Below are 133,194 nucleotides of genomic sequence, written 5' to 3' on the forward strand. Positions count from 1 at the left end.
AACATACGGATCCTGCTTAGATTAAGAGGACAAACTGTCAGTGCTCAACTTCAACTTTAAAACTTATGTGATAATATCTCAAACAGTGATATCAGTGACCAGTGCTTTTTAACTTTGATTTTGTGTTTCAGTGTTATAGTGTTTTCCAGTGTCTACTGTGCCCAATATGCGGACTCCACATGCTGGCACAAACACGAAAAAATAATCCAGTGGCTTATTTTTTTTCTACGCCCCGGGGGTGTAAGGATCCCCACGTTGTCATACCAGGCAATAACCACGTGTGTGAACTACATGTGTTGATAATAAACACAAACAAACAGACGACGTTCCCGAAGAGGAGTCGATCACCATCGCCATCAGTCGGAAGGACGAGTACCCACGATGGAAGCCGACAAGACAGAATAAAAAGGACCTGCACACCTCGACCAACATCAATCTTCACGGATTGATCACAACACCTAAAACCCCTCTCACGACGCTTGGTCACCGAGAGGTACCTATCCTTATACCCACGACGCACGGTCAACGGGTTCCTATCCTCTTTCTCACGACGCACGGTCACCGAGAAAGAGAAACCTAATCTACACCCCTCTCACGACGCACGGTCACCGAGAGTACCTAACCCCAAGGCCCACGACGCTTGGTCACCGGGCTCCTATCTAATCTCACCTAAATATTAGAGGAAATTCTTACTATAATTTGTGTACATAAAACTTTTGTAATAAAAAGGTGAAGGGAAAAGTCCAAATCCCGAGTACATTATTTGCTCTACCCGAGAAATCTTTACAATATATATATATATATATATATATATATATATATATATATATATATATATTCATTCCCAATTGCGAAGGTTCACCCTACCTTTGGTGGCTCGAACCTTGCATCTTTGGTTTAGTGTTTCCGAAGATACCCGAAATTGGAGAATTTTTAGCTCAAAACAGCTATAATCAACGCAGTCAGTCATCCTTTTTAGAAGAGGGTGTACATGAAGACGACTTATTGCCCCAAATTATAACTTGGCTGTTGTAAGGAAAACTAACAATCATCCATGGGAGAGAAAGTTAGCAAAACGCATGTAGAGTAAATAGAAATTGTATGAGTAACGCCAACCCATTCTGCACTCGACAATGGAATGGCCAATGAAGAACGCTGAAAGATACTCAAAATGTCTGAAACAATTTCTTAGATACCCCAAAATTGATGGTATGTCATTACTCCTATGACTTCCATTTACTCTGATCGCATCTGTACAATGATGCCATCTATATGTTACTGTAAATTCTCTCCATATTCAATAAGCCACACTCGCATAATTCAAATAAAAGGCTGAAAATCTCATATATCTCCACTGTATTATACAAAAATATATATTTTACAAAAAAAAATCACTTATCAAAAAGACAAGATTTCATTAAAGCTGTTTTATACTTTATCATTTGTGTGTGTCCAGGTAGGCTTCCGTTTTTCAATAAAGCTCGAAATTCCTTCTTGTCCATCAATCATTGATAAATTGTTCACCATTTCCTCTTCACCGCACCTACAATTTAGGACTGAAATTAGTATTGCACACAAATTAAATCTTACTTTAAAAACCGTTCAACAATTACTTATTTTTTTTAGGCTTCCTATACAAATCGTAACAGGAACCTGCAATCTATATACTACTTACATGATTATAAATTTCCTTTTTATTACCGTTATCAATATTATTTTATACAGCGGACAAGAAAACAGAAGAGAGAAAACCACTCGTTTATGATTATTAACAACATTGAACACCGTATCGTTTCTGCCGATGTTGTCCTTGTTCAAAAAAGGTATAAAATTAATATAGAATACATTTCGTTGGAATGAAGAAAAAAGCATTTTGGTGTAGTGTTCATGACTGGGAGGGGGACATCCACTGGCAAAAAACAATACAAAAATTCATTCAAGACAATTGCAATCATATTGCAACGAGCGGTTAGCACCAATATGTACAATTTCCTGGAGGCAGCCATTTACAGTAACTCATTTTACTGCTATTATTATTATTATTATTATTATATACTGTTGGTACGTCCGTTACTCCACTCGATAACCCTTGAAAATCAAAGCATTTTTTTTTTTCAATGGGCAGCTAGAGCTATTATTTCAGCCGAGTTCATTAATGAAGTCAATACGTTAACATCACAGGTGAACTCCTTCGTGGCTATATAGCTCGGATTCTACGTTAAGCTACAGATCCACGTATCTTATAGCTTCACTACTGGAAGGGACGGTAAACCCGAACCCAATCTTCACATGCTGACCATGTCCTCTTTAAAATGTATGACACACCCTAGCTTTATGCAACCTGCTAACGCGTGACTGTGCGTGGTCCCTGCTTCGATTTTTTTTTTTTTTTCAATGGGCAGCTAGAGCTGTTATCTCAGCCGAGTTCATTAATGAAGTCAATACGTTAACATCACAGGTGAACTCCTTCGTGGCTATATAGCTCGTATTCTACGTTAAGAGGGAGAAGGAGTGAGCCACAGCGGCCGGAATATTGGTGTTCAATTTAACATGGGATCTCAACCATTTTTTAGGGAAATCATGGTTTCATTTCGTTCTTTCGCAAAAATGTCTCAATAGCTCACTCAATATGATGCATCTCATTTTAGGGGTGCAATTTGAACTCTGTGCGTGATATTTTCTTGTTATAAATACAGATAATTATAATCCAAATTCCCATAAGAAAATGATCAAAATTAGGGGTAAAAGTCTTCTGCTTTTTTACAGTAAGGAAAAGAGCTAAAAACTTCGGACTTTTTTGAGAATGGAGTACTATCTTTGTATTTGAGCGCTACTGTACTATTTTTTCGCTGTTTCCAAATACATCGATTACACAATCGATGAGAAATTATATCCTTCATCATTGAGTCAACAGAAATCAGAAATCAGATTTTTTCGTGTTCACGTACTTGGCCATCTAACTGCTAGATGGCACTATAGTCATTCCTCATCCCACTTTCCTTCTCAGCGGGAGCCAGTCCTTTTGAAAACCTACTTTGAACTTCTTAACAGGGGCGGGGGGGGGGGGAAAGGAAATCATTGTGAAGAACGGGAACTTCAAAGACGAGGAATGACAAAATTTATGAGCTCTTTAGTTGATGGTTTCTGTTTCAGCAGTACAGTATATTTCTAGATGGTTTCTATGAGAAGTAATTTAGGAAGTCAACTTTTCGACAAAGATTTGTGAAGGAGAAGCCAAACCAAAGTCTTCGTTTATGTATTACAAGAAAGAAATGGAAACTTCCTGCAGGACTGAGAATATACATGCAAGAGAAAAGATAAGATACATTATTATAATCTTTAGGGTAGATTAATCCCCGAAATATTCTTTGTTTACCTGTCAAAAAATCAAGAATAATATAGAGCTCTTTCATCAGCTTCCATCGTACAATACTAGACACACACATATTATATACATCAAGGCCGGCCTTAGGTGGTGCGGGGCCCGATTGTGAACATTTTGTGGGCACCGGGTTTATAACTAATTTGCACCAAGGTCTGTAGAGCCTATATATATATAGGGTCTAACTCAAATGTCAATACAGACAGGAAATGAATTTTTAAAATACATGTTTCACCCTTGTGCTTCGCAATTTTTAAAGAAGGTTCTGTACCAGTATTTCATAGTTTTCATCTCTTACAAGTAAACTTATCGATGTCTAGTTTCTTGATCAACTTGGCAGAGAAATGTAGAATATCAAGAAACGAGCGTAAGCAAAATTTAAAGTGCTTCTGTCCATAAAGATGGCCGCAGTGGCGAAAAACCTGGCTGACCAGAACAAGCCATAACAATGCGTTTTAAATTTGAAAATTTCGTTTTATTTGTAAAACGGGTAAACGGATGAAAACCAAAACCACATTAACCGACACCGGGGGAAGTAGACATCTATTTGAGGGTATGCTTATCATGGCTACCATCTTGTATCTCACTTAACTTCTATTTTCTTTTTAATAGGAAGGCGGTCACATGTAATATATCAAATTGGGGTAGACTTTTACGAGAAATACAGTGATGCAGTCTATGTTTCCGTAAGTTTATATTTGTAAGACATACTGAAATACACATTGATATAAATTAGTTGGTTCAAAGATTCCTTAACAGCTGTATCTTTTTGAAAACAATTGAAGTCAGGGAAACCTAATGTACGCTAGTGAGAACATCGTAGGTAGCTACTTATGAAAGGTATAATCAGCTTGAAATCGTCATCGAACTGAAGACAAAATGAAATGGTGATGAGAGGATTACAAACTTCAAGGAACTGATTGCAGATGAATGACGTATTTTCCATTGGATTCTTCTAGTTAGAACACAAACCTTCATAAGCAGCCACCTATTCAGTATGCACTAGTATACATTCGCTTTTCCTGACTTCATTTTTCAAAAGAAAAAATCCACGGGATGTTTCGCAGGAGAGGGCAATGTTTGTCTTATGGTTTTGAATTTTTAATATAAATATAATAAGAGAAAGGATATGCAAAGAGCTCGCACTGAGGCTGATTTATTTGATACCATCTCGGTAGTATGACATGACGTAATCAGTAAAAATGCCAGGAACTTTCACTTAGTGCGGTATTCAAAATAAAAAGGGTGTGCACCCAGAATAATAATATACATTTTTACACAAACTCAAAGAAAACAATATTTTTATGCCCAGGGATGTGTGTAAGGAAGTTTAGGGGACTGTTAAGGTGTGCAAGATACTCCCTAGACATAATATCTATTTTTACAACAGAAGTTATAAACATAAAAAAAATTAAAGACACTACTGCAGCATTAAATTCAGAAAATATTTGCTTATGCCCGGAAACTTAATATAAACTATTCATTTACTTGTTAGAGAGATGCAATACCTTCCCTTGTGGAGTCCATGGATATACCTGTATTGTAATATGCTGTTGTGTGTACTTGATAAACCGAGAGTAGCAGAGCAGATTCACTTGACTGGGGGCCTCGCGAACATAATGGCATGTATTAGGGGCAAAATTTAGTCATAGGGACCACAATACACTTGTTTGCTTTGAGCCTAATATACTGTTAAAACGGTACTGGAGAGTAGATTAGACTGGACAGTAGAGTAGACGACTCTAGCGCGGGGCCCGATTGGGAGCAATCGGTCCAAGGCCGGCCTGTAGGTCGGACTCGGGCCCTGAAAGCATATATCAGATCGGGCCCGGGCCGGGCTGGGGATGTAAATTTTTAAATATACAACTACATTTCTCGTGCCCTTTCGGGCCTAATTTTGTAAATATCCTATACAGCGATATTTATTGGACCATTCTTTCTGAACAACTTTTAAATCACAATGCAAAATTAAATCTCTTATTATCAAACAGTGCGTTATTCGCTTGTCCATATTCACTATCGAATACAAAGAGTAATGAGATTCAGGGAGGAGCTAAACCATAATTTGCCTTTTTATCCAGAGTAAACAGAATTGAAGCCCATTTTATCCAGTGTATACCTGAGGGTCAAGGGGGGGGGGGGGCTATAGCCTGTATAGCCACTCTTGGTTCCGCGCCTGTATATGTACACTATTTACAGTGCCGGATTTACGTATAAGATAAACAAGCTATAGCTTATTGCCCCGCTCTCTTGGGGGCTCCAAAATCTAAAGAAAAACTGGATATACATTTCTACAATATAAGAAAATTCAAAAAAATAAAATTAAATATACGAGCAACAGTGCTTCCTACTGTGTAGCCTACATTCATGGGGCTCCATGTAATTAATAGGGCTCCTTCTGCTAGTCTGCTTCCTAAATTATCTCTAGTTTCTTTATGTCTGTATGTAGGGTGCCTATGTTCATCTGGACACATAAAGGGCCCCATTACCTTAAACAGCTTGGGGCCCCACTAAACCTAAATCCGACTCTGACTATCTATTTATGCATGTTTGCTCTCACTCTTTTCGAAGCAGTGTTTCTTTGATATTGCTTCCAATTCTGGCAGGTTTTACCAAGGGGGAAGAGTCCTTACTCATTCCAGGCATTCAAACTAGGGACTGGACTACTTGCTTCCAACATTCCGTCCCCCATGTATCCCGGTCTGAATCAATTGTCTAAAGCCCATAAAACATTCAAATTCAAATGTAGATGTTGCTCATCAGTGTCGACACCTAAATATTTCTCAATCAACGGTAGTGGTGTTTGGTACCCTCAATCTGTCTCCCTCTTATTAGCGGAGAAACACTCTATATTTGGTAGTAATTCTTTAAAAAAAAAGTGCTGGTTAATGTATGTAGTAACGCATAGGAAACTAAATTTTAATATACCCTAGTAGTATAGAAACACATCATACGGTACCTTACCAAAATAAACACCCTATACAGGGTGTCTACTAAAATTCCAAAATAAAATTTCGTGATCTTTTCTTTACCAAATCACACAATTTCCTAACATTCTCAAGAGCGAATTTGGGTGCAAATTAGACCGAATTTTCATCCATGCGAAACAAACGTACTTTGCTAGCGATTTGGTAGCGTCCAAAACCGACCATAGACATTTTGGTGGTGAATTTTGACGTTTTATAAAACAAAATTTTCCAATCGGTACTTACATTTGTACAGTTAAAAAAAAATCGTGACCCAAAGGCTAAATTTCGTGACTTTTTCGTGACTTTCGTGACCGTTTTCTGATTTCGTGACTTTTTCGTAACTTTCGTGACCGATAGACACCCTGCTATACCAAGTATGGAAACATTAACAATAATAAAAAAGATAATAATAAACATTTTAAAGAAATTCTTTCATTAATCAAGTCGCACTTAAAAGTAAAAAATAATTTTGTTTATGCATGATTAAAAAATAAATAAATAAATGAGATGCACTCTAACATAGGCTTAAAGTTACTTTATAAATTCTTAAAATGACGCGCCCCATTCTTTTTATTTAGTCTTGCATAAACAAAATCATTTTTAACTTTTTAGTGCGAATTGATTAACAAAAGAATGTCTTTAAAAGGTGTTTTATCATTTTTTTATTCGTTGGACACATTTTCCAAATCCTAAAGTGATATGCAACCAGGGAAACCAGGGCTGGTTAAAAACTATTATTTATTTTAGGATAAAGTTGAAAATAAAAAATATTAAAATTTGCTTTTAAAATAAATAGATATATTGCAAAATATGAAAGTAACAATGGAATGTTGTATTGTCACCGGACTTACGTCGCTCTGCAACAGTTCTTAGTTCTATGACGTTAGGAAATAAGTTCAATTTATACGAACACTTATTCAATGTTTGAAACAAACACCTGTTACGTCATTGTACACTCATGTCCAAAATGATTGTCGCATATCTATAACTCTTCTTGTAAGAGTATAATGTAATAATGATTTTGCTGGGTACTTTTAATACTGATACTATGTGTACAATTGGGAAATGTATATGTGGTAAATTTCATAGGAAAATACATTAAAAATACGAAAATTAGAATGAGTAAAACAAAATGTTGCTAAATGAACACGAAAGTTTTATTTTCGTTTTATTGTTCTTATTTACTGCTCGTTTGACATGAAATTTGCCACATACATGTCTCTGCCGATTGTACACATACTAACATTACCTATAAGAAATACCGGATGAATTCGTTATCAAATTATATTCCTACAACAACATATTTATATATATGCGACAATAATTTTGGACATGAGTGTACCTTCCTGAAGAAGGTGACACATCTTTTAATTCTATTGTTAATGAAGTGGTCTATTTCCCTAAAATAAAAACCAACACCAAGCAGGACATATGCTCCTTCCTGTCCTTCTAAGCCGGTCCCCAAGGTTGAATGCAACATTGCGGCCCTTTCCTGTTGTGATAGGAAAAACTCAGGATTGTCGGCCACTGGTATCGAATGTGAAGGTGAGAGGGTAAATCTGGTGGTCATATTTTGAAAAGAAAATAAGGAAATGGATTCCACTAAAAAAAAAAAAAAGTCACACTGTCAATACATTTAAGATCTTTGCCTGGGTTTTCTGCCTTTCAATTCCAAGTTTTTTAAACCACGAAGGCTCTAAATAAATTAGAATATCGACTCTCCCGGGTTTTTTTAATATTGGCATGGTTCTTCATTTTATATCAAACTCTTCCCGTACTATTCTGTTATTTACCATAGGTAGAAAGACAGGCGACAAGTGCTTTAGTTCTCTATGGTATGTTTGTGATCGTTGTAGATATTTGAGTGGCTCTCTAGACACCGGGCTGAGGGCTGATATCATGTTGGTCCCTCTTTATTTTTTCTTCAGTTCTGTTTCTCTTTTAGCCAAAACAAGGAATTTCACTCTTCTGTCTCATTTGCAGCCGTAACCACCCCCCTCCTGCGCTGTCCAACTTTGACCACATGCAGGGGGAAAGAAGGAAAAGGAGGGGTGCCATTTGCTTTGACGGCATTTCAGCAACAACCCCATCTGTTGCCAAAATAAGGAAATACTTTGTACTGCAAGGAGAACAAATATCTTCGATTTGTCAAGGTCACTTGAGTCCCACCGACTCTTAAGCTACAGATCCACGTATCTTATAGCTTCACTACTGGAAGGGACGGTAAACCCGAACCCAATCTTCACATGCTGACCATGTCCTCTTTAAAATGTATGACACACCCTAGCTATATGCAAACTGCTAACGCGTGACTGTGCGTGGTCCCTGCTTCGATTTTGGGTAAGGACGTGTCCTCGGATACAAACCCGAATCGTGTGTGGTCCGATCCCACTAAAAGCAAGTAAGTCTCGTCTCATATAGCCCTCAGCACTAAAGGACATTCAACTCCAGTAACTTAAGCCAAAACAATGCTTTTGTAATTCTTGAGTTGTACTAGTTCCAGAGAACTTCTAGTTACCAGAGTAAAACTGCATGATTTTAAGTGTATATATATATATATAGTGTGTCTATAAAAGAACTCCGGGGTTTTGAGGCAAAATATTTTAATTAAGTAAAAAACGTACGTACATGTGTTATACATGATTGGAAAGCTTACAGTTTCACGTTTGTTTTAACAATTTAATAAAGTTCAATATGAGCCCCGTGAGTGGCACGGCACACATGGTAACGGTACTCTATCTCTTGAATAACACATTGAGCCTTTTGTTATGGCGTCACCATAGCGTGAAGCGCAACAATCCACACGGCACGGCACTGATTCACTGACTACCGCAGCCGCTACGTCGTCTCAAGGTCAACGCTCCGCAGCGCTGCCACCTGTTGATAAAAACCTAGTCGTTTCAGAGAAATTAACCAGGTTGTCTATCGGTCATGAATGTCACGAAAAAGTCACGAAATCAGGAAATGGTCATGAAAGTCACGAAATTTAGCTTTTGGGTCACGATTTTTTTTAACTGTGCAAATGTAAGTAGAGATTGGAAAATTTTGTTCTATTAAAACGTCAAAATTCACCACCAAAAAATGTCTATGGTCGGCTTTAGACGCTACCAAATCGCAAGCAAAGTACGTTTCTATCGCATGGATGACAATTCGGCCCAATTCGTACCCAAATTCACTCTTGGAAATGTTAGGAAATTTTACGATTTGCTAAAGAAAAGGTCACGAAAAAGTTACGAAAATTCAATTTGGAATTTTAGTAGACACCCTGTTAACTAAATTTTGTTCTCTTGTATCGTTAATAAGATATGAATTTTTAAAACCCCGGAGTTTTTTTATAAACACCCTATATATATATATATATATATATATATATAGTAATAATTGGCTGAATTCTACAATATTTTGCTTAGCGTTTAACTTATATATAAAAGATAAACGATGGGACATACACCAATAGGTAGATCTAGTCGAGCTGAACAAAAATGACATGCTTGCTAAATTCCCATGTGTAAATTTCGATAAAAACTAATTTTTATAGCACAAAAACTTTGCTGTTCGTTGCTAATTGATTATATATATATAATATACACTAGCCTTTTGACTAGCTGGGGGCTCCGCCCCCAGACCCATACGTTTGCTCGGCCTGCGGCCTCACATTTCTTAAACCCACAATTCTAGCGAATTTGAAGTTTCTTTTCCTATTTCAACTATAAGATTGTCTAAAAGATGAGATTGTGTATCTCAAGAAAAACGCCCATTTAAATAATATGGGAATTTCTTTACCTCCCTTTAGACCCCTTAAAAATTAAAAATATTCACTTTTGGCAATGGTCTTGATTGTTTGTAAGTCCTGGATGGCTACAATCATGCAAAATTTCATCATTCTTATCATGCCGGAAGTGCCTAAACATTTTGTGGTGTAGAAGACGTCCCATATAAATAACACGGGAAAGATGTTTCAGCTTTCCATAAAACCACTCTAAAGCTGTAATATTTTATTTTTACTGATTTACTTAAATAACTCTAATAAACACGTACAGGCATACCGAATTTCAAGTTTGTATTCCAATTCCAAGCACCTAGAATATGAGATTATAGGTCCAAAAAATGCCCATTTAAATAACATGGAGAATTTCTTCATCTTCCCTTTAGCGCCCCTAAAAATTAGAAATATTCACTTTTGGCAGTTTTCTGTCGGTAACCATTGTAGTCCTACGGGAAGTGCCCAATATTTTGGGGTGTGAAAGGTGACTGATATAAATAACATGGGAAAGATTTTTCAGTTCCCCATAAAACCACTCTAAAGTTAAAGTTTTTTTATTTTTTTTTATTTTTACTGATTTACTTAGGTAATGCTAACAAAAACGTACAAGCATACCGAATTTCAAGTTGTTATTTCAATTCCAAGTGCATAAAACATGAGATTATATGTACGAGAAAAGACCCATTTAAATAACATGGAGAAATTCTTCATCCCTCCTTTAGACCTCTAAAAATTAAAAATATTTACTTTTGGCAATTTTCCTGTCGGTTAGTCCCGGAAACCTACAATCATTCCAAATTTCAACCGAAAGTACCCCTTTAATTCATGTCAGTTCATGTAGTTATATATATATATGAACAAACTCCATACTTCTGGATAATCATAATAACATTTAAAACACAGTTCTGACCAGAACAAAATGAATTATTTGGTTGCGACATGTGGGCGAGCGTTATCATGTTGAACAATAAGTTTATCATGTCTGTTCTCCCATTCTGGTCGTGTTCTGGCCAAAGCTTGCTTCAAACGCATTAATTGTCGTCGATAACGTTCTCCATTCATAGTTTCACCCGGTTGCAGCAGCTCATAGTACACCACACCTTTCATATCCCACCATATGCACAGCATAACCTTTGCACAGTGAATATCTCGTTTTGGTTGTGATGGACCTGGTTCACCTGGTTTCACCCAGGCCTTTTTTCGTTTAGGGTTCTCGTAATGGATCCACTTCTCATCACCCGTAATAATTCGATGCAGAAACCCCTTTCTGCTCTGTCGTTGAAGCAGCAATTCGCAAATGGTTTTTCGTCTTTCAACGTCTCTGTCTTTCAATTCATGTGGAACCCAATGTGACATCTTTTGAATCATTCCCATGGCTTTCAAGCGTTTGGAGACTGTTGTTTGATCAACGCCTAATGCTGCTGCAAGTTGTTCCTGCGTTTGACACGAATCCTGCTCGAGCAATGCTGTCAATTCTTCGTCTTGAAATTTTTTTGGCTGTCCAGCTCGCTCTTGGTCTGCCAAGCCGAAATCACCACTTCTAAACCGTGCAAACCACTTCTGACACGTTCGCTCAGCTAGAGCATGGTCACCATACACTTCTACCAAAATACGATGACTTTCAGTCGCACTTTTCTGCATGTTAAAGTAATGCAGCAGGACACCCCGCAAAAACACTTTATCAGGCACAAATTGCGCCATGTTCACTTAACTACAAACTGGTGTTGTTGACGCTTTAATCCACTGCCCTATACTACGAACGATACGCAATGACAGGGGTTTGCAACACATGTGTGGATACACGGAACTATGGGACGCTCCGTTCGTTGCGCCATCTCTTGTCCACCCGCACGAATTAATTCCTGGACCAAATATATTAATAACTATACTTTTTTGTTACAGTTTCATAATTATATAAATGAATATGCTAACTAACGGCTGAGGAAGATATAAGATTTGCTGTCATCTGTCTTTTCTTAATGTCGGATGAAGAAGACGTTAGGTCCTTGAAACTGTAACAAAAAAGTATAGTTATATATATAATATAATGCTGGAATAGATTGTTTATTAATTTAAGTACTGTATATTGTGTAAGTAAAAATATACACTGTTAACGAGCAGATTGTGTTTATGGCTGTCCTCTAACGACATATTCCTAACAGTGACATATACTACTAGTAAATTTCAGTTTTAAATAGCTAATTGCCAGTTTCAGAAAGATGGCCAAAAAATACCGAGCAGCATACTATCTTTTTACTCCACTTCAGAAGATACTGTATAGAGAATGTATTGCTACAGAGTACTGTTGTAACAGACATGGTTATGATAGTAACACAATTTACATATACTTTGGCTGTGGGCAATGAGAGATATGCGAGTTTTCAGTTGTTAGGCGAAACTTTCAGCCTCGCGTGACTCGCCTAAATAGAAAAATACTATGTGAGCCGACAATGTATTGATCAAGGGCAAAGCAAGTTCTAGTAATCTAGCGTTAATTTCTTCTTCCCCGTGTGAAAATTTATAAGGCTATTCGCTACGTGCTGTTTATATGGATCATTGAGGAAAGAACGAGAGAGATAGTGCCGGATGAAGATACTGGTTGGAACGGTACGTGTGTGGTGAGTAGTGTCGAGTGAAGACTGGCTAATGTGAAAAACTAGAGTTGATGTGGGAAGCGTGCATATGTGTTAGATGTTTGCACGCATTCATATATAGGTATTGTAACGAGATTGGTTACAATATTTAGATCAATACTATTTTAACTCCTCATAAATATATAGGACAATCTCTGTAATATTAATATACCAATACTTATATACAGGAGCGGATTACGAGCGGAGCAAATCGAGCCCAGGCTCCAGGGCCCCCAAACTCAGGGGGCCCTCAAATCCCTCTGTTTAATACTGAAATATACTAATTAACTTATTATAATTATAGGCTTCAGACCCATGTTTTTTTTTTTCGCTCGCCGTATCGCTAGAGTTAAGTCTTCTTCCACCAGAGTTTTCGCGATATTTATTTTTGTGAGGAAGTGAGCTATTTTGGGCCTCTATTACAAACCAAATTATTAACTTGTGGTGACTATTCCTTTGAAACATCTCTGTTATTATACAACGGCCGCTCAAATCGTCCCCAGGCGGCATCAAAGATAGCGGAACACCATTGAAGAAAACCACATGTTTCTTTGCTACATCGGAGGGATAATTCAACAAGTGCTTTCAGTTGAGGGTGGCTCTCCAGTTGACCTGCTGAAAAAGAAAGCGATGTTGCATTTTTCACCTTCTTGCTTACTGATTCTTCAGTGTAGTTTTGGCAGAAAGACAGTGCGTGTTACTATTTTATTTTCAAGTCCTATTATATCTAGTTTTTCCGTTACTTTTGGTTTCGTTGTTCTAAATATTTCGTTGGCTGCTACTTTAGAAAACATGTGGAGGTCGTGGGATACAAATGAAATAATTCCTCCTGATGATTTTGCTCAGGAAACTGAGGCATGATCGGTTGATTAAAAAAAAAAAAAAAAAAAAGTAGAGCGCTTGCCTTTGGTGTGTAGCGTCCCTAGTTCGATCCGTGGCCAAGTACGTTTGTGGTAGACAACATTGTGTTGTCGGATTTTTCGGAGTACTCTTGTTTTCCCCACATTCTCATTCCACTAATTCTTTCATTATCATTTACTTGCCTTAATCTTCCGTCTCCCTTAGCTTAGAGAACATAATGGTGGAACGTTAAACTGAAACATTTCATTTCAATTCAATTTGCATATGAAGTAATGAAAAAAGAAATCAATCATTAGTTTCATGATATGTGCTTATTTTACTCTTAATAGATATAGCATATTGTTAATATCATATAACTTCCGTAACGATAACGTTTGTACGAACCAAACATATTAAGTCCCCCCCCCCCCCCATGTATAGGCACCATTGCTGCAAAAGCCCAATAAAAAAATACAATCTTTCGTTGTCACCCCTTGAAGTCCATCCTTGAACCGCTCCTGTTCATACTACTACATAGGATTCCTTTAAAGATTGTTGTTAGTGATATTATTATTATTATTATTATTATTATTACATAGGCCTAGTGTATCCATCGTTAATATAAGTTTAGCGATGGCAACAACTCAAAACCTCGACACAACACACGTGCCGTTTATGGCTTATTTGGAGTGGTATTTATGAAGGCGGTCAGGGTAAATTTTCTGCCTGAGTACAAAGGAAGCCGGTTGGGGACCAATAGAACGTCTCGACTATACGTAGAGCAAGTCTAGGAGGTTTCCAAATCCCCTTAACAATAAACGTTCCTATTCAAATCAATTTGGGCTCTGAGCCATAGTTCTCGGTGTTTTGATAAGCCTGGAAGACTGTGGAAGGCAGCAAAGAAAATTTATGCGCTGGAATTATTCGTAACATAGGGTCCCCTTGAAATAGTTGGCTCCAGGGCCCCAAAAACCTTAATCCGCCCCTGGTTATATACTTTTATATAAATCAATAAACATGACGTAAATTACTTGTAACAACCACATTTTTTTTAATTAATCAGGCTTTCCAATGCTAATGAAAAAATATATAGAAAATCACGACGAAAAAATATAGGAGGTTTTGTCAAGCTGTGAAAAAGGAACATTTCAATTATACAATAGATAGAAATAAAAAAAAAACAATCACATGGAAATTACACCAATTGTTATATGAACATACATTCTATTCTAAATATAACTAAATGGGTAATTATCTCGTTGCAAAATTTTATACGAGTTTCTTAGTATTTTTGTACGTGGCTCACTAGTACTAAGCAACGACCATAAGAAAAGTGTAAAAAGGAACTGCATCAGAAAATCAGTGTTTGTAAATATACGTCTCTCAGAAATTGTTTAATCCTTTTGTAGCGATTATTTTCATGATATGCTTTCTCTTGTGCTGGTTGATTCTCCAGAAAGTACTCACGTTGCCTTGGAAGTTCTTCCGCGATGCGTTTGCACACAGGAGACAGAGTTAACCATCGGCTCAGAACATGACGCAGAAAGAAATGGCTTTCTAAATCCAATACTGCCTGAACAAGAGCATAGTCCTTTCGTCGAGCCGCAGACATTCTAAACCACTGAAATACATCCCCACAAGAGTCTTCAATATCCCATGACAATGATTGTACTCCATCATGAAACGCATTAGAAACTGTGTACAAAGTACAAGAACCAATATCCAGAAGCTTTGGTAACCCTTTATCTTGGCACCAATCATTTAACATTCGCCGAAGAGAGACGTTCACATTAGGTCCATCACTTCCCAGCATGAAGAATTTTTCATAAGGCAGTTTAGATGTGTTAATAGTTTTTGCAATAGCTTGAAAAAGATCTGAAGATGTAGCGTACTCCAAAAAGGCACTGTCCAGGTAATGAGTAACAACACAATTGGTTGAAGAAGAAAAATATCGAATGTGAATATCAAACTGTTTATTAGTTGCTGCGTTTGTTGTTTCATCTACAAGAAGATTGAAGAAGTTACCAGAAGTTTTAACATCGTACAACAATTTTTCATGTAAATGGGGGCCAAGTCCATGCGATATTGAGTATAACTTAGTCTTATGAAGCTGAAAATAATTATTTTCACAAGTCGAAGTAGCAATGCCACGGAAATATAGGAGGTTTCGTTGAAATGTAGGAAATATAGGTTATAGGAAGAGACGCAAATATATAAGAGCACTGCAAAGACTGCTTAATACATATTACATAATTTCAAATTATTATTATTATTATCCCACCTGTTAATGATCATATTAATTCAAAAATAATCATCAATGATTATTTATGACCTGTAATCGAAAAAAATTCACATACGAAGTAGTCCAAGCCTCAAGCCTCATATGGGCTCGGTGGTGAAATGGGACATTGAACTCCAAAACAACCAACCATAGAATTAAGCTTCTCTTATAACAATTTATTTGGGTTTTGCGACGCTTCAGGAGAATAAAATGGTCACTTTGAATACATAGGTATTGAATAACATTGGCTAAGCAAAAAGGGAATGGAAGGGTTGTATCTACCACAACTTTGTTACACTCTTGGATTCTGTACCGCGTTCTTACTATACGAAGCGTGACCAAAAAATACGGTGAATAATTTTATTAAAAACAAAAGCTTACAAGCAGGGTGTCTATCGGTCACGAAAATTATGAAATTTAGCTTTTAGGTCACGATTTATTTTATCTGTGCAAATATAAGTACAGGGCTCATAGTGGTCTGGTCTCTTGTAAATAGTTGAAAAGTGACCAAAATCTCATGATGCCCCTTTTTTCCTTTGTCAATCTCTCCATCACCTCTCTCTTTGTTTGTTGTTTTGTTTCATCTTTTCTTCTTTTTGAGCTTCCTCCTTTCTTAGGTTTTCTAAGTATGCTTTATAGTTACGGTAAGGAGACTTAGCAGATGTAAGGAGCTTCTAAGTAAGTAGGAACAGTTCTGGCCTATTTCCGAATTTCTTCATCCCAGACATTATATTTAACTTAGCATTGAGAGTTCTCAAAGCCATGCAATATTCAAATTCATCACCTACTCTTAAGAAGAACATACAAGATGCATAACACAAGACGAACATGATGAACCACACAAACACACACAACGTTGAGTGGAGCGTTAACTATTACGAGAGAAAACTAAAAGACTATTATGATAGACGAAAGAATAGACACAGAAGGGTTCTAAACCCCACCTTGAGAGCTTAAGCATCCACCAACCATCCACTATGCTTTAGAAAGAATAACAGCCGAAGTGAGAATAAAGCTGACTGTTTCACATGTGGCAGCAAGTACTGTAGTTTTCAAGAGTAACAAGTAACAAGTTTCTGCCTTTTTCCATTTATTTTTATATTTTTCTTAGAAAACTGCCAATGCGAAACATAAATCACACGAAAAAGTCACTTTACCTCAAAAAAAGTAACTTTTAGTGACCAAGTTGAAAAAAGTGACTCGCTATGAGCCCTGTAAGTACAAACTGGAAAACTTTGTTCTATAAAAAGGCAAAATTCACCACCAAAAATGTCTCTTGGTCAGCTTTAGACGCTACCAAATCGCAAGCAAAGCACGCTTCTATCGCATGCATGAAAATTCGGTCTAATTCATACCGAAATTCGCTCTTGAGAATATTACGAAATTTTGAGGTCACGAAATTTCATTTTGAAATTCTAGTAGACATCCTGACAAGGAATTTGATCAAAGTATTAACCTTGGCTAATAATGCATTTATCCCAACGTTGAGTCCATGATTGGTAGCATTTCTGGACGACTTCTTTTGGAAGGGAGTTCAATGTCAGGAATGGTGTCCAAACGTTTTCCTTTAAGCAAGGTTTTAATTTTTGGGAAGATCCAGAAGTCGCGTCATGTTATATCTGGAGAGTACGCTGGATGTGGAAAGATATGAATATTTTTTTTCGGCCAAAAACCTCTGTTCATCAATCAAAAGTCGCAGAACGAATTTCGCACTCACTCTTCTCATTTTCAAACCGGTAGTTAAAATGCTTTGTACAGACCCGTATGAGATGTTTCGTTCTTTGGAAAGCTCTCGAATAGTTATTTGCCGGTTTGAATGAACACTCGAATAGTTTTTTGCACTTTTTGCACGTTTTCTTCTGTTTTTGAGGTTAATGAGCGTCCCGAACGTTGTTCGTTTTCGACCGACTCGTTTTCGCTTTTAAATCGCTCATACTCTTCTAATCGCTCATAATAATCTTTACAGTTACAGCATTATCGCCATACACCGATTTCAACTTTTTTGTAATTTGAAACAGAACTTAATGTTTACGCGTTGTTAATGCGCGTAAAAACAACATCACTCTAGCGGCTCTGGATGCTGACTGACAAGTCAGAACTTGTTCCAACTTCTGCTCTGGATGCTGCCTGTCTCAACGGATCAAACAGCCTATCGGATAAATTACATCAAATGATTGTAGCGTCAGTCGTTGCTGCTTAAAAAAAAATTCATTCACCGTATTTTTTGATCACACCTTATAGTATATACTAACAAACAGCATATTAATAGAGATTAAAAAAAAATTAACTATGTCGAGGATTTCACTATAGCATAACCTATCTTAATTACCTACGTAAATACGAGGTATGTTAGAAAAGCAATGAGACGCAACACTGTGCACAAACCGACAGCACTGCAGCCTCCATCTTCATACGGCAGTTAAGTTAATCCTTGACGTTGACTCAAGATAAGTGTGAATTTACTCCAGTTACTGCTCAATTGTAAAGAGCGTCTGCAGTGAAGTTGTGTTTCTGACGCGCATTAAAATTTCTTGCGCAACATTGTACCATCATTTTTTTCTAAAGCTTGTCAAATCCGTTACTGTGACTTACGAAAAATTACAAAGAACTTAAGGAGAACATTTTCTATCCAGAACACAAGTGGAAGACTAACCTCGCGCGTGAATACGATCAATCTAAAAATCGGATGACAATGCGGAAAGAATGCAGTCTCTTGTGAGGTCAGATCGTCGATTGATGGTAAGAATGATCAGTAGTGACTTAAATTGAACGTGTTTCCGTCCTTGAAATTTTAACGCAGGATTTGGACATGAGTAAAAGCTGACACGTGTGCGACCAGGCATCGTATCCACTTGATGCTGCTGCACCAAGACAAGGTACCATATCTCACAGCAGTTTCCATCAAGTGAATTTTTGAAGAAAAAGCATTCCTGTAGTTTCTAATTTCCCCTATTCGCTGGATTTCAGTCCCTATGTCTTATTTTTGTTTTCTTACTCAAAACCCAATTGAAATGGCACTGTCTCCATCGTCGTGTAAATGCCTAAGGAGAAACCTTCATTTTGGAAGGGAAAACCATGATTTTTAAAAAAATAATAAATTCATCGTTAACAGGAAATGTCTAATTACTTTTCTAACACTTCGTAATACCTAGGATATAAAAGTTCTATTAGAAACTAATTTTATAATAATGAAATACAAAGAAATATTTTATAATGAAATACAAAGAAATGTCTATAAGTGTTTTTTGTCTTTAATTTTGAAACCTCAATTCAATTTTAAAATACATGTGTCAGAGCAAGTTTATATAAATTACAGAGTAGAATTTGCTTAAATAACGGGATATTTCGGAACATGACAAATCGCTCAATAATCGATTATGAAGATTATTTCATACTCTCTGATAATTTGCGCAAAGAGACCATGCTTTTGAAAGTTCGAGAGTACGCGCTTTTAATGATACTCTATAGTTATGTGTGATATGATGAGAAATATATCTTAGTTTTACATCCTACGATTATGGCCTTATATATAACGGATGATTTATAAGAATGAATGAAACTGAAAGGAATTGGTAGAATGAGCATATATAGGGAGGGAATAAGGAGAACCCCAAGAAAAGTCATGATCACAATTTTGTCCACCATAAACTCCCATGGGCTGGGATTGAACCAAGTACCCCTCATACCAGAGGTGAGCGCTTTGTCACTGAGCCACTGTATTCCCCATTGAAAGTAGATGTGTCCAAATGCGTGTATTACTTCCTTACACGCACCTTTCTTATCAGTCATATATACAGGGTGGCCCAAAAGTAGGTATACAGTACCGTACTGATTACCTCACTGCATTTTATATCATTTCTTATTATTATCCATCAGGTAGACTTAGTTTCTTTATTATTTGTTCTTAATATATTGTATAATGTATTTGTATATATTGTATAATTTTTCTCTATTATATCCTTTATATTTGCAATTGTTGAAACAAATATCAGACAAGCAATGCGTCAGATGATTATTTGAACATTGTATACATAGGTCTTCTTTCCTATTACGTTATAGATGTAACATTTTTTTTTACACCAATGCCAATCAAACGTATATCCTTCTTTATTTTATTTTATTTTTATTTACTCGTCTTTCTTTCTATTTTTCTTCTCTCTCTTTTAGTTTTATTTTATTTTTATTATTGTACATGTATATTAGTATTTGAATATAATTTAATTCTTGTAAGCCTATTGTAATTGGGACAGCAGTCCTGTTATAGGTGACAAATAAATAAATAATATGTTTTTACTTATATCTTAAGCTTGGAAGAGCCGAAGCAAATAAACCTATAAACTAGAATGTTATACTTGATCAATGCAGGGGTCTATACCTACTTTTGGGCCACCCTGTATATCAAGTGTTCTAAAAATGGCGTTCATGGACAACAGAGCACCATTCTCCAGATCTATATAAAGCGAAAATGGTATATCCTCTGGAACCTCCTTCAGCCGCTATGGGAAATCAGAACTTTCACTACGTGGCAACTTCGCAGATAACCTTGGAACAATTAGCATTGCTTCACGAATCCATCAAGCAGTTACATCGATTGTTACGCTAATAGATGGTGCTAGCGTCAACGGCTATCGATCTGAACTGCCATCTGGAAAGAATCGATGTAACTATTTGAAGGATTGATACATCTTCTCTAAGGTTCTTGATCTGCGACGTTGCCACATTGTGCAATTCGTGTCTCCAGACGAGGACCCGAAAGGTATATAATTATATATATTTTTCACTTTATTTTGACTTGTATAATAATAATAATCTGTAGTCCATGGGTGCCAGTTATAGATCACCCAATATATGTCCTCCGTTGAGTATATATATGACTGATAAGAAAGGTGAGTGTAAGGGGGTAATACACGCATTTAGACACACATATCTCCAACGGAGGGCACAATGGCTCAGTGACACAGCGCTCACCTCTGGTGCGAGGGATACTTGGTTCGATCCCAGTTCATTAGAGTTTATTGTGGTTTCCTACATTCTCATTTCACCAATTCCTTTCATCATTAACTCTTAATAATAATCCGTCCTTTAAAAAAAATTAAAAATAAACGTATAATCGTAGGATGTAAAACTAACTACGATTTCATTTCATTTTCACATCCATCTATAGTGACTATTTGTTGCATCATAATCGACAACATGACCAATACTGATGAAAAGGCTCTCACCTGTAAGCTTCTTTCATTCCCATTTCAATCTGTTTGTAGAAGAACTTCTTCCCTATTTCGATCACTGAGCGGCTTTTTTGCAGAATGCTCTCCACTATTTTATCTGTTTCGCTGTCTGGAATGACAAATAACTTACATTATTGTACAAGTTTTAAATAAGTAACACAGGATAAATTTAAGTGTTTAACGAAAAAAAAAAAAAGTATAATGATGAGAAACACCAATCGACAAATCTCACTGAATTAAATAAGATAGTATAGGTGAATGTAAATCCTCATGCATAGTTTTTGAGAAAATTGGGAAAAAGCTAATATTTTTCACGTGGTTGTACGATAACCACGCCATCTATTAAGATAAAGCTAATACTGAAGTAAACAATCATCTAGTTTTTTTATATATATATATTTTTATTATGACACTCGTAAGGCGCCATTGCGTTTAGTAGTGAATGAGATGTAACAGAAAATTATTACCTCTCAACTGCATTTTGTATTTAACTAAAATATTGTCCAAAGTTAAGACATATATCTAGTCTCGGACTTGGGGGTTATAGAGCCCTGGCAAGAGCCTCACTTGGAAGGCCCCATTTTCCCTTCCCATGTTGCATATAAGAGCCTTACAAAGTATACTAAGTTTCATCTTCTTATCTTTTTATTCTGCTTATTGTAGTGACACACTATTTCCATTGGGGTTTGATAAAATACCAATTGAAATATTCATTTACGCGTGGTAATGGAGCCCCAGGGTGGAGACCTGTTCTGTTTCTCTATGGTGTTGCAATAAGATGTCAAACGACTAACAGAGGGCGGGCCCAGCAATACTTTATAAAAATTTGTCCCATTTCGAAATTCATGAAACCCAATACACATTTAGACAATATCCCCATTCTTCGTATTTGTTGAAATATATTCTTAGTAGGCCGCAAACAGGATTTTATAATACTGTTAGTTTCATTCCAATGATGGGACCCCAAGACTACATTCAATGCTAGGGGCCACCGAACTCTGGGAATGGAACGAACTACAACGAGTAACTAACTATGCTCCAACACAGTAGACATGTTCTATCCTACTTTCCATGTTATTCAATATTAATTTATATATACAGGGTGTTTCAAAACAACACCGACAACGTTTGGGAGGTGATTCCTGACACCAAGATAAGACAAAAAAGTATAGACCAACCTTGGTGCACAAATGCTTCCTTTCGGAGTTAGAGGCTGCCGAAAACATGAAAAAATGAACTTTAAAGGAACCACGGCTCTAAAACTATGGGACCTACCGTAGTCGGGTCAAGACTTTACTTAGGAACTAATATGTGCCCTATCCAAATATCCATGTTTCAGAATCCTGCGGTACTTTCGTAACAATTTTTATAGAGGGAGTTTGGCTACAGGCATATAATTTGAAGTACTCACCAACTACCTCTATAAAAATTATTTGGAAGTACCGCAGGATTCTGAAACATGGATATTTCGATACGGCGCATACTAGTTAGTTCCTAAGTGAAGTCTTGACCCGACTACGGTAGGCCCCATAGTTTTGGAGCTATGGAACTTTAAAGTTCATTTTTTCATGTTTTCGGCAGCCTATAACTCCGAAAGGAAGCATTTGTGCACCCAGGTTGGTCTATACTTTTTGTCTTATCTTGGTGTCAGGAATTACCTCCTATACGTTGTCGGTGTTGTTTTGAAACACCCTATATATATATATATATATATATATATATAGAGAGAGAGAGAGAGAGAGAGAGAGAATGTTCTAAAAATGGCGCCCACGGACCGCAGAGCACTGTTCTACAGGCCAAAATAAAAAATAAAGAGAAAAATGTTATATGATGGTATGCACTCCGAGGCCTCCTTCAGCCGCTATGGGGAATCAAAATTTCACAATGTGGCAACATCACAGATTAACTTGGAGCCATTAGCATTACTCTACGAATAGAACAAGCAGTTGAATCGATGCTACATTAATAACTCATGCTAGTGTCAATCAATATCGACTTTAGCTGCCATGTGGAGAGCATCGATATAGCTATTTGATAGATTGGTAGATCTAATCTATGGTTCTTTATGTTGCAACTTAGCGCAATTTGTGTTTCCAGGCGAGGACTCGAAAGGTATACAAATATTTTTTGCTTTATTTTGGTTTTGTAGAATAATGCTCTGTGGTCCGTGGGCGCCATTTTTAGAACACCTGATATATTATATATATATATCCATTCGACAGATATCCCTGCCCTCCTATCCTGGCCAGTCCGAGCCTGCATATATTCGTTATTAGATAAGAACAACATTGAGTTTAACATCATTATATGCTTAAGAGTAAATTTTTATGTGTAATTTCCGGGAAAATCCACAAAAACAAATTGTGCTAAAAAGTGTGTCCTTCGCTGCCAATTATAATTGATAGTTCAATTGGAACACATTGTTTATAGCTATATTTGTGTACTGTGTTTGTAAACAAATATATAAATAAATAAATAAACGCTGTTAAATAACAGACCGTGTTTTCTCTTAATAATGACACAGTCATCTAGCAAAAACACTTACGTTACGAAAATTCTATCTTAACATCTTACAAGATCTAACCAAACCACTTGGCATAACGGCCCGCATTGTGGGCCTGAGCCGCTCTACGCCATCTGTTAGCGACTGGAGGAACTACATCCAACCTAGCGACGAACGCGTGGTCAGCGTACAGCGTAGCCCTATCGCTAACAGGCGTGTAGGTAGCTTTCTAGACCTAGTGACTCCCCAGTTTTGCCTCACGACGCTCAGAGGACGCCGAAAATTGGGGAGGCACCGGCCGGGAATCGAATCCAGACCACGCGGACATGAATCTAACGCTCTAACTACTACCTAGGTAGATTACGGCGTCTCTATCTTACAAGATCAGGTTATATTAACTCAATGTTCAGTAATGGTCATGTACTTTTCCGAAACTAGAAACCATGGGTAAAAACTTATAGGGTAATCAGAATTTCGTATAGTGCGTTTACTCAATAGAAGTGCAGTTCGACACATTTCTTTTAAGTTCTCATACTGATTTTTACAACAGCGTTCTTTCCTTCCTCCAAATCTCTTATAGGTTTCAGGCCGCTTCCTTCCTTCCCAAATCCTTTCTTTCTTCCCTTTCCCCGGGACAGTGTGCTCGCCGAAGGACGTCATCCCTCAAATCGTGAAGGGCTAAATGGACTTAGATGCCGAAAGCCCAGAAGTCTAAATCCTAATCTTTTGTGTGCATTTGCGGGATTGCAACGTCTTAACACACACACACACACTGCGTCTGTTCTTTCTTTACAATTCTATGGCTAATATGAAACAGATGTCAGGCAATGTAATAACTAGGAAGCTGGTATTGGAAACAGGAAATCGAGCACTAACTTAAAGGACAGTATTTGCACTTGTGGCAACTAAGACTCCACGTGAAGTTAACAAGCGACTGTCAATTGCTTCAAATGAGGGTTCTGGTTGGCCATTTATTTAACGGGGATGTTTCCCGCAAGATCCCTCGAACGATGCCTTATTTTTGATATGAGCCACAACATGTAGAAGGCGGCATTCTTTGTATATGAACTGCGCTTCGGCTCAAAAAACGAACTATAATAAATGTAGTTAGAATTCCGTAATATTCACCATTTTGATTAGTTCAAAAGTAGATAGTTCAAAGTGCAATATACGTATATTTAAAATATGACAATATAAATACATAAACAGCGAACTCAAGGCAATAAATTATTAGAATTATCTGCAGAATAACTCAATTGAATAGAAGACTAACATATCACCTGGGAGGAAGCAGCTCAGGGAGAAAACTCCTGTAATGAAACGAGCAGTTACACGCGGAATATAAAAAAAATGTTATTACATCTGGTAACCGATCACAAAAATTACTACTGTTTATGTAAAATTAAGAAATTCGATGTTTTACAGTATATTTGCAATTATTCAATTCTCTTTGAGTTGTACTGTAGCAATATGATTTTATTTTTTGATTCTCTTTCATGAGATAAGTTTAATGATGAAGTGGCCTTCTAGGAGCAAGTGTATTTTCTGTAAAATAAAATTGAACTTAAAGACCTCTATTTGGTACGTTTGGAGGCAAAGGAAAGCAGCGTATTTATACACAGTAAGTAAGTACTTTGTATGCTAGAATATTATTAACGCTTAGCGAAAAAGAAATCTAAAAATTACACATATAAACAATCAATATTGAGATGAACAAAATATGAGTGAGTGTAAATCCTCATGCGCAGTTTCCGAGAAAACCGATAGGTTTCCCTTTTTTGTAAATCTAAATCTGTATACTGTACGATACTCACATTATTATTATTATTATTATTATTATTATTAGTAGTAGTAGTAGTAGTAGTAGTAGTAGTAGTAGTAGTAGTAGTAGTAGTAGTAGTAGTAGTAGTAGTAGTAGTAGTAGTAGTAGTAGTAGTAGTAGTAGTAGTAGTAGTAGTAGTAGTAGTAGTAGTAGTAGTAGTAGTAGTAGTAGTAGTAGTAGTAGTAGTAGTAGTAGTAGTAGTAGTAGTAGTAGTAGTAGTAGTAGTAGTAGTAGTAGTAGTAGTAGTAGTAGTAGTAGTAGTAGTAGTAGTAGTAGTAGTAGTAGTAGTAGTAGTAGTAGTAGTAGTAGTAGTAGTAGTAGTAGTAGTAGTAGTAGTAGTAGTAGTAGTAGTAGTAGTAGTAGTAGTAGTAGTAGTAGTAGTAGTAAGTATTCTGCCTTTCGCAGGTCCTGGGACTAATGAGGATTTTTTTTTTTTCAATTTTAGATTTCGGCCTGGAAATGTTTCTTCCACTTTTCTCGATCTTCAGCTTCCTCTTTTAACTCCCAATATTTTCTCCTATCTTTCAAATCATCGATCAGCTGTTCTTCTTCTTCCTGTTCCTCGCTTCCCTTCCATCTTTCCTTCTATGGCGGTGTGAAGAAGACAATTTCTTCGCAAGATGTGTCCAATGCAATTGGCCTTTCTACGAAGGATGGTGGCTAGAAGTGTCCTCTTATCTCCTATCCGTTTTGAAACATCTTCATTTGATGCTCTCTCTGACCATTTTATCTTCTCCATCTTCCTCCAACACCACATTTCGAAGTTCTCTAAATATTTCTTCTCTTACTTCCGTAATGTCCAAGTCTCTGAACCATACACTCCAATGCTTCATATATAGCACTTGACCAACTTCTTCATACACTTGTTGATTCTCACATGCCACCTATTAACATGAAACTTATACTGAAGTACACACTAATCGAACTTTTTATGATGACACTAGCAAAGAAGAAGTATATACTACTAGCATATATTACCCGCTTCGCTGGGTTGAAATGAAAATTTAAATGCACAACTCCATATCTCATGTGTTTAATACCCGTGAAATATGCTTGCAGTAAATGTTAACATTATATCGCCTGTCATTTATGTTAACCCGCCGAGTGACACGGTCATGCGGGTTGCATATAAATACGTTTATTTTTACCTATGATGAACTAACAAAGGATTTGTACGTTATGGACACTTGAATCGTCAATTATCTCAAGACACTGGTAATTAAAAATTAAAGTGATATGATAAAAACAATCTAGGGTCCAAATCCTAATAACCCCCCAAAAATGAAAGAAATTGGTTCAGCCGTATTAGCGTGATGAGGGAACAAAGGATTTGTACGTTCTCTTTTATATATATAGATGGTTAATGAGCACAGGCCAAAATTATGGTAAACAGTTAAACTTTAATTTTAACTATGATATTGTTCAAAGATATAACTATGAACAGCTACAAAATTTCATTGTTGACTTTTATGCATCCAAGCCATTTAGTATTTTCCGTAAAGACATCCAACAACTGCCTGAATGTTGGGAACAGATTGTGAACAATGTGGAGGAATGTATCAGTAATCCATTATCTGATTAGTTCAACCTCAAACAAGAAATGTATCTATTGGTTCCAAACGGCACAACTAATGAATCAACCCAATACAAATAATAGATTATAAGATTTAATAAGGTAAAGATTATACAAATGCAAATATCTTAAATAGATGTTATTATTTTAAAACAATCTTGAACGCCTAATTATTTTTTGAAAAATATAATATGTATTATCTTATTACAAGAATTTTATTTACTATTATTTTTAAAATGTAAGTACACTCATATACCGATATATGGCCAAAACTTTAAGAAAACAATAATAAATTTGCTTTCGAAAGGAACAAGAGTAGAGTGGTCTGCAGAACATTCAGACTAATGAAAGTTGTCTTCATTTAAAAAGAGTTTGAGAAAGCTTATTCATAGGATGCATAGGGAATTGTAAACACTTTATATTTCTTGTAGCAGCAAGTCTTCTTAAGGTGTACAGAAGATGGAGTGAATGATGCTCCGAAACAGTATGCAAGAAAAGATGTCATGCTTGAGGTAGGAAAAATTTAGAATATTATTTGTAAAGAAACTGTCTTTATTAAGTACTAGCAAAATACGGGGAGAATACGTTTCATTTTGGACATAAAGAGCAACGGAGGGCTGAGTTTGAAAAAATGAAATGAAATTTTTGAGTTTTACGTCCCACGGTTATGCCGGTTACGCTAAAGGAGACGGTGATTATGAGAAGTAGATGAAATGGTGGAATGAAGAAAGTGGGAAGAAACGGGAGAGCTCCGAGAAAACACACGCGCACGGTGTTTGTCCACCACAAAGTTCAATTGGCGGGAGTAGGGTTTGAACCCGGGACCTCATGTACCAGAGGTGAAGGCTCTACCACTGAGCCACCGCGGCCCCGAGGGCTGAGTTTGAATCTAAACGGGATCGGAAGTATCATTGTTCATCTCAGCGACCCCGAAAACTGTGGATTCGGCACTAAAATCGGTCATTTTCGATCATTTTTAAATATCTCTCCCTCCCCTAAGTTGCACCGTCGAAGTGAAATGATAAAAACCATCCCAGACTCGAATCCCATCTATGTTGAAAATTTGATCAATATCGGTCGGGTGGTTCAAGAGTTATTAAGTTTCATTTATTTTTATATATCTCCCAATCCTCTCCTTCCCTAAGACCTACCGTCATAGTGAAATAATAATAATAATAATAATAATAATAATAAAAATCTTCCCAGACCCGAACCTCATAAATGTTGAAATTTTGATCGAGATCGGTCGGGTGGTTCATGAGGTACGAAGTCACAAACATAATGACTTTCAATTTTATATATTAGATATGACAGAAGCTATGGTAGAAGGAAAAATATGCAGCGAAGAAGGTTGAAATTACGAGACAATATTAAAACGAAGAAAACAGCTGGGTACCAGAGTGCATGAAACCTTCCGAACGTTTTGCAAGGGATCTGCCAATGACAATATCTACGGTGATGATTATTGCAACCGTAATACTTTCCAAAATTCTATTTCTACGTCACTAGAATATAATTACCAAGGTTTTCTTCCGACACTACTTTACTCACGAGTCCAGCCTGTAGTGCTTCGTGTGCAGTGATAGGCAGTCCAGTAAAGAGCATGTGAAGAGCAACTTTTCGAGGAACATTACGAGCCAATGGTATTCCAGGAGTTGAGCAGAATAGACCAAGGTTTACCCTAAAAAAATATAAAAGTCATAATCAGAAAACTTCCAATTTTTTTTTGAGGACTGAAAAAAAGTATGCTTTCTAAACTAAAATCAAGCTATGTGCGGCTTTGATGCACAGAGTCCTGCGTTCGACTCCCGGTGGGAGCGCTTTGGCACTTGAATGCATTAAGATGGTTCGAATCCCATCTTAAATTGTAGGTCCATATTTCATATAGTCTTGGTTCTGAAAAGGAACGCTAAAATCCAACCAACCAAAATCAACTGTACTCCTTACGATTATTTAATCACATCTAGAAATCGCCATCAAATAACTGGTCAATAGAATGTTTACACAATAAAACGCCAAATCACGCTGACGAGTGAGATGAACGTGCCTCTCATAGCTCAATTGCCAATAAACTGACTAGCAAAGTGCACTGTCGAGGTTCGAGTTCATGCAATGTAACGGTGTTGACATATGACTTAGAGGGCCGGAGAGGGCCTTGATATAATGAAGTGATCTTTACTACTGCAATTAATGTAATAAATAAGTATGTTGCTAATATAATAGTATTTATTAAGATTGATGTTATATAAAATTTTATACCAGGAATTTCTTGATAATTAGTTGTGTACTGGTGTGGGTCTGGTAGTGAAATTATGTTTGGTAGTATAAGGGGGTCGATAATTATTATAAAAATTAGGAACAATGGAACTAGGAAAATTAGAAGGAAAAGATTAGGTGTTAGAGTAAATATTTCATTTGATGCTAGTCTTGTAACATAAATAAATAGAACTAATATACCCCCTAGAAAAACTAAGAAGAGAATATAGGAAAATCAAGGAGATTCTCTTATAGTCGAAATAGTTAAGCAAGTGATAATAGTGTTGATAATGAGTATTAACCCTATTGATAGGGGGTGAGATATTTGAATTAGAATAAATCTTAAGACTACTAAAATTATAAGTAATATTCAGGTTATTTTAATTTCAAGAGGTAGTTTATTAAAATATTAGTTTTGGGGACTAAAGATAAGTTTATACTTTCTCTTGATGCTTTTAGAATTCTATTCATTAATGGTTTACAAGACCAACGTTTTAATTAAACTATAAAAGCTTATGAAAATATTATTTATTTTGTTTTCTTGTTTTCTGGTTATTTTAGGAATAGCTTGTTTTGTTATTCAACGTAAGCATTTACTAATAGTTTTGTTAAGACTTGAATTTATTGTGTTGATAAGTTTTTTACTTTTGTCCTATTCTTTGGGAAGCTTATATGTTGAAAACTATTTTTGTTTATTATTTTTAACTTTTAGCGTTTGTGAAGGTAGTTTGGGTTTATCAATTTTAGTGTCTATTGTTCGAACTCATGGAGGTGATTACTTGAATTCTTTAGTTGTATTGCGATGCTAAAGTATTTACTGTTTATATTATTTTTAATACCTTTGGGCTTTAATTTTAAATTATGATGAGTTGTTCAGTTTTGTCTTATTGGAGTTTGTTTTTTATTTATAATAAGAAATAGTATAGGGCTGGTTCCTTGGGAGGTGGGCTATTATTTGTGAAGAGATAGTTTGAGATATTCGTTGATTTTATTAAGTATTTGAATTGTTATTCTTATAATTATGGCTAGAGAAGGTGTATTAAGAAGTTCATTTTATACTACTAGTTTTATTAGTTTAATTTTATTATTACTTGTGTTACTCTATTTGAGATTTTCTTCTTCTAGATTATTTATGTTTTATTTTATTTTATTTTATTTTATTTTTTTTTTTTTTTTTTTTTGAGGGCTCATTAATTCCTACATTATTTTTAATTTTAGGCTGAGGTTATCAACCTGAACGAGTGCAGGCAGGTATATACTTGTTGTTTTATACTTTATTTGCTTCGCTGCCACTTTTGATCGGAATTTTTTATTTAGAATATGTTAAGGGTAGCTTATTAATTATTAATATGAGAAGTGTAATAGATTTAGGAATTACATATTATATATGATATTTTGCTTTAGTTGTTGCTTTTTTAATTAAAATACCTATATTTTTGGTTCACCTTTGGTTACCTAAGGCCCATGTTGAGGCACCCGTAAGTGGTTCAATAATTTTAGCAGGGGTTTTATTGAAGTTGGGGGGGTATGGCCTATTACGCATTCTATATTTTATAGAAAATGTAGCTGTAAATATAAATTTAATTTGATTTGGTATTAGAGTTGTGGGTATTTGATCGGTTAGATTAGTGTGCTTACGACAAGTTGATGTAAAGTCTTTAATCGCTTATTCTTCTGTTGCTCACATAGGATTAGTATTGATAGGATTACTAACGATAGGGCTATGATGATTTAGAGGTGCTCTTACATTAATAATTGCCCACGGCCTATGCTCTTCGGGGTTATTTTGCCTTGCAAATATTTCTTATGAACGTTTAGGGAGTCGAAGATTGTTAATCAATCGGGGAATACTATCTTTTATGCCGAGCCTAGGGCTGTGATGATTTTTATTAAGAATTGCTAATATGGCCGCGCCACCAACATTAAATTTATTAGGAGAAATTAGTCTGTTAAATAGAATTGTTGGGTGGTCTTGATTGAGTATATTAGGGTTAGCTTTACTATCTTTTTTTAGAGCTGCTTATAGATTGTATTTATATTCATATACTCAACACGGAATACCCTATTCTAATTTATATTCTTGTTGAGGTGGAAGTGTACGAGAGTATTTATTATTGATGTTACATTGATTACCTTTAAATTTATTGATCTTTTTTGCAGGCCCAAGATTTTTATGACTGTAGTTGCTTGAGTAGTTTAGGATAAAATTTTAGTTTGTGGAACTAAAGAAGGTTTATTGCCCTTAGGCCATGGTTTGACCTTTTTCAATTTGTGTGACTAGATTTGCCTTTTTAAGTAGAATAAGTGTTTTTTTATTTCTAATAGGCTTGAATTTTTTAATTAATAGATATAGTGTATTTATTGAGTGAGAAGTTATTTCTTTTAATAGAAATAAAATTATTATAACTCTTCTATTTGACTGAATATCATTTATATTTATAAGATTTGTACTTTATATTTCTAGAATGGTAATTTATTATAGTGGACAATATATAGGATCTGAACGATGTCTTAATCGATTTATTATGCTTGTATTAATATTTGTTCTTTCAATAGTTTTATTGATTGTTTCTCCTAATTTAATTAGAATCCTTCTTGGATGAGACGGACTAGGACTAGTGTCATATTGTCTAGTTATTTATTATGAAAATGTGCGGTCTTATAATGCTGGCATGTTAACTGCCCTTTCTAATCGTATTGGAGATGTAGCAATTTTGTTAGCTATTGCTTGAATATTGAATTATGGGAGTTGAAATTATGTCTTTTATTTGCATAGAGTTTTAAATAATAATGAGATAGTAATTATCTCTAGCTTAATTATTTTGGCAGCAATAACGAAAAGTGCACAAATTCCTTTTTCTGCGTGATTGCCGGCAGCAATAGCTGCTCCTACACCAGTGTCAGCATTGGTACATTCTTCTACACTTGTGACTGCTGGGGTTTACTTGTTAATTCGTTTTAGAGATGTTTTATTAAGTGTTTATGCGGGGAATGTGTTACTTTTATTATCAGGGCTGACAATATTTATAGCTGGTATTGGTGCTAATTATGAATATGATTTGAAGAAGATTATTGCTTTATCTACGCTAAGTCAGCTTGGTCTTATAATAATAATTTTGTCTATAGGATTTCCTGTATTGGCTTTCTTTCATCTGTTAACACATGCTTTATTTAAGGCGTTACTTTTTTTATGCGCAGGAGCAATCATTCACGGTGTAGGAGATACACAAGATATTCGTAGAATAGGGGCACTTGTAAGTCAGATACCCCTTACTTTGTCTTGTTTAAATGTAGCTAACTTGGCTTTATGTGGAATGCCATTTTTAGCTGGGTTTTATTCTAAGGACTTAATTTTGGAGATTTCTTCATTGTCTTTAATTAATGTAGTCAGCTTTTTCTTATTATTTTTTTCTACGGGCCTAACTGTATGTTATTCAGTACGTTTAAGATTTTATTTAACGGGTAGGGGTTTTGGGGGTACTAATATTCATTCTATTAGTGATAATGAAGGCTGGACTATGTGTAAGGGAATATTAGGATTAGTAGTGATGGCAATTTGGGGAGGTGCAGCATTGAGTTGATTAATTTTTCCTACTGTTAATTGTGTTATTTTACCTTTATATTTAAAAACGGGTGCATTACTTGTAAGTGTGGTAGGCTTGTGGGTTGGTGTTTTATTATCAAATTATTCTATTGGGCAGTCTTTAATGTGTGTGAAGTTTTATTTTAGCTCTACAATAATAGGAAGCATATGATTTTTACCTTACTTATCAACAAATTATATTATTAAATTCCCTTTATATGTAGGAGGTCTATATTATAATAATATTGATCAAGGATGGAGAGAATGTCTTGGTGCTCAGGGCATATATAGTAGTTTTAAGGACGGTTCAATATTGATTCAACAATCGCAGGATAATCTATTTAAAATGTATTTATTAATTTTTTTATTTTTTACAATTTTCCTTTGCTTCTTTATATTTGTATATTTGGGTAGCTTATATTGAAAGCATAGTATTGAAGATACTAAGAAGAATTATATTCCCTAAATAATACTCCCTGAGAGTACTCTCTTTTTTACCCCGAAAAGGTAATGTAATACTTATACTAAGAGGGCATAGTTATTTATATTAAGAGATGTTAACGGTCTAATCCGCTAAAGATAAAAGTTAGCAGCTTCTTCTTGATTAATTCACATCTCCTTAGTTGGGGTGGGAATACCCAGTGATATCATTAACAGTGAAATGCCTCTTTTTGGCTTCAACTAACAAGTAGGGGCTAAAGAGGCCAAGGGCTCAGGTCGAAACTGAGTGCAATTGTTTGCTTCCTACTTATGAGATAAGTTGACAGCAACACCTTTTGGATGCAAACCAAATATTATATTTAACTATTATCCCGTTTCATTAATCAGCTCATGTTAAAGACCCTTGATTTCACTCATGATAAAGGCCTATTAGGAGGATTACTAAGAACGTTAATCTAACCAGAGATCAGGATAATGTGTTAGTGTTGTTAATAGTAATTGTTATTGGAAGTAGAAGGGCAATTTCTACGTCGAAGATGAGGAAAATTACGGCAATGAGGAAGAATCGTAGGGAAAAGGGAATTCGGGCCGATGATTTAGGATCGAACCCACATTCAAAAGGAGAATTTTTTTCTCGGTCGTTAATAACTTTCTTGGAAAGAAGAGTTGAAATGGCTATAACAATTAAGCAAATAATAATAGTTAGTAGGCCGGTCGTTAAGACTGTATTAATTGCCTATTTCATTTAATGATCCTTTTGATTGGAAGTCAAATATACTATATATATTAAATAGGCTTAACCTCCTCATCAATAAATAGAAATGTAAAGGAATAATCATACTACATCTACAAAATGTCAATATCAAGCAGCGGCCTCAAATCCAAAATGGTGAGTAGGAGAGAAATGTGATAGGAGGTGGCGTAATAGGCAAGTGGCTAGAAATGTGGAACCAATAATAACGTGAAGACCGTGGAAGCCTGTTGCTATGAAAAATGTTGAACCATATACAGCATCTGCAATGGTGAATGGTGCTTCATAATATTCGTATGCTTGTAGAGCAGTAAAATATAAGCCTAGAAGGATTGTGAGTAGTAGACCTTGTGTAGCCTGAGTGTGGTTGCCCTCTATTAGTCTGTGATGAGCTCATGTTACAGTAACTCCTGAGGCTAGTAGAATTGCAGTGTTAAGGAGAGGGATGTGTATTGGGTTAAATGGTACAATTCCTGCTGGAGGTCAGAAAGATCCAATTTCTACTGTTGGCGAGATTTTGTTTTTATCATTGTTTTGTGCCTACTAATACTTAATATTTTCAATTTAATAAGTTTTGCTTTTACATAAACTTAGAAAATTTGGAATTTGAAAAGTAACGTTTAGTAAGTACTCCATATAAAATCTAAAACCAATTATAGAGCTAATAAACAGAATATGCTAAACGCTTTAACTTTCAATAACTTTCTGAATTGTGGTATCATACTTTTTGATGTTCCTTAACCGACCTGTCGTTTGAGTGGTTATCTTCTCCTGTACATGATCACAATCCTGGATTCTCAAAGCTGACTCAAGAGAAATTCAGACTGAAAATGAGCGTCAGCCAGCGATGCAACCCATGTATTCATCAATGGAAGCTGGGTTGGTGTAAGTTTCGAGTCCATCTAGTCTTAATCTTGAACACCGACCTCTCGAGTGCGTGCGGAGTCTGAAGAGAAACTGGGTAGCACAGTTGCGAACGAGCGGGCATCCGTATTAGATCCTCAGCCTAGTTCTGAATTTTCATTTTTTTCAATTTCTATTGTGTCTACAGCTATAAAACATATATTTGGTGTAGAAAACATAAGTTTTTATTTTATTTCCTCTAATTTTCTACATATATACATGCATTTCAAATTTCAGAATCTCTAGTATGCAAAACCTATGGAATTAAGATTAGGCGACAGTTCTCCCATTCGATTGACGTCTATAGGGTTGCGATGAAATGACTGTTCTCCCATTCTACAGATGTCCATAGGATTGAGATCATGTGACTGTTCTTCCATTTCACAGACGTTCATGGAATTGAGGTCTTGTAACAGTTCTTCCAGTGCACAGATGCTCATAGTATTGAAATCAAGTGACAGTTCTTCCATTCCACAGACATCCGTGGGGTTGAGATCAGGTGACAGTTTTTTCATTTTACAGACATCCATGGGGTTAAGATTAGGTGACAGAGTTCTCTCTTTCCAAAGATGACTTTTTTTTCCCAATTATGTCATCCAATCGTTACGTCACCAGAAGATAATATTGTCATTGGTTTCAGATTTCGTAGCCACCATGTACAATTTTGTACCTTATGCTGGAGAATGGGGCTTTCTAATATATTACACTTTATATAACACACTATATACGCTACAAACGTTATCGTACAAAATACAAACGTTACAAAGAAGTATATTATCGGAATAATATTTAGAACGGGAAAGGAGTTTAACAATATCACCACACTAACAAAAATGTATTACTCTTATGTCCGATCAAAACTAAAATATGCTGCTGTGATCTGGAACCTATCGCAACAACAAACCAACTTGAAAAAGTCCAATCCAAATTTATCAAATACTTAGTATACAAGAGCACTGGAATCTATCCATCTTACGAAAACTATCTTACATTAATAGACAACTTTTGTATCCCTATACTAGAACAAAGGCGAAATGTGGTAGATCTGATCTTTCTTCGTAAAATAGTACAAAATGAGTTTAGTTGTACAGATCTGATATCGACACTAAATTTTCATGTCCCGACACTTAAAACTCGTGTTGAAAACTCTGGCCTGTTCCATTGCAAAAAGGCAAGGACCAACGTATTATTGAAGTCACCAATCTGGAGAATACGCTCTTCTTATAACAAATTATGTATCGAAAACAACGAAATTGATATATGTAATATGAACTATAATATGTTTAAGAAAATATTGTAAGTTTATTTTGTAATGCACCAACACTATAATTGGGGCTTTGCCTGTTGTGTTGTAGTTCACAAATAAATACATCCCTTTACCTGGTTCGACATCAAAGTCACGCATCTACTTTATCTGCATTTGTTTCAGTCTTCTCAAAATACTCGTATAATATAGTGATGTGTACTCGTATTTCTTCGTTTACAAATTTTGTCTCAATCCGCACTGTGATTGAGGAGTTCTGTGTGAGTACAAAATGATTTCTGCTTTTCTATTCTATCATTTTCTCCCGTCTTTTTGATACCGAGGATCAGTCATTCATAAAAGAGTGACAATTGGTTCATAGCTGCTACTGCTGATCATCTTTCCCTTTCCCACTCCTTTAATTAATTACAAATCGATGATTGATTTAAATTTAACATATCTTTTCGGCATTAACTGAGTATCACAATCCAGTTTATGCACACAGAAAGCAAGAACATTAAGTGCGAAGAGGCATACTGATTACAGATCAAGTTGCTTGGTTTACATAGCACGGTAAAATGCAACCTTTCATTTTCAAAAGATAAAAATCCATTTGAACGGTACATTATTAAAAGTTAAGAAGAAAGCAGCCATGAAAAACCTCAATCAAAACATTATGAACTACAATAACCAATGAAAAGGTGGAGTTCAAATGGTGTAACGTTTAATCTTTGTTGTACCATCATGGCTTCATGACATTTATGTGAAAAATAATACGAATTTCATTCCAAGTGTTAGATATATGGAGTTTTATTTGTATCTTGAGTTACAAGTATTCCTGTATACTGAAAAACAGGAAGAATGATTTCCAATTCAAAGAGTGAAAACTGAATGCCTAGCCCGAGAATCGAATTCAGGTTTTCAGCTAGCTGTGCCATTCTGTGGTGGTTAGCACATGAGCATGATGAGCCCCGACATCCGAGTCCAATTCTCTGTCCATTCGATCATTTTTCATAAAATCGATTATTTCCTTAACTCATTATACAGGGTGATTTTTTTTATTTTAACTCACGAATTTCTAGCTGAAGTCAGATTTTCATGCGGTTTGTGTCAAATGATAAAGGGAGAATGGGAGATTTATGAGAATATGTTTATTGGTTTCAATTCATGCGGAGTAATATCGACAAAGCCTAAAGAAAAACAGCACGTATTCGCCAGTGTATCTTACAATCAAAATGACGTTTCGGATTTTTGAAGCGAAATTGCAGAATACAGATTAAGTGTCACACTGGTAACACCCATAAATCACATGTTGAATAGATATAGCCAGTTTCTTGCGACAAACAACGGAGAGATTTCTTGGACGATCTAAGGAATCGATAACTGACATCTTCCACAATACTCGCCTGCGGGATCCAATGCTTCCTTGTCTCATTCAGAAGCGATCCTATTTCTCCCAATTTATTCACTAGTGACGATATTATGTTCCTGCCGGGCAGAAGGTGAGGCAAAAAATTTGTTTCTAAATGTCCTTTGCCTAGCAACAACAGATCCCGTTCTTCAAAAACTTTTAACGATAAACTCATGTTGCTCCAAAGCGTACACTATTCTCACCGCATCCTGATCATTACATTATCCTCGCTACACACACAGTAGCACAGAACTGTACAGCAAAACAATTCCCAATACAACAGCCCAGTTCCCTGTTTCTTATTGACCTTGGCGAGGTTGTCATCTAACGAAGAAAACTCAGATCTTCACAACACACCGCACCTCATTCCAGTTGTAAGGTATACTGGTGAATATTTGCTGTTTTTCTTGAGGCGTAGTCGATATCACCCCGGACGGATTTAAACCAGTAAACATAGTTCCATAAATCTCCCATCCTTCCTTGATCGTTTGCCACAAACCGCATGAAAATCGGACTTCTAGACTTAAATGAAATCTGAGAGTTATAAAAAAAATAAATAAATAAATAAAAAAAACTGTATAATGAGTTAAGGAAATAATCAATTTTATGAAAAATGATCGATTGGACAGGGAATTGGACTCGGATGTCGGGGCTCATCATGCTCATGTGCTAACCACCACAGAATGGCACAGCATTAATAATGCATTTAACAATTTATTCTTTGATACCGCTGAAGCTAATGAAACTAAATAATACAAATACTCACCCAGGGGTCGAAAAGGAACTTTTTTCTGAGCAAATTGCAATGTCACATGCAGCCACCAATTGACATCCTGCAGCAGCTGCGACTCCGTTGACAACAGCTATTACTGGGACTGGAGACTCACAAATGTTCAGCATTAGGTCACTGCACTTTTGGAATACTTTGCTATGGTACGCTCTGCCTTCTTTCGTTGTCTGGAAACAACAGAGGAAAAAAAATATATATATACTTATCCATTTAAATAATCTTACAATATATTTACTGTGCGTGCCAGAAACCACAATTATATTCACTCGTTGCTATGTTTCTAGATTTAGCTTTGTATACTATCTTTCAAGCTTATTCATTGAATACTACCGCATGATTGTAGGTATCTAAGATTGGTTGACAGCGTTGTTGGAGTGAGAATACGAACTGGGCACTAAACGTTGATAAATAAGGTAGATGCCGACAGAGGAAGTGTAAAATTATTTACTATTTTTTAATGTCGATGTACTAGCGGTAAAAGGAACTGATTGATAGTCAACTGAGGAGTAAATTATAGATATAATTAATTGATCGGATCGAGGTTTTAGCGTCCCTTTCAGCAATGAGGCTTCATGAGACGTGAACTTACAGCTTAACGTGGGATCGGAACCACATGAGCTCCCGCCTAGAACAGAACAATTATAGATATGAGTTAGGAAAAGTTGCATGTGAATATGTAATTGTAGATGTGATGCACTTATAAGAGGGTATTTATAATATTTAGTAATAAAGGTGGAATTACGAACTATGAGTTGATATGGATTATTAAGGTTATTGTATGTTTATTAGTAATTGATTGAGTTGCAAATACTAATTAAATGTGTACGGAATATTTTCATTAAAACACTAGATTGAGCACTTATGATATAGTAGGGACTAATAGAAGTACCCTAGGCACACTGGAATATCACTTTCCGGAATATTAACAAAGTCAAACAGTGTTGGGTCTGGTCACACGAAAGATAGATGACCGTTCGCATTCACTGCGGCGTCCATGTCGTGAGTACAGTTTGGGAGTACTTGAAAGTAAGAAGCAGCGATCTCCGATGTAGAAGCCATTAACGGCGAGAATAGCCGATGTGGTGATCACTCACCCCAAAGGCATGAGTCCCACAAGCCGGCTAGTAGGCCCTGACTCCCCTAAGAGCTGTTGCCCCAGAAGGAGTTTTAGTTTTTATGAGATTAACAGAAATAATATTAGTGATCAACAGAAAGAGCTAAATTTGGAATTAATAACATAACGTTGAACCATAAAATTTAGGAATATTCTTAAGAGCGGATTTTTTTCCGAATTCGGTCGAATTTTCATGTATGTGATAGAAGCGTGCTATGCTTGTGGTTTGGTACCGTCTAAAGCCGACCATAGACATTTTTAGAGGTGAATTTTGACGTTTTATAGAACAAAAATTTCCAGTCTATACTTATTTGTAGATAAAAAAAAATCGTGACCCAAAAGCTCAATTTCTTGACTTTCATGACCGTTTTCTGATTTCGTGACTTTTTCATGACTTTCGTGACCGATAGACACCCTGTACAACCAACAAACCTAACTTAATTAACTTGTTCTGTAGCATCTAAAATTTCATTTTATTTGTCGTTCTTTCAAAGTGTGGAACTTTAACACCTTTTCGTGCTTCTCAAGCTTCTTTATTTGTAAAGATTATTATTTTGTGCAGTTTTCTCCCCTCCCCCTTTCGGAAACTACATTGATTCTTTGAGGTGTTCTTCGTATCTTCTGTAAGTAGCTTTATACTTGTTAGTATTGCTTAACACAAGCTCTGAATACTTCCATGAAATCTGATTGAATTTTTTCTGACTCTTTCGTGAAATACAGCAATTTCCTTGACTCTCGATATATTTTGACGCATTTCCCTGATTTCTACGATCAGTGTGTGCTCTGTTTAAATTATGACAGTTCTTCAAATAATGACCTCTTTCTTTAACAGAGTCCTCTACTACTTCTCTCGAAGAAAAAAAAAATGGATTTAAACATGGTGACAATTAGATTTAAGATGCGGTTGAGCAGCAGGCCAAGCGCCTAAGCACAATGAACAGGAGATGCAATTTAAAAAGCTTCAGATCATGCTCATTCACTCAATCTAGCGACTTTTCGATGAAACGACCATCAAACACGATAGAAGAAGTTCGATGTTCCACAAAAATCCCAGCTTTGTTCAAATTGGCACTTATTGCATTGTCGGTCATACGTCTCATGCGGAGTTGTCAACGATTTGCATTTGTTATAGGTGTAATTATATATATATATAAAGATCAGTTTTCCTTGAAAAAGTTATACCTTTAGTTTTGGTAATATTCAAAGTCAAAAAATTATTTTCTGACCACTTGACAACTAATTCAATATTCTCTTGTAATGTAACTTGATTATGAAGGGTTTTAATTTCCTTAAATTTTTTTGTGTCATCGGCATACATCAAATATCTACAAGTTAACTTCACAGGTAGGTCATTTACATACAGTAAAACAACAAGGGACCGAGATTGTAACCATGGGGTACACCAGATGTTATATTATGAATAGAAAAAATATAACCATTATACCTAACTTTAAATTTCCTATTAAGTACGAATCTAGCCACTTTATTATCTGATTCGATAATTTGTACTTGTACAACTTACTTATTACTAAATGATAAGGTAATTTGTCAAAAGCTTTGGCAAAATCAAAGTAAATAACATCAGTCTGACCACCCGATCGAATAACAGAGAACGAACTATGAACAAAGCATGCCAAATTTGTAATAACTGATTTACCATTTATAAACCCATGTTGATTTATGTCTAACTGATCACATACAGCATTATACAAGTAGTTGTACATTATTTTTTCAAAAATTTTAGGAATAACATTCATTATAGAAATTGGTCTATAATCATTCATTTTGTCACCTTTAGTCTTGGGTATTGGTGTTACGACTACAATTTTCCAAGCTTCAGGAGAAATATTTTCATTTAAACTTCAATTGAACAAGGATGCTAACACTGGTGAAATAATAATAATAATAATAATAATAATAATAATAATAATAATAATAATAATAATAATAATAATAATAATAATATATTACAGAGAACTGAAGGGGTATCATTTATTCTCTATCAGGGCTTTAGACATTTATTTCTTAGCATCATTTTAAAAGGATAAAATATGATCAAAAGTAAAAAACAGGTTATACACTGTTAAAAAAAAAACTGTTATAGACAGAATTCTAATTCGTTTTTTTTTTTTCTATTTTTTATCTATTTTAATCAATACTCTAAAAGTATTTCATATTATGGTAACAAATAATGCATGGAGCCGTAAAACATTTTTTAATTATTTTACAAAATAATAATGAAAAGAAGTTTCCAGTTTCATGTCTCACAGTTATGCCTTTCTAGGCTGAAGAAGACGGATGATTAATGACAGTGAATGATTTGAAATACTTGGTGTAATGAAAATGTGTAAGGAAATAGGAAAATCCACAGGCACGATGTTGTCCACCACAAATTCACATGTCCTGGAATTCCTCGCCTTATGGCAACCAAACATCCCTCACATCAGACTTCAGCGCTCTACCACTGAGTTACTGTGCGTCCGTCCCCCGTCCCACAATAGTGCTTTCAACAATACTGTACAATTAGCAAACAATTCTTTCCGTATTATGTGAAATCAAATCTAACGTGTTGGTGAGTCATACAATACTAGAAATCTTATCTTTAAAAAGGAAAGAAGAAAAAAACTAATATTTTGAGCAACTTTAAAGTTGAATGTTCTATACATTAGACATTACAATTCTGTTCAATTTTTACAATACAATAACCCAGTCAACACTATATCCTCCAAATGGTTTTAATTTCTGTAGAAAGAACTATTGCTTTGTTTTAAGCAGAAAGTGAAATGACACCTTGAGCTTAATGCGATTAACGATAAGGGAGACGAAAGAAAAATTGAACTGAATGATACGAAAGAATAATGAATGAAGAGAATGAGGAGAATAGAATCCTCAAGAAACTCATGGTCATGATGTCCATCGCAAACATATATGATTGGTATGGTTACCGAATTTCAATTTGACAGACAACATCCACATTAAAATAAGCACCATAGGCGTCGTATGGAAGCAGGTTAGCCGGAGGCACTTCTCCTCTCCCTCATGAATATATCGTTAGCGTACGCGTCTTCGGCACGGAAGATTCGGGTTCGATCTTGAGAGGTAATTCATGTGGTTCGGATCCTACGTTAAGTTGTAAGATCCCGTTTCGTCTTGGTGCTGAACGGGACAACAAACGATTTTAAATAAATTTAATATTCTCTTTCCTTTGAATGATAGGATTTGTGCCTTCCTTCCCAATCCTGACGTCTGGGCACGTTAATAATGAGCATTTTAATACGAACTACCATCTCATCCTAGAGAAAAAAAAAATGGTCATTAACTGACACCCTCTGACCGAACTGCGACGGAACAGCTCGTATATAATACTACTACTTTACTTAGTGAGCTGTGCCCATTGAGAAATGTCTGAATTCACCAACGTATGTGACAAAAAAATCCTACATTTTGAAGGAGGCACAGTGTCTCAGTGGTCGCGCGCTTACCTCTAGTACAAGAAGTCTCCGGTTCAATTTCATGCCATGATAACTTGTAGCGGACAATATTGTGTCTCTGGGTTTTCTCGGAGATCTCCCGTATTATTATTTCACCATTTCTTTCATGATACGTAATTAACTTTCACTAATCATCATTCTTCTTTAGTATAAAGGGCATAACAGTGAAGTGCTTAAAGTAAAGATTTCATTCTGTCTCTTAATTTTGATAGCATGTACTTATACGAACCAATTCCTTAAGATTGTGACCTGAAGAAAATGCAGGACCTTCACCAGACAATACAATACACCTCAATGAAGGATCATTTTGCTCATGAGTTATGCAATGTTGAAGCTTTTCTAATACTTGCAAAGAAAGAGCATTTCTGAAATGAAAAATATAAAAAAAGCATGGCAATAATTTCTTACATTCTATATTACGTATAGGCCAGACAAGGTTCCCAACTATGAACTGACACATTCCGGAACAAATACTTTACGGTAGGCTTGTGCATACTCATTTATTTCGGGGTGATTTAATAATCAAGGAATATACCTGTTACCATATAAATTTATGAATGAAAAAAAGTTATATTACAATTTAAATTATAAAGCTAGATTTGTAAATAATACTTAATTAATTTTATTGCTATTCATATTTTTTGTAACTCCCAGTCTGAAATTTCCATTTTTACAGTACATATGATTACATGAGACAGATACTTCTATGAAAAATACGCAAAAGTATCATCATCACAAACACAAAATAATGTTACGGTATATTCTATTTATAATAATAATAATAATAATAATAATAATAATAATAATAATAATAATAATAATAATAATAATCCAGCGTCTATTAATAATAATAACCCTAGTAATAATACTGGGAAAAATAATATTTGCTAAAATAAATTTATTATTATTATTTCAGAATGTCTTGCTTTTAGAAAATTTTGAAGGCAAACAAAAAAGTAAAGTTCATGAACACAAACAGAAACAATAAGAACACCATTATTAACAACTACTGCTGCTGGGAAGATCAGCTGTCGTCATATCAACTGAATTTTCAAATCGGTATTTTTTTTTCTGAGATTTGGGATTGCGATAGTTGGAAACTTGCATTTTATTTATTTATTTATGTAACTAGCGTACTGTATTCTTCAAGAAACAGAAAGCTGAATTACGGGATTTTAGCTGTCCAGTGAACAAGAAAAAAAAAAAATCATCCGGAACAAAAAATAAAACTGCACGTTAATCCTGCTCAAACCGGGACAATTGAACAATTGAGAACCTTAAGTGAGACTTGCATGTTATTTTAATTATGGAAACTTATACCAGGGCGCAAAATTTCCGGTCGCCATTGGCGACTAGAAAATTACAGCTGGCGACCAGTGTTCAGTAGGAATGGCTGCGCAGTTTCTGTTTCGTACGAAAATAATTGTCACTGAGTGGTACTTGAGTGTAGAGAGAGAGAGAGAGAGAGCATTACATAAGCGTGAAGTCTTAAAGTAAGATTTTTTTAAACATGTATATACATATATGAATCGTCCAATTCAAAATTGATTATCCTGAATCTAACTGTGGTTTTGAAATTTTATGCCCCTGATGTACTCTCTATCTTTGTCAAACTAAAGGCCGTGAGGAGTGTAGAGATACGTGAGAGATACTGGCGAGTGTGTCTGACTTTGAAATTTTGCGCCCTGCTTATACATATTGTATATTATGCTCGGCTTACTTTTTCTTAGCAAAGTCTCTGTTATAATACAAACGTACTACAATTTAGTAGATAATGACGCATGTAAATACCTAAGTTAGTTGTGCACTGATCATGAAATATGATTTTTTAAAAAAATAATAATAATTAATATCCTCTAAACTACGTGATTCACTGCTACTATTTTGTCTCATAATTTTCGAAGTAGCGATAATAATAATAAAAAAGGTAAGGTATTGTAAAAATATCCTACTCTTAGCATTTAAACATATATAAGCTTACCATATTTACTGCATAATAAACTGAAATTACTTAGTTTGAAAACGGCTCATCGTATTTGAATGAAACGCCTGCAGTTAAAATGCAGTGTTCAAGTTTTGTCACTAATGTGTAGAAACGTCGCACACTAGTAACATCTCTCTCCAATCATCATTCAATTTGCAAACTTACGCCAGTGTTCAAGGCATGGGAAGAATCTGACTATTGACTTGATGTGAACCGTTCGGCCGGAGGTGGCCACACTGAACATTAGTAAACTGAAAATTTGATGTAACGAAAATTATTTTTTGCATTTTGTAATAAAGAACTAACGCTAATGCCACTGGTAAAAAGTGCCGATGCTTGGATACATTTCTAATTGTAATTACACCTTTTCATACTAATTTGAGGACCCTGAATACAATGAAATTATTTCTGAACATACTTGATCATAGGGCCACGAGAAAAATACTTCTAAGTTGGAACCTTTGAAGTACCACTTATTCCAATGGTGAAAGTTGCCACCCCTGGAAAAATTTCTAATATAGGCTTTTATACTAACTTGAGGATACTGAATCCAATGCAGCTGTTTCTAAACATATCCGTCCATGGGATCATGCGGAAAATTATTTCAAATTTGGGTAATTTTTCTCGTGGCCTCACGGGCAGATATGTTTCAAAAAAAGCTTCATCGGATTTAGCATCCTCAAATCTGTATAAAAAGTGCAATTAGAAATTTATCCAAGAGACGAAATTATTATGTTGCCAGAAAAATAGCAGAAAGTCATCGAACAAAACTGTGTATATGTGGTTTCATAATGTTATTTCTAAATTACAATAAATGTACTTTTAATTTTGGCCTCAAAAGGTCCAATACTTTTTGGATAACCTGATATATAATATTCTTATTTCATTGTGAATCTCTCTCTCTGATTACTATTTGAAATACGCTCAATGTAATTGCCTCCACTCACTGAGTTTGGATTTTTTATCCTCTGAAAAGCTTGACGCCGAAAGATGTATATGCCTTTTCTTTCAAGCATGACACTGGTTGTGCACTTTCAAAACAGTTACCTTGTTTTTGGACTACACAGTTTAACTCTTCGGATGCCTCTTTCTTGTATTGTTTGAATTCCAACGTCCTGGGTCCAGCGGTTGCTTGTTAAAGAGAAGTTTCTGCTAAAAGTAATCCCTGCAGCCAGTCTCCATAACTGAGGATTAAATTGTATAACCTTAGAATTAATTATATTGTATATTAAAGAGATGTTGTATGTACAGTCACAAACATTAATAAATGGAGGCTGAAGCCATTATTTCTTATGGCTCCAACCTCAATTTATTAGTGTTCGTGACTGTACATAGCATAGAAGGTTGACTGGGATATGGCCGACCGATTTTCAATGTGAATTTACCCTATGAAAAGCCGTACTACCACTATCTATTGTACTGTATCGGTTACCACAAGAATCAGCATTAATAAATTATCGTCCGACATCCCAATTTTAACCGCAACAAAATACGTCGGAACACGAACATAATTGTACCCTATTCTTACCTTTACGTTTTCCACAGCCCAATGAGAGGTGTTGTAGACGTCATTTTTAAGTCAATACGCAAAACCCATTGGGCTGGTGTCAGAAATGTCACTAAAGGAAATAACCCGAATTGTCCTTTTCTGCCCCATGGCATGATAAAACTACAAACTATAGCTGAATATTTTGTACATCTATATCCGCATCTAGTTCTTACTGGTTCAGTACAAACTAGAGATGTTTTTCCGATAGATTTCTGGAAGTAGACAGCATTCACCTCCACATTTTTATGCATTTCACCTACCTTCAGCTTCCCCTCGTAACCGTATCCGATGACAATCACGATTCTCTGCAGAAATATTTCTCTGCACTGGCGATAAATCTTGGTACGTCCATTAACCGGAACATAATGCCTGAATGTTACCATTATGCATAAGATAAATGTATGCTTCATCCAACGTGACATCATCATCCATTTTGATCCCGCCAAGTGTCTTATGTTCAGCAATGTGATGCGGGAGGAAGCTGTGAACCCGGCTATTATACACGTACCGCAGAATAAGACGGGATGAAAGACATAGCTGACAATGAGCTACACTAGGTTTAATCTTTGGGTCACTAGCGTGATGGATTCTCTTGGCCGGACAGTTGACGAATTCTACGAAGACTTTTACTGATCGCCTCGAAAAGGGCCATTCTGTTGGCGAATAATTTCTGCATTGACCCCATTGAGTTTGTCTAGCATCGTTATCTTTAGCTGTTTTCACTTTGATGATTACACAGCGTTCCAGATACTCTTTTACTATTTTAGATGTACGAAAAGTATATGTGGAAAAGAGCCATAATGTGCTCTTTCCAATAACGTCTCACTTTTGGCGGAATTTTACTACCACAAACTTGCAAATTGAGACATCACACTGATAACTGCTCAGGTTTCACGTTTCTGGCGCAAATAAAGGTGACAGCATCGTTGCCAAATCGGTGGAATATAAACCGATCAACCTTCTGTATGTAGGTACGCTTTTCTACCATTATTTACATAAAATATATTAATAATTTCACTCAAAAACAACCATCTGCAGAAAACCTGAACTAATGGATAGATTAAACACGACATAGTTCCCACCACATTCAATTACAAGTGTCCCAGTGTTAGAAGAAATCAACTAAATACAATGTGCTATTATATATATATATATTTCATATTCAATACACAAATTAATAATAATAATAATAAAAAAAGAACTATTCCAACAGAATAAAAACTGTCAACTGCATTTATCGAACTTAAGATAATTATCATATACAAAGGGAGGGCTGAAAAGTTCCTTTGTTCCCTTTAAATTGAAGTAGACAAATAAAATTGTTGGCATACAAGAGCCTCGTATCTTAATATGTAACTGTGTTAAAATCAATTGAATCCTAATTGTACAACACCGGTCATTGAAGATAGAAGGTGAGATGGAACAGGCACGAGGAAGTTTCACGTCATCGGAGCTGAGGACCGTTATGAAGTTCTTATGGCTCCAAGTAAATTACAAAGGAAATTCATATGGAGATGTACCAAATACTGGAGGAGAATGTCCTTCATACAGCTGAGTAAAGCCTGGATATCACGTTTTAAAACTGGCCATTTCACAGTGCAAGATGAGCCCCGTAGCGGACGCCTATCAACCTCAAGAGACCAGCAAACATGCGATGCTGTCCATGCACTAATTCTTGAGAACCGTCGAATATCCGCCAAAAAAGAAAGAAAAAAAAAAGTCCAGATATTGGACATCTCCAGGGAACGAGACCGATATATTATTACCACAGTCCTAAACATGCGCAAGCTTTCAGCAAAATGGGTGCCGAAACTTTTGAGTACGGATCAAAAGAAGGAATGTGTCAAAGCATCCAAAGCCACCTTGGCCCATTTTGAAAAGACAAATGACTTTTTGGATGAACTAGTTACAGAGGATGAAACCTGGCTCCATACTTATGATCCCGAAACCAAGGAACAGTCAAAGGAATGGGGACATAGTGGCTGCCCCCGCCCCAAAATGTTCCGTACCCAGAAATCGGCCAAAAAAGTCCTATCATCCGTTTTCTGGGACAAAGATGGCATTAATGGTGGACTACCTACCGAATGGCGCCTCTATCACCAAAGAGTATTAGGCTAATCTTCTAGACCAGCTGAAAGAAGCAATTAAGAGGAAACGCCGTGAAAAGCTCACAAAAAGGATGACGATGTTGCGCGATAATGCACCCATACAAAAGTCCAACACTGTTGCAGCCAAATTGACCACCCTAGGATTCCACCACCCACCTTACTCCCCAGATCCGGCCTCTTCCGACTACTTTCTATTTCCCAACCTGAAAAAACACATGAAGTCACCGACATTTCTGACGTCACATAGGCTGTTGAAAGCTGGTTTGAGGGACTACCTTTTTTTCTTCTTTTTTCATGGGCTAGAAAAGCTTCAACAACGCTGTTGAAAGTGCATTGATCTTAATGGGGAATACGTTAAATATGTAATCTCAGACTTCTGACACGTGTTTTCCTTGGCCAAACCAGCAAATTTTCAGCATCTCCTTGTATTTATTGAGTAAGTGAAGTGCGTATTTGTAAGAAAACTTCGAACATGATGGTACATTGTCAGTAAGAGTCTGGAGATTGGAAAGTTGTGTTTTTTTCTTTCCATGAGTAACTCTAATCTTTCTCTTTGACTGTCAGCCCCACCTTCCTTCGGAGTCAGGTCTAAAGGGTGATTTTTTTTTCTTTATTTATCTAGCTAAGCATTGCCAGTTATACCAAGTAACAGTCATGCGCACAGACAGTCCTGTATGGTATTTTACACCGACTTATCCTATCAAGTTTATTTTTTTCTTTTTCTTGCATTTTTTTTTTTAAATTGAACATCGACCATTCATAGTCAGATAATGCTGTACCCATTTCTGTTTCTTGAGTGGTACAGTCAATATATATCCTACAATATTTGCTTTTATCGAAGCATTAATCGCAAAGAATTTTGAACGTTTATAATGAAAAATTAAACTAATGTTTCTCTAATAAGTATCGTAGAATATTTTGCAGCGTCATAGTACGCTGAAACCTAAAATCAACTGAGCGAAATGTGGAAAAGAATTCAAAACAGACGAATTTCTTTTCGCAACCGGCCATTTGTACCCGGGAAACCATATGACAGGATTGAGGTTCGATTACCATATGTCCCTGCGAGGGAAGAGCCAAATTATGAAGGTTTAGTGTTCAGGTGCTATAAAGTGCGTGAAGGTGGGTTGAACAAATTGTATCAGATGAGGGTTCTGGGCCGTGTACCCACCGTCACTGACGAGTCCATCACGTTGTGAAAAACGCGAATAGAACTTTCCTTGTCAACGGTCTCATATAAGTTATGCTAGTGTTTTTGAACGTCTCTTACAACCTCGGGAAGGAAGTTCATATGAGTCGTAATACGTAAAATCAAACACCTAATGCTTGAATAGAGGAATAGATATACCCGTGCACGTGCTACAATAACTACACCATCAGTATGACAAAAGATAAAAAAAAAAATATTAACATATGCATGCAAAATACGACACTACTTATCCCGCTGAAGAAAATATAACCATGATATACGTACAATTATACTGTTAGCATGATATCACTCGACACAGAAATTAACACTCACGATAAATATTTTCAATGCATATATTTTAGCCTTTGGGTAATCACAAGCATATACGTTTAACACAAACAACAATATATTTTTGGTAAACAAAATATAGGCCCAAAATTACTATTTGCGCAAGTTAACGATACCGATTACAGCGTACGAACACCGACTCCGAAAGTTCATTCATCGAAATACCTGATCATTATTCGAAGTAAGAAACATATTCGTTTCTATCACCATTGGGGTAATGCCATTTCATTGATTAGTGATTCCTTTAGAAGGGTCCTTAGATGTTTTTCCTTTATTCCATTGCCTTCGATGTAATTGAGAGAAAAGGACTTCATCCACCATTCTTCTTAGTTGACCGATAACCTCAGAGTTACATTTTGATTATGGAGTGATTAAAATATACTGATGTTCATTTTGGAGATATATATCGCAGTTTTACATTTTAAAAATGTACTTTCCCACTTCAGAACACATTACTAATTTTATATCTTAGTGTGAATTAAGAGGCTCTACACAACTTACTGAGTGAGTATAGCAAAAAAGGACAGGCAATGTCTTTTAGTTCCCAAGTCTCACAGCTCGCGCTTTGTCTAAGCGTCAGTGTTCCCTCACACAATGAAGGCGTATGAATACACTATTACAATAAAAAAAACTTCCTATTAAACATGGAGTTTATTTTAAATAGTTGCTTCTTTGATGGGAATTGATAATTTAGTTATAGTATTATTGAAAGCACTTTAACCACATTTAAACAATCGGCAATATGAATAAACATTATTTATCACAAAATATGCAAATTATAACATATAGTCCGATGCTGCCTTTTTGACTCGCAATTCAACTTTTTACAAAAAAATAATAAAATAAAATAAAAATGAATTTAAAAAATATTTAAAAAATGTAGTGTGATTACTTGCGTAAGATGTTCACTTTTCTAAAGACTATGGACTATGTAAATGTATCACTGACTGGTGGTCGCGAACCTACTGGGCCCCGTGTAGGCATGTTACCAACCATCACCGATCTATTCACCAAACCAATTGTCCCCGGAAATGGAACTCAAATTTGCCCAAAGAAGATAATTCCAGAGCCTCTTCCACCACAACTCACAGCTCGGCATCCAGGCCTGCAGTGTCATCCGCAATCCTTCGTGAAAAAGATCGCGAACCACAAACTACCGACACAGGATGTCGACCTCCCAGTTATGCTGACAATGAGGACTACGGAAAAATCTGATGTCAAGTCTGTAATGACCCTAACAGGAAAAACAAAATCCACAACAACTTCCAAACAAAATTTTTGCGCAAGGAAAAAAAAAAAAGAAAAAAAAAACAGAACTGAAAGAATGAATTTCACCTCAGAATTCGGTTGTTCCCATTCCCGGTCACACTCAGAAAAGGTTTTGGTATCCTTCACAGCTGTGATCATCATTTTCGCAAGCGAGAACATTTTTATGTAATGATTTAAACCTCATCAATATATCGTACACATTGTAAACATCAAACTATATTCTTAATGACTTAAAACTAAAGTGGTATTTTCCCATTTTCTGTTTTGAAAGAAAACATTCAACTCACGGCTTGTACACTTTATTTACCTAACTTTAATCTTGACATACTTTGCTGAAGAAATTAAAAAAAAAAAAGAAAAAGAAAAGAAAATTTTTGATCCAATGTCACAAGAGTTCTTGTGTAAAGATTATCTCTAGTTCGACCAATCTTATTTAACATATAAACTGTTTGCATCTTTAAAAATAAAAAGAAATTTACTTGACACACTGTATTTTACATATTTTCAATATCTATTTAGTTTACAAGGTAAAAATAATAATAATAATAATAAAAAAATGAAAACTCAACAGACGGGTTTTACAAACATTCTAATAATCAGTTTACAGCTCACAGATGACGAAAAGACCCTCAAACAGGGGTAGCGGGGAAAGATCAATGACACGGTCAAGTCCATTTTCGGTTTTTGAGGTGTGATCTATACTTAGATGTCGTCTGCCACTCCGGGTAAAGTTATATGTGTGCTATTCCATGGTGTCATTTGAAACACCCGTGCGAAAACTGGGTGAGCCCATACCTACGTCACACTACTTCTGCTAGGGTTCTTCTCGTCATCTGTGAGCTGTACATTATTTTTCTCCTTCCTTATTTTCGCACGTGGTAAGCTAGATTCGTTTTCATTTACCTTTTTTTTCTACTGTGCGTCAATTGCCAGTTTGACATAGTGATGACCGGCTGGAGGGTTTACGCCTTCTTAGCAACCTCACACATGTAGCACGATACTTGCATTCCGCCAGATAATATATATATATATATATATATATATATATATATATATATAATGCACCCATATATCTCACGTAAGCTGTGGTATAGCAAATTTATCCAATGGGATTTCACTTAAGTCTGTTCTAATTCTTTTCCAAAACATGTTTTCTAAATGAACCTTTTCTTAGAATGTAAGCAAAGCAAAGAGATGAAAATTAAATAACGAGCAGTACTTTGGGTCTCCCAAACAACAGTTTCTTTACATACATGGTCTAAAGACAAGGTTTGAAATTTTGGGTAAACATATGTACATATAGTACATACATTTGTAACTATTCTGACAACCGAAATTACTAACCTGTTCTCTCCCCCCTCCCCGCCCATTGAGTACTTCTTACACTTCACATTATGAATGTGTATATGTGCAATCTCTAGGAAAACCTCTAAGCTTATTGCTTCATAATGACTTTAATTTTTCTCGCAGAAAACACCATTTTCCCTGTCATCATACTAAAATTTTGAAGGTTTTATAGCAAACTGAAATTTCTATCCTGTCAGAATGTAAACACTACCACACTTACTCTGTCAATCTTCTCTAAAATATTTAAAATTTGATACCTCTATAGCTTCAAAAGTCTACACTCCTCTCGAAACTCAGAGGTTTGAACGGTGTTTAACAAAAAATTTTCATGACAACTAGACGGGCATGCACTTCTGAAACAGGTAAGATGGCTGACCCCAACCACTCTCGTCTGACGTGAAGAAACTTGTTTATCCAACGTCTATTGATCATGTCAACTTTCTCACTGCACTACGCCGATGTCCTTATGATGTGAAAGTCCAAAATATCACTTTAACTTGTTGCCACTCTTCAAATTTTCACCTTTTCTTACGTTTTTCATAGACAAGAATACCTTTATGTCTAACTCTTAACGCCGCTTCAGGTAAAAGACAAAAGATAATGGGAAGAAGATCCCTAATTGGCTATTATTGATGACGTGACTATAAGACGAGATTTTCTCTACTGAACATCAAAACTGTCGCAAACCTCAAACGAAGCTGTGATTACTGATGGTCCAATAGGAAACAATTTTCACCGAAACAAAGAGATGCATCGAGAAAACATTATGGCTGAATTTCTAAAGTTAAAATTTTGAATAAATTATGAAATAAAATTTTGAGGTTTTCTTAACACTTCCTATATCGAAATTCCATTGGAAATAAACCAAAACCCACTGAAAACTAAAAAATATACTCTTATTTCCTAAAATAATTCAATAATTTTGATTAAATAAGCAAAATTATCGGCATATATTCCGAAGTTGGGCGTCCGCTTTCGTCAAGTTTTTTCACTGTTATCTCCTTTCCACACTTTCTGCAATTTGTTATTAGGTTCATTAATCCGTGCTCTTAACAAACTTTTAAAAGATTTTGCTCATTATCAATGTATTCCTTCACAAATGTTAAAACTGCTAGTTCATTGCCCTTGTACATTCGCCATGTTGGTAACATAAATGCTAGTTTCTTTCCCACAATGCAAGTGTTCAGTTACCTTGCGCCAAGTAGTTCCCTCCGCTCGCCATATAGTCCCATGTTTATAACCGCTTATATATAACAAATAAACAGATTTTTCGAGACTCTTATATATTATCAAGCACACAAACGATCAAATTATCCATATATTTCCTGTAAATTTTAAAAATTTCGCTGGAAACGGACGCCCATCTTTGGAATTTAACCCAAATTATCAAAATAATATTATTACATATATTTGTCAAATAATATATACTTGAATATTATCGTTTTGACGAAATTATGAAAATTTTGCGACTCCTACAGTACCACAATAAATTTCTACATATTTCTAAAATTTCTACTTAACAAAAAATTGCGTAGGAAGAGAAAGAGAACTAAGCTGAGCCAAATTCTTCTTCCAAATTAGGCCATACGAAGAGAGAAATGGGCGAACAACCACATACACACATAGAAAGGCTTGTAAGCGAGAAACTCCGCAGCTTTTTGATTTCCAAGAATTTTGTCCTGTTGCGTGGTGATTCTAAGATATGCACATACGAGAGTTGCTTGAAAAATACATATAACATTATTGTTATAACCAGTGAAGCCGTTTTGAAGCTAAGAATTATTACGATTATTTAAGCGTTTTTGAAAGAGAAAATTATTGCTGATATTTTATATATTTTTCCACTATTTTCGTTTATGCACACGCCCCCCGTCGCTGACGCGCCTGCTCCCTACGGACGCATCTCTTTGCTCCGCTCGGGCCCCTCTGCTGCGCTCGGTTAGATAGTATTTGAGCTTTTTATTGGGGACATAGCACAAGTTGGTTTGTGGTTGAAGCACTAGCTTTTCATTAGAGCATGTTCTGCAAAAAGAAACTTTAAAATGCAATAAATGTGTAAAAATTTGGTAGAATCGTCTGCTCGTGTAATACATAAACACGTCTTTCCACGGAGTACTGAATTTTATCTGTAAATTTTGCAAAATGTGGTGTACATAAACTTCATTAGAACTCACAGCAAAAGGCACTGACAAAGTGCAAAAGTGCAACGTAGACATTGAGCAGAACGTTCATAGCAACCATATCTAAACGAGCCCTACGGGGCTTCTAACCCCCTTCGCTCATTTAGCTATATTTTTTGAAGTAAGTAAAACACTGAAGAACTTATATTTGCACGATTGGGGCGGAGGGTAACTAAAAGATATACAAAATCACTTGTTCCGCTCAAAGTGCACTCTTACTGAACCCATTACCCTCTTTTATATGTATAAACCCTGTGAAAGACGCACCTGCTGCCTACGGACGCATTTCCGCACGTTCCCCCTTATGCGCTCCTGTTCTGTCTCGGTTAGATAGCATTCTCGATTTTAGAGCTAATCTAGCACAAATTGGTTTGCATTTTTTGCAAACTCGCACTGGCGTCTCTGGCATGTAAAATTTGGGGGGACATCAAAGAAAGCGATTTAAATGGTAGGCCTACTACCTAGTCCAACCTGTTTATTAACTTCGATTCTATTTGTTACCTTTCTGCTTACCTTCACGGATCCCCTAAGGTATATCAAGAACTCGATTACAATTGATTAACAGCCTGAATATTATATTCCAAAATAATTATTATTTTTATGATATTCTGTCGTTAGTAAATAAATTAAATTAGAATAAAATATTGAATATTTTGTACTTCAAAATATTTTGGGGGACGCATCCCCCACGCCAGAGACGCCCGTGCACAGTCGTATGCGTATTTATGCCCATAAGGGGAAGCATCAGTTTCTACGCATATGATCAATCTGTACATAGTTATTTAGGCATCCGCCAGGGTAGAGTTCAGATCATAGGGAATAATTCGAAGTAAGAAAAACCTAAGTTTAGTTAAATGGACTATTATAAACGTGTGCCCTGGGATCTACAATCTCCTTACAGATGTAGGGCTAATATAAATTCCCACCTTGGAGTTTCTTTTACCAGTTTCTAATTCAGAAATTTTGGTGTGGGTAGATATCTCTAGCTAATCATTACAATATAATCTCGGAATCCCAATAGTTAACTCTTATCGAGTTTCCATCATTTTAAAGAGTTCTATACTGTGTAATACTGGAATTTCGCGTTCTCTACTTACCTTAAGCTTTAGATGTTCACACATTACAGATGTCATACTCTTCTTCAAGAAAAATTACCGTCGTACTATATAACTATATTAATTTTGATTGTGATGATGCCGAAGTTCAAAGGTTGACACATTTAACTTTTCTTTCTTTCCTGTTAAGGAATACAACGTAGCCGAAATTTCCAAGCATTGCAGATTTTTTTCTAACTTAACAAAGATAATGTGAGGTTGCTCAAGATAATAGCATTTATTGTATACAAATATATGAAATTATAATATTTAAATTTAAAAATGTTTCGTTCGCTGTTTGATAGGCATTTATTACCTGTATCAGTGTTGACAGATATAGAGTAGACAAATGATAACCTGTTCTGGGATAAAATTAAACTGTTGGCATGCTCATGTGCAATACATCATTTGAAAGCTAATTTCATATAGAATCCAGATCAAAACAGATTAATGCGTCCGATGTATTTCGATGTTAAGTAATGCTCATTAAAGTAGATTTACGTTCTTTTTTATTTTCGTTTCAGTCGATAAGTAAATAAACGTCGCTTTGTTACCCCCTTTGTAATTTCGTACATACTCAATGAATAATCCCTAAAAGTATGAGCGTCCTGCTCCTTCGGAAACTGATGCAGCTTCATGTATACTATATCCAATAATATATTATCCAAGTGATTAAAATAGTCAAATTGTACCTGCACTGCATTACATTACAATTTTTGTTTAGGCTCTCACGTAGCAAATCCATGAGACTCCTATCCCGTATGGGAGTAGTCATGTTCCAAGTTCTATGCTGGGCACTAGGACTAAAGAGTAGGGCTGTTCCTAATTCCGGAATTCCGGAATTTTTCGGAACGGAAATTCCAATTCCGGAATCGGAACACAGTTTCAAGACGTTCCGGAATTTCGGAACGTTCCGGAATTCCGAAACATTCCGGAATTTCGGAACGTTCCGGAATTCCGAAACATTCCGGAATTTCGGAACATTCCGGAATTTCGGAACATTCCGGAATTTCGAAACATTCCGGAATTTCGGAACATTCCGGAATTTCGAAACATTCCGGAATTTCGGAACATTCCGGAATTTCGAAACATTCCGGAACTTCTTATTGAAAAAATAATTTTTGCTGTTACCCCGAACTGAGAGGTGTGCGCAAAGCTTAGCTTTGAAACTGGATATTGATTCCGCTGTGCTGAAGGAAGGAGTTTTGGTCCACGGCAACTGGTTTGTTTCATTCTCTAGATCCGTTCACTGTGAACGATTGCGCATAAGATTTGAAACTTTGTCTGGTTATCCATAAAGTCTCAATCATAAGTGATTCAGTGTAAATTCCGTGATTTTGTTGCAGAAATCGGAACATAGAAATTCGAGCTAGTTCTTCCATTTAGTTTGGTTTATCTTCCGAGAAACACCTTTTTTATAAACCACTTTCTATATTCTTTTTTAAATGAATACCGACTACCTTTTCCATTTATACGAGGCAACCCTAACAAGAAATTGAACTGCATATCTTTTTATGTATGGCCATTGTTAAGTATAAGTACCTGAAGTAGGGGCAGAGAATCATTTAAAAGAAAATACGATTTTCAGTAATTAAAGGGATAGGATAGTCTGAAATAAAAATGTACAATTATTATGCTGCTGTCCGTATTATGTAAAAATATGCATTATTGATGTTACATGAACTTTTTGGAAACTAGAATCAGTATTTCATATTTCAGGTTCAAATCACGCAAAGCTAAAATTATTAATGCATCGCTTGTATTGTATTTAGTATACTGCATGCTGCAAACAGCAAAAAATTTCTTAGAACAAGGGATTACTGTTTAATGTTTTTTGTAACTTCTATAATCATGATGCTACTGCTGTTTTTTTTAATGAAAGCTTTATCAAGCATTATTTGCATAACTTGTCAAAATGTACAACGAGAGTAAATCGAATAGAGGTGCAAACTTTACATAATATCTTATAATTATTCACATGTACGCGCTACTCTTTTCTTGTCCTGCGACACTTATTTGAATAACTAACTAAATAAAGGTGTCTATCAGTTAAATACTAAGCATTGGAACCTACGTATGAAGATTAGTTCTAACTCTACTAATCAAAATTTTAAGCAAGGTGATAAATGAATTGTGTGAGTGAAAAACATTTAAAATTGGTTTGTTGAGAAATTGTACTAATCACCAATATATTATCAATGTTGTGAAATTCTGATGTAAAAGCATGTTACTTTCTTTAAACAATTACATTGATACAAGCCAACAGAATATGTACATTTTCATACAAAGCTGCAATATGAAGGGTAGTTATGCATTCAGATGAAAGGGTCTGCACCAATGACTAACTAACAACAAGAAAGGTAAATGTTCAATTAGTATACCCGAAATTGTGAGTAGCGATGGTAAAAGTTAAAAATGAAAGAAATCATTTCGTAAATGTTAATATTCACATTAAAAGTATTAGCCTAATGTTCATATTTCTTACGAAAAAATTAATTTGTATCAAAAACTATTCGTACTTCGCGTAAATTGATCTTTACAAAAATTGATGTCTTACTTTCCTTGAGTAGAAAAGTTGGCGAAAACTTTCTTTCTCCTGATTTCTCAAATAAATCAGATAAAAAAGATCAATGAGATGAAAGAAGGTTGTTAAGCTAAAAGTCCCTAAAGCCCATTTTATGCGATGCAATTTTCTATGCAATCTTGCATGCTAAGAGTCATGCGTTCAAATTATTTCGTGTAATAATAATTAACATTCAACTTTCCATAGTAAATTGCACGTATTTCACCTTGTTCGGAGATAGAACATGTGCAATCTACCATGGAAAGTTGAATTCTAATTTTTATTACAGGAAATAATTTGAATGCATGTCTCCTAATTTTGCATAGATAATTGCCTTGTCTAATATCGTCTAAAGTCTACTTTCCCCTAATTTAAAAAAATCATCTGGGCATTTATATGAAAATTGACATTTAATACATGCTCTTATAATATTTTATCCACATCATTGTTCTCTAATAGTATTATTTTGTAGCACAGAAATTTTGCTTTTTCTTTCAATAGTAATTTACATTTACATTTTTGTTGCATTATTTGATGACGTCTCAGGTAGCATCAGTTGTACCATTTCAGGGTTTCAGTTGTCAAAATTTTCACAATTATGTATTACTCATGTGTACTCCTTGTACTTTAGATTAAAAGTTCATTAATATAATTCCAAATGATATGACTACAAATGTTTCGTGTGCTCTTGTATTGTTTGCTTAATAGTAAAACAAATATTTTGGAATTAAAATGCCAAACATGTAAATTGTTTTCTTGGTACTTCAAAATACAAAATGGCAATGATTGAAAAAAAATGTAAAAGATAAAGATAAAATGCTGTACTTTATTCCAATAATTGTAAATACGAGAATGCATAACTGTTTAAGACATGTTTCTACTATATTCCATAGATACCAAAGTGAAAACGAGAAAGTATTTGCGAGTAAATTTGTGGGATTAAAGCCTTGTAATAATGTTTGAGAACCATTGCCTCAGGACTGTTTCGAACTTTTATATTCAAACTTCGAACTAATATTAATATTACGATTCCAGAATCAACAGTGAGCTTCAAAATTTCAGTCTTGAAAACAGTTCCGAAATTCATACTTTTGAGCATTCCACAATTCCAAACTTTTGGAATGTTACGGAATTTGCGGAACATTCCGGAACTTCGAAACGTTCCGGAATTTCAGAACATTCCGGAATTTCGAAACGTTCCGGAATTTCGGAACATTCCGGAATTTCGAAACGTTCCGGAATTTCGAAACGTTCCGGAATTTCGGAATATTCCGGAATTTCGAAACGTTCCGGAATTTCGAAACGTTCCGGAATTTCGGAACATTCCGGAATTTCGAAACGTTCCGGAATTCCGAAATTCCGGAATTCCGGAACATTCCGGAATTAGATTAATTCCGAATTCCGGAATACGAAATCGAATTCCGAACACCCTTACTAAAGAGACATTCCATGGGAACATTCCGTACTAGTCTGTGTAATATCCTGTTTACCGCAACGCATCGCAAAAAAATGCTATGCCGAGTATGTCAAAGTAAATCGAAAATTTTTTTCATTGTGTTGACAAACGAGTGCCCGTAATTCTCCTTGAGCCTTTACAAGATTTGCGTACCGAAAAAATATATTATGCTATGTCAATTATCGCAAATTAACGCTAGGCATAAAAAAATATAATGATTGCACCAGCCTTATTATTTCTGTAGTTTAAAATATTCCCGTGTGCAATATGTCATTTTCATAAACATGTTCTAAGATTGTTTAGAATTGTTGATTTTCCAGACGGAACTATACCCCGCCCCTAAATATGTTTTTTAAACTGTGATTTACAGCTGTTTTCTTTTCTCTGTTTCAAGAGGTTTTGATTTGCGAGGATATTGCGAGAGAACCAATGAAATTGCATTACCTCCAGCATCAGAGTAACAACAATGGCAGACGAGGAAGGTAAGTGTTCCGAGCTGCTTTTATATTTTCTGTAATTTTTATGTAATAACTATTAATTATATGACTGTGTGAAGGGCAATAATTAATTAGTAGAGGAAGGCTCTTAACCGAACTTTCTTTCTACAATTTAAACTTAGTATAAGCATTGTAAACAGTGAAAATAAAATCATGTGGTCAATTAGCAGTCCCACGCAAGTTGTTAAATTTTTAAAGAAGCGAAGAGAAAAATATTTACTTTGTCCGTTAAAGTAGTGTAAGATGACAGACACTTTTCAATACGTAGATGGTCATTAATAGTTGGTAAACAAATGGTTGCGTTAAGTGTCATATTGTGTTTGTTTACAATTTACAATGCCTGAGCCGGTGGGAGGGAACCTACGCGATTATTATTTCCTGTTGTATAACACTATATAAGGGTATTCCACATTAGATGATTGATAAATAATAATATTCATACGAACGTTAAAATAATTCAGGAAATGGAAACATATTTTTTTAGTATTATAGAAGAGTCAGGTATCCGTCAAAGTTAATTGTTAAAGCAAGGATTCGTAGAAAGGTAATTATGTATTCGTAAGCTTACATAATCAAGGCATATCCACATGACATCGAAATATAATTTTAAACTTACTAAATGATTTTTACCAAGATGATTTTTTTTTTTTTTTTTTTTGGCGCTTTTAAGGATAATTATATACTTGGTACAAGTAGGAGTAATTTAAAGGTATGAAGAAATTTGAGTAGGGAAATGAAACAGCGGTGACAAATATGATAATACACACAACTGAGTATTATGGTGTGGAATATCTATCACTTCAGTTCGATGTCCTTTGTAAATAATAAGTTTTGAAACTTATGTCACACACGAGTCAATGTTCCAAGTCATTGTTTCGATTAATAGTGATTTAGGTACGTGAAAAATCAGTAGTTCAAGCAGTGAATTAGAACAACCTGAAACAATAGACAATTTAACCAGTAGAGGTACGGGATACAGTTTCAATACGTTTTAAACGAAGAACATGTTAATTTCCTAACTCAAAATTTACCAAAGCTCACTGCAATTGTAAAAGAAAAAGCTAATATGGATATTGTTTCACGATTGAGAGGCAGCTTTTTCACCTTCTTTTTTTGCGATATTCTCCTCAGATTTGTTCGCTTTATGGTTTCATACGTTAAATTGGGTTAGGGTAGGTTACCAATATTTAATTCACAGTATTACCGAGCGATCGTTAGCGAGTGAAGGCGGGTTAGAACACCGCAGGGCACGTCGATCGCTATAGAGTAAAAACTGTAATAGATAGCTAGAAGCGGTTTCCAGCAGTCGAGTGTACCAAGAGTGTAATCCATCTCAAGTATAATTTCTATACTGGAGCCGTATGTGATAAAAATGTAAGTTCTGGCTTCAGTATTAATTGAAACAATATCACGCCATACGAACCAAACTCCTTAATGTTCTGCACATGTGACATTATTGCTTGTTTTCTCAGAGGGGTTCCAAAGAAGGGACAGAAATCCAACCATATATTGAAAGTTTAGTAGCGAATAGAAATCATTGATAAAGATGTCAACGAACATCGAAAGAATTTTTAATTCCCATAATAGAAGGGAAGTTCTTTTATATTTCAGCTAAGTTGCACTTTGCTCCCTTATAAAAATGGCATGCAGGAATATGGATCACATCTTTTGCTTACTTTATTGTATTTATTTTCAAACAAACAAGTCAGGAAATACACCGACAAAATTCAGCGGAATGAAATAGAAGAACCATTACTTAAAACTCAAACTTATTTATTAGCTCTCTTCCTTTTATACGTTCTGCTATTTCTCTCCGTAGTCTAGTGGCTAGCGCGCATGGGTTTGGTGCACTGGGTCCTGTGTTCGATTCCCGGTGAGAGAATTAAAATTCGAACGCATTAAGATGGTTCGGATTTTACCTTGAACTTCTTCGGTAGGTAGGTCTCATAACCTCTGTGCTGAAGGGACGCTAAACTCCTAACGACCTAATCTGCGATTACTTAATTCATGGACCACTTGCTAACATCTATAATACCAGAGAGTATTTGTTGTAGTATCTGCTGAGCCCTTGTTTCTGAGAATGCGTTACTTGGTTTTCCACAGCTCCTAAAGCCACAAGTAAAAAAGAGTACTGTATATTGTAATTTAGTACCGGAGCTTCCTCGTAGCTCTGCGGTTACCATACGCGCTTTCACCACTGAAAATCCGAGTTTGATTCCCAGTTGAAGCTCACGTTCTAATTTCATGTTAAGCTGGGCCGCGGTGGCTCAGTGGTAGAGCGTTCACCTCTGGTTCGTGGGATCGCTGGTTCGATCCCCGCTCACATCATGTAAACTTTGTGGTGGACAAATATCATGTGCGTGAGTTTTCTCGGGATTCTCCCGTTTCCTTCCACTTTCTTCATTTCATTCATTTCTCATCATCACTGTCTCCTTTAGCATTAATATAAAAGCAAATAAAAGATTTGAAATAGAAAAGTAGAGCAGGGTGAGAGCAAAGATTTAAAATTGCTGGACTGTTCTTGCTAGAAATTGCGGTAAATATACAGGGTTGTGATGATATGCCATATTATTTGTTTCAAAATAATAAAAGAATTGGTACTATTGATAATCAGTTATTAATATCACCTGTATTATCTCGATAACAAGCTCGATATAATAGTGTCCAGTATAGAGCAGTTTTTTCTTTATTTATTTAATGTGCTTTATGGCATGCAGAAGGGTTATTCAGGATTAGAGTTCATAGGGTTATTTACAACAAAATCATAATTTTTGTAACAATAAATAAATTCTGGAGAAATACATTGTTTTTAGCAAAGTTAAAATGTATAAATTCATTATTTCAGTAGAAAAAATACAATAAAATTTTTACTCTGCGCGGGGATCGAACTCACAACCTCTACGTCCGCAGTCCAGTACGCTAACCATATGGCCACGAACTACGGGACTAACAGATCGCGTGTTCATAATGTATTGGTACCCCTCCTTTCTTGTGTGTCAATTCAAGCCCCGTCTGCGATGCCACTGTTTTCAATTCTGGGTGAAATCATCTTCACTTTATCTGAGAAATCAAAATATGCAATTGAAAATGGGGGTTCCCATTTAAAATTTTAAAGTTACCCCCCCGTACCCGCGAAGGGGGTGGCGATAAAGGGGTTGATTCTGGTATCATTGGATAGCTTTTTTTAAAGATATGTAAAACGTGCTTTGTTTTGTTTTGCTGATTTGTATATTTCGAGAGATATTGCATCGTTCCGGACCTTTTTCTCACCCTGTATATATAAAAAAATGTTTTTGTAGTATAATGTCTTTGAATAATGAATAGGGATTTTAGGTATGAATAAAATACGAATAATATACGGGAGTGAAACGTGATAATCCACAAATGTGTGATGAGTTGAGTTGAGTTGATTTTGAATTTAGCGTCCCTTTCAGCAGCGAGGTTATATGAGATGTGGACCTACTGATTAACGTGGAATCCGAATCACTTGAGCTCCCGCCGGGAATCGAACTCGGGTCTCCCATGTTAAAAGTGCGTACCAAATGTGTGTTCATCAAGCTTTTAAGAATACTTACACTTTTACGAACAGTTTTTTTTTTTTTTGTTTGTTTGTTTGTTTGTTTAAATCGCATTTTTTTCTATAGAGCCACTTGAAGAGGCGTTTGAGGTCGAGGAACCACGGTATCCTTGTGATGTGTGTGGACGAAAGTTTAAACCGGACACACTTGAGAAACACACACCCATTTGTGCTAAGCATGCGGCAAGGAAAAGAAGAGTGTTTGATTCGTCCAAACAGAGACTTCAAGAGCTTCAAGAAGCATTGCCCAAGAAAGCAAGTAAAAAAGGTAAAAGTATCGAGAAACGGCCTCCATCACGATGGAAGGACGATCATAAGGAACTCGTCAGTACAGTTAGGGAAGCACGGATTGCTTCAGCGAAAAAGACTTCAGTGGCGTCCAAATATTCCGAAACTGGAGGCAACGAAAAGTGTCCATATTGCGAAAGAAGCTTTGGACCAAAAGCTATTGAGCGCCATGTTTCGTTTTGTAAGGAGTTAAAGGCAAGAATACCTCAGAGTCCTGTGAATCTTCAAGCGAAAGAGAGGCAAGATGCACGCGTGAAGGTGAGTACTAGGCCTACTTCTATTATTGTTATTATGTTTATTATTATTTCGTATCTGTTAAAATTATTTATATTTCTAATATTAATGTAAATTAAACACTTACAAGCTTTAACCATTTAATGTGGACTTTAACTTGGGATACGTTGGTATAGGTTTGACATTTTTAGTTGCCAAAATTTTCAATGGTAACTCCTGTCGTCACCACGGCTTTTTTTTTTTTTTTTTTTTTTTTTTTTTTTTTTTTTTTTTATACATCTTCTCTGCAGACTCACCACATTAAATGGCATCAATCCATGTAAAAATACGAGTATGCTTTTGTATTGTACTCAAGCCATTTGAGAACCGCGGTGGCTCAGTCGTAGAGCGTTCACCTCTGGTGCGTGGGGTCCTAGGTTCGATCCCAGCTCGCGCCAAGTGAACTTAGCTGGACAAACACCGTTTGCGTGGGTTTCCTCGGGGTTCTCCCGTTTTCCTCTCACTTTCTTCATTCCGCCATTTCATTCGTTATTGTCATCTCCGTCTCCCGTAGCCTAGCCGGCATAATCGTGGGACATAAAAGTTAAAGATTTCATTTTTCATGCCATTTGATAGACGAGCTTGCAGTGCAAGATTGAAGAAAACGCCACTGATGAAGATAGGAGTTCCCATTGAAAATTTTTGCAGTTAAAAATGTCAGACAATACGAAGGTTAGTCCAAGTTAATATCTGTAATCGTGCATCAATTTGGTTTCTTAACTTGATACTTATTGCAAACGTTTCAGCAATAAATCTTTGCTATTATGAGTGCATTTGTGTTAGTTTCTTTTTGTATTTTTAATGAATTAGATTGCTCGAAAAGTTAAATTTTTGATGAATTGTCTACCCTGTAGAAATACTAATAAAAAGTCGCTCTTGAATGTTCGTGCATGATAACCTATGATGTCTTGCCATTGGTAGAGATAATACTTGACGTAAATAAACAACAACATTTATCAATCCTTACAAAAGACCTTGAAGAATCATTCCGCACCACTATGTTCGTATATTACTTGCATACTATGAAAATTGGCCGACTTGCAATAAAAGAGAGAAAAAGAAAAAACTGATTCCATATGGAGGATTTTTTTTTTCTAAGTGGCTGCTGATCTTTCAACATTTCAATTAATTTTCAGTATTTGTTTATGTTTCATAAACGATTGAATTTCAAAGATAGTTACATCAATGAAAAAGTTTTCACATAACTTTTTATTGCGTCTAGTGAAATTGAATCTATAATTGGCATATTTGATTCCCGATGGGAACACTCGGTCGAAAAAGTGTAACAAATTTTTTAAGGCCAGCCATACTGAGTGAAGTTTTTTTCTGAGTTTTTCTCATTCACAGTAGGCAAATACTGGGGTGGTACCTAGCAGCAGGTACCAGGCCGCTATCTTCCTTTCCCATTCCTTTTTCCGGTGCCCCTTCCACGGATAGTGTGCTCATTGAGGGATGTCCTTCATCATGCATTAAGGTCATAGATGCCAGTGATGCCGAGAAATATGTATAAATAAAAATAACTAACTAACTCTATGGTCAAGGAACCCGGAGTGCCGCGTTCACAAAAGCTCTCCATCGACTTCTATCCTTAGTCAACTGGATCCAGTTCCTACTTTGTATTTCATTTTTGCGAGATCCATCTTAATATTGTTCTTCCATCTGCGCCTAGGTTTTCCTGATGGTCTTTTTCCCATTGGACTTCCAGTTAAAACTTCGAAAGTGTTCCTAATTTCTTCCATTCCGGCCACATGGCCTACCCACCTGAACCTCCTAGATTTGATGACTTCGGAACTCGTAAACAGTTTAAATTATGTATAAATAAAATAAGATAAAAATAAATTTATAGTTTTCGTAGTTCCTTGCTACCACCTTTTTCAGCTGGGGTATTCATAAGCACGTGCTGTCGTTCTTTCAGCCGGTAGATAATATACAAATTGAAGTTAAAACTAAAAAAAGTCCCATAATCCAATAGTCCTTTAACGTTGAAGGTTTCAACACTAGATATCATTAAATTCGCAAGTAAAAAGGGATTGGTGCAATTTATGTCGGTTGTTTCCCTCATTTATCAATAAAGTTGTTCAACTTATAATAGTATGATTGAGATACATTGTTAAACAGTAAATATTTCGTGACCAATTTTGGAAATTGTCTTGTAATATTTAACTCTGGGATTGAGAAAAAAAAGTTAATTTTTAAAATTTTTAAGTGGAATAAGATATAAAAGTTTTATTATTATTATTATTATTATTAATTAGTAAACTACAGGAGTTTTCCGTTTCTTTCATTAAGTGATGTCAGAATAAAAGAAAAATCGGACTGTACCGATATTTATGTCGTGTTTTCTGCAAAGTATTTTGCTTTACGTGACACCTGCCAACAACAATACATGTATTATTCTCACAACATGTAGGATCGGGCGGTTACCGTGATCCCGCGAATTCAGTTCACAATGGTTGGACGAAAGATAGATATACTGTACTGAATATGAATATTTGATTTCAAACTATCTGCACTGAGTACGACCAAGATAATAGCACAATATCCAACATGTTTTAGTAGTTGGTAAAAATAAATTTGGTACAATACGCATGCAGTAGTATGGGTGCATAGCTTTTATTTTCTAATTAGATTTTTTTTTTTTATTTATTTGTTTTCAGGTATATTTTTAATTTTCTTGCTCTTATTAATAATGTTCGAGTTTCAGTTATAAAAGAAAATGCCACAACATGTATTAGCATAATAATATACAATATATATAAGCGAATTTGAGTTTGTGTGTGATAGCATCGCAGGGAAACGGCTGAACCAATTCAAATAATTCTTGGCATTATTATTAACCTTAGACCTCCCAAGAACCTTACGTTTTACATTATCAACTTTCGCCATGAGGGAGGGGATGGAAAAGGGATAAACAAGGTTGATCGACACTACTACTTTTTTAAAATTGTATTACATTTTTTTTAAAGTAACTATCTGCTATAAAACAAATGTAAACTCCCCACGCACATTTCAATTGACTGTTGAGTTGATATAGCGGATGGATGCAAATAAGCAGCCGAAATCGCCGTTTTAGAAAAATCGAATTGCAATGCATGTAGATATTCGTAAGCAACTTGAAGTTCCGAACGTTATTTATTTGGCGCTTTGAAACCTGATTCCCCTTTTTCGCCCCATTGATGTATAGTGCCATACATGCTTTTGATTTGAATCGTTTAGATTTCAGTATTGGATGCAGTAAATAATTATTTCTAATGTTCTCCTTAGCACATTTTTTCCAGTAGCGTATCCTCACTGTAATGTTGAGAATTATGATATTTGTGGAGAAAGAGCTCTTCATGTTAATAGCTGTAGTTTATTTATTGCAATGTCGTATGTACTGTTTTAGATACCATTCTTGTCTTTTCTCTTCTGACAGTATAAGGCACCCACTGGCAAATCTCAACGTACTATAAACAGGGAAAAATACTCAACTCCAACTTTGGGCCAGAGCAAGCAGTCTAATATGAGCAGCAGGTTATCGGTTGCATCTGTCTGCTCAACTGTGAGTTCACCACATGGCGGACAAGATACACCCACAAGCGGAAGAAGTCCATGTAAGTTACTTGCAGAAATCAACACCAACGTTCCTTAAATAATTTCATATCACGTGAGGAACATTTAATTATAATTATCATTCAGCTTAGGTTCTCGATCACTTATAGATAAACACGCCTTCGTGTTATATTCTTGTCATGCAGCGAGTGGAATTGCCAGTAGGGTAAAAGTTCTCATATTGGGTAAGGTGGGGACAAAACGGTGCATAGGAGTAGAAGGATCATCTTGGTTAATATGAAGTAATTGAGTAATACCATTCGCTGCGTAGTGAATATAACACCGAAGTATATTCGTATACAAGTAGTGAGAATCATTCATATTGGGTCATCAAAATACAATGTTAAAATATAATGAGATATAAACACTTTTCCTATACTGTGACCAATTAAAAAGAAAAAAAAATAATTTTATAAATGTTCGTAAATTTTTTTTTTTTTTTTAAAGACAGTAAAAACATAATACCCATGATTTTAAAGCTAAGTAATTAAAATTAAGACGTAAAAAAGTATCTAAAATTTTACAATGTTAGCGTCGACAGACTATAAACAGTCATATCCTCAACTTTAGTGGTGTAATTTCTGATGCTTGGGTAACTGTAAGAACGTAGTTCGTCAGAGTTATCAAGAAAGTAGAAAGAAAAATGTTCTGGTCGTTAAATAAATAAATAAAACGCAAACAAAATCACAGAAGACAGAAAGAAGCAAATAGTCAAAAGTTGTAAATGAATCATTATACAAAAACTATTTTATAGTAGGCTTTAAGTCTAACGGTTTCAGTAAAACTCATACGTATAAAACAAATTTATTTTAAAAAGATAATTTAAATATCTCCATCTAGTGAGTAATCAGTTTAAAACCGTAGTTATACCAATATTAGGAATTTTGTATGTTTTTGTATGTTTCATCGGTATACAAATGCACACTGTTGGTTTAACATACTTTAAAGTTGCTGTATCGAAGGTATCAAAGTTTGGGATTGATCGTGGGCTATTTAGAATTTTTTTATGCATATCAAGGGGGGAAGAGGCCAGTTCAAAGAGGAAGAGGTGCATTATGCAAAATTAATGAGAAAGAAAAAGTATGTAACAGGCTTCTCATATTATGAAGATAAGATACAGTATGTGAACCCATTTTTAGGAACAAGTAGACATACACGTATGAGTTACAATCTGGGGTAAAAAATACTGTGAGGGTAAGACACTCGTATCAGCTCCATAGGGGTAGAAAGAGGTGACATGTAAAAATAATCATAAACGACAAATATTATTGTCGAATCGATAATTTTCGGGATCATTGAGATCAATAGTGACCCCCCGATGATCCCCATTTAAAAATAAATAAATAAAATGTTTATCAAGCACGAAGCCTAACTGCTCCAATTACAACATTGTTCAGTGAGTTTTCTCACAAGGAACATTGTCTTAGAAGTAAATCTCCTCAAGTTTCTCATGCTGCTGTGTCGATAGCTTCAGTAGTTGGTGTTTATTGTAAAACGTTCTTTCATATAATTAATAAAGAGGATACCATTTGAATCCTGGAAGTAAGACACCATTGCTATACTCCTTGCGTTTATGTGAACTCCTATGTAATCATGGCACCGTCTGCTGCTTTGTGTCTGGTTCATATTGATGGAGCCAGATTTCATGCATTTTCAGCACACAATGTGAAAAATCTGATGAATCCCTTTGAAAATGAGGGGACTACGGTGGCGTTCACCTCTGGTGCATGGGATACTTGGTTCGATCCCAGATCGCACCAAGTGAGCTTTGTGGTGGACAAATACTGTGTGGGTAGGTTTTCTCGGAGTTCTCTCGTTTCCTCCCAATTTCTTTATTCCACAGTTTCATTCATTTCTCATCATCACCGTCTCCTTTAGCTTAGCCGGCATAAACGAGGGACGTAAAACTTAAATATTTCATTTCATTTTCCCTTTGAAAATGAGACAGAATGTTCGTTGCAGACACCATTTCTCCTCTGCATTCAACTGTTTAGTCATCGCTTTGCAGTCAGCTTTCTCGTTCCTAGTTTCTGATGAACAATGTGATATTGGTGAACAGTTTAGTGCAATTAAATTGCATTTGGACGCATTAAGTTTTTTTTTTGTATTTTTTTTTATTTGTTTTACTAATTCCTTTTAGATTGTTTTAAGAAATTTCGGACATGCTTTGCGTATGACTATCCATAAGTCCTTTGCGATTAGTAACATGATTTTAGAATTAAAAATTAACACACTACATATATTTTGCAACCTAGCTTTATCAGTGTCATTTTAAATGTATGATATATTTTATTTAATTTTTTGGCAGCTCGTCAAGGCTCCATAAGAAACTCCAGAAAAGAAAATACTGACGCTGACCAGTCTAGTCTTCACAGCAGAGATTCAGCGAATACTAATATTTGGCAACGCTCACCGTCGCCCACGAAGAATAGAGGAAAGAAGTAATTATTTTGTTATTATTATTTTTTTTTACTTACTATTAATTTGTTCATTTATGCTAAGAACCATTAAAATAGAAAAGAAAGTGCAATTAGTAAGCTTTGTTCACATAATCTAGACCAGCGATGTTGTATTTCATTCCGCCGTCAAACAAAAATGATACATATATATATTAATCACTAGAAGTGTGTAGCTGGTCTCATAATATACCTGAATTGAAGCTTAATTTTTAATGTAAAAGTAATGTCTCAATCTTTTGGTTACCAAGCCCAATCTGCAAGGTAAGGCCGTTGATATCGGACCAACTTTTAGATTTTATATTGTTATTTCCAATTGGATATAGCTCGGGCTGTTGATTCGCCTACACATGAAATAGAAACAAAATACGAAGAATACAACAAAGATTCAGAAAGTACATGACTTACAACATACAGCGAACTATGTCCAAAGGGAGATGGAGATGATATGGATGACAATGGTGGAATGTTGAAAATGAGAGGAAACAGGAGAACCCAAAGAAACATCTGCACACGGTGTTTGTCCACCACAAAGCACAGTTGGTGGAAGCTGTGATCGATCCAGGGACCCCACACGGCATACGTGAGCGCTCTTTCAGTGAGCCACCATTGCCCCTACAACGGAAAATGGTCCCCAAGTTTGGTTCTTATTTTAGCGATGAGCTAAAACTTGACTATCATTGGTAAAAGGTCAAAGACATACACAAGACGGATAGTAAATCAGTACCTCCCCAGAATACTAATGCTTCTCTCAAGTTGGTAATAGTGCAGTTTTCGACCTCCAAATTATGCTGTGTACTAGTATTGGAAATGCTATAAAATGGCTGTCTGTCGATAGGTATCAGATAGCGAGAAACGGTTTTCTGATATTGACTCAACGTCCTAAGAATAATTCTCATCCCCATTCTGTAGCCGCTTTTTTCCAAACAAAAGTGGAAAAAAATACCATTTTGGACCTTCTCATGGCTATATGGTTAGCATACGCGTCTTCGGTGCGTTAGACCCGGATTCGATTCTCGGCGGAGCTCATGTAGTTAGGATCCCACGACAAGCTATAGGTCCACGTCGCATTTATAGCCTCGGTGCTGAAAGGGACTCTTAAACTCTTATCCATCATCTCTACCATTTTCAGTTTCAATGTTAATCGCCATATAGCAAAAATAATGTATCGAGAAACTTCGTTATATGGATTCAGCATCTTCGTCGTTATCACTCTGCTGAAACGACAAATTTGAAACCAGTTGCAATTTCCAGTTTCAGTATTGATCTCCATACGCCACAGACGGTATTAATAGCGAGAAATAATTTTAAGGAGGTCGATTTATCAAAACTTCCTTATGTATTTTCTCTGTCTGTGTGTCCGTTTTACTTCTTCTTGCTTTCCTGATCCCCAAATATGAAATTAAATTGAAAGTCGCTGATAGAGTTGTAGGATAGAACATAATGAATAATTCAAATAAGAAAGATCGTACATTGTTTTATAAAGGAGTTAGAGCTTCGATAAAGTGTTTTCAGTGTGTGCTGCTGACACCTTTGTTGATGGCTTCTAAAAGCCACGAAACTGGAGACATATGTAACGGCTCCTGTCTCTGCTGGAACTTTTCTGAGAGAAGAAATAATCTCACTTTTTAAAGCTGATACAAACTAGGCTTCTTGAAGAAGTTACGATGCATATAGTTCATAAACTTATATGATTGACTAACATTTTGATATCGACTGAAATCTTAACAGGTATGATATGTTTAGTTTCTACAACTGGAAGAAAAGTTAACTACAGTTATCAAAAAATTAATTGCAACTTTTACTAACAGGAAGGACGAAACAATGATAAGCCTATAAATTGTGCTTTTTTCTTCTTCTTCTTTCCAAAAAGCCTACTTCATGTCATTCAGTGCCGAGAAGTGAGGTTATTGTTTCTCACAGAAAAGGCAGGAACCATTACATACGTCTCCAATTTCGTAATTTTCTGAAGTCATGGACAAAGATCTTAGCACACAGTGAAGCCGTTTGAAGCTCAACTACTTTGTAATACCTAAGACATTCTTGTTTGAAAGTGGGGGCCGCGGTGGCTCAGTGGTAGAGCGTTCACCTCTGGTGCTAGGGGTCTCGGGTTCAAACGCTGCTCCCGCCAAATGAACTTTGTGGTGGACAAACCGTGTGCGTGGGTTTTCTCGGGGTTCTCCCGTTTCCTCCTACTTTCTTCATTCCACCATTTCATTCATCACTCATCATCACCGTCTCCTTTAGCCTAACCGGCATAACTGTGGGACGTAAAACTCAAAATTTCATTTCATTTCATTTTCTTGTTTGAAAGATTAAACGTCACTGAAAAAGTAATGAAACTCTTGCCATAAGTTTTCTAATTATGGAGTAATACAGATTATCAACTTCCAGTTGTCATACATTTTGTTTTGAGAAATTTATTTCGTGTTTGTTTTAATAATAAATTTATTTCTACAGCAAAACTACGTACACGGCTGAGTCTGCTTCGTTACGTCCACGAGATGAACCGGAAGGTGGTGAAGATAATGTTTCCACGTCTTGTAATGTTACTCGTGGACATTCTGTGTCTGTAGATGACAATTCGAATCAACGAGGAGGCAGAAGGCGAAGACAGTCAGAGGAAAGGGAAAGGTATGTATAATTTGCACCAAACAAAGCCAGCTTTTTTCCATGAAGGTCAGGACGTACGGATGACATTATGTATGGAAAGAGCCAGTCAGTCCTCTTTTGAATCTTAGTGACAATGTCAGGTGGCTAAAACTCTTTTTAATGGCAATAAAATTTGACTCATTGACAGTCTAAAACTAACTGTAAACATTGTATTTCCAAACTTTCTGCTCTCCCGTGGAGCCTTGGATACGGAGATTAAAATCATTAAAAAGAGTAGTATAGCTATGATAAAGGGAAACCTTGTTAGTGTGTGTCTTTTTATGGTTAAACATCCAAATTTCGTATTAAACAATATTAGCGTAGAAAAATAATAAAAAAGAAAGTTGTGATAAAATAAGTACGTGGACACTCAAGAGGGGATAAATATTTGACACAAGAGAAGTGGTTGCCAGATAAAATGGTGGCATAGGTGTTTTTCTATCTTTTTCTGAAGCGTGTGGAAAGTTCTGGGGGAGGGTTTTGACTATTTTCATTCGGAAAGTGTGGTTGGACAAAACGGTTAATGATAGATGTGGGTTCTGGGTCTGGGACCGAGAATTTTAACGTTGCACAAGTATCGGTGATCGCTGATTAGGATAAAAAAAAGAACTCCAACGTAAAAGCTGCAAAGTATATGCATTAAAGATGTAAAGGAAATTAGAAAAATCACAACTATTGAAACCTGTATACATAAAAGAAGTTTCAAGTATCTGGTTGAACCCCAGGCCAAACCGCTTAAGCTTGAAATTTGTACAGTGCATAAAATTTATGACGTAAGATACTACTAAGGAAAGATTGTTGGAAATTCAAAGAGTGAGGGGGGCATAGGGGTGGCAATTATTATATTAAAATATTTATATCTCGGAAGTTTAGAGATATGCAATTTGGTATATGACTTCTTATTTAAAATAATTAGACACGTGTTTTAGCGTTTTTTGATGTTTGACAAGGAAAAGAAGAAAATTGAGAAGAAAAATTTCTGGGGATTACCATTATTATAATAAGACGTTCATATTTCACAATCCCTTAACGTTAGAGACATGATAGTAGGTGTTTGAAGCCTTCATTTAAATACGAGGTAGAATCATATAAAATTTGCAGACAGTCCTTGACATCTTTCCGAGCTGGTAGTACAAAGTAGTGCCTGTAGATGGAGTTGTAGCTGAGTAACAGCTGATTTAATATGGTGGCATACCATACCAAGGAGGAACAGTGTGGAGTTATTCGATTTGTATGGAGCGATGGTGTGAAACCGGTTGTTATTCATCGAGAATGGAGAAGCAGTACGGGGACGCCTGTTTGTTACGGCAACAAGTCTACGAATGGTGCAAGAAATTCATAGAAGGTACATCTTCATTGACTGATGGTCCCCGTCCGAGTCAGGCTTATCAAGTTGTGACAGAGGAGTCCATAGTGACAGTAGAGCGGCTTATTCAGGAAAACCGACGTTTCACCCTGGCTGAAATGACTTTCTTGCTGAATATGAGCTTCGGTTCAGTACAACACATAGTGCATGACGAACTCTGATACAAAAAAGTGTCTGTCAGGTTGGTTCCTCGACAGCTGAAGCTGGAACTGAAAGATCGTCGGTTTACACATTGCAGGAGCTGCTGGGGTGTTATGAAGAGGAGGGTGAGGATTTTCTAGTTCATATCGTGACTGGGGATGAAAATTGCGTGCACCATTTTCAACCGGAGACGAAACGTATAAGTAAAGGATGGCAACATTCTTCTTCGCCGAAACCAAAGAAGTTTCGTAGCTAGCCCTCTGCGGGGAAAGTCATGTTGACTTCATTCTGGGATAAGAATGGTCCTATTCTGAAACACTACATGCCCTCACGTACCACAGTGACTAATGCCACGTGCACCGACCTTCTCAAAGAACCATTTGAAGCTAGCGATAGACGCACAAAGCGAAGGAGATTGGTGAGTGCAAGTGCTTTGGTACAACATGATAACTCCTGTCGTCATTCTGCTCGTGCAATCATGAAAATCATCGACGACCTACCCACTTCAAGTGCCTCCCACAGCTGCCATACTCATCAGATTTCCACATCTTTGGTCCATTAAAGGAGTATCTTGGGTGGCAGAAGTTCAAATTTGATGAAGATATCCCATCGACAGTGCCGAATGGTTACACCGTCAACCAAAAGAACTTTTCTTACGCGGTACTTCCTATTCGATGGTGTAAGTACATTGAACTTGGAGGGACTATGTAGAAAAAATAATATACAAGCAAACATTCTCCCTGCAATAAAGTTGTGGGAAGAAAATCATTGCGATTTTCATTCGATTTTCTCTCATAATTCGGCCTAGAAGAGAAGAAAAAGGACTGAAGGTTACAATTATTATATTAAGATGTCCATATATTGGAATCCTTCGATGTTAGAGACGTGAAATATGGCTTCATCTAAAGTAATTAAATGCATGTTTAAGCGTTTTTAGATGTTTAACGTACAATGGAAGAAAAAGGGATGAGGCTGTTTTCCTTAAGAAAGATGCTCATACGAGATGTTCGAATTTTGTGTGAGACTTCAAGTTCTTACGAATTATATATGAGAGGTGCAGAAGGAAGAATGCAGAATATTGGCCATAAGAATACGTGGTGAAATATTGAGAAACCAAGGCTGCCAATATAGGGCAAGTCATAACGTATTGGTTTCTGGCAGTTCTTTGGTGGAGAGTTGGGAGGTGTTTGAAGGGGCCAATTCTGGTATTAAGAATGTGGAGGTACACGATTTTGCAACAAGTGAGGGTTATGGGATATTATTTTTCATGCCAACTTCAAGATATATGTGTTCCAGCTCCAATATTGATTTGTGAATATAAAATGTTACATAGTCTGGCAGCACTAACATTTCTTCAACTCGAACATAACGAAAGGATTAACTTAGCGTGATATCTTATCATAAATTCTGTTTTATTACAAATATTAACGTAAAACGCTTTTGCTATTTTATCTATCGTCTGAAGAAATTTGCATCATCAGACTAATAAATATAGGAATATTCGTTTTTCCTTTTTCGTACAGGATAGATGACCCTTAACAGTTCACTACCTTTTCTGTCTGCTTGCGGCACTGCTTGTAAAGCAACGCATCCACAGACTACTACCCCCCAGAGTTGTCACCAGGGGGCAATAACTGCAATCTCAGAAAGCATGTACACAAATAACCACAACGAACAATACCTGAAAATAATAATCTTCAAACGCAATAGGCAAGATCAAAAAATGTGTAGCCAAATGGTAACGAAAACTCGTTAAGGGATGAACACTTAAGAAGTACATATGAATGAAAAACCAATTTTTTTTTACTTAAATGCTCACAAAATCTGATTCCAGACAACATTTTGACTACCATGGTGCGATCTTCTAAAGTATATATATATATATACACAAACACACACAGAGGTTTGTTAAAATCGAAGTATTCTTTACAGCCTGACAGTTTCTCTTGTGTAAATTAGTGTGGTTAAACAAAGATGAGTTTATCGATATATCAAGAATAAATTCAATCACTTAAAATTAAACTGTATAAAATCGAAAGTATAAGACACACCCACGAATTTCATCATTAATATATTCTCCATATCTTCCTGAAAGCAAGTGGCAGTGTTACTGAACCGTAATTCTGCGTAACTTTTTACAAGATTTTGTTACCACTGTTTACTATTTCCATGTCATTTCTTTTACATTGTAATGTCTAAGGCAGAGAATTCTAAAATAGAGAAATTTCTAAAACAAAGGAGGTGGGTACAAGTAAGTTCTGATATATTATTCTTGATATATCGATAAACTCATCTCTGTTTAACCACACTAATTTATTCAAGAGAAGTTATCATGATGTAAAGAAGCTTTCGATTTTAACAAACCTCTGTGTGTATTTATACCTTAGAAAATCGCAGCATGGCCTTTTTTGGCATATGATAATCATAAAAAGTAAAAGTGTTCATGAAAGCCAGTATATGTATGAAATTCGAGCATTAAACGTTAGAACTGTTTAAGATTGTAGCAAGTTACATAAAGAACCCCACAAACAAAGCCTAATTGTTGATATTCTCCCAGTTTAGACGTTTTTTCGAACTTGAAACCATAATTTTAGTATGAGATACTTCATGAACTATACTATACGAGGAGCCGCGGTGGCTCAGTGGTAGAGTGTTCACCTCTGGTGCATGGGATCCTGGGTTCGATCCCAGCTCGCGCCAAATGAACTTTGTGGTTGACAAACACCGTGTGCGTGGGTTTTCTCGGGTTTCTCTCTTTTCCTCCCACTTTCTTCATTCCACCATTTCATTCATTTCTCATCTTCACCGTCTCCTTTAGCCTAGTCGTCATAAACGTGGGACGTAAAACGTAAAGATTTCGTTTTTTACACTATACGAGTGCTTGTTGATAAGCGTTTTAACTCTAGTCTTCACGAAAACAAGAACTATAATGGTTCATGAATCGCATCATACTAAAATTATTGTTGCATTCGAAAAATCATCTATACTGGTAGAATATCAGCAACGATGTTTTGTTTGTGAGGTTCTTTGTGACTTACTACAATATGTTTCATATGCATCTTACATAGATGTAACGTTTAATGCTTTAACTTCGTATTAATATAATATACTAGTTTTTATGAACACTTTTACTTTTTATGACTGTCATAGGCGGAAGAAGGCTGATCTTTACTCACCCCCTCATCCCTAGCAAACAATAATGGCACAAACATTTATGGAAATTACGATATGAGTAAAGATACGGTTGATGGTTGTTTTCAGAAAGATAACGATGCCAAACTTGTGATTAAAGCTCAGTGAGTGTATCTTGTATTTTTAAAATTTGTACAGTTTAATTTTAAGTGACCCAGTTTATTCTTTAGATATTAAATCACACTATTTTATTATTAAAAAAACGAGTCATCAGGATGTAAAAGAGCTTCAGAAATTATTTTTTAGTTTAACGTCCCAGGATTATGGCCTTTAGGTGAAAGGAGACGGAAAGATGAAAGTGGATGACCGTGAAAGAATTAGTAGAATGAGAATGTGGAAGAAACATGAGAATCCGAAGAAAACTCATTGATATGTTATCCTCCACAAACATAGCATGAGGTCAAACCAGGAGTCTCTTGCATCAGAGGTGAGCACTAAGAGGCCCAATCACTGCGAAATTAAAATATCGCTAATTTTACAATAATTATCTGATATCTTCAAATAGTTCAAAGATAATCGAAATGTGGAACAAGAATGCGCTAGACAATATTATTTTGTATGAGGTACCGTTGTTACGAGTCACCTAGTAGTTATCCGTTTGCAGCCATTTAAAAACGCGAAAATAAATGCCGATTTTCTAAATGGCTGGAAATTGAAAGCAGATAAGTGAGTCCTGATAACGATATCACATGTAAAATAATATTGTCTAGCGAGATTTTGTTCCACTTTTCGGATATCTTTTATCTATTTGAAGATATCACACAATTTCTGTAAAATTAGCGGTATTTTAATTTCACCGTGATGGAGCTCTTAGGTTTTAGGAAACGTCTCTACAGAAACCGGCAGGAGTTTGCACAATAACAGTCAAAGTATAGTTTGAATCAATTTTAAGCACGTATAGTTAGGGAACTATAATTTTCATTCATTAAAGTATACTTATGATGCGAGCCTTAACTTACTATTCAGATACCTGTAAAATTTATTACCATTAAAAATCCGAAAGTTAGCTACTGTCCTATAATTAATTCATAAAATAAATTTTCTAACCTGTCATTTTGTTCTTAGACTACCCTCTGTAATGATGGGAGCTCATATAATAGAAGTGGATGAGACAGCACATTCGGAGGAAGGTCGAAATAGCATCCATAGTAATGTTGAACTATCCGATGAAGAAACTCCCAAAAGTTCCTCTTCGCATAATCAGAGTAGCTCATCGAGAGGCCAAACTCAGTATGATGATGCTAGACCAGGATGCTCGAAATACATGGTAAATAACACGAAACATGATGAAACGCTGCAACATGGTAATCGAAATGCTGCACATACCGACAGTACTAAAATTCAGAATAAAGATAAAAATACCAACCCGTCAAAACCGAAACCTACACGACTTCCCGTACCTTCTAACGCAAATGCAAGGAGATCTGAGCAGAAACCAGTAGTGAAACCCCCTGCAGCGAATTTGGAGTCTAAACCGCCAACATCTCGATCGAATAATGTTGTTAATAAATGGGAATGTAAAGTGAATGATATAGGAGTAAATTTAAAAGAGATGATTGTATCAGTGTACAATCCGGATGAACCTAGCATTCATTCTGAGTCGGAGGAGGAAGAAGAAAATGAATCATATGCTGAAAGGAATACAACTTTTGATTTGAATAAAACGTACTCCTTTGAACCTGGTGATGCTACTGAAGAAATACCATCATCCAGGCCCTACCAGAATAACTCAAATATGGGAGAAGGTACAACTGCTGCGAATTACGAGGATGAAGAATTCGAGTCCAGTGCTAATGAAGAGGAGAATAATTCCGGTGCTGTTGAGATGAATGAAGGACCTGCTCATAAACAAGTCAGTGATATAGTAGAGAGCACATCTTCGGTTGACGCTTCCAATGTTGAATCATCTTTAGCGAACAGCAATCTGAACGAGAATTGCACTTCTAATGTTGATAACAATACTGTAAGAACATACGAAGAAGACGGTTCGCATGCTTTATTGAAACAAGACGACGAGTCATCTCGAGTTCGTCAAGAAACAGATGAGCTTAGTCAAAATCAAACTAAACCTTGTGAAGATTTGGGTGTCCAGGAACATAATGATAATGATAAAAGACAAAAACGTGATAAGTCCAAAAGTAGGGAACGTAATTCAGATTCTAGGGGTAGTAATGCTACGGTAAGTTCTAGAGGAGAAGTTGAAAAAATTACTGCTGTAAACAAAATGAAAAAGAGAGAGACAGCAGACAATACCTCATCACCAACAAAACAAGTTCAAAAGAATAACACGAATTATGGTACTGGAAATCAGTCTATGAGTATTTTGAAAAATGAATATAGTAAAGAGAAACGAAGTAAAGATGAAGGAAACGTAAAAAACATAATGAAAGAGAAAACTCATGTAAGTTTTGTGAAAGAGAATGCAAACAAAAAATCAACAGATGCATCCGCCCAAAAGACGCATAGCTTAGAAAAAAATAACGTACATAAACCTACATGCGAGCCAACCAAAAAAGAGGCTGTGAAAAATAACAAACCTGAGATATCCAAAAGCGAAAACCCCATTAACTCTGTCGAAAATAGTTCAAGAGGTTCGAAGCGTTCGAATCGTTCGCCTTTGAACCCAGATGAATCAGATACATACATAGATCTGAAGAATCCTGATGAAGTCAGGCCTGGTCGATTATTGAAAGCTAGAAGCAAGAAACATGAGCAAGAGAATGGATATGGAGATGTGGTCTATGAATCTTACATGCAGAAAGAACAATTCGACGAAATGAACAGACGAGCCTTGATGGCTGAAGCGTTGAATGAAGTTCTGATAGAGAAGATTTACGGTGCTGGGAAGCGGAATGTTGAGAAATGTAAGCATGGGCGAAGTGATTGTAAATGTTTACGTAAAAATGTTGCCCTTCCACCATTGAAGGAACACCAGGGACGGCAGCGATGGCAAACCGTCAGGTTAGCATGAGTAGCGACGTTGTAGTGGTGTAGCTGTTGAAAAGCAACTATTCTTATTCACCAATAGCTACTAGATCGTGTAAATTATATTTGACGTAATATTATTTCCTTGCTAGATATATTGTGTATTATGGTCGAAAATTTTTAGCTATTATTGTATTCGTTAAAATCATAAGCAGTGAAATATGCGTAATAGGCAAGAAACTAGATTTTGCAACCAGTTACAATCTCTTTATGTAGTTTAAGGGACAAAAAGGAATATTGTCTATATTTAAAATAATGTTTTCTCAACAATTCTTTCTAATTGGTTTTGAAAGCAGATATTTGTACTTTCACAGAGGGGGTGAGTCCTTCTGAAGTGATCTAATGAGGGTTACTTCACTACTTTTGTTTATTTTTTTTCTTCATTTTTTTATATACTGTTACAATATTCATTGGCAGCACAAAACTTTTTTTTTTTTTTAATGTAATCCCAGCCGGTTTGTGAATGGCGACCATTTTTGATGAGCACCACGTGCCAATTTGTGACTTTGCAGACGTTAGCGTAAACGTGTCTTAGGACTGGATTGTTCAAAAACATTGCTACAAACACCATTTTCTTCAGCAGTTCCCCCCTTTAATTTTGTCTGTTAGCATGAAAAGCCTTTGTTGTTGAAGCCATAGTTGATTAAGTACAGTATTTATTACGTATAATACTATACTTAATATAGCTAGAGTAACATACTACTGATGCTTGCTCCCTAAAATTTTTATAATTTTTTAAATTTGAAATGTTGTAATTTTTGCAAAGTTTGAATTACACGTGTATCTGTGGTGGAACAGGAATAAAAAGCTAATTTGTTTACAGAATATACATCTATATAAGGCAAAACTATAGTCAAAATTTCAACTTTGATATTTGACTATGAACAAAGTTATGGATTTTTAAAAATACGGGAAGTGAATATTTAGCTACTTCCCAACCATTTGTTTCTGAAACTAAATATTTTACCAATAGATCACATTGTTTTTATTTGTTATTTCTGTTTTAATGTTGAATGACTTACGCCTTACAATGTCCAAAAGAAATTAATTTTGAAAATTAACTAAAATTGATAACCAATCACGAATGAAAATAAAATGAAGTATTAAAAGTAGTAAGAAATAAAAATAACATTTGATATATTGAAACTTATTATTGTGAATTAAGAATAAGTGCAGCAGTTAAAGGACCATGTCTCTGTACGCTCAGTATTTACTTTTCGGATGGAAATTGCAGTCAATATAAGAATGGAAAAATAAACATTTGCAACCACAAAACAGATTTTGGACTAGAAAAGCTCTCTTCCCATGGCAAAAATGTCTGCGATGAAGTAGTAGGCATAGCAAAGCGTGAAGCCAGTAAAACCATCTTGCAAAGAACAAGACTGGCTCAAATCTTCAGTGCAGGGAAAAAGTTTGATTTCTGCAAATAAAACATTAAAAGTATTACCTATTATCTCTTCACACAACAAGTAATTGTTACTCATATCGAGGGACTTGATGCCAGATTTAAAAATGGTATACAAGGTGATGGAACAAGAAAATATTATAAATTTCATGACGTTTCAAGAAACATAATTTACCTACAATTCTCTGTTTTTCTACATAATTTCCGTGCCGGTTTAATCGTTTATCGTAACGGACCATGAGTTTTTGGGTACCGTCCTCATTAAACTCTGTTAGCTGTGATGATACCCAGTTCTTCACGGTCATTTTTACTTTTTCATCCATATCTAAATGCTTGCTACCCAGAAAGGTCTGATGACAATTTGGAAATTGTTAATCTCCCTGTTTTTGTGAACTTTGGTTTCAACAGTCTACCAAATCGTCAGTTATTACAGGTGGTCGACCAGAGCGCGATTCGTCGTCGACGTTTTCCCAACCTTCCTTGAACAGTTTGGTTATTTTCTTACTTTACTGTCACTCATTGCATTGTCAGCATACATACACCTCACATATCTTGGGATGCATATTCACAGCTGTCATGTTTTTTTGTTGTTTGGAATCGGATTGCTGGCCATATTTAACAATTGACGGGCTCGATTTTTTTTAATGTTAACCTTACACACTACTAAACTTACAGAATAACGCTACAGATGACGTCTGCTTGTACTTAAAGATGCCAGGAACCTACGCGCGCACTCATTTTCAAGGCCACGTGAAATTTCAAACGACATTCACAAGCAGACCTATCTCATTGCAATGTTTATAGTTATCTACAAAACATAAGTATTCTTTCATAAATTATAATGTTATTTTTAACTTTATTTTTCATGGATGTGGTTTTCACTGCATAAATAATGCATTTCTAGTGTGATTATATGTGTATTTTCATCATGGATAACTGATCAAAAATTTCACAGCTAGATCTTCGCCATAGCATCTGACTCGTCAGGACGTAGACTTCCATACAAATGACTTCTAATTACCTTGAGCGCTGAGTACCCTTGAGCATAAGACCAGGAACAGTGCATCAAAGATGTACATGCTAGCCGGAGAAATCAGTCAAAGTTATTGTTCATTTTTTGTGCAAAATTTTGATATTTTACTAATAATATTAATGCGGGCTATGATGATAATTCTGATGTCATATTGGTTATAATAAATTGTACATTAATTTTATATTCTATTTCTATATTAGGCAAATTTTGCCATCAGTATCTTCCAAAGAAAACAACTGTCTAGTTGTCTCGTCGTTAAAGTCCGTACAGAAACATACATTGTGAGTACTGAAATCCTTTATAAAACGTCACAATTCATGTAATATTACCGTTTCACAATTGCACCTGCTTTGTTTTTAAAGTCTCTGCTTTGTCTTTATGTTTCTATATAGTTATTGTTATTAAAGTATTCGACACACTTTTCTGCTTGCTTCTTCATTTTTAATGAAATGGATGTTCATGTGTCCACACACACATATATGATCTTATCCAAAGCCTTTTCAAAATCGCTATTAATCAATCTTGTTCAGAAAATCAGTTCAAGTTATCACAGCGAATATAAAACATTGTCTTCTATAGGCATCATTACTTCACTGAAATGAGAAGATACTGCAAAGTGAGCTATCAGTTTTTTCTTTTCTTTCCTTTTTAATGTAAAAAGAAGAAAGGCGTAAGAATGATGAATCCTCAAATGAGTACCACACGTAGTTCCTTATGTGCCTTCAATAAGAAAAGTAGCTAGAATTGATAACCTCTGGGCAAACAACAATTAATAAACATTATGCAGATTATGGAACCATTTAACATTTATTAAAAAAGAATCGAGATATGTAAGCCTATGTAGAAATGATGTTTACTAGTGATCGAACTTAGTTCTAACTAACTAACTCTATGGCCTATGGAACCCGGAGGTTCAATGCCGCGTTCACAAAAGCTCTCCACTGACTTCTATCCTTAGCTAACTGCATCCAGTTTCTACTCTGTATTCCAATCTCTGCGAGATCCATCTTAATATTGTCCTCCCATCTGCGCCTAGGTCTTCCTAATGGTCGTTTTCCGATTGGTCTTCCAGTCAAGACTTTGAAAGCGTCTCTACTTTCTTCCATTCTAGCTACATGACCCGCCCATCTAAGCCTCCTAGACTTGACGACCCTAAGAATGTTGGGTAAACCATATAAATTATGTAGTTCCTCGTTATGAAGTTTCCGCCATTCCCCATTCCCGTTCCTCTTCGGTCCGAGTATTCGTCTCAGGATCTTGTTCTTAAATACTTTCAGTCTATGTTCTTCCCTCAGAGTAAGTGACCATGTTTCGCAGCCATACAGAACTACAGGCATGATTATCGTTTTGTATATTTTAAGTTTCAAATTCCTCGACAGAATTCGCGACGAAAAGAGATTTTGAACCGAATAGTAACACGAATTCCCTGCTTTTAGTCGACATTTAATTTCTCCGTGAATATGATTTTCCTCTGTTAATATTGATCCTAGATATTTGAAAGTATCCACTTTATCAAAAGTATTATTTAGTATTTTAACGCATCCATAATTTGCTGTATTCCGGTCCCGACGTACTTCCATGTATTTAGTTTTCTCTGCATTTACTTCTAAACCCATGTCCCTGCAAGCGTTTAATAAGATCTCTGCATTTCTTTCTATTGTTCTCCTATCATCTCCTATTAAATTTACATCATCAGCATATGCCATAACCTTTACCGTTCAACTGTAAGCCCTGGTTGCTATCTTTGATTTTCCTTATAGCGTATTCCAAAACGAAGTTAAATAATAATGGCGACAACGCATCTCCTTGTTTCAGGCCATTTTCGACGTGAAAGCTCGTGGACAAAAATTTTCCTACCCGGACTTTACTTTGGGATTCATTTAAACATATCTTAATTAATCTAATTAGCTTTCTCGGTATTCCAAGTTCTGCAAGAACGTTGTATAATGTTTCTCTCCTAACCGAGTCGTACGCCTTTCTAAAATCAATAAATAGTTGATGTACCGGGGTATTGTATTCCCACTTTTTTTCGAGTATTTGGCGAATGGTAAATATTTGGTCGATAGTTGATCGATTTCGTCTAAATCCGCACTGATAATCTCCAATAATTTCATCTGCGTATGGGGTCAGTCTTGCTAACAGAATATTTGAAAGGATTTTATAGGATGTTGACAGAAGAGAAATGCCTCGATAATTATTACAGTCAGTTTTGTCGCCTTTCTTGTGGATTGGAACAATGATTGATTCTTTCCACTCTTGAGGCAATTCTTCCTTGTTCCAGATAAGGAGAATGAGTTTGTGTATCTTGTTCCACAATTTTTCGCCTCCAGCCAAAATTAACTCAGCCCGAATTTCATCTACACCCGGAGATTTGTGTTTCTTTAATTTCTTTATAGCGGTTTCTACTTCTATTCGATTGGGTTCTGGAATATACGGTTCTGCGGTGTGTATCTCCTTTTCTCCACGAACACTAGTTTTTGGTTGCGTGTTAAGCAAATCGTCAAAGAAATCTTTCCATCTATTTAAGATGCTATCCGTGTCAGTGAGAACTGTACCGTCAGATTTCTTTAATATATAAGCACGAGGTTGATAGCCTCTCTTAAATTCGTTGATTCCCTTATACATGTCCCGGATGTTTTTATTTTTACTATTATCTTCAAGTTCCTTAATTTTAGCTTTCAGAAAATCACGTTTCTTTGTTCTAAAAGTTTTGGAAGTTTCCCGCCTGATATCTGCGAAATTTTGTGTTGTCATTTCATTCGGATTTTGTAGCCAGCGTAATTTTGCCTGTTTTCTCTTCTCTGCTAGTTTTATGCATTCCTGGTCGAACCATGGTTTGTTCCTACGTATTTCCGCGTGTCCCAATTTTTCTTTTGCTGAAATTTTAATGCTATCTCTAATTTCAATCCAGGTATCCTCAACACTAGTGCACTCCGAATCTTCTAAAGCCGAAAATCTATTCGAAATTTCAATCTGGTATTCCTCTCTTACCTGGCTCTCTTCTAATTTCTTTAAATTGAATCTCTCCGTTTTCGGACAATGAATATTACCTTTATTCAACGATAACCTCTCTCGTATTATCGCTGCTACCAGGTAGTGGTCAGTGTCACAATCAGCCCCTCTAAACGACCGGACATCAATTATGCTAGATTGCCTTCTTCTGTCTACTAAAACGTGATCAATTTGATTATGTGTTTTCCCGTCTGGTGATGTCCAAGTGTATTTATGAACGTCGCGATTTGGGAATTTTGTACTCTTCACGATTATGTTTTTGGATGTTGCAAAGTTCACGAGTCTAACACCGTTATCATTACTTTCCTTATGCAGACTTTCGTTCCCTATAATCGGTTTGAAAATATCCTCTTGTCCTACCTTCGCATTGAAATCCCCTAATAGAATTTTCATATGGTATCGCGGGAGTTGGTCAAATATCCGTTCCACTTCTTCGTAAAAACTGTCTTTTATATCGTCATCCTTATCTTCCGTTGGGGCATGTACATTTAAAACAATAATATCACACCACCGTCCCTTAAGAGTAATAAAAGAAAGTCTGTCAGTAACAAATTCAACCCGTTTAATTGCTGGTAATATACGTTTATGAACTTAGTTCTATTTTTTTTTTTTAAACCAATATTTCTATACTTTTCACACTTATTTTCCTTTTATCTTTTATGTCTGCCATTGTCTCATCACTGTTTCACAATCCTGTCATAGATGAGCTTTCCCTGGAAAGGTTCCATGATATACTCATAACAGTCCACTTTCGTCGGCATTGCATTGCTGTACGTACCTGATTCCTAGTTACACAGGGGCAGCGTATCTTTCGGTGCATTTCATGCATGCTGATGGCACTGACTCAGCGAACTCCCATAACATCGAAATACGAAGTGGTGCTTGGTAATGTTCACAAAATTTATAAACCAAGTGGAAATGTAAATTTTAAAATAACGTTTCTGTAATATAATGTCTCGTACCATACATCTGCAGGTAGCATAAAATATGAAGGAATATAGACGACGTGATAGGCTATAAGTATACGTTATTAGTAATTTTGATGTCTTTAATTGTACATGCACTAAATCAATAGTTCGAAAAGAAATGAAATGAAATCTTTCAGTTTTACGTCCCCCAGTTATGCCGGCTAGGCTAAAGGAGGCGGTGAAGATGAGAAATGAATGGAATGGTGGAATAAATAAAGTAGGAGGAAACGGGAGAACCCACGTGCACGCTGTTTGTCCACCACAAAGTTTACTTAGCACGAGCTGGGATCGAACCAGGGACCTCATGCACCAGGGAATGAACGCTCTAGCACTGAACCATTGTGGCCTATCAGCAGTTCGAATTTGCGATAGACCAGCAAAGGGCTTACCATATGAAAAGTTCTACCATACAGGCGAAAGGAAGTAAAGAAAAGCAATTATTGAATACATTTTTCCATCATAGATTAAATCAGGGATGTGCGTACTAAAGGCGCTCTTAGCATTAGGTCGATGAGAATGCATTGAGTTTGCATGGTTAAAAAAAAGAAACAGATCAACAAGCAAATATCATTGTAGCCTATGCTCAAGTTCATATCACATTACAGTTGTGTTGCTATTTTCTATTCACGTTGTTGATAAATGTTTTCTGGTTTTATTATTTTGATGCAATAATTTGTTCAGAATCAAATATTTAATTTTTATTATTATTTTGTTTTAAAGTCAGCATGATAAGACACATGTCTCTATATACTCTGTCTTATTATTTGATTTTTAGTTATCTTCTACTACTACTGTTACTATTCTTGTATATTTAATGTATGCATGGTGAACCAATTATCTTGAAGCATCCTTGTAACTTTTAAATTAATAGATATAAATCGCTGAAATTTACTATCATGCAAATATCGAGAAGGAGAAATCGTTTGACATAATTTGCATTACCACTAGATCGGCACTGTTGCCCAGACAACGTAAAGTTACACTTTTTCAAACAACAACACGTCAGATTATTATATATTTCAAATCTACATATGAAACGAAAATTTACAATACTACATTTATTGTTAAGTGTTACAAACCAAGGATGCTACAGTATCACAACACCCAAATTTTGGGAGAATCTACAACAGTTATAAAAGTAAGTGAGACGGACGGGCCCGAGTACATCCAAAGGACCTTAGTGCCCAATACTTGATTATGATATGATGTATTTCAAATAAATAAGAACAAAGTTGTAAGGATTGAAAGGTTTTCTTTCGATGAATTGCTCAAGTATGTACCACATCCAATCACATAGAAGGTTTTTTTAATATTATTTTTGAATAGCAATTCTTATTTGTGTTGTAGATTCCTCCAGAGGTTCGATATTGACGTTCTGTAGTGTTAGTTTGTAACGGTGAATACAAAATATGTTGTTGTAAGTTTTCGTTCAATATGTGAATTTAAAACATGAATGATTTGACTAGTGCCATTTCATATATATATATGTAACTTGATGTTGGGTTGGCAATATTGTTAAGCTGGTGATATCGTAGTGTATGTCAAACTACAGAGTGTTTCAAAATGACTATCGGAGTTTTAAGGCTTTGTAGTGCTTATTATATTTAACGTATAATTATGCCATTTATACAATCTCCTGATACATCAAATGAAAGAGCAACTCAAACAATTTTTTTTTTTTTGCTACAAGTGTTCAGTGTGAGCACCATTCGTCACACGGCACACATCAAGGAATAGGCGAGAACGTCCCATAAACTTTCCGCCGGGATATGGCACAAAAGACATTCAATTTAGGGGGGTCTCGTTGCAACTATACTATGTCATTGGGATTTGCTGATCCCAGATGCGAATATTATGAGTGTTCACATCGCCACTTAGGTGAAATGTCGATCCATCACTGAAGACGACACTATCCAGAAAATCTTCGTCGTCGTGCAGCAACATTTCATTTGCAAAGTTGACATGTAAACCATAGTCTGTAGACTTTAGAGCCGGTAGCAATTGCAAACGGTAAGGACATAGTTGTAAACGTCTCCTTAAAATTCTCGACACAGATGGTTGCACTGTAACTTCAGGTTCAGTCTCTGTAAAACACAAAAAGCTTTCTGCTCAGTAGTCGACATCTTTGCTACTAGCACTTTCTAACGGCAGGCAGAGGAAACAGTGCATGCGCATGCGTGCGTGCAAAACGGTTTGAGTTGCCCTTTCATTTGATGTATTATCTATAATTGTAAGTTAGCTGTAATAAATATTACAAACCTTAAACCCGAATATTCATTTTGAATCACCCTGTATTTTCCCCCGTTGGTAAGAGCATTTCAAGATAAATGGTCCACCCGATATCATACATTATATATAGAGAGAGTTCACGTCCCATGATTATGCACCAAGGCTAAGCCAAACGATGATAATGAGATGGATGATAATGGAGGATTGACGAAAGTGGGGGATAACGGGAGAACTGCAAGAAAATCCACGCATACGGTGTTTGTTCATTTATATATGATTAATAATTTATCCAATTAATATTTAAACCTCATAGTTGCATTTGTATTATTTCTACGGAAATCTAGATTATCCATGTGAATTGTTTGTTTTGTTGAAAACAAAACAAAAATCAGTAACAAGAGAGACTGTAAACGTTTTGATCATTCTTAAAAAGAAAATAAAAAAAAAAAAAAAACTGAAATAGAAAATGTTCATGACATTACGACTAGGTGCTTTGTATTGTTCTCTGGTTAACTTTCGAATATACATATTTATATCATAAATATCATTAAAGAAAGTTGTATGTACAGGATAGTGAAATGTAGGTTAGCTAGCATGTATTAATGCTTTGGAAGTATGGTGAAAATTATTTAGTTTTAGCATATCATATTCTTATTAATATTGCTGTTGTAAACATGTAATATTTCTTCTATTTGTAAAATAGATTTTTGTTTTGTCACTGTAACCTTAATAATTGATAGTTGGTTTTCTTGAGCTGAAAAAAATATGTATGCAGGCATATTTTAAACATAAAATTCCATGCAGTTGTACTAACAATAAAATTAATATATATGAGTTACTTTGTGTTACAGCACAACTTCTGGAGACAGTTACGACCCATATGAATTTGCCGAGCGCCAAATGATGGAGTTGCTCGGATTAGGTGATTGGCATCCAACTCCTAAACAACCCTCTATCCTTGAAACTTCCCCAACGTCTGCTTTTACTAAGTACAAATCCCCGAAAGAAAATAAAAGACCCGAATCTCCTGATAAACAGCTGATGATATCAGGAATCTCACCTTATTCTACTTCGTGTAAGCCGAGTAACAAAGATGTAAATAGAAATAGTGACCTAATCAATGTCGATAATATTGATACTAGTGATTTTAGTTTTGATCTTAATAATCTCACCCTGTGTAATCCAATTGCTGTTAAGCCAGCAAGGAAAAATGCTCTTAATCGAGGAATTAGTCTAGATCGTAAATTTAAAGGCGCGGATATGTATTTGTCAGTGCAACCTTTAGCTTTTGAAAAGAAAAATTCCCTTCCTACCTTTTCCAGTACCTCTCCTACCAAACAACCTGCCCAAAGATCCATGTCTCTTTTTGATGCTAAGCCAGTGGTGGTTCGACGAGATGATAAGAGGAGAAAGGAAGATTGGGGTCTCTTGAACCAAGAAGGGGAGAATTCCGATGAGGAAGCGTTGTCGCCGGAAAGTTCTACCAATCACCGATTGGCTGCTAACAAACCCAGTGGTGATTCAGCGTATAGCAGGTATATACTTGTTTCTTCGCCTAGTCGCTGCTGTTGTTGTTTACGTGATTAGCTGATTTGTGGTTTAGCATCCCTTTCGGCGAGGATCCTGTATAAGACGTGGACCTAACGTGTGGAATCTGAACCATATGAGCTCCTACCAGGAATTGAACTCAGGTCTCCCGCGCGAAAGCCGGGTACGCTAACCATATAGCCATGAGGGATCTCTGTATGTTTAAGTTGTATTCGATAAAAGAGGAGTTTGGAGGATTCCTCTATTACTTTACAGGTTTCGAGAATATAATACTGTAGGTCAGTAGACATAGTGTATTTTTAGTTTTGTTTTGTTATTGTATATGACCGTTGTGATTTGAAGAAGAATAAAAACCACACAAAGCAATTCAGTCCAATACTGAAAAAACTAATATATATCAAATATTGAAATTCTATGGAAAAGAAAATTCTACAATGTAAACGTATTAATATTAATGAATTTCAAATATTATTTAAGCCTTTGCCTTTCAGCTGCAGATACATTTGTATATTTTAAAATTTAGAACATCAATAGTATTGCAGTATACCGGGTGTATTAAAAATTCGGGTCCATAAGCCAGCTGATTACAAGAAAAGGGTAAACATTATAATACAGACTCCAGCTGTGCATGGATAAGCAGGACCGCTTTAAAAGGACAAAGTAGAGTAGGGTAGGATAGAGTACAGTAAAATAAGGATAAGTAGGGTAGGAATAGGAACGGATTAGCTTAAGGTTAGGGAAGTTTTGACCCATTTTCATAAAATTAATAGAGAGTAATTTCTCATTTCTGAGTGAGTATACCAGCTGGAGCGGGCATTGTAAAGTTAACCCCAAGAAAATTGAAAAAGAGGAAAGTTGTTGGAAATATAAATGGTGGAATTTTTTCCAATCATATATGCCGTTTGTGGTTCACACTGATAAGGCGCCCTTTGTTAAATGGAAAAGCAACATTTCCAGTTCAGCAAATTGCTCGAACGGAACATACAGGTACGCGAAAATGACACGAGGAACGTTTACATTATGTGAGGAAACCTGTAACCCCTTCGATCCGTTCCTCAACAATGCTGTATTGTATGGTGTGGTGAGAACACAAAGGAACAGCCTCCTGAATAGGCAATGCTGTTTTTTTGTCATTATTTAACATTGGGCGCCTTACCAGTATCGAGCCCAAACGACTAGTGCAGTTAGAAATATTCAGCCGTTTTAGATTGAACATCACCTACTATCAACGACTTACCTTTCTTCCCATTGGTTTCGTATCTCATAATGGAGTTGACTATGGTTCCAAACTTCTGATACACCTTGTATTCGTGATAGTGTCTTCTAACATTTTACTTTTCTTAGAAAGTAATAACAAACAGTGAAGTTACAACATTTTAAGCAAACCAATGTGCGCAGCGGTCGTTAAGTTACGAAAGAATCTGGTATCCTTGTCGTTAGCGGAAGATTTAAATTTGGTAAGGAAAGGGTTAAGAGAGAGCATGAGTGGATACAGCTAGTACGGACTAAGAGCTTCTATTTAACGTGAACCATAAACACTTTCCCGTAATGAAAAGCCTGTATGGCACATGTTAAATCGAAGCTATTAATCCATACTAGATATATCCTCTTCTGTTTCCGTGTAATGTTTCAAGTTCTTTTTTCATATAGGAAAATTAAGTTAACAGACGTCTAGATGGTTTAGGGTTTGATTTCATGTTAAGTAGATTACGTATTCCACTCAAAATAACTTATAGGCAAAGTATGTACACGACTGCTTTCACACAAATTAGAATAGTTTAACTTAACTCTTTTTGTAATCTTGTGAAACTAACGCATATATGTAAGAAATCTCACGTAAAAAGCAGTGCTTCTGGCAACCTTGTCATATGTCTGACGTAAACAAGCAAATTAGTTTGCAGACTTGCCATCTGCACAGATGCATCAGACGCACAATAGTTCATTCTAACTGCCGAAGTATGTTTAGCTACTTACAACGTGCGTCTTTTTATGAAGAGTTGACTACTTTGTCACCCCTGTTACTCGCTGTAACTTCTTACTACCAAAGTTACCGAGAATGTTTTTACGATTTTTTTTTTTTTTTTTTTTTTTTTTTTTTTTTTTTTTTTTTTTTTTTTTTTTTTTTAGGTAAGCTGTATGGTAATGTGCCGAGATATTATCTAATTTCCAAAGTGGATGAATTATGAACTACGAATAAACTATAAACAAATTTATAGTGTAGAATAATCAGCTTACGTACAAACAATTTTAATATGCCTAATCAACACTAAAATACATAATTATCAGGTTGTCTAAAACGTATAATCTTTGGAAGTCAAAATTGTGAATGCATTTGTTGTGATTTGAAAGTAACATTATGGAACCACATATGCACTATTATGTTGGATGACCTGCCATTTCGCCGGCAGTACCATAATCCCTTCACTGTAGAACTTAGGTGTTTTGAAAAGACGTGGTCTTTGCCACAATTTTTATACTTTCTTTCGTTTTCCAATTTGATTTAATCTGGATCTCATATTTGCCGCATTTTTTAAAACATAGAACATAAATAATAAATGATCTGATCATAGAACTTATGTAATTTAACTAGTAAAAACGGGATTACAAATCACATGAATTTTGATCACACTTGCAGAGAATTTGTAGATTGTGATAAATTATAATTTCAGTATCTCTCTCAATGTTTTAAATAAGAACCTCTGTACCCTCCATTCATTTTATAGCTGTTGTGTAATATTTTAAGCGTAAACATTTTTATTCATTTATAATAGCCGTAAGTCTCTCTTATTTTTACGAAAAGTAAAAGCCACCCTAATATACAGGCTAGCGGCAAGTATTTCTAACTCGTGTGTGTGTGTGTGTGTCATCGATTATCTTACCATTTGAACAATCTTTGTACAAATAAAAATAAAATATTTGAAGGGTAAGGGGAAAAAACAAGGAATGTTCATGTGCGTACTTTTTCGGGTGCTTTGTCCTATCTGTTGGTGACTCTTGGTACTATTTGACTGTATATGCCATGCATGCGTAGATTTAGAATATATCCATCTAAAAAGAGGCAAAAAATTTGACTAATCCTATTCTTTTTACGTTGTTTTCAATATTAAAACGCCGTTTTCTATAAAATGCAATTTTGTAACATTCCTTCTTCCCCCTCCCCTCCCCCTTACCCTTTATTTCATCTTAATGTAATGCTTCAGCCTTATATTTCAAGTTAGGCGATTTACTTAGGTTCTGTCTTTGGCTCTGCTACTTTTTCAGTTAGCTTCTTACAATTGCTAAATTGAATACATTGTTACAGTCCTTCTCATCATAGAACTATCCTAGAGTTAGTGATACATTAATCCTCGGAAATTTTAGAAACAATATTTGTCTTTCTGGAAGCTCGTATATTGTGCTGTTAATGAGTGTTATTACTAGTTCTTAAACCTTCCTGTGAGTAAAGAAAACAGTATTCACACTGACTTGAAATGGAGAAGAATTAAAATAAGTCATGAAAATGCTTGAAAATATACCGAGAGATAGGGAAGTGTGCTATATTTCACAGAACAGTTAGAGATTTTTTTTTTTCCCTGAATATTTGAAAGAATCAGGACAGATAAGAAGAAGGCTGGAAAAAGGAAATTATCTTTAGAAGCGCCGAAAAATATTAAAACTTGAAGCTTCAACAAATTGAATCAGAATTTCAAATGGTTCAGAAATCTTCACCAAATAAAAAGAAAACTCTCAGAGTTTCCTTATTGTGATCTACAAGCGTGTGCGCACACAGGTGATGATACAACACCACGAAATGCGCAGTAGTGGATCAGCCCACGCCAGTCAAGATGCGGACGGTACAAAGGAAAGTTCAGTGTGTTCCGTGGCTTGCTAAATTCTAATCCGTGATCAAAGTGCAACGTGAATATCGTTGCGCGTACAACGAAGCGCCTCCACATAGGAATAACATTACTCGGTGGGATAAGCAGTTGAAGGATACCAGTAGTTCGTTGGACAAATTCCGTTCTGGTACGCCATTGGTAAGTGATGAGTCTGTAGAAGCCATACGGGAGGGCTCGCTACTTAGACCGTGTGCCTGGGTTTTCTCGGGGTTCTCCCGTTTCCCCCCACTCTTCATTCCACCATTTCATTCATTACTCATCATCACCGTCTCCTTTAGCCTAACCGGCATAACCGTGGGACGTAAAACTCAAAGATTTAATTTAATTTCATTTTTCACTACCTAGAAAATCAATGCGTGCGTATTGTAGACAATTAGACCTAAGCAAAACTACAGTTTATAAGGTGTAAAGAAATGTCTACGTTTTCCGGTTACAAAGTGCAGCTGTTGCACGCTTCAAACCGGCAGATAGACCCAAACCATTCGCGTTTGCTACAGATATGCTTCATGAGATCGACAATGATAAACCATTTCTGCAGAAAATTGTGTTTAGCGAAGGGGCAACATTCCATGTCTATGGATATGTTTATCGCCATAACGTCCGAATATGGGCTGCTGAAAAGTCTTCTGTCTACGTTGAGTACCAACGTAACACCCCTAAAGTGAACGTGTGGTATGGCCTGATGCAAGCCCATTTTTCTTTGAGGAACAGACTGTGACGGCAAACAACTACCTTGATATGTTGGAATTGTATGCAGCGCCACAATTTCCAGAAGATGTCATCTTTCAACATGACGGCGCTCCTCCACACTACGCCGACATTGTTCGTGAGTTTCTGGATACAACATTCCTCCAGCCGTGGATCGGCAGGGGTTCTGTCAAACCATGGGCACCATGATCCCCGGATCTGACGCCGTTAGACGTTTGCTTTTGGGGTTATGTGAAGTAACATATATATATATATATATATATATATATATATATATATATAGTGAACGGATCAACGACATTAATCATTTAAAGCAGAGAATCACAGAATCATAGACGTTATTCACTCTGTTACACCATACATCCTTAACCGTGTGTGGGAAGAACTTGAATATCATTTAGATGTGCGTAGGGCAACAAATGGAAACCATATCGAACTGCACTGAATAGGTATGAAACTTGGAGATTTTTTTTCTTTTATTTGGTGAAGATTTCACATTTCTATCTTGTTTCATTGATTTCGTGTGACCGGTCAAAAATGGACCATGACTTTAACTCATTAAATATCGATTGTAGAAAGTGATCAAATTTTGTTATTTTTTTCACTCTTAGGAAGATTTAAGGACAAGAACTATTAATAATCCTCATTAACAGTACAACACAGAAACTACCAAAAAGAAACACATTGTTTCTAAAATTTATAAGGATTAATGTTTCATTGATTTTTGTAGGATAATTCTATAGGGAGAAGGAATCTAACAATGTGATCAGTTTAGTAATTTTAAGAAGTTAACTGAAGAAAGTGGCAGAGCATAGGGAAGCAGTCTTAAGTAAATCAGTTGACTTGAGATACAAGGTAAAACACGCTATATTTAAACTATGTGACCTATAGCATACAACAGCAGCTGTTCAATTTATTTCCTTTCTGATAGCTTAAACCGTAAATCACCATATTCAGAGTTGAAAAAGGAACAACAGCCTGAAGAAGAATCCGAAGCACGCCCCAGTTCCAGTGGCTCAGAGGCATCCCTACCTTCGATATGCTTACAGAACGAAACAACCAATAAGAAGAAAGAGAAAAGTCCTTTTACAATATGTGATAGCTCCGTCCGTTTATCTAAATTCTGCCACGAGTGTGGTTCCAAATATCCCATACAGCTGGCAAAATTTTGTTGTGAGTGTGGAGTGAAAAGACTTGTCATTTAAGGAGAAAGAAAGTAAGAATAAGAAATGTATTTTTTTTTTTTTTTCATATGAGAAAGATTTATTTTATACTTTGTCATAACAGAAACTATACTAACAGTATTGTTTTTTGAAACTAGGTGATTGTAATTTTTGAAATAACGATAATTTCTTTCTCACGGATTGAATATAGCGTTAATCTATTGCACACTTTTTAAAAGAAACATTTTTTGCGTGGTTTTGTAAGATATTGTAAAGTAAATGGTTGACCACCTTGGTTGTAAGATGAATATCTAATCCCATTTTGGGTATATATATTTTTTAGGAATCTCCTTATTGATCTGTTATTCATTCCTATTAGCATTTACGATGCGTTTTAGCTCTATGCATATGTATGTATATAGAATAATATATATATGTGTGTATATATATGTAGATGCAAATCTACATCAGTTCCGCCCATTTTTTCTAGAACTTGCCGTGAGATAGTTTGCACAAAAAAGAGAAAAATCAGTTTGACGTTAGTTTTTGTAGACCAGCTTGACTTCTACAATGCTACAGGTGGGGCAATCAAAATAAACAGATTGTGTGTGCGTACTAACAATAGGCTCTTAGCAATCAGCCTCTTATTGAAAGTAGTGATTATTCAACACATTTATTATTAATAGACAGTAATTAAAGTTTTGGTTTGAATAAAAACGTGTGAATATGTATTTACGAGTGATGAACTTGCTATGCATTCGTATTGACATGTAAACTGTTACGATAATTTTACTTTTTAACTTTTCGTCTTTTTGGAAGGTTTATTTTGTAAGACTACTCAGTTTGGAGCACGACTTTCATTTAAATTAATTTCATAATTCTTTGAACAGCTGTTCGGTGTTTTTATTTTCAGTTTTATAATTCATTTTTCGAAGTTATTACTTCATTTTAGATGGACTTTTTTCGTGTTAATATTATATTATTTATCTGATGTTTAAGACTGTTTATGTTATTCATTCCATGTTTAGAGAAATTAAGAAAAAATCATTACACAATCAGTCCATTCCAGTAGAAATTTGGATTTTTTTTTTCTTTCTGATTGCATCATTAAATCAATTCCGGTAAACCACTCCGATTCTGTACTGTTTGATGAGACTAGTTCAAATAATTCCAGACATATGCATATGAAGATGGAAATAAGCTTGCGAAACAGGAAGTTTATTGGGTTTACAGTATGTCCTGGTTGTGCAGTTGTGCTTTTTATATGTCTTCCTGTGGATACTATTCTATTATACAAGGGTAAAAAGTAATGTTGTATTGACATACGTAGTCTCGTTCTTCGAATGTCAAAATTTATTTTTGTATTTGGTTAAGTGACAGTTAGTAGGTACAGTTGTATATCGAAATGCATATTATGATAAAAATTCTATTGAAAATACAGAATTCAAGAAACATTTCTTCTTAAGTTTGAAGAATTGATCTGGATAATAACTTAAGTTTATAAGCAGTGCCCTTGCTATTACATTTATTTGACCAATATGTTTAACACAACGAACCTTATTATAAGGTAGGCTAAGAGAAAGAAAGGTAAAAAAGATACTTTTGAAGCTTTATTTTAGTAATGAGTATACGACAGATTATTTATTGCATTAATAAAGTAAATAACTGAAATCATTCGAGAATAGTAAAAGATACCGAAAAATTGTACGTATTAGCCTTCTTACTACATAAATTTGTTACATATATGTATTTACATATTATTCAAGTTATCGTGTTGTAAATTGCATAGATGTATTTTGCACTTTATTTCTTTCTCATTCCATCTATCTACGTATATATACACGTAAATTTACAACTGAAAACAATTCCAAATATTTCTGATTGATTTTTTAAAAAGTTGTTAATGAATTCTGTTCATTATGAATTTTTTTTTTGTAAAAGATATCAACTACTGTGTAAGTACCTTTCCACAATAAATTGCTCAGTTAAACCAAATCTATGTGGTAAATTATTTGTATGTCACTCTTTAAGTAAAACTAATGCTAGAGTAGATCTTTTAGTTTGAGCTTTAGTATTGTTTGTAGATGATTGTTGAAAAGCTGCTCTATGTATTTTGGGAAATACAAGATTTTTGAGTTTATATGCCTAATGCAAGTTTCACTTGAACAAATGTGAAGTATCTATGACGACTCTTGTGTGTTATATAGTAATTACATAGAATATTGACATGGTGTCTGTGATCTAATGTTAAAATAGAATGAATGATTATGAAAGCTGGAATAAGAGTTTACATATGCATTATAACGCAGTGATTTATATAAAAGGGCAAATATTGTAACTTGTGTGCTGCTGTGTAGAGTTATATTTTGCTGCGATATTCGACTTTATATATATATATATATATATACCAGGAAACCTTTGATCTGGATTACTTTTTGAACTGCTACATTTTCATATTTTTTCTCTTGTATACGAAAAAAAGGAGGACCTTACTTTAAGTCACATTTAAGTATATATGGGGAAATGGATGACTTCACTTAAGGTCAAAATTAAATAGATTAGTACGCCTATCCGTGACAGTTGATAAAATTACATACAACCTTTACTATGAATATATTCTAGCCGCCGTTTCTTTTCTGAAACAAATAAAGTGATGTGTGTACAGTTCGTCAATTCTCAGGAGAGATTAGACGTACTAATTTACTTAATTTTGACGTTTTTAAGTGATGACGTTATTCTTTTTTTCTTTTTTTTTCATATACAAGAGGAACAACATGAATATGTAGTGATTCAGTAGTAGTTCAGAGAAAAGACTGAAAACAAAAAATAAGATTTGTGAAATATCAGAGGAAAATGTAACTTCACGACGCGCCAGTTTTATAAGGATTTTTGTAAGTAGGCTTTAATAATTCTGCGTTCTGTGCATGAATGAGATCAGGTACTGGGCTTTCCTCAAGGTGAATATACTAACAGGTCATTCTTTTGTGTATTCCTTATCTAACTGCAGCATTAAGATTTGAGAATATGTTTTAAATTAAAAGTTTCCGTCTGATGTCAGAAAGTGAGTGAAATTGAGAACAGTAGGGCATAATCACCATCTGCAAATTTGGCTTCGGAAATACTAGACTCAGTTTTGTTATTAGAATTTATAAGTTGCAACCAAAAATTTGTTTGATTTGCCGGATACAATAAAGCACGTGGATGGATAGGATATTTGTAAAAATTTTATCCAGTATACTAGTGTTGTAATGGTTTGATATTTAGGTAGCGTAGAAGTGCCCTTAAGATAAATTGTAATGAGTATAATATTTGTTACATTGTTTGCTGCTATTAATAATATTAATTGCAATATTGTTATTGTAATAGAAATAGTAGTGATTATTTCTAGTCACAATCCAACAAGGAATAGCCTTTGTAGTTTTTGACACGTGCTCTTTTAGTAGAAAAGTAGTGTACATTGACATATATTCCGTCCAGTTTAACACTGCCAAAAAGAAGAATCATACTTATGGAGTATATAAGGTCAATTTTAATACTGATCCGTTAATTACAAAGTGGATTGATAAGTAGATTTTTTTAAAAGTAATGTATTGAGATCGAAATTTGCCGCATAAATAAAAAAAAAAAAATTATGAGTGTTGTAACTTCCTCGTTAGTTATATGCTCAAGTAAGATACAACGATTATTCATGTAATTGCTTCTAAGTCAGGCAAATACTTCAGTATACAGTGAAGTAGTTGTAGTAAAATTTATCTTACTTATATTTTCATTGATTTGTATGCGTTCATTGTAATAATCAGCTCGTTTAATTCTCTGCCGAGAAGTGATATGGTTCAGACTTAACTGACTCCTAGTTGTTTAAATGATAGCTAATTGATAGAAAATAAAGAAGCGAACGCTGGATACTTACGCATCAACCACGACATAAAGTTGGGTCAGTTCGCATTGCGGACTCAATCAAGCATGTAAAGTTTTGCTACCATTCAGTTAAACGTATATATATGTTATAATAATAAAGTAGTGTGTATCGCTCATCAGCTGTCCGCATAAAAGGGAGTCACCTGGAACCACCAAATTTTATACGCAGATATATCGTCACCAGATCTAATCGCGTACGAAGCCATTCGATTTTTCACTCGGGGGAAAGGGGATCAAAATATATGAAGTTTCACGCAGTTTCTTAGAACACCTTGCAAATATGCAACTAGCATTACAAATCTATTATACTGGCTTACATAACATCATAGGATAAATGCCCGGGCAATTTAATAAAAACATTCTTTCCTCTCTTTTTACCCATCTTCTGAATTAAGACCTGGCAACAACAATTGCTTACAGCTAGTATATAGTAAATGGAGGAAATTACCTATTTTCTATCACTAATTCTTCTATGGGTACAAATTCAGTAATATACAAGAGGTAAAACAAATGTATTACTAAACCGAGAATCCTACACGGAACTCTGAATTTTCGTGCCGATACGTTAAACCACTACGCTGCTAAGTCCACTGTATAGTTGAGCACCGACCTCAATAGTGATGGTGGATAGCTATTCAGGGAGCTGACTGGATAAGGTGGCGGTTAACGCATCAACATGATAAACCAGAGACCCGGATCGATTATCGGTCCAATCGTTCACTTTTTCACTCTTATATGCCAGACAAAATCTTCTACTTTGTATGCAACCACGCAGTAGACTCTCCTGTTTGAGTGGTGATGTTGTAAGCTATTATAATATCGCTTCAGGTGAAAAACAGACACTATATACCTGATTTTAAGTTCTGAAGAACGTAAAATAAGCCAGTTACTAAACTTTTCATGTATGATTAATCGGGATGCATACATATGTGGGATATCAATTGAATCCCGTTCAGAGGCCATATATCCACAATCAGTAGATGTATTGTCACTAAACGTTAAAGGAGAAACATGCATACATAGTAACTGTGTCATGGTATTTTCAGATTGGCCTACTATATCACTAATTGATGAATTGTGTTCAGGTAGAAATCAGTCGGTTGTTGGACGAACAACTCACTGACTGTATCCTAAGCCGTAGTATCAGTGTGGGACCGTGTGGTATCTTCTTCAGTATTGTTGCGAACACATTCACCCCTTGCAGTACGGTTGTGATCTATGGCAACAACATGCACCCTACCTGGACGGTAAGATCGCTTGCTGTCGCTGTGCGAAATATTTGTCTTCGATACACATGCATGTCCATAGACGTCCTTCATGCGACGGAACACCTCAGCCAGTTGACATTCCTCTGCAGTCAGAAAGTGGATGGTTTCTCGCTCATCTGACTTGGACGTATTTGGAATGCTGAGTGTGCCATGGTTCAAACCTTAATCACACAAAAACAAGAAACGTTCCACAATGATTACTATACTAATGCCACAAGTATACATGCTACGAGAGCAATATAATTCTTAGTGATCAACTATTCCGACCGTGTGCCGAACGTGTTTCATATTAGAACAAAAATTAAACATTCAGTTTAGCTCGAACTAAAAATAAAATTTTATTGAAACTCCTATATTTCCGCTCAATTTGTAAAGAATATTTCGTCTTTATTTCGAAGCCTGTATTGTAGGTTATGTCTTTTATTTTCCAGTGTTATCTGCTTAATTATTTGTTGCTTATTTGGAACTTAATATCCTCTTTTAGAACCAAGACTATTTAAGATAATGCCTTAATCTTAATCGAATATACTGAATAGAGAAAAAAATAGATAGGGGTTATGAATAGCAAAACCAAACTTCCCGAAGTTTTAACTTCGATATACCAGATTACATTGTACGCACTGCCAATTAAGTATATTGTGTTTTTGCTTTTACATACCCTGTTATAATACTATCGTGCGATTCAGAAGCTTTTCTTTTCTTATATACTAATTCACTTATCATTATAACATTAGTTGTCATTTCAGGTGTTTTTTACTGTGTAGATATTATTTTATTTTTAGATAGGAAAGATATTTATATAGAAAGTTCTCGTGTGGACTACTGTAATTTAGAGCAAATAATAATTAGTGCTATCATACGATTCTAGTAATGATTTATGTCTGGTATTAGGATGGTAAATTACGAAGTATTGTTACGAAATTAAAATCTTACCTTTGTACCCAAATCAATGTTCCTCTTTGGGATTTTATTTTTACGCTATTTTGACCCTCTTTGTGACCATGCATGTGCGCTTTTAAAATATGAGCTGGAATGTCACTGCTTTTATATTTTGTTGAGTTTCTTCTAGTCCTGTAAGATAAAAATAGTTCCAAGTATTCGAAACCATGCTATGTCAGTTCAACAATTATAGCTATTGTAATCGCTCGCTTTCATAGAATTTAAAGCAGGTTTTTGTAAACTGTTTTTATACATAAAATTAAGGTCACTTAATATTAATTTTCTATGTGAAATTAAGCTGTTTATTGTTAACGGTTATTACTTTATGTTATCTTTGAAAAATTCATTTCCTTTTAGTTTTCATTTCAGTACGCAATACAATATTCATAAGTGTTGCATTGATATAGTGTGTGTTTTCAGATTGCTTAGAGATATTTTTCCCTTACAGGACTTAGAAAACTCAACAAAATGTAAAAGCAGTGACGGTTCAGGTTATATTTAAAAGCTTGAATGCATGACCACAGAGAGGACCGAAATTTCGTGAAAACAAAATCATAAGTAGGGATATCGGTTTGGGTACAAAGTTAAGATTTTAACTTTTAAAATATGCACCCTATATAGCATAAATGAGCAACTGTATTATTATGAAAATTTGGACAAGCAGCATTTTTGTTTTTCGTTTACTGCTGTATGTGGAAATCTCTAAAAGTAAGGCGAGTGTTTTAATAACATTGATCACTGAATGTGTATGTTTGTATGTATTAACATAGCTGTACTAACAGTCTAGTAACTTAATTAAGCAGTAGACTGAAGGATCTTAGATTGTTGGAAAAAAATCATGATAGTATAAGCATTGTCATACTTCTTCATTAATATCCGTTTAACAGACTGTAAAGATAAGTCTCGGTTGTATTTTTTTAAGATTCAAATTATCTATAATGCAACGAGAAGGTGCCAAGTCTGAGTGATGCCAAACGAGATAATACTTGGCAACAACCAAAGTTACTTTAGAAACATAGGATTTGTTAAATATGATAATACGGTTCTTATCACGAGGACGAGATTGAAATAATCGAAGCTACTAACCAGGCAGGTCTTTTCAAGTTTGTTCACAAGACGTAATTTTCGATCTATTCTTGGATCCTCAGACGAAGTGAGATTGAATAACTTAAATACTTTTCTTCTTTTTTTAATAGTATATTTATGGGCAAAACTAGCAAGAAGTTCTCCGCAGCTGTATTTTAATTTGGTTTAGTGTTTGAGCACAACAAAGATAAACGTTGTTGTTATTTGTGACCATAAACACATCTCCTGTAACTGTTTTGTCATTAATTAATGAAATATTCAACTAAGTAACATTGTACTATGTGCTTAAAATTAATAGTTTTTCGGAAGGAAACATTTTTTAATTTTCTCTTGTACACTAACATTCTCCCCTATCTAAGAGAAGGGTAAAGGTATTGAAAACTTGGTGGTAAATTGATATCTACTATATGTATTTTAAAACATTGGCCTTAACAAACATATTCCAACATTAAATTGGCTGTTCACTTGAACTGTTTCCAGTTCTCTTTGAATAGTAATACATTTAAATATTAAAGTACAACTCTTATTCTAGTGAATTATATAGTAGCGGAAATGTGGCGTTTCTTTACAAAGGAAACATGTAGTTTATACATAATACTGACCCCTTATTATCGCTGCAGTTTAAGAATGATTGTAATTAACTTAAATATCCATTCTGTTGGTGAGATTAAAAAGCAATTGGTCAGAAAATAAAAGGTCAGTTGTTCTCTCTTATTCTCCACACATACAGGTATTGGATCCAAGTATAGGTGTTACTACGGTGTACAAAATCGAGACAGCAATCAGTAAGAAATAAAGCAGAAAAATATGCTGTAGTCATGTGTGTGAGTAGTGTGTGCTATTAATTTTAATGTAGTTTCAGCTTTGCATGTCAGTTTACGTTACATTAATGTGTCAAGTCCAATTTATGTGCCATTTAAAAAATGATTATGTTTGTTTCCTCACAAATTCTAATAACTACCGAGTGTTAATTTCATATTTGTTATTGTTTGTTGTGATGTTTGTGGTATGCTTTTGAGTTCTAAGAATAGTGTTTAATTTGCTTTTTGCTTTTTAAAGAACACTTCCAGAATGTATAAACATAAGAATGTTCTTAATCTTTGTTATAACAAGGTTTTTGGGTTAAACCTTTCTATCAAACATAATAGTGCTATTTTCAGAATGAGTTCGAAAGCAAAATAATAATAATAATAATAATACGTAGAAATAGACTAGTGTTTATCACATTTAAACAACAGCGGATAAGTATAATAGTCAGACGGTTAGTTTTGGTGTAGGATGATGTACTATTTTAGAATTGCAGGGTGTCTACCGGTCATGAAAGTCATGAAAAAGTCACGAAATCAGAAAACGGTCATGAAAGTATATATTTAAATCTGTACAAATATAAGTACAGACTGAAAAATTTTGTTGTGTAAAACGTCAAAATTCACCACCAAAAATATCTGTGGTCGGCTTTTCACGCTACCAAATTGCAAACAGAGCACATTTCTATCGCGTGCATGAAAATTCAGCGTAATTCGCTCTTGAGAATGTTACAAAATTGTATGGTTTGATAAAGAAAAGGTCACGAAATTTCATTTTGGAATTTTAGTAGACACCCTGAATTGTCACAGAGGAGAAAAACCAATCTAGCATTTATAAAATGGAAAAGAGAGCGGTTCCTATCGAAAAAGCATGACGTATTGAGGTAGATAGTTCCTATCAACTTCGTGTAAGGTGTACTTCATTTCATAAACCATAAGAAGATCATTATCGTAAGCATTGTATCATTAGCAGGTCATTTGTTTTAAGTTGTGAATCTTTCATCCACTAGATGTTCAGATAACCTGTCCGTCTTGACGTAACGGTTGCATGAGGTTTGTGAAAGCTCTTAGAATGCATAATACTAAAACTAAGGAATCCGAATGCAAGTAGATCAAAAGCAAGTGAAGTACTTACATAAACTGTATACAGTTTATAATCTCTTTGAACATTGTGATCGCTCTCTGGCAAGCAAGAAAGAAAAAAAAAATTCAAAGTAGAATAATCATGTTGTGTCTTACAATTATGGTTTATAACATTACAGTTTGGCAGAACCCTGATGCTTTCTCGTTTTGTTATATCTTTTTTTTTTTTTTTTTTTTTTTTTTTTTTAAAAAAAATCTCACAGCTCTGTTATTTAAGTTAAAGGAGACTTATGATTAAAAAGAGTGAACGATTATGAAAGAATTGCTGGAATATGAATGAGGGAAGAAACAGGAGAGCGGCCGAGAAAATTCATAGTTATAATCTGTCCACCACAAATTCACTAACTTCGGTCGAACCACTCCTCACACCTGAAGTGACCACTCTACCATTTAGCTATTGTGCTCCCACAAATGTAGTAACAAATATTCCTTTATTTCAGTGAAAATTGAAATACTATTTGCCCAACTGTGAAATGAGTTTTTATTGTCAACTTAAGACAATTCGTTACATAATAAGAATGCAAGAAAGATGTATTCCTGTTATGCAGTGGGGTATTTAGGATTTGGTTTCGGAGGGGCTATGCACAATATGTGAACAAGCACTTATATTTTTCCTTAGAAATGATAAGAAGGATTATTGCTGTACATGGAATTTCGGGGGGGGGGGGGGCTAGAGCCCGATAACCACCCCTTTAAATACGCCAGTTTTAAGTTAATTTTGTGTTTAACGTCTCTTTCAGCAGCGAGGCTATATGAGACGGGACCTAAATACGCCACTGCTGTTATGTAATAAATAGTGAAATCAGCTTATTTTTTCTCACACTCTATATCATCTAGACGACAAACGCAATGGTCATTGGAACGAAGCAGTCTGTATCAAACATAGAAGTAGGAGGAGAGGAAGTAGACCACGTGATTTCTTATATTTCGGTACATGGGTAGTATTAATTAGAACACAAAGTGTGAACGTGAAATAAAAGCGAGGTTAGGAATAGTGAAAGAAGCACGTAGGAAGAAGAAAAGTCTATTTTGTTACGGAAAAGACTCATAAAATGTTTCATGTAAATTATTGTACTCTATAGGGTGGAAACATAGACATAACGCAAAAGTGACGTAAAAAGACAGGAGGCTTTCGAAATATGAGTATGGAAAAAAAATAGAGAATTAGCTAGGTTGAACGGAAAACGAATCAGGAAGTGTTAAAAAATAGTAAGGGAGAACAGAACAGGTTTAAATGTAATTGAAAGGAGGAAGAAAAACGGTTGAAACATAGACTGAGAAGGAACTATATGATAAAGGATGTGCTAGAAAAAAGAGGGACGAAAAGAAAGAGGCTTCGGGTGATGGACGTGGTAAAATAGAAAAATCTTAAGTGAAGACGTAGAGGTTAGTTGAAGACCGTTGTCTATGGAGGCTTATCAGTTTTTCGCAAGTGGCCTTTCAATAGTGGCAGAATACCTGTAACAACGATGATATCCTATATAGGTACAAATTTAATAAAATTCAAAGACTAAATTGAATTTATTAAGTTCTTACCCAGAGAGTATATGGTGTGACAAAAGTCAGTTGTTTCGAATATTTACCATGTAATATCAAACTCAGTCGTTAAGGTGCTCATTAATAATTCGATTTTCTAAGCACAAGAGGGGCTGTGATACAATCCGTATGGTCAGAGTGGGTTAGCACTGATCTCAAATGTATTAAGTGTTAGGACTGACTAGGAACCGAACTGGTTAACTTACGGGGCCAATATAGGTTCAATTCAGAGTCGAGGTCAACGTTTTTAATTTTAAATTTCATTAGATCCGTTTATAAGAAAAGTAAAGGGTACAGATTTAATGGTAGACGTTTGGTATGAATATTATGATGCAAGATTTAAATCAGAACACTTAATTCTAGCGCTAGCAGTAACTTCGCTTTCAGCACAGCGCTAGAATTAGCTAGTCGACTGAGACTCAGTCCTTAATCCTCGTAGGTACGGTGGATCAGTGATAGTGCGCTCACCTTTTGTGCAAGGGGTCCCTGGTTAGATCTCAGGCCATGAAAATTTGTGAAGGACTGCATCGTGTCCGTGGGTTTTCTCAAGTCCGTGGGTTTCCGGTTTCATCCCGTATTTGTATTAAATTAATTAACGTATTTTTCTAAATCCAAGACTTTTTTCGTCTCAATGTCGTTCCCAAAAGTGTGGTCGTCTTGCTTTTGTGACGTATATGTGTGGAGATTTTTCATTAAACAGAATCACGAGCTTAATTAAATTCTAACTTTACCATTTTCCTCACCTACCGCTTTAGCCTTGAACGTTCGGATACTCGCTAAACTTTTCCAGTGAGGAACACTGACAGAAGTCTGTATCTGAATTGGTTTTTAGTATAGTTTTATAGTAAGTTCTGAAAAAGTACCCAGTATGTGCTGTAGATGTATTTTCTGTAATCCTTTGTTTAAAAAAATTGGAGGGGAGAGATTTCTTGGATTCAGAAATCTCATTAACTTTCATTAATCTTTCGTCTCCTTTAGCCTAAAGGATATAACTGTGGGACGGAAAACTTAAGAGGTCTAATTCTATTTGGTGATAGGGAAGATAGAGCCAGATTTAGAGGAATACTCGAGCATAAGGTCGCTGAAGAATTATTTCCGTAGTTAATTCCAATTTATGTAGAACTGTATCAGTAACTGAAAGGGTTACGAAAACATGTAACTCGTATTTTAAACGAAAAAAGGGAAAGAGGATAAATGATAGCTGTGTGAAAATAGGAGTTTTGTGACCTGGGTTATCTTCGTTTTCCTAATGATTTCGTGAATCACATTGAGCGCAACTGAGAGTAAAAAAAAAAAATAGGAAAAGATTATTTTGAATCAACACCAACACTATGTGAGACGTATATTTATAGGTAAATTCCGTACCTCTTAAGCCTATTTTGTACGTTACTATATTTTATGATGATGTGAAAATGAACAAAGTCATGCATATCTGCTATATACGACCTTGTCAATAGCTTTGAAATGAGTCGAGTAATTTATATAATCTCTGATGCAGAGAGTATTTAATTCTCTGTACCTGCTGAAGAAAGAAAGAAAGAAAAAAAAAATGTTCTTTGTCCAATTTGTTCCAATTTATTGACAAAAGTATATATTGGTGGAGAAGGTATGCACTTAACAGCTTAGTTACCAGCAGTAATGAGTATTCATATCCTACATGTTCATTTTGTTAATAACTTATGGATAATTCTAGCAGTTTTAATTTAGTTCCCTTTTACGCACAGAGATTTTCTGTGTATAGCACTGTTTTTTTTTTTTTTTTTTTTTTTTTTTTTTTTTTTTTTTTTTTTTTTTTTGTTAAGTTACGGACAAGAACATGTAGAGTAAGCATGCCAATTTTCGGCTACTTTAAATCGATTAGATTTTTGTTGTGGACCATTTTAATTATACCGAGTATAATTATATTCATATATTCCAAATTTGTCTTTATTATTATTATTATTGAGATTATTACAACATAAACCACTTAATATTTTATTATTTTAATGATTTTGTTTATTATTTAAAAAGTAAAACTCATTAAATTTAACGTTTGATAATTTACTTAAAACTGTACAGATATTTTCTCGTAATACGACTTTGTACCAATCAAATATGTTAACTATACACTTACGTTTTTACTTAATATATCGCTCCCTATTACATAGGAAAAAAAAGAACTTAACAATAAGATCATAGTTTTTCGAACATAGATTTTAATTATAGACTCCTTTTTATTATAGTCTGTGTCAAAATAGTAATATTTTAATGAAATAGAAAGTAATCTATATCCATGTAAATAAAAGGTTTATAGAATATGTAATTACTGTATTTTTGACAGATTTACAACCAAATACGTACAGATGACAATTCTAAAAACAAAGTAGATAGCTATATTAGAATTTGTAATATACAGTACAGTATTGTGAATTTACATTCTATTTTTTAAAATATGTACTTCGTGTTGTAATGTGACTTTCCCGCTTTCTGTTGAATTTTGACAGTCGCAGTCTAATAAAATTGTTATAACAGATCAGATGTCTTATTATTTTTAAAAAAGAGAGGAGACCAGATCTTTCATATTTATTTTATAATCCTGTTGCGGCATTTCTTTCGTCAATAAATCTTAATCGAAGGTAAGCGAATCCTTGGGAAAGTGCTGCACGTAGACATACATTGTACAGTGGGCAGGGCCGGATTTCCGCCCTCATACATATATTCCAAGCAATTTTTCCTATCTTTTTTTTTTTCCTTTTTTCTCCCGAATTTTTCGTCCCTTACTTCGGCGCCCGGGGCCGTCGCCCCCCCCCCCCACGACACGGTCCTGAGTGTGTATATACAATTAACTTAAGTGAATTCAACATAGTTCTAGGTTTTAGGATTATTTTGTGTAACTGAAGTGTGGAGTGATTTTAAGTATTGTTGTATTTTGATGTGTTCCAACAAAGTGAAAGCTGTACCTACTGGCAACGACCATGTTTCAGGAAGCTGCAAAAGTAACTATTTCTTTAAATATCGTAGCATATGCTTGTAGTATTTGATGTCTGTCTAAGAGTAATAAGATATAATAGCATGCGTCAATTAAAAATATAAGTTGTTCATTAACTGCCAGTTTCAATATAACTTTTGCAAAAGAAGTCTCATTATTCATTACTATGATTAATAATATTCTTTCTATTTATTTGTTTTGGAAATTTGTTATTAAATAATCTGATTACACAATTTTCCGGACAGAATTTTAAGATGTTCATGAGCAAGGAATCAAATCTCTTCTTACACCTTCGTTGTTTAAGAGTATACAGAGTACCTACTTGCGTTGCTCTTGTCAATTTACTTAATAAAATAGGAAATACGTTTTACCGTATTTTAACTGAAAAAGATAGTATCCTATTACTCATACAACCTTTCGTCAAACAAAGTGTTAGAAGCAACCAGGGAAACTAACATTGGTATACAAATATTCAGATCATGTCATGGCCCCCCACTTTTAACATCCAATCGCCGCCACTGTACAGACCCTAAACGTTGAAATATGTCAATGCTAGACAGTAAGGAGGAACAATGGCTCAGCGGCAGAGCTCTTACCTCTGGTCCAGGCACGTAGCCAGAATTTCGTGAGGGGGGGGTCCGTGACATGAAATACTGTGGTCATCACACCAGGAGATCGATCATTCTAAACTATTTTACTGAAACATATATTGATTCGTTTAGCCAGGATTTAATAACGGGGGGAGGGGGAGTATGATATGAAATTCTGAAGGCTTAGGAGCTTGATCAATCTAAACTACTTTACTATCGACATATATTGGTTTGTTAGGACAATAAAATGAGGATATGTTGGTAAGTATTTTAATAACAAGCTATGAAGAAATCTCGAGTAAAATAATAAGAAGAATACATATTGAAGATTTTACAATATTTACGACCTTCTTCAGTTTATTCAAATATAACAATTTTCCTTTCATTATGACTTCAACTATTATAAAAGTACTTATTCACTATTACAAAAACTACATACTCAATAGTGTCTTGTAAACTATTTTACAATATCTGAGTTCCTTTCTCTGTTGAATCAAATGCTAACAGAACTTTCCATACAAATATTTGTTTTTATTATTCCGCCAAGTACTGTCGGTTCCAAATGACAGATTAAAGGAGCAGTAGAAATTTTTCTTGAAATAACATGTTTGATACTGCAAGGATGCGATGACGAAAAATTATGATAAAAAAAATGTCCACGCTGTTACACAACGGCACTATGCTTTCGGAAGCTTAAAATCTTCCTGACTAGTAGCAGAAATTCTAAGAATTATGTAACTTTTCTAGAAATTTCAAATTCCCTGACTCTTGTAGGATATCTCGCTCACCTCGCCACCATGTATTGCAAATAATACAAATCTCCTCATAAGAAAGAGTAACCAAAAGTTTCCTGTATTTTTTTTTTTTTTATTTTTAACGTTGATCCTTCTTTTTCTCATTTCATTTTGTTTAATCCTTATTTTTTTTCATTTCTGGTCTCGAAGGGGGGGTCCGGACCCTCCCTTTGGTACGTGCCTGTCTGGTCCATAGGTTCCTCGTTCGATCCCCGGCTAAGTTTGTAGTGGACTACATCGTGTCCGAGGATTTTCTCGGGGTACTCCCATTTCCTACCACATTCTCATTCCTCCGATTCTTGCATCACCATTCATTTGTTTTAATCATCCGTCTCCCTTAGCTTAAAGGACATAAACATGAAACGCTAAACTAAAAGATTTCATTTCATTTTGATTTTGCTAGACAGTAATAACCATGATAAATATAAATCTCGAGTTTTGTCAAATCAAGATAAGAAAAGAACTTCCTTTTACTTCAGAATTTTTGGTGGCAATTGCTCGGCGATGACAGGTTTATTTATTTTAAGATGCACAACATCCATTGAATAATTTAATTCTCATATTCTGCATTTGGTTTCAAAGCAGTCGCCATTAACTGGTAAAGCAAATTTGTCTGCCAGTATACATGATCGCTGGCAAAAGCACTCTCTTAGTCTGCTAAAGTGCTTGTCCTTGAAAACGCACATTTTGAAAATATCGAGCTGCTGAGAGAAATCGAGCAGCTCTTGTCTCATTCACAAGCTTTATACAATTTTGTGTCGGTTTTGTTTGATACTTGATATTAGACAACGCACCGTTCCCTTATCTAAGTTTTACATCGTGGTTCCTATTCGAGGACCTTCATATTACTGGTCAAGCTCCTTCACTACTGAACTGCGATCCCTACGCGATAAATGATTCGTTTTTAGTGTGTTTATGTTAGATTTCTTTGTCTCCACTTACAAATTTCTACGATTTTTTCTTGTTTCAAAACTGCTTTCGTATTTCTTTTATGATGATATAAGTCAATAATCTTTGGCATGGTTTAGCTTGAGTTGTTCTTAAACCTTTGATTTACAATTTTGTTTCTTACCCACACCAAACTACAGATATAACAGACTTGATTCCCATACTCTGCATTTGGTTTCAAAGCAGTTGCCATTAACTGGTAAAGTAACTTTTTCTACCATATTACAATTACCGGTGCATGTATTCGTATTTGTTGATGAAGAGTAGGCAATAGTGCTATTCTAATTTTTTAACAACTGGTTCTGTATATTGCAGAATCTGAAAAGAAAATCTATAGGATGTTAGACAACTTGAGAAAGGACTGTGAACAATGTAAGATGAAAATAAATGTTAGAAAGACGAAAGTCATGACAAAAGGAACGAAGCGGTCAGTGTCAAATAATAAAGTGGGAGGGAAGAAAATAGAACAAGTGAATAGTTTTCGATACCTATGTAATATTCTTAGTAATGACGAAGTGTGAACGTGAAATAAAAGCAAGGATAGGAATGGAGACAGAAGTCTTTAGGAGGAAGAAAAGTGTTTTGTGGTACCTTGAATAAAGAGTTGAGAAAAAGAATCATAAAATGCTTGTGTGGAGTGTTGTACTGTATGAGGCAGAAAAATGGACATTACGCAAAAGTGATAAAAAAAACGACTGGAAGCTTTCGAAATGTCAGTGTGAAAAAGAATGCAGAGAATTAGTTGGTCGATCGGAAAACGAATGAGAAAGTATTGGAAATGGAGGGGTAGAAAATAACAGTTTTATATAAAGAAGAGGAAGAGAAGCAGGTTGCGACATTGCCAAATAAGAAATTTTGTATCATCAGGGACGCGCTAGATCAGTAGTTCTCAAAGTGGGGTCCGCGACGCCTAAAAATTGAAATATGTTATAATAAAATGGAACTCATGGCTCTTGTGCAAAAAATATTTTTTCAGCTACTAAAAAGAAAGCAATTATAAATTATACCTACGTTTCTAAATTTAATTTTTTTCCTATTTTACTAATTTTCTGCCTGAAGCCGGTCAACCGTTATATAGGACTACTTCATGTGAGAGAAATTCCTTCTTTGTTAGGGCACTTTTTCAAAAGCAATTATAACTGCATGACGACTCAGAATTTCATGGATTTCATCTTCAAGTCGCGCAAACTCCCATCACTACCACCAATTCCAGATTTTCTTTTAAATTAAAAGAAATAAATGTTAGTCATTCCTATGCTTATAAACATCAAGCCTCCCTCCAATTCTGAGATTTCTGATAAAAAACGATGAGAAAGACCCCCAAAATGTGTTCTTAGATCCGCCACTGCGAGTAACTCTTGACTCTTTTTTAAAATTATTTTTTGCATGTGCGCTGTGAGTACGAAGAGTTGTCTAAAAAGACATTCCAAAATTTGATGCCTTTCCTTATCACTTACCCATGTGAGCAGACCTTTTCTCCTCTTTGCAGTATTAAAACCTTAAAGCGAAATCGTCTTAATGTGGAATAGGACCTAAGATTGATGGTGACAAAACTTATTCTGAATTTCAATGCAATTATGGAAAAACAAACAATTTCATTTCTCACATTAGTGATCCCACATTTGAGAACGTTGTTTATCAAGTGAATTAAAAAAAAAGACTGATTTTCACTCTTGAAACTTACTGTATTTTCAATTGAAATTTCCTTCACTAAAAAGAATCATGTATCTTTAGAATAAATTAGTTATTGCATTGTATTTCTTGATCTTTTTCTTGTCAGTGGTAGGTAATTCTAATTAGCATATAATACCATGTGAAATTTTAGATAGCATTGCAAGGGGGTCCGCAGATCACTTCTTGAATGAGCAAGGGGTCCGCACTATCGGAAAGTTTGAGAACCACTGCGCTAGATGGTATGGTGACATGAAAGAGGGAGGGGGCGAAGGACGATACAATTGATGGACGATATAAAAGCAGAAAGATCATATGTGAAGACGTTGACAAAACAAGCTTCTCAGCTGAGGCAAGTGATCTGCCGGAAAGAGTAGAATACTCATAGGGTAGGTAAATAAATAGATATAATTCTAATGTGACGTATAGCAACCTATAGAGCATACTAATACAAGGGAGTGTGACGAAATTATTGTGGTTATGTTTAAGGTTTATTTTAATTGGGGTATATTGCGAGAAGTTTTGTATTTTAAACATAATTAACTCCCTTCTATACTCCTGATAGAAGATAGCCTATATATATATATATATATATATATATATATATATATATATTAACAACCTTCCACCGTCGTGCCTGTATAGCATGGGGATGAAATGTAAAATGACGGTCGAAGATCGCTGCTACTCACCATCTAAAATGAGTAGGTACAGGATGACGGAAAGAAACCACATTAATTGACTTTGAACTAAAACTTTGTATTTCATTAAGCTTGTGTATTATTGTGATTTATCGTCGACTGAATATAATCGCAAGATCACATATCTTTAAGCAGCTAGGAAGTTAACCACGATGAACTCAAACATAGCTGAGATACACGTACCTTTATTCAGCTGATGACTGGAACTGCTATCGATGTTCTGGACGATCTCTGTATTGCTGCCAATAGTCTAGAATGGTTGACTATTGTGTACCATTATCTATTATAATGGTCTGCTGAACTATTAGATCTCCTGATCTAATACTGAACGTAGAATCACAGAGATATGACTACTGTGACATGAGCAACTATGTGAATACTAGCCGTACGATGATCTCTTAGACTCAACTCTGAGACAAATGCTCGAAGACTGCTCCCTAGAGACTGATCCTCGAATCCTCTTCATCTCTAAAAACTATAAGGTTTTATACGAAGATTCCAGACATCTTGGAATTCATTCTCGTCGACTTTCTGTATATCTCAGCTATTGGTAAAACGTTGGTTTCACCCGAATTACATCGTGATCAAATTCTCAGACTTACAAATTTCTGCGAACTCAACGATTATATCACAGTCAAAGTGTGTCAATGTTACAATGTGACAATCTGATGACAATTCAAAACATTACAAATACAAATTACAATATCTTACGAATTGACGACCAAGCGTCTAGCCGTAGAACATTCATTACATACACACAACATTGATGTCAACACATAAACACACACACGTGTTTACGTTACGTGATAACACTTAGTTTCTTAACATTCAATTTTATTAAATATACTTTCCTTTACCAAAATAATATCTTTTTAAATAAAATCAATGACATGCCTCAACATGCCCCTCCTTTAAAATAAGAGAACTCCGTTCTCGACTCAATTTCTTCCCTGAAATTGACCGAAAACTAATTACATATATTACATAAAATAATCATATATATTCAACCATCACCCTGTATATCTTTATATTCATTTTCACATTCAAAAGAAATCATCAAAACATTATTTATTTACAATCATTGTTTTCGTTTTAAAAAAAATACTTTTCAAGAGTCCTCATCAGAGTATGAGCTCCTGCCATCTATTGAGTTACATATATAACTACTTGAAGTTGTGTTGCATTTCCTGTGCTCGGAATTTCTCATATATATACTTTTCCGTTCTCGTTCTTGAAAACTTTCCACTGAAGTTAGTCTCAAAGTTCAACTCAGTGTTTATTGACTCTGCATAGTTTCCACTAATACCAGTGACCATATCACTGATGCTTTCCATAAAAATAATGCACTTCATTATACACTAGATTTGTTGTTGTAAACCACTAATACACTAATGAACAACGTCTCCTATCGCTGCATGATTTTGAAACACAAAAACAAAATTTAAAAATATTATTCACTTCACTTATGGTAAGTTTGCTATCTATAGAGTTAGCAACTCTCGATGCACTTCCTTCCGCAAAATGTTAAGTCAGCAAACGTTTTGACACTGAACTTGGACAAACTTCCACGTCTTATCCTGTTTGCCGCGTTGCTTCGATGTATAAAGTTAACTTTGAATACGTGCTCCGCATTGTTCGTGAAAATTTCGGCAAAATGTTCACAGGACCAAAATGTCGCAAGGACGCATGTATAGTTTTTCGTGTTTCAAGTTTGTGACCAAATGTTGATCCGTTTTTTCCGCTTCAAAACCGGATAATTCGTGATTTGTGTTACATCCCTCTTTGGTTTTGGTGCAGTGCATACCAACAATGTTTAAGTTACCTTGTGGTTCCTTTTTCTGCTCAAGATAGTGATCTGCTTTGTGTTTTGTGCAAATAGTGTGCTTTTTAGTGTGGTTTTTATTTATTTCTGCATAGATTGGAAATAATTCGCAGTTTTCTACGTTACTAATATCGTCATCTACTTTTTTATCCTCTACTCTTCCTTCCTGTTTTTTCTTTCTACTAAATCTACGTAATTTAATAATTAAATAAATGATAATTATAGACGTTGCTAGTACTAAGGTTATTAACGATGTTAAAGCAATAGCCATTACGGTAAACTTCTTTTCCATAATACCTGTAAATATATAACTAAGTGTGAAATCGTGTTTTTATTTTTCTTAAAAACTTATATAACTATACCGCGGTCTATGACTCTCTTCTGAACAATATATTCATAATTTCAGCATAGGCCTAATGTTAATGTTCATTAATCGTTCATTATTTTCTTTAAAATGCATAATCGATGCATATTCTAAATAATGAATAGTGTTCTAATCACTATGTAACCTATTCGGATACAAAACTGCTATCCTTGTTACATTTTCATTCGTTTGACGCTGTTATTGTCTTTTTTTTTTCAAAGTCGGAAAATCCTACATTTTCGTGCATATTTCAGCTCTTAAATACACTTTATTACTAGTTTTAACGTTGTTTGTAGGTACAGTTATCTTTATTGATGTTTAATCTATCTTATTTTAACGTTCCAACACTCTCTGTCCTTAGAATTCATTCATAACGCATCAAAATCATTGTGAATACAAGTAGCTAGTCTCCCGTGGGTGGGACTTGTTGCTATGCTGGCGGCCATCTTCTCGTAAACCACGCCCCTTAGCAACCGCTCTCTGCTGCATGAGCGCACGGAGTCCTCGCCAGGATTCCGTCGTATCGTAAGTAGTAAACAGAAAACTACTCAACAGAGTACAGTATCCTCATGAATATTAAAGATACTCATGAACTAAATACAATAACTTATTATAATACAAATAATCTATATACCAATTGATCATTTGATAATAATAATGAATCAATAATTCCTCTCTCATTTTAAAAAAAACGTGAATTTAGAAAATGAATTTTGATAAAAATAATGTCTTTTCATACAACTTAACGTTGATTATTGATATGATGCATTATGATTGTATTCTATTTGCGACTATTTCTCGTGTCTTATCTATGATTTTCCTACTTTTCTATTAAAACTATTTACTTCTTTTCAACGACTTTTTCGTACTTTTTCCGTACTTTTAACGACTTATTTTTTTAGATTTGTAAGCTTACTTGAACTAGTTTATAACACTAGTATCTACTTTATCTATGATTTGTCTATTTATCTAGCTTTACTAATAGACAACTTTTCTATTTTTCTTCTTTTCGCTTTTGTTTTCTATAGCTTGAAGCTACTGATTTCACTAATATTCTGATGTTATTTAACTTAGCTATTATCTATTTACATGCTTTTATCTATGCTTGTCTATGATGATCTATTATCTATGCTTATTTTCTATTGCTTTTTTTCTACCAAAAACAAAGAGTTTTGTCGTACTAGCTCTACGTAACCATTTTATATTTTCAACGATTTAATCGTTTTCACCGACTCAACTAGACCAATCCTAGTTTTATCTAGGATGACAACCAAAAGCTTTCAACTCACAACTACCTCATGCTGTAGGTAAGTATGTCTACATATTACCAATTGTTTTAAATGTTAATTCGATATTCCTTTTCAGGTTTTATTGCAACTTAGATATTTTTTTTTCCAAAATAAACTCCATTCTTCTCCATATCCATAAATGTAAAACCTTTTTTTTCATAACCCAAGGCACATACGATATTCATTTACATACTACGCTTACTTTATTATTACTTTCTAATGATTATTATTATTATTATTATTATTATTATTATTATTATTCCTGATTTTGAATTTTATACTTCCGTATTGCTCTATACAGCTTACAATACAGTACTAATAACAATATTGTTGTCAAAATTAATGATATTATTACTCCAAAAATTACATACATGATATAGTCTGTTTTTAAATGTAGTTCTGGGATCGAAGTATCGACTTTCAATTTTAACAATTTTTCAGTTAAACTATTTAGCTCTTGCGTATGCAAGGTGAAATTTATTTGTCTCTCAGTCCAATTACCGATTAATTTGATGTGTTTATTTTGAATCTGAATTATCCGTTTAGATGGAATGACCAGCTCTCCAATTATTATGTTATCAAATTTATCATAGTTTATGAAATTTGATTTAGCTTTGGTTTGATCAAGTTTTGTTGAAGTAACTTCTTGATGTACACCCACTTTTGTCATGTACGCTTCTTCAAGAGAAGAATACATCACACCAGCGTGTGTATATCTGAATATCACATTCCCCAAAAATTTTTCCGAATTTTGCTGGCATCCTCCTAGAGATTTATTTAAAATAATATTATTCAAACATTTCGATTCATGGTCCATAGTTATACTCTCGCAAAAATATAGAAAACTTTTAAATTCGCATTTACTTTTATCCAATGAGTGAAACTTACCTTCAGCCAAATAGACTGCTTCAGGTAATTGATAAAATATTCTTGTGTTATTTATTAAGTAGCCCATTGATATAACGTCATACATTATTGAAATGCTAGTATCATATATTATCGGAGTCTTTATTATTAAATCAACATTATTATCTTCGTAATGGTATTTTACTAGATATACGCTAGACATTTGGTAAAACATTCCAATGTCTGACCTATAAATAGTATTTTTCAAAACATCATGAAAATTAATTAACTTTTTAACATCAGCATTAGATAATATATGATATGTTAACTCATTATTTAAAATGCTATTTACTATTTTATTTACTCTCTCCTGTACAAGATGAACAAACAAGTTTGCCATTATCCTGCGTTGGGATTGATGCAAATAACAGTATAGCTCCTGAATTTTATTTTTAAAATCTTGCAACACCTGTTGCACTTTTACGACTATCCCGTGGACTACTGTTATCTCATTATTAAATGATTTTTTTAGATTTTTAATTTCATTAGTTAATACATTCTCATGCTTACTTAACTTATCAATAGACTGAGACAATTGTTTATTATGGATTAAATTATAAGTCGATAAACCAATGGACGACAATCCCAGTAACCACGAAAATATAAATCTTTTATTTCTGTGATTATTATTACATCTTGTTATACCATTTTCATAAACAAAATGGCAAGGTAATAAATTCACTATATTCTGTCTAAACTCTCTCACTTTTACTGCATAATCATTTAAAATCTCATATGCGTCAGTACATTTGTCGTGTACTGGCACCGATTCTTGAAAATTTAAATGCATTTTAACGGTCGTAAACACCATGTTCGTCGCATGAACCGCATAAGCATTCTGTGTCAATGCTAGTCCAATATCTGATAACGTTATTTGTTGATGTTCTTCTTCAGCTACCCCAATACTAATCAATAGTAGTAGACAAACGACAATCTTGAACATGATGATAACTGTAACAATTAAAACTTAGAATTACTATTCTGAATTTTACTTATTTATTTTAATTATTTCTATATCTCTTATTTTTTTTAACAGTTATGTTTTCATTTATTTATTTTACTTTGTATGTGTACCTTGGATTATTTTACCAATTTAAATATATCTACCAGATATCTCTCTAATTTAAAAAAAATTCTCTAATTTTCTAGTCACTTTACGCTCTGTAAACAATATACTTTTGCCAGTTAAGGGATTTTTTTGATGGAAATCAACATTTACTTTGATTTCGGGTACACGGACTTTTGTTGATAAACAGCGGTCCACCTCGCTGTCTCACTGACAAAAACATCTTGTTTGCAGATACCTAACAACAACAAAAAATATTAAACTTCTACTAAAAACTTATTCGTGTTTTCGTAGTTGCAAAAAAAAATTTGTTTTTTTTTCGTCGTGATGTAGTCCTTTTGAAAAACTTTTTGGTTTTTCCCACGCGTTGTTCTTTTTTTTTCATTAGACATCACTGTCTAAATCCGATTCTTCTTCTGGTCTATCCGAATCTTCCTCTTTTGCACTTACAAATGGTTTCAAACGTCTTATGTCAACAGAATCTGTCTTCTCTTGTCCTTTCTTAGTCTCGTATCTCACTTTATATGAGTTATTATTCAACTTTTGCACTATTACTCCTCGAATGTTATATCGCTTTCCAAAACAAGCTGGAATGCCTGCTCTTGGCATTTCACGAATCCAAACTTTTTGTCCCACGTCGAAGTTTGGTTGAGAGAATTTCTTCTCAATTTGTTTCTTTTGGGATTTGAACCGCTTCTGCAAATTCTGGTACGCGACCTTCCTTGCTTCCTTCACATTTCGTATCCGCTCTTCGTTTTCCACATACTCACAAGGTATGTCCAGATCCTGTTCCAAGAACGTTCTGGGTTCACGCCCTGTAAGCAAATAGTAAGGCGAATGCTTTGTCCCGTCATGAATCTGTGTATTCATGGTAAACACAATTGAAGGTAAGATCTCGTCCCAGTTTGTAAACTCACGGTCTATATAGTGCTTCATAATTTGTTGAATTGACCCGATGGCTCTCTCCGATGTTCCAATCTGGTAATGGGCATCTGTATTGGCAAAATTTAACCGCATACCAAACCGTTCAGCCATCTCTTCCATCACTCGGCTCCGGTGTGTGCTATGCCGGTCCATCGCAAGAATTTCAGGAATCCCATGTTTTGTAATTAATTCTTCAAAAATTGCTTCTGCTATAATTTCAGAAGTTATAGCAGGAACTGCTCTTGCAATTACGTATCGAGTAGCGCTATCAACAAATACAATAACATATTTATTCCTGTGATTCTTCGATCTTTTAAACGGCCCAATCTCATCCATAGTTACATGCTGGAATGGCATATAACTCGGGTATGTTTGCGGATGCAGTGGTGTCCTACCAGCTTTACGTTTCTGGATTTGGCAACTGATACACTGGCTGACCTTCTCTTGAAAAAATCTTTTCATGTTTGGGAAATAGATGGATTTCAATGCTCGATTATAACACTTGGTGTAGGAATAATGTCCTCCTCCGTATATCGAACAATGCAAGTTTTTGAAAACTTGTTCCCTCAAAGAAAAAGGAATGCATAATAGGAATTTCTTCCCATTAGCCATCTTCTGAGTTCTGAAAAGTTTTCCGTCCTTAATTTCATACCAGCGTGCCTGTTTTTCTGCTTTTTCATCTGCATCTTCCGGATGTTCTATAGCCTTCATTATTGAACCGAAGAAAGGATCTTTCCGTTGCAACTCAGCCACATTCACATCTTCGTCAAACGTGATGTTGACTTCAAGGTCTTCCGTCTTGACTGGTAATGCATCTAGATCGATGTCTTCATCAGTTGGTTGGATGTTCGTGTTTCTCGATAATACATCGCTAGGATTTTTCTCTCCTGGACAATGTACTGGCGTGTACTGGTACTGCGCCATCTCTAGACTATACCGTAACAGTTTCGGCGATAATTTTGGCGTTGTTTGAAGGTATTTTATACACCTGCAATCAGTGTATAGCTCAAATTCTTTATTGTACAAATAATAGTTAAATGCTTTGAAAGCACTAACCACGGCCAAAATTTCTAGTTCCACTATATGTCTTCGTGTTTCGTTTGGTCTCAATACTCTACTATAATACGCTATAGGTGTCCACTCTCCATTCGATTGTTTCTGCATTAGTACAGCCCCTATTGATTTTGTAGATGCATCCGTATACACTCTAGTTTCCAACTCTTCACGGAAAGGTGCCAATAAAGGTGCACTCATCAACGATTCTTTTAGTTTTTCAAAGCGAAGTTGGTGTTCTTCCGTCCACACAAATTTATGGTTTTTTCTTAATAATTGTTGAAAATTAGATGTCATTTCCGCGTAATTTTTACAAAATTTCCTCACATAATTAGTCAAACCAAGGAATGATTTCAACTCTTTCGCGCTTGTAGGTGGCTTACAAGCTTTTATTGCTTGAATCACTTTAGGACTGATTTCGTAACCAGCTTCGCTCACAATGTGACCTAAAGCCATTACCTTCTCTTCCATGAAGTGACATTTCTCTACTGATAACTTTAACCCATATTTCCTTAACCTTTGAAAAACTGAGTGTAACACAGATACCATTTTCTCCTGATTATTTAAATATATAAATATATCATCCATGTAAAATGACACCGCCTCCGGATGAACGTTAGCTAATGTCATTGCCATGATTTTTGTATATATAGCGGGCGACTGAATGTAACCCATTGGGAGCTTCGAGTATTGATACGCTCCTACGCCAGGAATATTGAATGCAGTATACTTCCTAGAATCCTTAGAAATTGATACCGTATGATAGGCACTCTTAATGTCCAACACACTAAAGTATTTGTGACCACCCATACTTGTAAGAATTTGATGGATAGGCGGCAACGCCACGGAATGGAACCGTACGTGCCGATTCAGCATTCTACAGTCCAAACAGGCCCTAATCGATCCGTTTGGCTTCTTTACGAACAACATAGGTGAGTTATACGAGCTACTACTTTCCTCGATGATGTTTTGTTCGAGTAAAATGTTTATCTGTTCTTTAACTTTATCCTTCATGGCTATCGGTATTGGATATTGTTGACGTCGAAACGGAACTTCCGTTTCCAACTCTATCTTGTGTTCTACTCCCTTGACTCTTCCTAATTCGTTTTCTCGCCACGCAAAAACATCTGCGTAATCGTAGCACAATTTCTCTAATTTCTTTTTGATTTCTGGTTTAGTATTATTGCCAAATTTTAACCGTGATTTATCGTAGTTTTTTCTCGCCTCTAACACTTCTTCAATTTCGTCCTCTGATAATCCTTCTTTCCTTAATTCCGATTCATTCATGCATGCTTCTGCATCTCCAATTTTTAAATTTTTTGTCAACATGATCGTCTTATTTGACGGATTGATAACTTCTAAACACTTATTTTCATTCGACAAAATTACTCTAGGTACAAATACGTTATATTGAGACTCTAATAGCTTATCTGGCTCTAATAGAAATTCATTGTTCTCCCAAGAATTAACTAGGTTAACCTCGACAGTTGTCCTAGTTCTTGGTAACAACTTCACCCTATGACCAAGAACCCATTTTGGCTTTAAACTTGATTTAATACTAATTGCAACATTATCAGAAACTGTTCTGGTTTCCTGATCGTTTCGACAATGTTTAATTGGTTTCCCAAATCTTTGAACAATAATTTTACTAGCTCCATAATCAATTCTACAATTTTGTGTTTGCAAAAAGTCATTCCCAATCAACATTTGATATGGGAAGTCTTTTATTATTCTAAAAGCCTGATGAAACGTTTGATTTAAAATTTTGAACTTAATTATGGCTAATTTGTTAATTACCAGCGTGTTCTGCGTAATCCCTTTGATCTTAGTTTGTTGCGGGATTATTTTTGCACTCGGTGGCACTAATTTCTCGTTTATAATTGAAATTTGCGACCCACTATCGAGTAACGCTTTGATCTTTCTATCATCTATTTCTAATGGTAAATATACCATGTTGTTGTCTAAATTCACTGAGGCAATTATTTCTCTTATTCGGACATTTCGATTGCCTGTAAATGCGCCTCTCCCATTTACAGATGTGTTCCGTTTAAAGTACCCGATCCTGGTGTTTGATAATAAGTAGTACCATTTACTTGTGCTGGTACCACTTGCACAAATCTCTGCTGATTCGGGTTTTCGAAATTATACGACTGGTGACAACACGAATTCTGACAATTCCCTTGCCAGTTTCCTTGCTGACCACGTCCTCTATTGTTTCTCCAAAAATTTCCTCGATTACCACGCTTACTGTAATAACGGTTATTACCTCTATTGTTGTTTTGATTCCTATCACTATTACTGTGCCAATTCTTATTTCTATTTCCATTTCCACGGTAATTATTTCGATAACCACCTCTATTCTGCTTATTATTCCTATAATACTGATTTTTCCCTTGTTTTCTCGCGTTATTCTCTTGTTTCTCGTCGTCTTGTGTTTTTGCCGACAATGCTAACTGTAATTTGTCTATTTTCTTTTCTAATTCCGCGATTTGTGTAATACTCGGGGGTTCCTGTTTAATCTTACTTTCTTCTTTATGTTTTCTTACAACCATATGATCTGAATCAGATCCACTTTCCTCATCTTCTACCTGCTCTCTAATTTTCTTTACAAGATCTTTAATTGTAACTTTGCCGGATTCCTTTTTCACACGCTTTGCTATTTTACACTTATTCTTTTCTATCTTTTGCAAATCCTCCACGAATTTGTCTAAGCTCGAATATTCACGCGTTCCTACCTTTTCCATATAATATGGATGTAGACCTCCAACTATAATACCTATCTTCTTGATATCATTCATTTTTGAATCTAGTCGTTCACAAAGAACGAGCATGTCATAAACGTAATTAATTACAGCTTCGTCTTCATGCTGTAACCGCTCCTTAATTCTATCTTCAATGTCTATAGTTACATTAGATTTCGTAAACTCGTCTACTATTTCAGACTGCAATTGTTTATACTGTATTTCTGCCATGTTTCTCCGTTTCAGGAACAACTTTATCCATTGCCTCCCTACTCCTTTGAAAATATTGGGCAGTAACTCCTTTCGTTTGCTTTCGGCGATGCCTGCCATTTGACAAGCATCGTCGAATTCATCGAAAAACGACACGATGTCATTATCGTTCTTGAGATCGAATTTAGGCAATTTATTAATATCTGCGTAAAACGTAATGTTAGACGCCATAGTAAAATTCTTATTTTCACTATTTACTAATTTCGGATCTAAATTTATGATTGAAGGAAAGTCTTCCGATACAGATTTCGTCACCGGACTACTTGGGAAATTAAAAACTGGTTCTTTACTCAAAACAATTTTAGGACTCGCGACTTTATCGTAACTACAAGCAGTATTTTGTCTTTCTGGTGTCCTCACACCAAATAAATTCACATCAATATTTATTCCCTTACTCGCTTTCTGTGCTCTAGTCAACACAGTTCTTTCATTCATTTAACTTAATACTTAATTCAACTTTAATTTACGAAGTGAGGGTGGGTGGTGAGGGTTAACGTATTACTTATTCTACTTGAGTCAATTGCCTTTAGTCATTCGAGATCCGAACCATATCTCGTCTTTGAGTGGTGAACGATTATAATACAAACTCTTAACATACTAAATAACTTAAATCTAAACCTAATAAAATATATTCTTAACACTAAAATTATTCCATTTCGGAATCGTTATTTCCACCATAAGTTTGGTGCGACCTACTTTTAACACTGTTCGGGAATCGAACCAAAATATCTCCACCATAAAACTGGCCTGGAATCGCTACAAAAACCAGCGTCTCTACCATAACAATGGTGAGAGTTACTCCTAGTACTTTTCGGGAATCGAACCTCACCCTAAAACTGGTGAGAGCTACACTAGGACCGCTACAAAACCAGCATCTCCGCCATAACAACCTTCCACCGTCGTGCCTGTATAGCATGGGGATGAAATGTAAAATGACGGTCGAAGATCGCTGCTACTCACCATCTAAAATGAGTAGGTACAGGATGACGGAAAGAAACCACATTAATTGACTTTGAACTAAAACTTTGTATTTCATTAAGCTTGTGTATTATTGTGATTTATCGTCGACTGAATATAATCGCAAGATCACATATCTTTAAGCAGCTAGGAAGTTAACCACGATGAACTCAAACATAGCTGAGATACACGTACCTTTATTCAGCTGATGACTGGAACTGCTATCGATGTTCTGGACGATCTCTGTATTGCTGCCAATAGTCTAGAATGGTTGACTATTGTGTACCATTATCTATTATAATGGTCTGCTGAACTATTAGATCTCCTGATCTAATACTGAACGTAGAATCACAGAGATATGACTACTGTGACATGAGCAACTATGTGAATACTAGCCGTACGATGATCTCTTAGACTCAACTCTGAGACAAATGCTCGAAGACTGCTCCCTAGAGACTGATCCTCGAATCCTCTTCATCTCTAAAAACTATAAGGTTTTATACGAAGATTCCAGACATCTTGGAATTCATTCTCGTCGACTTTCTGTATATCTCAGCTATTGGTAAAACGTTGGTTTCACCCGAATTACATCGTGATCAAATTCTCAGACTTACAAATTTCTGCGAACTCAACGATTATATCACAGTCAAAGTGTGTCAATGTTACAATGTGACAATCTGATGACAATTCAAAACATTACAAATACAAATTACAATATCTTACGAATTGACGACCAAGCGTCTAGCCGTAGAACATTCATTACATACACACAACATTGATGTCAACACATAAACACACACACGTGTTTACGTTACGTGATAACACTTAGTTTCTTAACATTCAATTTTATTAAATATACTTTCCTTTACCAAAATAATATCTTTTTAAATAAAATCAATGACATGCCTCAACAATATATATATATTAAATTAGGAAATTTTAGGCGTGAATATAAGATACAAGCCTTAAATGTGTGATTGATTTTAATGTTTTAGATTTGTGAATTGGTTTATGTAAAGATATTTTTGGCAGTTGACAGAGTTTTTAAGCACATATTTGAGTTTTTTTGTTGAAGATATTGTTTTATGATTGTTATTTGAGGTTTAATTTTAGTATAAGTTTTTAATTTGGTTGGGCTTGATAAAATAGTAATTTTTTAAAAAACTTTATTTGATGAAGATTATGACGTTTGGAGTTTGAAGACAAAATGTGTTTTTAATATCCCAGTTACATCGAGATTGTTAATGATATAATGTCGGGTCACACTTTTTTATTTTGGAAATATTGTGAGATTATATATATATATTGCTGAGGTTGTTACCTAAAGTAATATAGAATTACGCTATAACTTAATAAAATTGGCTTTATGTATAAGTTGAAATTTGGTTTAAATGAAAAAAAATTGTTAACGTAAGATTTATATAATAAAAAAAGTTTATTATGTAAGTTAAATTGTTTTTAGCACATAAAATGAATTTGCAGACAAATTACATAATAATTTTTAATATTTTATTATAGATTTTTGATTTGAATTTATGTAAAGGATTTTTTTGTTTTGTTTATTTTTAACAATTAAATTTAAAACTAAAGTATAACATAAATAAATCGTTTATAACTGGCCTGTTACATTATGTAGCACTTCGTATATCTTGGAAACGAATTGTCCAAGGTAGTTGATTGTCAAAATCTATTGGAAAAACCTTCATCCAACAATAGATTGATAATTGTTAATGGTATGTATGTGTGTGTGTGTGAAATAACTCTCACCACTTCACTCATATGATTCCAGTTATCATTCTCGATATCTGAGCATTTGAAATTAAGGAATAATCGCTTATACCTTGTTATGAGAGATTGTATATTTAACCCTGTAGCTGTAAGATTTTCTAACAAGAAAGACACTTAAAATAAAACTTTACAGATCCCCCACGCTTTATTAATCTTCGGGTATGTACAGAGCAAAGTAATGTTCTTCAAATAAGTCAATTGCTTTTGGCTGTGAAAATTTTGTATTCTACAAGTTCTTCCTTCCCCTGAAATTTGCAATACACACACATTTGCTATGCTAATAAGAAATACAAAAGATATAGAAATCTTATCTGCATAGTTTATTTTCAATTCCCGAAAATGGGTTCTGCTACGTGAGGTTGGCACCGATCAAATAATTTTTGATATAAATTGTTTATAAATCATGAACAAGCAAATTTTATGAGAACATTCGTAAACAAGCGATGAAGAAATGATTTACATGGTTTATTTTCGATTTCCGAAAATAGGTTCTGACAGGTTCACGCACATAATCTGTTTGACTTTTTTCTTCCACTCTTGGCTAGGTCATATTTATATATGTATGTGCGTGTATGAGTTTATGTCTGGGTATAACAAACGTTTCTACGAACTCGAAATATTTAACAACCGGTTTTACCGAATCGCCTGAACAGCACCACTGACAGTAGGGTTAGTAACTGTCATGACAAGAATGTGAGTTCTGTTGTTTTCGCAACACTTAAAAAACTTCTTGAGAAAATTTTGTTTTCTGCAAGAGGACATGGGCTTTCTTAGCCGTGCTTTTTCACGATGAAGAATGCAAATCAGTTGAATATGTGACGTACAAGATGCTTAAGACGATATTGATAAATCAATTCGATGATGAAATGTTTGCTTCTCCGAAGGAAGCTCTCATTGAGATTGATATATTTGGTCCACATATCGCAGAAAGCGCCCTTCATGTTCTTATTATACTCGGGGAGTGCATGCAGGCTTTCTAGTTGCAGAAGCCATTGAAGGTTTATATATTTTTATATTTTTTTTATTACATCCAAAATAATATCTAAAATGTATTTCTTGTTTACTCTGTGTAACTTATGTATATGCTTTGTTTTATTACAAATTGTTACCATCTGATAAAAAAAAAAAAAACACATCATGAGAAACTTGATCTAAATCATGTTCTTTATTCCATATTGCTATTTTATTCATGAAAGTAGAAATAATCTTAGAAAAAATATACATTCTTCGAAGTAATAATTGTTATTTTAGTAGGGCTATTATTGTCCGACATGTTGAAAAGTCCGGCAATTTCCAGATCCTGTAATCAAGCTAGAAAAAATCCATTAAGACTCTGCATAATATTGCAAAAGATAAATTCTGTATACACATTTTTTCCCAATAGAAGCAGTGTAGCGCCCCAGAGGGCCCAATCCCTGGCAGGCTGCAGCTAAGTTTGATTGCTCAGTACCGGAGCACTGAGATGATAAGAATACGATAGGGGTCGCCACCTGTGATCTACTCTGAACACAGGAAAGGAATAGCAACAGATGCTAAAACTGTATACAATTGCGCTAAATCAATGCATTAATAAGAAAAACAACGAGAAAAGAAAAAAAAACTTTTGGTACAACGGCAAACGAATCCAACCTGTGCGAGACTGCCCCCTGTACACTCTACGAGTGCACAGAACACAGCCCTTCCCTTGTGCTGTGATTTCCTTACCTATTTGAATCTTACGAGAATACTAAAGCTGAAATACAAGGCTGCAGAGTTAATTTCAAAAAAACATAACACTTATGGTAGAGTGTTGCAACATTTTATTTGACTTAAAACATTCACAGATTAAGAATACGGGATTTCACCAATTATCACACTGAAATACTATTGAAATTACCATTATGACTGCTATCTGAAATAACCTTGCAATGTTATACTTATTGACTTGCTCAGTTGCTTAACTGAATAAACTCACTCCCATCATATTGCTATATTGTAATTGAAAATAATGATATGGGATTCAACACTCTTATAAAACAAAAATATTGGAACATATACATATATATATTTCTATAAAATTGCATAACGAGTAATATGACACTAACAGATAATAGGATAAATGGCTCGAGCAAACGTAGATTTACTTACCACGACTAGTCGGGTTTACACTAGTTATGTAATACTCAGAAGTATAATATGATGCACTTACTAGTAATCACCATGGCAGTAGGGAACCCCAAAGAAACATCATGCTAGATAGGTTCTCACTACATTGTATGTAAACATAAGACAAGTGATTCGTCCCAAATGAATAAAAACATACGGTAAATGTAAATAAAAGGTGGACAAATTAGACAAGTGTAAATATTAGACATTAGGAGTAAAGCAGACAATGCATTACTGAACGTCAGCGTTGATCAGGATGCTAGGTACAAGTGAGCATCATAATTATACAGACGTAATGCTCTGACTAACAAAACCCATGTAATCGTCAAGTAGTGGCATATTTGGACAGAACTTAAAAGGAAACGACGGTAACGTGATCCATATAGACTGACAACAGTAAAAGTCACACCAGCTTTAAGTGGAGAAACAAAAGGACAACACATTGAATCAACTTGTGCTAGACGGCCAGGTGTCTCCTAAATACTGAAAGCACACTCCTGCTTCCGACAGTGATAAACTCAATACACAGCAGTTAAGTAGACAATCATATAGGTAGTGGTGTTCCCATGGCTTACTTCAGCATTGATAAGTGCAAACAGACAATCGTCGAAATTACATTCTTAGGACGGGCATCAGCGAATCCACATACGGGCGCTATGCAATATGATTCCAATTAATCAGCAGCAGAAAAGATAATTCTGTACAAAGCAGAATTATGGTCAGCCTGCTACGAAGGCGGGCACACACACAACACAGGGTACTTACCCTTCTGACAGGTGTAAACAAGCAGAGACTGCTATACCTTTCATAAATGCACATGCACTATTGACGGAACACATTTCCAACTGGACACCAAGAAATACACACTAACTGCTATTCAAAACGCATACGATGCACAGAAACTGAGACAGAATAACTGATCACTGTTGTGGAGAACTTCCCTTAAGCTATAACGTCTAGAAGATAGAACATGAGGAGAATTCTTCATCTTGCACACAACTCGATCTGGGCAGGTGAAAGCTGGGGGGCACCGTCGCCAAAAGTAAACACACCGCTCCTGATGCTAAAAATCCATAACGTTCACTGGACAGTTTAACAGACAATGAAGATAAAGTATATATTATGAATATCAACGGAGATTTTGACTAATAAGTAGCGCTATCATAACATCGTACTGAGCACATATTAATTGAACGCTTCGTAAGAGACACAAATAGTGTGTTGATGAAACTTAAACGTGTAGATGTTAACTCTTATGAATAGACACTTCAAATTGTAAGCCTATGTACAAAGTTCCATTCCAACTTCTTGGGGGAACACTGAATTCTTGACTTCTTAAATTGTCACTCGGGAGAACTGGATCACATAAGTCACCAGGTTACGTACGATTAAATGGCTAAACAACACAAGCAAAATTAGCAGGAACAAGGGATAAACCTGTATCCGTACTTGCCACTTGAATAAATCATAATGATGACAATGTTCTGGATTCCACTTCCGGAATGTCATATTTTCACTGGCAAATTTACCATAAACTCCTGATGCTTCCATATTACATAAAGGCACGGATATTTCGGAGTAGGACAGATGATGAAAGTACTTACTTCTGATACGCTTCACGGACATTGCGAATGAGTTGGGGGGGCCCCGCTGCTAAAAATTTAAGTGAACATTAGATACAACATTTCTGACTGCAAGTAAAAATATGGCTCACTGGAAAACATGATGAGCAGTCCGCTCTGAGAATGTTATTCACTAGATATTTGAGTATGCAGAAGTAACTGAACAGAGCCAACTTAAAACAATACACCTTCACAAAGATGGTTCACGTGGCAGCCTGGGCTAATAAGTGTATCCCAACTACATTCGGAATTTCATATTATGCTAAATAGTGGCACACTTGCCAAAACCTACGAAAGCGTTCCTTGAAGCATAAAGTGAAGCCCACAGCCTGTCAACCCTAACGATGGCGGCTGTAGATTAGAGATTTTACAAAGTTTATCAACGCGCACTAAATTAATCGTACCATGATGACTTCCTCCTCGAATTCCAGTACCCAGAATCCCTTGCGCGAACCCGCGAACATGATGCTTCGGCAGGGTTGCCAAATACACAAGGATTACAAGAGGAAAGTTATAACTTGTACTAATAATAATACAATTGTAGAATCGTTTACAATGGGGCGTTACAGCAGCAGCTACGAAAGTGATACTCGATAACCGTATTTTATAATTTGCGTAATGACGTCATAGAATCCTCTCCCTGGACACACATACCAACTACTTACGCTTTTATATTTCCATGCCTTAGGAATAAAATAAGATACAAATTTTTACTTCTATCTCTGTTTATTGTAAAATCTCTGAGTCATGTATCAAACACTGATTCAGTCGTCCTCAAAGGGTTAAGTTTTGAAGCTTAGCTGAGAGAAAACTGACACGATCCAGATCACGCCATTAATTATTCCTTCGCTTC

General features: G+C 35.2%; 2 protein-coding genes and 1 pseudogene across 2 annotated transcripts; 2 read left to right on the forward strand and 1 right to left on the reverse strand.

Moving 5' to 3' along the window:
• Nucleotides 1-1,339: 1,339 nt before the first annotated feature.
• On the reverse strand, nucleotides 1,340-56,354 carry LOC145684086 (enoyl-CoA hydratase domain-containing protein 3, mitochondrial). Its single transcript, XM_081755971.1, has 7 exons — nucleotides 56,049-56,354; nucleotides 46,009-46,145; nucleotides 43,207-43,342; nucleotides 38,349-38,539; nucleotides 28,515-28,675; nucleotides 21,091-21,205; nucleotides 1,340-1,543 (listed from the first exon to the last, which is right to left on the reverse strand). Exons 1-7 carry the CDS (start codon nucleotides 56,082-56,084, stop codon nucleotides 1,429-1,431), a joined length of 891 nt encoding a protein of 296 aa, XP_081612097.1. The 5' UTR covers nucleotides 56,085-56,354; the 3' UTR covers nucleotides 1,340-1,428.
• LOC145683601 (NADH-ubiquinone oxidoreductase chain 5 pseudogene) lies at nucleotides 30,272-33,109 on the forward strand (annotated as a pseudogene).
• Nucleotides 56,355-60,404: 4,050 nt separating the features above from the next.
• On the forward strand, nucleotides 60,405-110,234 carry LOC145684087 (uncharacterized). The gene is made up of 8 exons (XM_081755972.1): nucleotides 60,405-60,546; nucleotides 64,206-64,684; nucleotides 68,115-68,292; nucleotides 70,599-70,731; nucleotides 73,207-73,380; nucleotides 79,163-81,058; nucleotides 91,052-91,264; nucleotides 96,795-110,234. Exons 1-8 carry the CDS (start codon nucleotides 60,531-60,533, stop codon nucleotides 97,066-97,068), a joined length of 3,363 nt encoding a protein of 1,120 aa, XP_081612098.1. The 5' UTR covers nucleotides 60,405-60,530; the 3' UTR covers nucleotides 97,069-110,234.
• Nucleotides 110,235-133,194: the final 22,960 nt, after the last annotated feature.

This window comes from Thermobia domestica, chromosome 4 (assembly GCF_964235325.1).
Source record: "Thermobia domestica chromosome 4, izTheDome1.hap1.1, whole genome shotgun sequence".
Taxonomy (NCBI): Eukaryota; Metazoa; Arthropoda; class Insecta; order Zygentoma; family Lepismatidae; genus Thermobia; species Thermobia domestica.

Coding starts and splice junctions, on each gene's coding strand:
- LOC145684086 (XM_081755971.1), bottom strand. CDS start 56,084: ATGACATCTGTAATGTGTGAACATCTAAAGCTTAAG. Junction 21,206..28,514: donor AGTGTCGGAAGAAAACCTTG/GTAATTATATTC, acceptor TTGTCATTCCAG/ACAGCGAAACAGATAAAATA. Junction 1,544..21,090: donor GGAATGAAAGAAGCTTACAG/GTGAGAGCCTTT, acceptor CCTAAATTGTAG/GTGCGGTGAAGAGGAAATGG.
- LOC145684087 (XM_081755972.1), top strand. Junction 73,381..79,162: donor CAGTCAGAGGAAAGGGAAAG/GTATGTATAATT, acceptor TTTTGTTCTTAG/ACTACCCTCTGTAATGATGG. Junction 81,059..91,051: donor CAGCGATGGCAAACCGTCAG/GTTAGCATGAGT, acceptor TACCTTTTCCAG/TACCTCTCCTACCAAACAAC.